Source organism: Salmo trutta, chromosome 7 (assembly GCF_901001165.1).
Source record: "Salmo trutta chromosome 7, fSalTru1.1, whole genome shotgun sequence".
In the NCBI taxonomy this organism is placed as follows: Eukaryota; Metazoa; Chordata; class Actinopteri; order Salmoniformes; family Salmonidae; genus Salmo; species Salmo trutta.
In genome coordinates this window covers 43,963,053-44,107,231 of record NC_042963.1, presented here as the reverse complement: position 1 = coordinate 44,107,231, position 144,179 = coordinate 43,963,053, and the positions used below count along the sequence as shown (strand labels likewise).

Below are 144,179 nucleotides of genomic sequence, written 5' to 3'. Positions count from 1 at the left end.
ACCCCCAGTCTGTCTGTCACCAGAGCCTCAGCCCTGTAACAACCCCCAGTCTGTCTGTCACCAGAGCCTCAGCCCTGTAACAACCCCCAGTCTGTCTGTCACCACAGCCTCAGCCCTGTAACAACCCCCAGTCTGTCTGTCACCACAGCCTCAGCCCTGTAACAACCCCCAGTCTGTCTGTCACCACAGCCTCAGCCCTGTAACAACTCCCAGTCTGTCTGTCACCACAGCCTCAGCCCTGTAACAACCCCCAGTCTGTCTGTCACCACAGCCTCCACCCTGTAACAACCCCCAGTCTGTCTGTCACCAGAGCCTCAGCCCTGTAACAACCCCCAGTCTGTCTGTCACCACAGCCTCAGCCCTGTAACAACCCCCAGTCGGTCTGTCACCACAGCCTCCGCCCTGTAACAACTCCCAGTCTGTCTGTCACCACAGCCTCAGCCCTGTAACAACCCCCAGTCTGTCTATCACCACAGCCTCAGCCCTGTAACAACCCCCAGTCTGTCTGTCACCACAGCCTCCACCCTGTAACAACCCCCAGTCTGTCTGTCACCACAGCCTCCACCCTGTAACAACCCCCAGTCTGTCTGTCACCACAGCCTCCACCCTGTAACAACCCCCAGTCTGTCACCACAGCCTCCACCCTGTAACAACCCCCAAGCTGCCTGTCACCAGAAGATCTGGCCTTGTGTTAAATGAAAAGGAAGATTTAGTGTTGTGGATGTCCGCTGAGGCCCAGGGAACCCAAACCCCCCGGCTGACCCAAAAGGTGATTTAGAGTCTGATAAGCAGGGCTGGAAATTACCAGAGACACAGAATCTTGGCGGGGCCTGAACTAGAGCCGCTGACAGACAGTGGGGCAGATGAGAAATGGCAGCGTGCAGACGTGCAGGCTGTGTTCCAGACATTCTGGTGAGCAATCAACTGCTGAGCGCAAAAATACGCTGGAGACATTTGCACAGCAGATCGGACGTGAGGGGCACATCGATGTGAAATGAAATCGCTATCTGATTCAGAATCTGGCCATAACATGAGCACATTTCTGTAACTGTTGGTAACAGTGACATGATGCAGAATATCAAGTGCATTGACAGAGAGGGAAGCTTGTGGGTTTACCATGTAGTGTACACAGCCTGTCGGGTCATGTGTCTCTGACCTCGTCCCATAAATCCATGATATCCGGGCGGAGCGGGACTCCACGCCGGTTGCGGTGTCATGGTAACCTGAAGCCAGTCTGCATTTGTTTCATCCACAACACTAGGCTAGGCTTCATGCACCATGGGGGAATGGCAGAAATTCACTTGGAACATCCCACAAGGGCAAACACATTCACCCCGGAGACCTCCCCTCGACTACCAAGCTCAGAGCATACAGCTATACATAGAGGGGGATGTGTATCATCAGCTGTACTGTCAGTGTAACGTCAACTGGGACTTTCATATAAAACTTCCTCTGTCCACAAGCCAGGCATTTCTGTCAGCGTATCCAAGATTAGGACATTAAACCACCAACCCACCCCCTCCCTTCTCAGGGAATGGATTGCCCACTTTTTCTACTCTAATGGAAGATTCCAAACCATAAAATCAAAGTTTGTTGCCTTTTAACTTGTTGGTATCAAACATACACTTCAGTTTAATTCTAGTTGGCCAAAATGTTAATAATCTAGTTAGGAATCTACTTGCTGTCCTTAATCTTCGAAGCCTTCCAATTCCTCAGGGAAGTAAAGGTATCTTCTGACCAGCAGCCAGATAAGCCAGTCTTTACATTTGCACTTTGAGACCTTGAAATTTTCCGTATTGACTGACCTTCATGTCTTAAAGTAATGATGGACTATCGTTTCTCTTTGCTTATTTGAGCTATTCTTGCCATAATATGGACTTGGTCTTTTACCAAATAGTGCTATCTTCTGTATACCACGCCTACCTTGTCACAACACAACTGATTGGCTCAAATGCATTAAGAAGGAAAGAAATTCCACAAATGTACTTTTAACAAGGCACACCTGTTAATTGAAATGCATTCCAGGTGACTATCTCATGAAGCTGGTTGAGAGAATGCCAAGAGTGTGCAAAGCTGTCATCAAGGCAAAGGGTGGCTACTTTGAAGAATTTCAAATATAAAATACATTTCATTTGTTTAACACTTTTTTGGTTACTACATGATTCCATATGTGTTATTTCATAGTTTCGATGTCTTCGCTATTATTCTACGATGTAGAAAATAGTAAAAATAAAGAAAAACCCTTGAATGAGTAGGTGTGTCCAAACTTTTGACTGGTACTGTATATACTGTACCTCTTATTTTAATTTAATTGTTTTACGAATATAAAAACTAAATACCCACAGCAGTGCATATCATTTGGAACCTTTTTATTATTATTATTTTTCCTTTTTCTGTTTTGTATTTTCTTCTCCCTCTCTCAGTGTGTGGTAAATCTGATAAGCGAGCTCCAGGAGCAGATGTGTAGGTTTCAGGAAGAGATCCACACCCGCATCATGGAAAAACGGGCCATGGAGGCCCAGGGGGAGAGTGGTGCCCGCGAGGCCCACGACCAGAGCCCTGACGTGGGCTTGGGTGGTTCTGACGTGGAGGAGTTTTGCTGTCGCTGTGGAGGACAGAATGTAGGCAGTACCCATGGACACGCTACCCCCCCCCCTCTCTTAACTACCGTCCTCCCTACCCCTCTAGATTCCTCTACTGGGTCTAGTACTTAACGCTTCTCTTTACAGTGACCGAAGTCTCTACCTCTACTACTACAATGTGTGTGAATCCTGTGGTTTTTAAGTGTACTGTTTTCCTCCATATCCGGGTGTTTTTTTGTTTTTTTGGGGGGTGTAGACCAGCTTTAATATTGCAGATAGATTGTGGCTTCCATCAATGTAATTGTCTGCATCATTTCCAATCCCCCATGTTTTTTTTGTAAATGTATATATAAAATATCCGAGTATCTCAAACTCATTGTAAGTGGTGTGGTGTGTTTGCATGACCGTGGTTCACCTTATTAATGCAATCAAGGTTTACTGGTCACTGTGTCCAAATACTGGGCTTGGTTGATGGCTTATGATCCTACCCTATCTCTAAACATGAGATAAATTCAAATCTATCTACTTTAGTCACTTTTTCAATGTTCAAGTTTTTTATGATTTTATGAAATTGTCCAAGAAACATTATATCCTTGTGCCAGTTTGTTTCAATATTCAGCTTTGACATAATTTTTTTGAAGGGACCTAATGGATGCTGAAACAAACTGGCAACCAGACTGGCTAACTGACTGGTAATGTCCATAAACATTGTTCCTTTTGAGGAGCCTGAGCCATCACTACTGAGTACAGTATAGGGCAGGGGTATTCAACTCTTACCCTACGGAGCCTGCTGGTTTTCTGTTCTATCTAATAACTAATTGCGCCCACCTGGTGTCCCAGGTCTAAATCAGTTCCTGATTAGAGGGGAATCACCCACCTGGTGTCCCAGGTCTAAATCAGTTCCTGATTAGAGGGGAATCACCCACCTGGTGTCCCAGGTCTAAATCAGTTCCTGATTAGAGGGGAATCACCCACCTGGTGTCCCAGGTCTAAATCAGTTTCTGATTAGAGGGGAATCACCCACCTGGTGTCCCAGGTCTAAATCAGTTTCTGATTAGAGGGGAATCACCCACCTGGTGTCCCAGGTCTAAATCAGTTTCTGATTAGAGGGGAATCACCCACCTGGTGTCCCAGGTCTAAATCAGTTTCTGATTAGAGGGGAATCACCCACCTGGTGTCCCAGGTCTAAATCAGTTCCTGATTAGAGGGGAATCACCCACCTGGTATCCCAGGTCTAAATCAGTTCCTGATTAGAGGGGAATCACCCACCTGGTGTCCCAGGTCTAAATCAGTTCCTGATTAGAGGGGAACAATACAAAAAATCAGTGCAACTGGCTTCGAGGTCCAGAGTTGAGTTTGACGGGTTTAGGGGCTGACTGACTGGTCACATGTTAAAAGGGTCACCTGCTGCCTTTCCTGGGATGTGGAGCTTTATATGTATTAACTGCACAGTGTTCTGGCTGGGATCAAATTACATGGGTCAACATTTGAAAACTTCCCTTCTACGTTTTGGTGTAACATGTTCATTTATAAACTAAGAGAACAATGTTTATATCTAACACTGGTTTTTGACTGGATAAGTTGGTGTTTTCATGCAGAAGGCACAGTGAAGAGCATGGTGTTTTTGGTCTGGAGATTTTGCATCAAAGGGACACAGTTATTTTCAATTAAAAATGTTACAACATGTTCTGTGTTATTGACAGGGCTTACTGCAAGAACTCAGGTTCCTCAAGAGTAAAGTGGATGTGCTGGAGGGGGAGAAATCGCAGTATGAGAGAAAACTAAAGGCCACGAAGGTAAAAAAAATTCAAAATATCAGGAAAAAATCTTGTTATAACTTTTGCTTTCTGTCACAGTTTTGCTTTACAGTTCTTTATCTGTCAGTTTAGTTTATTCACATGGCACATTAAGGTGAGACCCACTTTAGTTGGTTTTATAGCAAATTGATATTCCTATTTAATTTGAAAACATAATTGCCTCAATTTTACTTTGTTGCTCTTGGCATCTCCAATTTTGGAGGTAAACTTTGTTCCTATCTTCCAGCTTACTTTCCACCCATTCTGGCTTTCTCTCCCTCTAGCTCTCTATCTTTTACTCTCTCCATGTGTGTTACCAGTCGCTCATGACCAAACTCTCTAGCCTGAAGGTCACTGTAGAGCACACTCAGGTGGAGAAGCAGCACTGGGAGGAGCAATGGCGGACCGCTCAGGTGCCTCTTCCTCCTCACCCTAATCCCTCTTTCATGCTGACTACTCCTTCTCCTTCCTCCTCTGCTCCTGATGTTCTCTGCCTCCACCTCACTCTGCACTTGTCCCTCTTCCTCCTCCTCATCCTCCCCTCCTCTTGTTAACACCATGGTTGTGGAATCTCATTCACCCAATCCCTCACAGGTTCAGGTGGTTCTACTGAGATCCTGTGAGTAGAGTTTACTTGGAGTATTGTCATCTGTATGACTAGACACTGTACGGAATCCATATGAGGAACACTGTCATTCCTCTGACAATGTTCCTCATATGGGTTCCATACCCATTTCTATTTTTAGTTAAATAATGGGTAATTATACTGAACAAAAATATAAACACAACATGCAACAATTGCAACGATTTTATGAGTTACAGTTCATATAAGAAAATCAGTCAATTTAAATAAATTAGGGCCGAATCTATGGATTTCACATGACTGGGCAGGGGCGCAGCCATGGGTGGGCCTGGGAGTGCATAGGCCCACCCACTTGAGAGCCAGGCCCACCCACTGGGGAGGCAGGCCCAGCTAATCAGAATGAGTTTTTCCCCACAAAAGGGCTTTATTACAGACAGAAATACTCCTCAGTTTCATCAACTGTCCGGGTGGCTGGTCTCAGACGATGTGGTGAAGAAGCCGGATGTGGAGATCCTGGGCTGGCGTGTTTACACGTGGTCTGCAGTTGTGAGATCAGTTTGATGTACTGCCAAATTCTGGTGGCCTATGGTAGAGAAATTAACATTCAATTCTCTGGCAACAGCTCTGGTGGATATTCCTGCAGTCAGCATGCCAATTGCACACTCCCTTAAAACTTGAGACATCTGTGGCATTGCCTTTTATTTTCTCCAGCGCAAGGTCCACCTGTGTAAGGATCATGCTGTTTCATCAGGTTCTTGATATGCCACACCTGTCAGGAGAATGGATTATTTTAGCAAAGGAGAAATGCTTACTAAAAGGGATGAAAATTTGAGCACAAAATTTGGGAGAAATAAGTTTTTGTGCAGATGGAACATTTCTGGGATCTTTTATTTTAGCTCATGAAACATGGGACCAATACTTTACATGTTGCGTTTATATTTTTGTTTAAAATATTCCTCCAAAATAAGGATATGTACATTTGTTTTCTATATCTATGGGGAGAATGAGGAAAAAAATATAAAAACAAACAAATAGAGAAAAGGGACGAGCGAGACCAAGCGAACAATGCTTTTGACATTGACTCAAACTGACAGCTCAATCTTACTCCCCCGTCCTCTCCGACCAAGAACTAATAATACAGAACATAGCATGCTCCAATTGCTATCTGTTATTCAATGTACGGGTTCTGCAGAAGTGAGCTGAAGTGGGTTGAGGGGGGCGATACGTACATGTCTCAGGCTGCAGACAGACTGCCATGTTTAGAAGATCTATCTATACTCTGTGCTCATCCAGAGGAGACGGCTCACAAGTGTTTGTTTGTGTGGGCGTGAATGGTAGATGATCGACTCTGAGACTTCCAACCATTGAGTTCACTGACCAAGTGTATGACCCTCTATAGGAGTCTCTGTGGTCATTGACTACCACCCACAGGCTTCAGGCAGTTAAGGCAGAATGGTCCTAGGCAGGCAAGCTCCATGCTTCCCCATATTTTATTATTGGATTAGTGAGGTTCCCTTTTTAATGTGCATGTGGTCTATTGGGTTTGTACCAGGGGTTGGAACCGGTTCAGGGTACAGAACCGAAAAACGGAAAATAACAAACTTTTTTGAGGAACAGAATCAGAACCGAGAACGAAAGTGATCTATACTGTTCCAGAACAGAACTGTTTTAAAAACATGGGAACTGGATAATAACGTTATTTTATGTTCCATGCATTTTCTTCAGTCTCACAAACTCAAGGTGCCTATGCAAAGCACTCACTCTGTCACTCAGAAACTTATTCCAGTGTCTGAAAATCTTTGCCTACACATGCACACACACTGGCAATCTGCCCCTCCTCTTCCGAAGCTTAGGCTACTGTAGCCTACTGACATTAAGCATGATTCAGAAATTAGGGAGAGATTTTTTATTTGAGAAGAATGGATTCCATTTTTCAATGCTAGTTATGGATACTATAGTTATCATATTTCACATTCGATTTATGAACTACAAAAAGGTAAGACGTGTTTTTAATTCTGGTGCCACTCTGCACACACAAGCTTGTTAGCTAGCTCTGGTCCAACTTTAAGCCAGCGCTCGGAAGTTCAAAGACATTCAAAGTTCCTCCATAGAAGCTTCACCTCTGTAGGTATAATTCTGTGGGCCTAATTCAGATCATGTATTTCATAACAATGCCCAGCGCGCCAAGCCCTCTCTCGCTCTCTCCCACCTGTAAAATTTGGCTCCCAGCTTGCAATTAGGAATCGGACCAGAAGCGACCGGAACTGATTGTATTGGCCCGGAATCGGGTGTCGGACTCGGCCCGGAATCAAAATGAATGACTGCCCAGAATCGTCGACCGGGATTTGTCGGCATCTTTCCAGAATCCCGATGCATATTTAAATAAATGTATACAAAATTACCACGATTTAGTCATTTGAAATATGACTATTATACATTTTATACATAGAAATTATACCCATCCACAAAAAAAACATCTTGTGTCAGAGGAAACAGCATACACCACCTAGCCTGCCACAGGAGTCGCTACAGCGCGAAAGGACAAGGACATCCCGGCCGGTCAAACCCTCCTCTAACAACGGTGGGCCAATTGTGCATCGCCTCATGGGTCTCCCGGTCGTGGCCGGCATGAGTCTCGAACCAGCATCTGTAGAAACTCAGTTTGCACTTCGATGCAGTGTCTTAGACCACTGCACCACTTGGGAGGTTCCATCCGCAAAGGTTTTATGCTTATTTATTGCCTTACACAAAGTATCAAAATACTACACAGGACTCTTAAAGAATATAATTTAAATGTTAATTGTATTTTTTGATCACAGAAACAATGAGGAAAATATGGAAAAAATAAATAAATAATGAAATGTTAATTATATAAAGCAGCAGGTGTAATCATCTGCCAGAGAGTAGCCCCAGAGAGTAGATAACTCTCACCGGAATCAGCCCGAGCCCCAAGTGATACATTTGTGCCAGATGACTCACACCGGAATCGGCCCGAGCTTAATCCCCGCATCCTGGCCATAAGTAATACTGCCGAAGGCGGCCCAGACTCGGGCCATATGACGTCGGCCGAGTCTGACTCTCATCCGAGTGCCCCAACTCTCATCCGTAATCGGCCCAGATCCACTGTGCTAGCTGGGCTGCCTATGCTAAAACAACTATAGCATGCCCACTCCATAGCAAGCTGCTCCATCCGCACTAGTTGGTGAAGTAATTTAATGTTGAGCTAATGTAAAAAAATATATATATGTATTTCAGAGGTTTAGAAAGGAACAATATAAATCTGTAGTTTTTGGGTGGTTCGAACAAGTTCAAAACTTTTATTTTGCCGGTCAAAACAGTAAAATGGAACAAAAAATGGTTCTGTTCTGAACGATTGTAAAATAATTTCAGTTTCAATCCCTGATTTGTACTGCAGTGTACTGCTCTCATCCAGCCTCATTCTCCATTTCTGTCTACTACTGCACCTTATTCCAAGCCCCATTGCTCAACCCTAACCCTTTGTGTTACCAGATAAGGATTGCTGCCCTTGTCTATGTGTGGATTGTTACCTTGTGTTTAAAGTTTTTGACTACAATAGATACAGAGCTTTTTATTGACTTCAAACTGAATTGATCAGTATATGTTTGTCCTCCCTATGACACTAAGGACCTAATCAGGAATTATGCACCACACCCCTCTCATGATTTTCCTAATTGAGGAAGACATCATTGCCCTGTCACCTTGGAACTACAGTGGGGTCTAAAATTATTGGCACCCTTGATAAAGATGAGCAATAATGACTGTATAAAATAAATAATTCAAATTCTGAGCTACACTACATGACCAAAAGTATGTGGACACCTGCTTGTCGAACATCTCATTCCAAAATCATGGGCATTAATATAGAGTTGGCCCCCCTTTGCTGCTATAACAGCCTCCACTCTTCTGGGAAGGCTTTCCACTAGATGCTGAAACATTTCTGGGGGGACTTGCTTCCATTCAGCCACAAGAGCATTAGTGAGGTTGGGGACTGATGTTGGGCGATTAGGCCTGGCTCGCAGTCGGCATTCCAATTCATCCCAAAGGTGTTCGATGGGGTTAGGGTCAGGGCTCTGTGCAGGCCAGTCAAGTTCTTCCACACCGATCTCAACAAACCATTTCTGTATGCACCTCGCTTTGTGCACGGGGGCATTGTCATGCTGAAACAGGAAAGGGCCTTCCCCAAACTGTTGCCACAAAGTTGGAAGCACAAACTCGTCTAGAATGTAATTGTATGCTATAGCGCTAAAAACTGGAACTAAGGGGCCTAGCCTAAATGATGAAAACAGCCCCAGACCATTATTCCTCCTCCACCAAACTTTACAGTTGGCACTATGCATTGGGGCAGGTAGCGTTTTCCTGGCATCCGCCAAACCCAGATTCATCCGTCGGGTTGCCAGATGGTGACGCGTGATTCATCACTCCAGAGAAAGCTTTTCCACTGCTCCAGAGTCCAATATCGGCGAGCTTTACACCACTCCAACCGACGCTTGGCTGTGCGCATGGTGATCTTAGGCTTGTGTGCGGCTGCTCGGCCATGGAAACCCTTTTCATGAAGCTCCCGATAAACAGTTCCTGTGCTGACGTTGCTTCAGAGGCAATTTGGAACTCGGTACTGAGTGTTGCAACCAAGGACAGACGATTTTTACATGCTACGCGCTTCAGCACTCAGCAGTCCCATTCTGTGAGCTTGTGTGGCCTACCACTTCGCAGCTGAGCCGTTGATGCTCCTAGACGTTTCCATTTCACAATAACAGCCCTTACAGTTGACCGGGTCAGCTCTAGCAGGGCAGAAATGTGATAAACTGACTTGTTGGAAAGGTGCTATCCTATGACGGTGCCATATTGAAAGTTACTGAGCTCTTTAGTAAGGCCATTCTACTGCCAATGATTGTCTATGGAGATTGCATGGCTGTGTGCTCGATTTTATACACCTGTCAGCAGCGGATGTGGCTGAAATAGCCAAATCCACTCATTTAAAGGGGTGTCCACATACTAATGTATATTTAGTGTATATTGTATGCAAAAAAAAATTGGGAAATTATATTACTGTATACTAATACAATTGCTCAGAGAAAGAGATTTTGTTTAACAGGTAATAAAAAAAATCTCATGAAGTTAGGGGTAAAAATTATTGACACGCCTAAAGATTCATATATATAAAGTTTTCAAAAGATTAGTATTTGGTCTCATATTCCGATCACACAATGACTACTGTACATCAAACTTGTGACTTTACAAACTTGTTGGATGCATTTCAGTTTGTTTTGAGTTTGTTTCAGATGATTCTGTGCCAAATGGAAATTAATGTCTAATTGTGTAACTTTTTTTATTTATTTACCTAGGCAAGTCAGGTAAGAACAAATTCTTATATACAATGGTGGCCTACTACAGCCAAACCCAGGTCAATTGTGTGCTGCCCTATGGGACTCCCAATCACAGCCAGATGTGATACAGCCTGGATTTGAACGAGGGACTGTGGTGATACCTCTTGCATTGAGATGCCATGCCTTAGACCTCTGCGCCACTCAGAAGCCCTTTTATTGTAAATAAGAATATAATATGTTTTTAAACACTTCTACATTAATGTGGATGCTACCATGATTACGGATACTCCTGAATGAATCGTGAATAATGATGAGTGAGAAAGTTACAGTGGGTCAGATATCATACCCACAAAACATGCTAACCTCCCTGTTAACTGTGGCCTTAATTGCCTACCATCTGTAAGCTGTTAGTGTCTTAACGACTGTTCCACAGGTGCATGTTCATTAATTGTTTATGGTTCATTGAACAAGCATGGGAAACAGTGTTTAAACCCTTTACAATGAAGATCTGTGTGAAGTTATTTGGATTTTTACGAATTATCTTTGAAAGACAGGGTCCTGAAAAAAGGCTGTTTCTTTTTTTCCAGAGTTTGTCATGGAACGAGCAGATGTTTGTACATGTTTGTACACTGTAATGTTTGTACACTCAGTGTAATTTTCCCCAAAAAATGTGCCTACAATATAACTCAGTATTTGAATGATTGATTTTATACAGTCATTATTGCTCATCTTTATCAAGGGTGTCAATAATTTCAGACCCCACTGTATATCTGTATGAGACTAAGGGCTCTATTCAATCCGCATCGCGGAAGTTCAGCTTTACAGCTTGATTTAAATTTAAAGGCAATGTTCCCGCTTTAGTGGAGACTTTATTCAGGGTAAACACTGCATATGTCATCTCAATCAGAAGTTACCTTTACATTTCTATCACGTAAACTGTAATGCTTCAGCTTTACTGACTGAATAGAGCCCGTAATGTCATTATCAAATCAAACTTTATTGGTTGCGTACACAGATTTGCAGTTATCGCATGGGCAGCAAAATGCTTATGTTTCTAGCTCCAACAGTGCAGTAATACCTAGCAATAAAAAACAAAACACACGTAATTAAAATAAAATAAAAACAATTCAAGAATATCAGAACGAGCAACATCTATACACATAGTGGTGTGTATAGACAGTATGGACAGTATATGAATAGAAAAGGTGTGTACAGCAATAGTTATGGGATGAGCCATGACTAGAATACAGTATATACATATAAAGCGGGTAAAATAGTATTTAACCTTTTATTAAAGTGACCAGTGTTCTATGACTCTATGTACATAGGGCAGCAGTCTCTAAAGCGTAGGCTAGAGTACCTAGTGGTAGCCGGCTAGTAACACTGACTAAAGTTCAGAGCAGTGTTGACTGTTTAACAGTCTGATGGCCTGGAGATAGAAGCTTTTTATCAGTGTCTCGGTCCCAGATTTGATGCACCTGTCAGTCTCCATCTTCTAGATGGTAGCGTGGTGAATAAAGCCGTGGCTCGGGTGGCTTTGGTTGTAGACATGCAGTATTGACTTGGATCACTCCATTGACCATGACCTCTCTTTACAGGTGGAGATAGCAGACTTACAGCAGATACTGGCTTCCAAAGACTCTGAGATCGAGGGCCTTCAAAGCCAGCTGATCTCCAGAGGCCCAATGACCAATGAGAATCCAGAGAGAGGTAACCTTACCTGTCAAACACACATCATGCATCATCAGTAACAAACACCAGGGGACTGACTACTTGAATGCATAGTGTCATTAATACAGCTGGTCCACCTCAAACTAAATATCATCCACTAATGCTTATTCTACTGTCAGAGCAGGGGGAAACTTTGAACATTGACATTTGATAATACGAACTAATGATACCAATTGAACCCAAATGATGGTTGTTTCGAGATTGAATTTGACATTAAGCTAGTCATCTGCATGTGTGATGTCAGGTATGGTGCCTCATTCAAATAATACGTAACAAATGCCTTCTCTCTGCCCCCTCCACTGTTGTCTCTTTACTTTATGCTGCCCCCTGCTGTAGTGGAGGTCTTTAGGAGACTGCTGACAGACCAATGTAAGGCTCTAGTCTGACTAAGCTTGTGTAATTGTGGCCCTGGTGCAATTCTGCTCCGCCGTCACTGCCTCTCTGTTCTGCTGTCTAATCCATGCTGTCATGCTGTCATGTCTGTCACACCCATTCCATCAGCCCTGGCAGCTACAAAGGAGGAGAAGGGTGAGGAGGGGAGGGAAGCTCTGACACATCCTCCTCATACTCACACTCATGAGAACAGTCACTCCTCTTTCCCATAGGGCTGTTCATTTAGCTCTCGTTTTCTCACCTATGAAGCTAAGGTCACTAGGCCAAACATATGAGCCCTGTTCTATTTCAGAATTTAAAGGTGCAATCTGCAATATTCAGGATAAAGCTGGCCAATTGTCATTTCAGTTAATGACATACCCATTGAAAAATATAACTTATAAATGCCTCATGAGCTCATGATTACAACTTGATTCAGGGGTGGACAGGGACCAGAAATCGGCCCTGGCATTTTCTTCCTTAAAGCCCTTACACCAACTCTTTTTTTATAGATTATTACTCTCATAATTCACAATTTATTTATTTATTTTTTCATTTTTCAGACCAAGAATTCCAAAGGTTGAAAATGGGGATGGAGTCTTTGTTAGCGGCAAATGATGAGAAAGTATGTTTTAAAAACTCTGTTGAATAGTGTGTATATTGTGTTATTTAACTGATAATGCCCAATAAGCCGGTGTTTGGAGGATATGTTCGTTGAGGGTCAGCAAACCGTGCCAATATATCCTCCAAACACCGGTTTTGAGGTCTTTATCACTTTTATACAGGTTACCAACATATTCAAATAATGATTGACATATTTTCATTAAAACAGTTGTTTTGATTAATTTATTCATACTATTTCATCCTTCCAAAAGATATAGTTCCAACACAAATCTAGGGTTGCTACCCAAGCCGGCTGGTCGTTCTTTCTATTGGTTCAGTTGCCAGAGACATGACCCAGTCGTTCAGTCTTTTTATTCTGTATCTATGGACTCGACCCAGTTGTTCGTTCTAAATGTTCCAGTGCCATACTGCCTGGCAACGTTCTTATCCCTTGCTAGCTAGCCAACTACAGCTAACTTACAGTCACGTCAAACATCAAAAAGAATAACAACAGTAGCTGCATTTGTTTAAGCTGTTTTGTAGTGACATTGATTTGGATACATCCATAACAATGAGCTAATGAGGCGCGATTTTATGTGGCATAGAAATGTGCTCTCTCGTCATGTGCTCTCTTCAACAACACAGCTAACAACACAGCTAACACAATCACTGGATTGCGCAGTCAGATGGAACAGAGTAAATAGGCATTTTAACGTCATAGATTTAGCCGGTGGTAACTTGTGGAATAGACACCGGCTGGAATGCGGTTTTAACCAGCATTTAGCATTTAGGATGAGACCCACCGTTGTATTAACATATTGTAATTTGTTGAAGTTGTACAAAGTGAAGGTATGTTATTAAAGTCCTCTCTATGTGTGTCAGGACCGTCACATAGAGGAGCTCACTGTTCTCCTGAGACAGTACAGGAAGATGAAGGAGGTGATGGCCCTCGCACAAGGTAATAAATACACACTTACTGCTTCTACACACTCACTGCTTTTATACTGGGCACACTCACTGCTTTTATACTGGGCACACTCACTGCTTTTATACTGGGCACACTCACTGCTTATACACACGCACTCTCAGAGGTAATAAACATTCAAGTATTTTTCAAACAAGCTTTGTAAATAATTCAAAGAATGTTGAAGTTGGTATGCATTGAATGATAATGCTTAGGGGTCATAGCACTGCATTACCCCTTTGTGTGTGCATGTGCGTGTGTGTGTGTATGTATGTGTGTGTGTGTGTGTGTGTGTGTGTGTGTGTGTGTGTGTGTGTGCGCGTGTGTGTGTGTGTGTGTGTGTGTGTGTGTGTGTGTGTGTGTGTGTGTGTGTGTGTGTGTGTGTGTGTGCGTGCTGCATGTGTTTAGTGTCCAGTGAGAAGCTCATTGTTGGCAGCAGTGAGGAGGAACTGAGCGGGAGTCTGAAGATGAGAGCTCTCACACATAAAGCTCATTCCGACATCATCCGTTCAGAGGTAAGAGACCTCTACGTGCTCCTCCTCTGGGAACCACTAAACACAGTACTACTACAACCTGCATTTCTCAAGTACTCAGTGCTTGTGCCTGCCTACTCTTACATATTTTAATAGAATAGAACTAAAGCACTGAGAAGTACTACACTCCATACCTCTGCGCTCACATACCGTGTTAGTGTATTAGCAGACTGTTCAGTGTGCATACCCAGTACCTCTTGGTCTAAAGTGTGTCCTCTGTGTGATCTCTCCCTATCCAGATGTCTTCCAGGTGCTCCTCTCCTCTGTTAAGGTCGTCCTCGTCCTTCCAGAAAGAGCTGAACTCTAGGTAAACAAACAAACAAAAAACACTGACTCCACACACGGAGGAAGAATTCACCAACAGCTTTGTATTGTTGTTGCTGTTGTTGAAATGACATGTACTTAGGAGAGGGTGACCAAACGTGCATGAAGGGCATATGTAACCCTGGACAACCACACACTTGCAAGCACTTTCTCACACACACACACACATACACACGCACACACACACACACCTTTTGCTCCAGCCGTGCTCCCTCAAGTTTACTGTGTTCTACTGGACCTGTCCCTCTGCCACAGTATCCAGACCTCCCTGGAGACGTCCATGGTGATGGTCTCCCCGAGCGATGCTGGCTGCTTCCACAACGGACAATGGCAAGTAGAACTGAGGCTGCATGGGTGTGACAGCCAGGCTGCTCTTTGTTTTGGTTGTCTTTTAATTAGGGGCCCGCTAAAGTGGCTGTGAGTGACCCTGTCACTGTGATGTCCCCGCCTGGCACAAACAGCCCTCTCAGACCCCTTCTCCTGTAGAGCCCAGTCTGTCACATCACATTACCCGCAATCCCTTCTGGGAGGTAGTGCCACAGACCACAAAGAGCACCAACTAAGAGTTTCCAACTCTTAATTCTACTCTACTGAACCCGTAACTCAAGTTAAAATACTTTACTCTTGTAGTGCAAGTTGGGTTTCAATGTTGTTGTTTTTCTCGATAGGTCCCAACCACAGATGCTTTCAAGCAGCCTGGAGGAGTTACAAAGCGGATCGTTACCAAAGGTTTCATGATTTTGTTGTGTTTTGATTGAACTTTAAGACTGTAATATATCCATGTTAGACATAAAGCATGTGCTTCATTTGTATTTGACCAAACACATTAGAAACATTATGCGTGCTCTAACAGCAATACATAACCCATACGCTTCTGATGACTGTTAACCTAACAAAAAGTGCTAAACACATAGTGCATTCTCACACTCTTGTTGTTTATTTGATACTGTCAATACATCAGTCTACTAACAGTGTGTGTCTTCTCTTCATTACATGCACGGTCCCCCCTCCTGTAGCATGTAGTGGGTCAACCAGTTGATGCGGTTTCAGAGGTATTTTCCACTGAATGATCTCACCAGAGCCGCTAACCCTTAACCCTTAACCTCTCACAAGCTGACTTTATCCTAGCTGACCTGAACAGAGCCAAGGGTTGACCTGAAACTGTCAAATGTAGTAGCGATCATACTCTCGATGCCTCTAAGGCTTATGAAACTAGCCTTTTGTCTGTTGTTTCTTGAACACTAGTGACTCCAATGGCAATCCAATTGAATTTACAGTGATATTGTCATGAAAGGAAAAAATATCAATCTGATTCTAGTGTTCTGTAATGTACAGTAGTCGCAGTTCAACTGAAATCAAATGTCAACAGATGCCATTTAATTGAATTTTGAGTAGACTCGTGACTTGCCTGTAACCATGGTTCCCCCCACTTACAGAATCGGCACATGGAAATGAACAAATATCAGACCCTACCAGGGAAGCTATCTCGACCTGACATGAATGGGGATCAAGAGCAGTATGCCACACCAGTCCAGCTGTCCCCTGACGATAGCGAGGACAGTGAGTTGAACCTAAGTAAGTTACATCTTAAAACACTGCTACTTGTTGTTTTTATCAAACAGCCTACTAGAATGTTTCAAACAACAAATAACAAAATCTTCCTAAATAATTATAAACTGGTTGGTTCAAGCCCTCAATGCTGATTGGCTGACAATAAAAAAAAAAATATTTGAACTGCTTTAGTTACTTTGGTAACCAGTTTATATAGCAATAAGGCACCTCGGGCGTTTGTGATATATGGCCATTATACCACGGCTAAGGGCTGTGTCAGGCACTCCGTGTAGCGTTGTGGCTAAGAAAAGCCCTTAGCCGTAATATATTGGCCATATAGCACACCCCCTCAGGCCTTATTGCTTAAATACACTTCTATGGCTTGTTACAACAATGGCACTGTTTCACTATTCTCTCATACTGTGGTGGATTTGTATTGGGGCAGCTATTCTCTGCATTCTCTCTCACTCTGTACTAATCTTTCACTTGGTTTGCTGCTGTTCTGTTTCTCCTTTTTTTGCTTTGCGTGGCTTTCTGTTTGTGTTATGGCTGAAGACCGCTGCAGGAGTGCCAGCGCTCCAGCTTTAGGTACCGTGCTACTACTCTGGCAGAAGCCCCATGCATGTCAAAGCACCAAGCCCCTGTTTTCACTATGGATTAAAGTTGTGACTAAACTCCAGCCTGTGCTGGAGGGTGTAAGACCCTCAGTGAGTCAGAGAGAGGCGTCTCGGATTATGCCTGACCCTTTTTTTTTCTCACATAAATGAGTGGTGTTGCAGTGCACCCCTCCCAAAGCTGACTACCCTCAAAAGCAGGGCTACTTAGGTGATGTCACATGTGGCGAGGGTTGCTTGCACAGGGATAGACCTTGTCTGAACTGGCATAACCATCCACTGTAAACAACTATAGATGCAACATGATAACCCATTCGCCTCAGGCTGCAATTTAATTTCCCTGTGTGAAATATTTTTATTGAATATGCAAAAGAGGAATTTGTCTTCAAAGATTTTAATTGGCATCCGCTAAGACAGCATTTAAATTGCATTAAGCACTCTGTATAAACACTTTGTGACGTCTGCTGATGTAAAAATGGCTTTATAAATACTGAAAATGTTGGAGCGCACAAACAATGTTAATGCTTTCCTGTTTCACTTCACACTGGACTAACCTTTGGCATGATCTATTTGAAATGTGTGTGTCCTGCATAGACCTTAAATGTAGGCCCTAAAGAATGAAATAAATACAGTGTCCCTTAACCTTTGCATGACTTACTTTCATGAAGAGAACAGTAGGGAAATGATTGAAACAGTTTGAAATAGTAGTACAGTACTTATTTAACATAATCTCCTGCTCTCATAGGAAAGTCAGAGAGACTGGATGAGTCCACGCAGTCGGACCTGTCCCCCCTGTCGTCTGGAGTGGACTCAGGAAAGCAGTCTCCTGTCTCCCCAGAGAACAAGAAGAACCACCTGGGCATCAAGAAACTCTGGGGGAAGTGAGTACCTGTACAGAAGACACAGACACACACACACAGGAAGGGCACACTGCTGAATATCTATTTAGAGATATTAATTGACTAATGGTATAAATGGGAGATATCTGATACAAGTCATCCTGGGTAGAGGAGGTGGCCTTGCAAAGGTACTGTGTAATTCTTAGTGAATGACTAATGATGTATTCTATCTCCTCTACTCTAGGATTCGTAGGACCCAGTCTGGCACCCTGCAGAGAGAGGACCTTGAGCCTGGAGAGTTTAAGAGGGGGGGACTGAGAGCCACCGCCAGCCCTCGTCTGGCCCGGACAGGAGAGACATTGACCTCTGCGTGGTATGGGACAGACAGTATCACAAAATACATGTATACAGTGTATCCTCTTAAACATGCGCATGTGACAGAGAATATACAGAAAAGCCAAAGTATTTACATTTAGTCATTTGGCAGACTCTCTTATCCAGAGTGACTTACAGTTAGTAAAAATATTCCAGTCTTGATGATCCAATTGTCTCTCCTCTCCTGCAGGGATTTGAAGACACCCTTCTCCAAGTGGACTCCAGAGCAGGTCTGTTGCTGGCTAGAGGAGAGTGGGCTGGACCAGTATGTGATTCTGGCCCGACATTGGGCCAACAGTGGGCAGACCCTACTCTCCGCCTCACCACAGGACTTAGAGAAGGTATAGTCAAAAAAATTACCCAGCTTACATATTTTGGTTTACAGAACATTGTTGGAAAGTTATTTGTCAAATAAGCAAAGGAGATCCTTCAGGGAACATCATTGTTTGGACGCAAAGGAGATCCTTCAGGGAACATCGTTGTTTGGAATTAATGGACATCCTTCAAGGAACATCGTTGTTTGGAGGCAAATTAGATCCTTCAGGGAACGTAGTTGTTTGGATATAAAGGAGATCCTCCAGGGAACATCATTGTTTGGACACAAAGGAGATCCTTCAGGGAACGTCGTTGTTTAGATGCATCATTCTCATCACCATCTAGTTCTATCTGTCTAGTTCTCAAGAAGCCATTTCGTTCCTCCTTTCACGCCGTCATGTTGCTGGACTTTTGTCTTTGTTGGTTTTAGCAAGTTTGGAGCTATATTTCACATGTAGCTTCACTCATTGTTTCTATTTTACAGGTTCCCGCACCAAATGTCATACCAATGTACGCAGGACAAACTCTTTTGTTTGGATCGTAATCACAATTGTAAAATAGTGTGCGAAGTGATTCCAAATCTAGTCATTTCCAAAACTGTAATTTCCAGCACTCATCTTGTAGAAAGGGATTGTGTTCATAACCTGGATTAATCTTAATCTTAATCTTGGTATCAGGAAATGGGGATTAAGAATCCACTGCACAGGAAGAAGTTGCAGTTGGCCCTCAAGTCCTTCAGCACCAAAATGACTGAGAAATCCTCTGAACTGGACCACATCTGGGTCACACGTATGTATCAGGACACAGTAGAGGTCATCAACATATTCACTCAACATTCAGCAAACTTGGTGCTGTATTCTGTATAATCAATCCGGCAAAATTGGTTGTCATGTTGTTTATCCTCAAAGGTTGGCTTGATGACATTGGTTTACCTCAATACAAGGGTCAGTTTCACGAGGGAAGAGTGGACGGCAGAATGATTCAGTACTTGACAGTGGTAAGTACATTCATTGGTTTTCATTGTAGGCTTACTAGTTTTTGTCTCACTGTCTCAAGGGACTTCCTTTTTAAATACAGCTTAAATAAATAAATACAAATGAAGAAAACGTGAAAGACTTCTATTTGATGTTTCCCTCAGAATGACCTCTTGTTCCTGAAAGTGACCAGTCAGCTCCATCATCTCAGTGTGAAGTGTGCTATCCACGTCCTCCACGTCAACAAGTTCAACCCCAACTGCCTGAAGAGAAGACCTGGAGATGAGGTGAGACGTGTGTGTGCACGTTTTATAGGAGGTTTTCTGTTTACACAATATATACAGTTGAAGTCGGAAGTTTACATACACCTTAGCCAAATGCATTTAAACTCAGTTTTTCACAATTCCTGACATTTAATCCTAGTTACAATTCCCTGTCTTAGGTCAGTTACCACTTTATTTTAAGAATGTGAAATGTTAGAATAATAGTAGAGAATGATTTATTTCAGCTTTTATTTCTTTCATCACATTCAGAAGATTACATACACTCAATTAGTATTTGGTAGCATTGCCTTTAAATTGTTTAACTTGGGTCAAACGTTTTAGATAGCCTTCCACCAGCTTCCCACAATAAGTTGGGTGAATTTTGGCCCATTCCTCCTGACAGAGCTGGTGTAACTGAGTCAGGTTTGTCAGCCTCCTTGCTCGCACACACTTTTTCAGTTCTGCCCATACATTTTCTATAGGATTGAGGTCAGGTCTTTGTGATGGCCACTCCAATACCTTGACTTTGTTGTCCTTAAGCCATTTTTCCACAACTTTGGAAGTATGCTTGGGGTCATTGTTCATTTGGAAGACCAATTTGCGACCAAGCTTTAACTTCCTGACTGATGTCTTGAGATGTTGCTTCAATATATCCCTATAATTTTCCATTTGTGGAGTTGATGTCATCTATTTTGTGAAGTGCACCAGTCTCTCCTGCAGCAAAGCACCCCCACAACATGATGCTGCCTCCCCCGTGCTTCACGGTTGGGATAGTGTTCTTCAGCTTGCAAGAATTCCCCTTTTTCTTTCAAACATAACGATGGTCATTATTGCCAAACAGTTCTATTTTTGTTTCATCAGACCAGAGGACATTTCTCCAAAAAGTACGATCTTTGTCCCCATGTGCAGTTGCAAAGCGTAGTCTGGCTTTTTTTTATGCCGGTTTTGGAGCAGTGGCTTCTTCCTTGCTGAGTGGCCTTTCAGGTTATGTCGATATAGGACACGTTTTACTGTGGATATAGATAATTTGTACCTGTTTCCTCCAGCATCTTCACAAGGTCCTTTGTTATTGTTCTGGGATTGATTTGCACTTCTCTCACCAATGTACGTTCATCACTAGGAGACAGAACATGTCTCCTTCCTGAGCGGTATGACGGCTGCGTGGTCCCATGGTGTTTATACTTGCGTACTATTGTTTGTACAGATGAACGTGGTACCTTCAGGCGTTTGGAAATTTCTCCCAAGGATGAACCAGACTTGTGGAGGTCTTCAATTTTTTTCTGAGGTCTTGGCTGATTTCTTTTCATTTTCCCATGATGTCAAATCAAAATCAAATGTATTTATATAGCCCTTCGTATATCAGCTGAAATCTCAAAGTGCTGTACAGAAACCCAGCCTAAAACCCCAAACAGCAAGCAATGCATGTGAAAGAAGCACGGTGGCTAGGAAAAACTCCCTAGGAAAAACTCCCTAGAAAGGCCAAAAACCTAGGAAGAAACCTAGAGAGGAACCAGGCTATGAGGGGTGGCCAGTACTCTTCTGGCTGTGCCGGGTGGATATTATAACAGAACATGGTCAAGATGTTAAAATGTTCATAAATGACCAGCATGGTCAAATAATAATAATCATAGTAGTTGTCGAGGGTGCAACAAGCACGTCCGGTGAACAGGTCAGGGTTCCGTAGCCGCAGGCAGAACAGTTGAAACTGGAGCAGCAGCATGGCCAGGTGGACTGGGGACAGCAAGGAGTCATTATGCCAGTGTCGTGACGTTGTATTAGTTAATGTGACGACTGCTGCTCATCGAATGATTAACGGTTTATAATTGCGTGATTAAATGAATTAGGCAATGAATCAAGCAATTATTAACTCATTAACCTGGGGCACCATGGGAACATTGTTTTGATTGAGTTTCTATTTCCCAAATTAACTCAAAGGATATCAGAATATCGATTACAACAGTCGCTAAATTAATCAATTTCCTCTACAGTCTCATAATCTGAACGTCGTACAATCCGGGAATCTGCACGGACCCGGGCTTTACCACTGAATTTACCACACCAATCTTAGTTGATTATTTATTTACTAGCAAGCTAAAATTATGATAAAAATACACATACACAAAACACAGTCTAGCTATTGATTAGGACTTAGTATAACGGGCCAACACACTATGGCGCTTGTTACCCAAAATGGGGATTTTAAAGAGAGAGAAATAAAGGAAGTACACGAGAGAAATATACATTTGGATTCATTTGTCAGCCATGCTTATTTAAAATTAGCCTTGCCCCGAACTGCCGCTCTTATGGGTCAGAATATAATGATGTAATTACGTGTTGGAGGTCTCAGGTGGGAAGCTCCGCGTGGGTCGTTTAGGCTTCTAAATGACGCACTTCTCCGGCGCAACTCTCTGGTTGTCCTCACGATGTCAGTGTCCTTCTTGGCTAAGTGGTCTGATCCTCACCCTTGATCGGAAAGGGGTCTTCTGAGGACAGACAGCTCTGTAGCTCAGAGCTCACAGCTTCGGCTCGAATGGTGTCGATACCACGATTCAATGGAGAGTGGAGGCTGGGTGGTTCGGCTTGAATTCACCCGCTTAGACACAGCTACTCGTCCGTAGCTCGTGTAGAAAAATATTTCTTTGTCTTCAACCTTGTGTTTCGTTTTGGGGTTCGTCGACTTTGTTAGACCTTAGCTGCAGCTTGGGGTCAATAGTCTCCTTTGTTAATTCTTCACTCTCCTGTCTTATACCCTCTGGTCAGAAGTGGGTGTAACCGCCTTTAGGGCAATTCTCTGGGCGGACCAAGTAAAGGGGGCAAGGCTTAGATTTGGCTAAAAATCCGATTTTAGACACTAACTTCACATTTCATCTTTACCAAAACATTCTGTTTGATTTGGATATTTTCCACTCAACGTACAATGTATAAACATCAGGCACATACGGGGAAAACTCTTTAAGGTACAATGTTTTCATAATAACGTCATCTCTTAACCTTTAAAAACAAATACAAAAGTTACATACATTTTAATATTCCACTTTTCGTCATAACCACCATTGTGGCTGACGGAAACCATTGTTCCAAAGTCCCTTTATTGCATGTTTAATGTTCTGAGGCCAGTTCTCCATTGTTAGGACAAAGGAATTTCTCTGTGGCCTAAGTTTTATTATGGGCGTGAGGTGTCATAAAACCCCCACATCTTCAGACCCCTAGATCTCTCCTCCTCTGTCGGGGGTTTGGGAGATAATCTGTAGGGTGGTGGTCTCCTGTACCCTGACCTGATCAGGACAGTCATGACACCAGGTAGTCCCGAGGCATGGTCCTAGGGCTCAGGTCCTCTGAGAGAAAGAAAGAGAGAAAGAGAGAATTAGAGAGAGCATATTTAAATTCACACAGGACACCAGATAAGACAAGAGAATACTCCAGATGTAACAGACTGACCCTAGCCCCCCGACACAAACTACTGCAGCATAAATACTGGAGGCTGAGACAGGAGGGATCAGAAGACACTGTGGCCCCATCCGATGATACCCGCGGACAGGGCCAAACAGGCAGGATATAACCCCACCCACTTTGCCAAAGCACAGCCCCCACACCACTAGAGGGATGTCTACAACCACCAACTTACCGTCCGAAGACAAGGCCGAGTAAAGCCCACAAAAATCTCCGCCATGGCACAACCCAAGGGGGGGGCGCCAACCCAGACAGGAAGACCACGTCAGTGACTCAACCCACTGAAGTGACGCACCACTCCCATGGACGGCATGAAAGAACACCAGTAAGTCAGTGACTCAGCCCCTGTAATAGGGTTAGAGGCAGAGAATCCCAGTGGAAAAAGGGGAACCGGCAAGGCAGAGACAGCAAGGGCGGTTCGTTGCTCCAGCCTTTCCGTTCACCTTCACACTCCTGGGCCAGACTATACTTAATCATAGGACCTACTGAAGAGATAAGTCTTCAGTAAAGACTTAAAGGTTGAGACTGAGTCTGCGTCTCTCACATGGGTAGGCAGACCATTCCATAAAAATGGAGCTCTATAGGAGAAAGCCCTACCTCCAGCCGTTTGCTTAGAAATTCTAGGGACAATTAGGAGGCCTGCGTCTTGTGAACGTAGCGTACATGTAGGTATGTACAGCAGGACCAAATCGGAAAGATAGGTAGGAGCAAGCCCATGTAATGCTTTGTAGGTTAGCAGTAAAACCTTGAAATCAGCCCTTGCCTTAACAGGAAGCCAGTGTAGGGAGGCTAGCACTGGAGTAATATGATCAAATTTTTTGGTTCTAGTCAGGATTCTAGCAGCCGTATTTAGCACTAACTGAAGTTTGTTTAGTGCTTTATCCAGGTAGCCGGAAAGTAGAGCATTGCAGTAGTCCAGCCTAGAAGTAACAAAAGCATGGATTAATTTTTCTGCGTCATTTTTGGACAGAAAGTTTCTGATTTTTGCAATGTTACGTAGATGGAAAAAAGCTGTCCTTGAAACAGTCTTGATATGTTCTTCAAAAGAGAGATCAGGGTCCAGAGTAACGCCGAGGTCCTTCACAGTTTTATTTGAGACGACTGTACAACCATCCAGATTAATTGTCAGATTCAACAGAAGATCTCTTTGTTTCTTGGGACCTAGAACAAGCATCTCTGTTTTGTCCAAGTTTAAAAGTATAACATTTGCAGCCATCCACTTCCTTATGTCTGAAACACAGGCTTCTAGCGAGGGCAATTTTGGGGCTTCACCATGTTTCATTGAAATGTACAGCTGTGTGTCGTCCGCATAGCAGTGAAATTTAACATTATGTTTTCGAATGACATCCACAAGAGGTAAAATATATAGTGAAAACAATAGTGGTCCTAAAACGGAACCTTGAGGAACACCGAAATTTACAATTGATTTGTCAGAGGACAAACCATTCACAGAGACAAACTGATATCTTTCCGACAGATAAGATCTAAACCAGGCCAGAACTTGTCCATGTAGACCAATTTGGGTTTCCAATCTCTCCAAAAGAATGTGGTGATCGATGGTATCAAAAGCGGCACTAAGATCTAGGAGCACGAGGACAGATGCAGAGCCTCGGTCTGACGTCATTAAAAGGTCATTTACCACCTTCACAAGTGCAGTCTCAGTGCTATGATGGGGTCTAAAACCAGACTGAAGCGTTTCATATACATTGTTTGTCTTCAGGAAGGCAGTGAGTTGCTGTGCAACAGCTTTTTCAAAAAATTTTGAGAGGAATGGAAGATTCGATATAGGCCGATAGTTTTTTATAATTTCTGGGTCAAGATTCGGCTTTTTCAAGAGGCTTTATTACTGCCACTTTTAGTGAGCTTGGTACACATCCGGTGGATAGAGAGCCGTTTATTATGTTCAACATAGGAGGGCCAAGCACAGGAAGCAGCTCTTTCAGTAGTTTAGTTGGAATAGGGTCCAGTATGCAGCTTGAGGGTTTGGAGGCCATGATTATTTTCATCATTGTGTCAAGAGATATAGTACTAAAACACTTTAGTATCTCCCTTGATCCTAGGTCCTGGCAGAGTTGTGCAGACTCAGGACAATGAAGCTTTGGAGGAATACCCAGATTTAAAGAGGAGTCCGTAATTTGCTTTCTAATGATCATGATCTTTTCCTCAAAGAAGTTCATAAATGTATTACTGCTGAAGTGAAAGCCATCCTCCATTTGCGAATGCTGCTTTTTAGTTAGCTTTGCGACAGTATCAAAAAGAAATTTCAGATTGTTCTTATTTTCCTCAATTAAGTTGGAAAAATAGGATGATCGAGCAGCAGTGAGGGCTCTTCGATACTGCACGGTACTGTCTTTCCAAGCTAGTCGGAAGACTTACAGTCTGGTGTGGCGCCATTTCCGTTCTCATTTTCTGGAAGCTTGCTTCAGAGCTCGTGTATTTTCTGTATACCAGGGAGCTAGTTTCTTATTGCAGATGTTTTTAATTTTTTAGGGATGCAACTGCATCTAGGGTATTGTGCAAGGTTAAATTGAGTTCCTCGGTTAGGTGGTTAACTGATTTTTGTCCTCTGACGTCCTTGGGTAGGCAGAGGGAGTCTGGAAGGGCATCAAGGAATCTTTGGGTTGTCTGAGAATTTATAGCACGACGTTTAATGCTCCTTGGTTGGGGTCTGAGCAGATTATTTGTTGCAATTGTAAACGCAATAAAATGGTGGTCCGATAATCCAGGATTTTGAGGAAAAACATTAACATCCACAACATTTATTCCATGGGACAAAACTAGGTCCAGAGTATGACTGTGGCAGTGAGTAGGTCCAGAGACATGTTGGACAAAACCCACTGAGTCGATGATGGCTCCGAAAGCCTTTTGGAGTGGGTCTGTGGACTTTTCCATGTAAATGTTAAAGTCACCAAAAATTAGAATATTATCTGCTATGACTACAAGATCCGATAGGAATTCAGGGAACTCAGTGAGGAACACTGCATATGGCCCAGGAGGCCTGTAAACAGTAGCTATAAAAAGTGAGTGAGTAGGCTGCATAGATTTCATGACTAGAAGCGCAAAAGACAAAAACGTCATTGTTTTTTTTTTGTAAATTTAAATTTGCTATCGTAGATGTTAGCAACACCTCCGCCTTTGCCGGATGCACGGGGGGTATGGTCACTAGTGTAACCAGGGGGTGAGGCCTCATTTAACACAGTAAATTCATCAGGCTTAAGCCATGTTTCAGTCAGGCCAATCACATCAAGATTATGATCAGTGATTAGTTCATTGACTATAACTGCCTTGGAAGTGAGGGATCTAACATTAAGTAACCCAATTTTGAGATGTGAAGTATCACAATCTCTTTCAATAATGGCAGGAATGGAGGAGGTCTTTATACTAGTGAGATTACTAAAGCGAACACCGCCATTTTTCATTTTGCCCAACCTAGATCGAGGCACAGACACGGTCTCAATGGGGAAAGCTGAGCGAACTACACTGTCTGTGCTAGTGGCAGACTCCACTAAGCTGGCAGGCTGGCTGGCTAACAGCCTGCTGCCTGGCCTGCACCCTATTTCATTGTGGAGCTAGAGAAGTTAGAGCCCTGTCTATGTTCGTAGATAAGATGAGAGCACCCCTCCAGCTAGGATGGAGTCCGTCACTCCTCAACAGGCCAGGCTTGGTCCTGTTTGTGGGTGAGTCCCAGAAAGAGGGCCAGTTATCTACAAATTCTATCTTTTGGGAGGGGCAGAACACAGTTTTCAACCAGCGATTGAGTTGTGAGACTCTGCTGTAGAGCTCATCACTCCCCCTAACTGGGAGGGGGCCAGAGACAATTAATCGATGCCGACACATCTTTCTAGCTGATTTACACGCTGAAGCTGTTGCGCTTGGTGACCTCTGACTGTTTCATCCTAACATCGTTGGTGCCGACGTGGATAACAATATCTCTATACTCTCTACACTCGCCAGTTTTAGCTTTAGCCAGCACCGTCTTCAGATTAGCCTTAACGTCGGTAGCCCTGCCCCCTGGTAAACAGTGTATGATCGCTGGATGATTCGTTTTAAGTCTAATACTGCGGGTAATGGAGTCGCCAATGACTAGGGTTTTCAATTTGTCAGAGCTAATGGTGGGAGCCGTCGGCATCTCAGACCCCACAGCGGGAGGAGTAGAGACCAGAGAAGTCTCGGCCTCGGACTCCGACTCGCTTAATGGGGAGAACTGGTTGAAAGTTTCTGTCGGCTGAATAAGCGACACCGGTTGAGCATTCCTACAGCGTTTCCCTCCAGAAGCCATGAGAAAGTTGTCCGGCTGCGGGGACCTTGCGAGGGGGTTTATACTAACGTTACTATCTGTACTTGCTGGTGGCACAGACGCTGTTTCATCCTTTCCTACACTGAAATTACCCTTGCCTAACGATTGCGTCTGAAGCTGGGCTTGCAGCACAGCTATCCTTGCCGTAATGCGATCGTTCTCCTGTATATTATAAGTACAACGACTGCAATTAGAAGGCATCATGTTAATGTTACTTAGCTTCGGCTGTTTGAAGTCCTGACGAACCATGTCCAGATAAAACCTCCGGGGTAAGAAAGTTGAATGAAAAAAGTTGAGTGAGGGTAAAAAGTAAAAATAGACGGTAATGAAAAAGTAAAAACCGTCAGGTAGCAAAGTAAGATCGGCAACAAAAACGCACAGCAGCATAAATAAGTCTGCAAGTTGTGACCGGAAACAGGAAACAGCACAGAGGCACTGAGTTTGAAGGTAGGCCTTGAAATACATCCACAGGTGCACCTCCAATTGACTCAAATTATGTCAATTAGCCTATCAGGAGCTTCTAAAGCCATGACATCATTTTCTGGAATTTTGCAAGCTGTTTAAAGGCACAGTCAACTTAGTGTATGTAAACTTCTGACCCACTGGAATTGTGAGTTATAAGTGAAATAATCTGTCTGTAAACAATTGTTGGAAAAATTACTTGTGTCATGCACAAAGTAGATGTCCTAACCGACTTGCCAAAACAGTAGTTTGTTAACAAGAAATTTGTGGAGTGGTTGAAAAACGAGTTTTAATGACTCCAATCTAAGTGTATGTAAACTTCCGACTTCAACTGTAGCTGTGTTTTGCTGTGACAATATAGGTCAAATGAAGATCCTACATTTGTAGTTGTGTTTTCTCATACATGTTTCATATTTCCTGCTAGAACAAGACTTCTCCCTCGGAGGTGGTTCAGTGGTCTAACCACAGGGTGATGGAGTGGCTTCGCTCAGTGGACCTGGCAGAATACGCACCCAACCTGAGGGGCAGTGGGGTGCACGGGGGCCTCATCGTAAGTAACCTGAGGGGCAGTGGGGTGCACGGGGGCCTCATCGTAAGTAACCTGAGGGGCAGTGGGGTGCACCGGGGCCTCATCGTAAGTAACCTGAGGGACAGTGGGGTGCACCGGGCCTCATCGTAAGTAACCTGAGGGGCAGTGGGGTGCACGGGGGCCTCATCGTAAGTAACCTGAGGGGCAGCGGGGTGCACCGGGGGCCTCATCGTAACTAACCTGAGGGGCAGCGGGGTGCACCGGGGCCTCATCGTAAGTAACCTGAGGGACAGTGGGGTGCACGGGGGCCTCATCGTAAGTAACCTGAGGGGCAGTGGGGTGCACCGGGGCCTCATCGTAAGTAACCTGAGGGGCAGTGGGGTGCACCGGGGCCTCATCGTAAGTAACCTGAGGGGCAGCGGGGTGCACGGGGGCCTCATCGTAAGTAACCTGAGGGGCAGCGGGGTGCACCGGGGCCTCATCGTAAATACACACGCCACATGACTGAATCAGCCCCTTCTTATACCTTTCTACTGTATATCAGCTCAGGTACATTTGGATACAGTCAGACATACAGTTCAAGACTCCCTAAAGCCAAGTTTATTTTGAATTAATCTATTTTACCAATTCATTCCATCTCAGTTTTCTGTGTAATTGTCTGTATGTAGCATGTATCTTCCTCTGAATCTTCTCTAATGACCCCTAGATTCTGGAGCCTCGTTTTAACTCGGATACCCTGGCCATGCTGCTGAACATCCCCCCTCAGAAGACCCTGCTGCGACGTCACCTGGCCACCAACTTCAACATGCTGGTGGGCTCCCAGGCTCAGCAGGAGAAGAGGGAGTTCATGGAGTCTTTGGGCTACGCTCCGCTCAGCACCACAGCCAAAGTCAGGGTAAGAGATGACAGTACTGTACTGTAGTAGGCCCAGGGCTGAACCACCACCCTGTTAGGAGCCCTCTTTTTTTCGTTCTCTCCTCTTCACTCTCCTCTTTCTCTCTCCCACTCTCTCTCTCCCCCTCCTCTCTCTCTCTACCCCCCCACTCTCTCTCTCTCCTCTTTCTCTCTCCCACTCTCTCTCCCCCTCCTCCCTCTCTCTGCCCCCCACTCTCTCCTCTCTCTCTCTCTCTCTCTCTCTCTCTCTCTCTCTCTCTCTCTCTCTCTCTCCTCTTTCTCTCTCTCACCTCTTTCTCTCTCTTTCCGCTAACCTCCTCCTCTTCCTCGTCTCTTTAGAGAGACAGACAACACCTTAATCCTCAGTGTGATACCTCAGACCTGGCAAAGCTCTAAGACCACCACCTAGCAGCTTTGCATGCAGCAGGCTTTTGTAGCACCAGCTCATGTCTAAGACTCACTGCTTTGTTAAGGCTAGCAGAAAATGTGCTGAGGAAAATTTTTGCGATAGCATAATGTACTTAGTCAGCACAATTAGGCTTAAAGGAACCTTTTATAGCAACACTGCCTATTTTCTACGGTGTTTAGAAATCTATTCACTGATGTTGGTTAAAGGGCTAGAATAGAAGTGACACACAGCTTTATCTCAGTCTGTTCGTAAACCATGTTCCCTCTGTGCTATCTCCTGTTCAGCCAAAGAAGTTGGGCTTCTCAAACTTCGGCCACCTGAGGAAGAAGAGGTGTGACGAGTCAACAGACTACATTTGCCCCCTGGAGGCGGCCCAGGTCCAGGCGGTGCTGAACGGGGCCCACCGGCCCTACTCCGGCTTCAGGGGCCTCAGCCCCATCCTAGACAGAGACCCAGACAGAGGGGAGCAGGTGGGGCCAAACAGCTGATGATGTCAAACTACTGTACCTACCTACCCATCACTACTCAGCTTGCAGCCAATAACCCCACCTCTTCCTGCCTTGCCTATTCAACCCACCCCAGTACACCCACCTCCACACCCCTCACGTGCCATCATCTAACATTCAACCCCAGCCTCAGGCATGAGCTGCACTCTGGACACTTAAGAGTGGATGGTGAGTGGGATAGCCCACCGCTCCTATGTTCTCGGTGGATTCACAAGCCTAGTGTTCAGCTGTGATCTATCACCTCACCCCTTTAATGCAGTAGGATAATACTACTATTGTAAACAATATTGTGCATCATTTGAATGATCATTTTAACACCTGTATTTGAGATTCACATAATGGTATTCATCCATTGTTTTTAAATATATTCCTAACCAGTAGAAAGTAATGTTGCTGTTTGTCAGACAGTTATGGAATGAACTTGTGCAATATTTGCATATGGAGGAATGCATTTCATATATTTATGTTGGTAAATAAATTGAAAGAAGTGCAATGAGATTTTATAGCTGTGCACATTTTGATGGATTCCAGATTGTGATTACGCACTGTTATTTTCATATATGACTGTTATAATATTTTTATAGTTAAAGATAACGCTTCAATCAAAGAATCCCTCGTTGTCATTAATTGTAAATAGCATTATCCAAATCCATCAATAAAAATCGTAAGTGTTTTATTCTTCCTGATAAATTCTATTCAATCTTTATTCAAAGTATGCTTCTCTCATTAGAGAAGGAGACAGTAGTCTTGTCTCCGTTTTACGATGAAATGATGCTCATTTTAAGTAAACTTGAATCAAAGAGACACTTGTAATGAAATACATTGTGCAGTGCAGAGACATCAGCATGCATCATTAATTAGCCATTATCATTCACTAACTGGCTCATCAATTCTTCTGATCATCATGATTGACCCATTATATGCAAGATGGAGTAGTGCATGTTGGAGCACCTTGGGGGGGGGGGGGGGGGGGGGGGGGGGGGGACTCAACCATCTTCAGGTACATCTTTATCATAAATCCATAATGGCCACGTTCTAGGCTGACTACACTGCAGACACCTGCCAGATCTCACAACACCTGGATATGAATCTAAATTCCATATCAGCTAATCACATCATATAGCAGTCTGATACCCGACTGCACAGTTGATGACATGGCACGTAATCATTGGTTTATGCAATGCAACGACTGCAATGTAGTTGGCATGGAATGTGACCTATGACTTGATCAGTGGTGCTTGCTTAATTAACAGCTAGATCTTTCTACCCTGCCACCCATCATGCATGGGACTAAACAAAGCACTGTGTGTTATGTCATTGATGACCTGGCCTGTCAGTAGTACAAGTAGCTCTAGGACTAGGGGCTCTATTCAATCCATATTGCGGACGTTCAGCGTTACTGCATTCACAAGAAATGCTGCATATGTCAGCTCAATCGGAGATGAACTTCAACGATCCAGTTTGAATGGAGCCCCTGGGTGTTGTGTTTGATGAAAGGCCTGACTTTGCAGATGGTGGTGACAGAGGGGCCCGTGCTGCAGATAGAAGCTCTGTCTGATGGAATCAACCAACTCACGGTAAGTAGCTCCTCGGTCAGTCTCATTCAACAAGCTTTTTATATCTGTTTAATGAAATAACCAGATAACAAAGTATTTCCTTTTAAGCTGTTGTGTTTTACTTTTCTCCTCAATGCTGTGGTACTATGCTGTTATTATATTTGCTGACGGCAGGCGTTGCAACTGAACAAACATTTTGAATTTACTTTGTTGGGACATTAGCCTTAAGCCTTTAACTGACACACATTGCAGCATAACACTCCCTGCTAACCCCAGCCCCTGGCCCTTCTTGCTTTCAGTATTTGCTTAGCCGAGATGAGGTTCTGAAGGAGATGAGACGCCCTCAAACAGCACTAGTCTGAGAGGATGCCACGCTGGCCACACTAACCAACACAGCCAATCAACCAAGGGAAAGCGCGGCCTCATACCAACCCAAACTCAACGTAGGGGGCTTTACCAGCAACCTCAACTGGTCATATCCCTTATCTCATCATAATACAGGACTATAATGAACACTACTTCTGTATTAGTGACAGAAACACAATGAACGCTGAAGCCATTCTGTCTTACGTGTGTCATTGGAGTGTAGCTCTTCCAAACTAAATAGTGAATAGTATGTACTTTTGTCTTTTTGGTGAAAAGTATAGGCCTACCGCAAGCCTCTTAAACATGTATTAAAGTGCTCTTTTCCCTATGTAATCTATTTCCCTGTAATATCGGCCAAACTGTATTATTTTGTACGATATATGTACATATCATATTTTACAACTTGTTTGTTACATATACTGAACAAAAATATAAACACAACATGCAACAATTTCAAAGATTTTACTTCATATAACATCAGCACACGTAACCTGCGGTTGTGAGGTCGGTTGGATGTACTGCCAAATTCTCTAAAACAACACTGGAGGCGGCTTATGGTAGAAAAATTAACATTCAATTCTCTGGCAACAGCTCTGGTGGACATTCCTGCAGGCAGCATGCCAATTACATGCTCCCTCAAAACTTGAGACATCTGGGAAATTGTGTTGTGTGACAAAAGTGGCATATATTGTCCCCAGCACAATAAGCAGTTTATTGTACCTTTATTTAACTAGGCAAGTCAGTTAATAACAAATTCTTATTTTCAATGACAGCCTAGGAACAGTGGGTTAACTGCCTTGTTCAGGGGCAGAACGACAGATTCCACCTTGTCAGCTCAGGGATTCGATCTTGCAACCTTTCGGTTACTAGTCCAACACTCTAACCACTAGGCTACGCTGCCGCCCCACAATCTGTTTAATCCGCTTCTTGATATGTCACACCTGTCAGGTGGATGAATTATCATGGCAAAGGAGAAATGCTCACTAACAGGGATGTAAACAAATTTGTGCACAACATTTGAGAGAAATAAGCTTTTTGAGCATATGGAACATTTCTGGGATCTTTTATTTCAGCTCATGGAACATGGGACCAACACTTTACATGTTGCGTTTCTATTTTTGTTCAGTATATGTTTTCAAGGTTACCTGGACACATCCCTGATTAAAATAAGGCACTAGGTCATACTGGAAACAAACACACCCAACACTTAATACAGCTAATTTGTATTGGAACAATAAGAAACAGGTTTTTCCATGTTTCCACACATAATTGGCATATATTTGTATAGGCAGACGTAGTCTTTGTGGTAAGTCCCTTTAACAAGTCACCAGACCAGAGGATCCCTTCTGTGAGAGTGCAAACACTAAGGGAAGCCTGCTCTCTAAGAGTTCGGTAACCCAGTGTACTGTCCAAAGCCAGGCATAACCTGTATGAGGATCCTTCTGCTGGTTGTTCATCTGCTTCAATCCAGCACATCCTAATATCACTAGGGTTCCAGAGAGGAGAGAGGGGCTGGAGCTGTTCCAAACATCAAAGGCAGACCCATACTGGTGAGTTTTCATTTCATTTAACATTACTTTTTTGCCAATCTGGAGCAAACACAGTACAATCCAAATATGTTTGTAGTTTCTAAGGTTTGGGTTCCATTAGGGTTGGGTACCATCAACACTTATGTACCTTCAACCCCTGTTATTACACAAGTATAATTTTGTAACCTTTATGTAAATGATAATTTCTACAACAATAAACTATACTGTTGTTACCACATGTTCAGGTTATAAGGGAAACCACCCTCTAACCTAGTCCTGTAGACATGGGGAAGATAGAGAGCAAACAAACAGCCCCGGACATTCCCAAGATAATCTCAACCTTGTGGGAGAGGCTACAGAAGAAGCCACCAGCTCCAACCATGACCATTCCAAACATGAACTTTAACTTCCCAACCCTGTGGGGAAGGAGAGAGAGCAAGCTACCAGACCCAGACATACCCAGTATATTCTCCACTCTGTGGAGAACCCCCAACAACGCCAATGATTTTGTCCCTCTATTCAACGACTGTGTGGGGATAGCTGCAGCTAGGACCCAGGAGTACCTCCTGTTCCTGGACCCAGAGGACAAGTTCCAGCCTAGCCCGGCAGCCCTCAATGATATCTTTCTAATGACCTACATCACCCAGAGCAGCCACCTCCACATGACCGACTCCTTCAACTGCACCACCATGACCAAGCAGCAGCGCATCCTCCTGGGTGCTGACTGGGTGTGGGCTGTGCTGGAGAGGCCCACCAAGAACCCCCGCATCCAGATCGCCGTGCAGATCCTGCACCTGCCCGGGAGGGGAGGGCCAGCTGAGGACATCCCCCCGGAGGTGTACACTGAATCCATGCAGATGGCCAAGATGGAGTCTGCTCATAAGAACAAGGCAGAGAGGATGGTGGATTTCTGTGCCTCCATCGGTAATGACTGTTACGCCCTCTTTCTCCTCTTTGGCCGCAAGGGCGACCCGGGCAACATCTACGGGGTGCTGAGCAACAACTTTCACGCTGCTATAGGGAAGACTAAGATCAACCGTGCACTCATTGAGAATTTCTTTAAAGGGTCCAGGTACTTACACACGCCCATTGGAATGCTACAGGCTATTGTCACCAAGAGAGATTCTGACCCTTTAACTTTGCTCATCAAGTTTACCTGACCAGTGTGATCGATGACAGAGCAGCCATATGGGACCTTTCAGATGACTCTGTTTACTGTAGTGTTTCACATGGGAGGATGGACTGTTGTGATTGGTGGGTTTATGCTTGCCTGGGACTTGGGGAACCAGTGTGCTGAAATTGGCCTGTGTCCATGTGTCGTTTGTGGACTACTGACCCATGCCTGCTGACAGCTGCTCACACCCCCGTGGTTAGTATTTCTGTTAGAGCTCTATTCAATCAGATCTGCTTTAGCCGACATCCGCATAGCGGTTGTTTTGGCGTGACGGAGATGAAACTGCGTTAGAGCTGTCAAATCCAAAAGCGGCTCCTGACATTATACCTAAAGCGGACATTGCTATTGGCTGCACAGAGTCACATTAAGAGAAATACTATGCAGCCTTGTTTACAAGTTGGAACACTGGAATGTAAGATGGAATCTACACCTCCATTAAGATGATAGAAACCCTCATTATTTAGTTGAATGATTTTCAGTTTGAGCGTCATTATTTCTATATAGCCTACACTTTCTCCTTCTGAACTTCTAACGAAAGTGGGACGGGTGTGGCTTTGTGACAATGATCAAGAGCAGCTGCTCACCGATTTGACAGCTCCAATGCAGTTACACCTCCGACACAGCCAAAACATCAGCTATGTGGGTGTCGGCTATTGCCAGTTAATGCATGATCTGATTGAATCTAGGCCTTAATGGACTTAACACTTCACTGGCATTGCACTTATGTGGAAATTCACACAAACTACCTATCTGCTATCACTACTCATTGACATTAAAACCTCTGTACAGCTTATGTTGACATGGAAACTGATTTGCCACAAAATATTTTTGTATTTTCTAGGATGGACTTAATGTCTGAACACATTGTGATTGCTTCACCCAAAACCGAATTCTAAGTTCATTTGATTAAGGTGGATTGTTCTCTTAAAGTTGAGTCAAAGTAGGAAATAACAGGATATAACAAGAGTTCAAAAATAAATTAAATTTATATTTCTGGATGTCTTGAGTTATCTTGTTTAGAAGAGGATTATTTATGTTGAGGATTATGCTCAGTGGTAAGTAACATAATGTAAATGAAGGGATTTGTGTTTAAATATGCAGGTTTGCTAAGGCCTCATGTTATATATGCACAGTGTGGTGCCGAGAATAATACTACTCTTTCTCCCCAATACCACAAAGACATCAGATTATGTTTAGAGATGGATTTCATGAGTAATGAGATTCAACAAAACATCCAAATGCTTTAGATACAGTACATAATTAGAACAATTATTACTGAAACAGTTCAAACATACTAAAACCCAACTAACCTTTCACAGTATATCACACAAAAAAAGTTATTTGAATGTTCAACATGCAAATATGACATTTGTTATTCAAAACGCTTGAGAATATCCTGTTGGTCTTCAAATGTAGGCTGTTACATTGTGTTCTACACACAGAATTCAATAGAACATATTGTCTTAAATGTCCTGGTGTGTTTTAATGTATCTATGCCTAGTTGGAGGCCTGGGTGTTATCAGTATGTGAATGTGTTCTCTGTCTTGTAGCCCAGAGTGGAGAGGTTGGGGTGCCATGGATGCTGGGTCATGGGGGGTGGGCCACACATGACAATGAGCACATTGTTGGACGCCAGGGGAAGGTGCTCTTTCATCATATCAGCGTTCACAAACCCTGAGCTGTACTTCCAGTCTGTAATCAGAGGAAAACACGAGCTGAATTTAACCGTTTTTAATCAACAGATAAGGATCAGCCCTGCAGGCCAATTAAATGATCACACCCTGTTAGCGAAGATGTGTTTCATTTATGTGGAACTAATGGATGAGTGCCAGGATAGACAATTAGCCGGAGCCTCATTTGCATACTGTACCATATGAGGAAGCTACAGTATAGCTGACGGGTCACATGGCAAAACAGAATCTAAATAGAACGTTTAGATCATAGCGATGTTGTGACATGATTGGAGGGGGACGGGTTTCCATTCATTCAGTTGACATCAGTAACACACCAATTCAAAAGGGTTGCTGCAGGTGCACCTTTGGGGATTTTTGGGTTATTGTCTAGCAGTCAGTCAGTCAGTCCCTACAAAGGGTGTTATAATATGGTAACACAGCATGGTAAAAAAAAATGTTACAGTCTAACACAAATGATAAAATGGTATTAGCCCATGACAACCCTGTACCTTAATCTTTTTTATCATGGAATACTATGGTCTTACCCTGTGGAGGCTTGTCTAGAGTGAACCACAAATTGAGTTGTTCAGAGTGACTCTTCAGCACCTTCTCTAGTTCCTCCCGCAGTAGAATATCCTTAGTCTGGGGACAAGAGACCATAATTAGAAGAAGGTTTACAATTGCTAGTGCTTCAACTGATATAGTATGTCATTGAGTCTTGTTAAACCATACTAAAGGTAAGACATTGATCTTGGTTGTCTATCATCAGATCGTCAATAAGTAAGCAGGTCTACACCTGTTGTATTCGGCGCATGTGACTAATAAAATTTGATTTGATTTTTGATTTGATGATTGTCATTGAAGTTGTATTCATAACAAGCTCTGTGTCCACTTCATTGATAATCCACTGTGATGGTTTAATACTGTGTGGGATTTGACTCTTCCCTGTATGCCGGTGAGACTGACCTGGTTAGCAAACATGAGGGAGCTCTTGGTGGCATCTGCAGGGTCTGCTGTAATACTGTGAATCAGCTGTAGCATGGAGGTAATCCCCGAAAAGCATTTAAGACTATTTGCAGTTTTTCAACTCAGAGCACATGAATTATGCTAAGAGAAACAGTTACACAAATTGTGTTTTCCTTAGGAGGAAGAAGACATGTCTCGTCCCAAAGAATTTATGCTACCCACGTATTTCTAAATAAATACTTGACACATACAGTTCCTACCTGTTCCACCAGCGATCATTCCCATACAGTATGTTTAATTGAGGACCTTAGCCTCAGACTTCTTATTAGGTTTAATGGCAAATTTGCTTTAAAATTGGGAGAAATTGGTTTCAATAAGGTTTGAGAAAGGGTTGATGCATTGTATTACATTGCCCTCTATTGGTCAAACAATGATAATGCCATGATGAAGCACAGCATGGTACACACCTTTAGTAGAATGACTAGATCACACACACACACACACACACACACACACACACACACACACACACACACACACACACACACACATACACACACACACACACACACACACACACACACACACACACACACACACACTTACCATTTCTTATGTATACAAGCAGGCCAGGTCCTCTGAAGTCTATTTTGTCTCCAATGCTCATGGCGTCCAGGGACTGGGACATCTTACCTCTGTCAGGATAGTTAGAGTGAATGTTTTTGTAGTACACCTGGGAAAACATAGGCACAAGTTATGATAAACTTTCCCCAACTTATAAATAGTCCTACAAGTAATTCAACTGATTGAAATATAATTCCAAACATCCAAATCCATCTTTATGGTGTCAGATCCTTGCTGTTATATTGTAAAAAGTCTGAACAAACTCAAATGATGTGTTTGAGAGGGCTGATGAATAAGAGTACCTTGACCACCAGGTCAACAAAGCCCTGGTCCTCATCCCTGGAGACAGGAGTGCAGGCTCCCATGGACCTTAGCTGATAGGTGCACATGCTGTCCTGGGTGGGCGGAAAGGGGTACATGGGGTGAAAGGGGCAGAAGAGTGATAGTACTATCTTCTCAGGCAGTCATTGTGGTATTTATAAGTCCTTGATATACCCAGATAAGTAGGTCTCTGGTCTGATAGGATACTGGTGCTGTTGCACTGCCTGATGAATGAAATAAGTGTTTAGTGTAGCATCAGTACTTACTGGCAGTCCAAGGATGTGTGTTGAAGAGGGAAGTCCAAAGCGAAACCGCTTTGTATCATGGCTTACATCTTGCGCAGAACAGAGCTGCAAAGTTGGAATACTGTAACTTTAATTTTACCGGCAGACCAACTCAATAGCAGCTTGAAGTTAGAAACCTTAACTATTATTTTAAATCAATCAATGCTTGTTTCAATCTATATCGCTATAGAGTGATTGAAATGTAAAGGCAATGTGCCCTATCCCCAGTAAAGTTGAAAAAGGCCACATCCAAACAGAGAGCCCCTTGGATGAGTGAGGAAACTAATCAAGGAAAGAGAAACTGCAGAAAGGCAGAGCAGAAGTGAAAAAAGCCAAAGTTGCAGGTCTATTATGATATCCTGAGAGAGCAACTTGACATACATAACAAGGCAATTAGAAATGCCAGACAGGCACATTATTCGAACTTGATCACTATTAATCAGAATAATTTGAGTGCTCTTCTCGAACATTGATTGCCTGATAAATCCTTCCCCCGCAAACCGATGTGAACTTTCCTCCACATCGAAATGTGATGAGTTTACGGTGTATTTCAGAGATAAGATAAGGCTGGGTATCAGTCAAACAAGACCTGACGAGAAGTTTGATATGTGTCCTAGCCTACCACGCAAAGGCACTATGGATTTATTTTCCCTGGTTGTCACAGACATGCTGCAAGCTATTGTTAATCACTCCCTGTTCACATGCACTTTCCCCCCTGCTCTAAAAACTACTATGGTGAAACCCCTTCTGAAGAAATGTAATCTAGAATCTTCAGCATTTAGGCATTTTTGTCCAATCTCCAACTTTCCATTCTTGAGCAAAATTCTGGAGAAATTGGTGTTCAAACACCCAAAGGATTTTTTAAATGCCAACTGTATTTTTGTTAAATTACAATTCCAATGATGTCCTTCTGGACAGACTGGAGAGGTGGGTTGCCCTCAGGTCCAGTTCTAAATTGGTTTAGGACCTATTTAACCGGTCAAGAGTTTTTTTCTCACCATTGGTAAACATAACTCAGAGAAAATACATGTCACATGTGGCGTTCCACAAGGTTCGATTTTGGGTCCGGTACTGTTCAGTTTATATACAGGGGTATGATATCAGAAAGCATAACATTGATTTTCATTGCTACACAGATGATACACAACTGTACATTTCTGTATCACCAGAGGATTTTAGCTCCACAGATAAATGATTAGACTGTATTAGTGATTTAAATACTTGGATGGCTCACAACTTCCTCCAGCTAAATCAAGTCAAGACCGAGGTAATTATTGTTGGATTCAAAACACAGAGAGAAAATCTAGCTGTAGATTTTAATTCATGGGCAAGAAAGACAAAATACTAGGTAAAAAACCTACATGTTATTTTAGATTAATTTCGAATCACACGTTAGGAATGTGACCAGCTTTTTACCACCTGAGGAACATTGCCAAGGTGCGGCCGTTTCTCTCTCAGGCTGATAAAGAGAGACTCATCCATGCTTTTATTACAAGCAGGCTAGACTACAGTAATTCTCTCCTGTCTGTTCTACCCAAGAAAGCCATTGGTCAACTGCAAAACATACAGAATGCTGCAGCACAAGTACTGGCCAAGACCAGACAGAGAGCACATTACACTGGTTTTAAGATTTCTGCATTGGCTGCCTGTGAGTTTTAGAATTAATTTTAAGATTCTTCTGTTTTTTTTTATCAATTCATGATTGTGCACCCCAATGCATGTCAGACATGCTTTTAAGTTATGTACTATACACAGTAGGTCCCTCAGGTCCTCTGGCACTGGCCTTTTAACTGTCCAAAAGCTTAGGACCAAGAGATGTGGAGAGGCAGCCTTTAGTTACTATGCCCCCCCTGCCAGAGAACCTGTGGGGGGCCAAAACTGTAGACATATTTAAAAAACATATTTTCAGTTTTCCTTTTCCTTAGGGTGCTCTTTAGATGTTCAGTTTGTGTCATTACTTAATTTTTTTATCTTATGTTTGTTGTGTAGTAAATATTTCAGCTTTTATTTTCATTGTTTTTTATTCGTTTTTTCCTGTAAAGCACATTGTGTTGCATTCCATGTCTGAAATGTGCTGTATAAATAAAGCTTGATTTGATTTGTTTGCGGAGACTGCATTCACGTAAACGCTGCATGTCATTTCAATCGGAAATTACCTTTGAGATTGAAATTTAATCTCGCAATACGTATTGAATCAAGCCCTACATTTGTGACAATTCTATAATTTATGTCAGAAGAATCAGAATGATCAGAATATTTTTTTTGCAGGCCATGAACTCTAAAACAAGTAGAAACACATGGGAAAGAGGGAAGGTAGGATTTTTCTATACTACAATATCATTTTATTTATTTATGTGACTTGCAAACCTGCTGTAAAATGAATGTGTTCTGGCCAGATTACGAGAGGATGTCAAGTCATTGTTATTCTTTGTTTGTCATTATAAATAAGATCCAATGGTGTTTATCGGTGAGAGTGGAAAGGGGCTCTATCCGAGGGATCAAGACGGGATGACTGGGAGGGCATCAGACACTTCCCTGAAGCATGTGTGGGGCTTCCACTCATCTCACTTCGGTCTTTCGGAGAACCAACTCTCCCCAAGTAGAGACCCACTAGCTACTATACTTTAATTAAATTCACAAGGTATTACAAACTGACCACAGTATTTAAAAGGCAGTCTTTCTCCAGTGTATTTATGACATAATCCACAGACTGTTGGTACATTAGGAGAGGAGTTGGAGCGTTAAAGCCCTAAAAAAGGCACAGGGCCTCAAAGTACAATGTAGTACTTTGCTTTATGTTTTTTGTGTGTTCTCTGTTAAATGTTTGCTCAGCCTACATGTTCAAACATTCTATGTATATAATAACTATGTATTCCTACTATGACTCTCCCATATCCATGGGACGTACACCGCCCTATGACAAGTCTGCTAAAATGTTTTGTCTGGTTCTTCAATGATGGACGGAACAGACAAGGCCAACAAAATCCAATTTATTACATGGAATGTACATGGACTCCATAATGGAAAGAAAAAGCATAAGGTTCTTGAACATTTAAAAGAGATTGTCAGCAGATGTGGTTTTCCTGCAAGAGGCACATTTCAAAAAGGAGAAATGTAATAATTTAAAAAGGGAGCTGGGTTGGAGAGGCCTATACTGCCACCTACTGTATTCAATGAGTATTCAACGTATAGATTCAGTATTTAGTCTGATATTCAAATACAACACAATGTACAGTTGACAGTAAACGCAATGAATGTCATTTATGCCCTAAAGAAATAAAAGGAATGTTCAAAGGCCATTATTAGAATACTATCACCATCAGCAGTCTATTTCTTAAAGAGTTCACTTGGTGTAGGCATCCTGACAAACAAGAATACACCTTTTTCCCTTATATCCCAGTACCTTACATGGTGAAAAATACATATTGGTTTAATTGTATATCCCCCAGGGGAAAATCTCGGGGGGTGGGTTTAGCAGGCGACCTAAATCACACATATAGCAAGTTAGACAACAATAAAAAGGATATATTCAAGGAACCTCCAAAGAGGCTGAAAAAAATGTAATCTCTACAAATAATCTAAAGGACATCTGGAGATTACTATTCAACTACAGAAGACTACTCCTTTTTTCTCAAAGTAAGAAAATCTACTCAAGAATTGGCTACATTTACAGTATATTTCCCCAAATTTACTCAATTTATTGGGTAAAGAAATCCATGACATAGTGATATCGGATCATTCTCCTGTATCATGCTTAATTACACTATGGAGAATGAACAGAGCGCATCGTCTAGAACCGAAATGTATTAAATACATAAACAAAAAAAATAAAAACCTTTACCATTACAAATGAGGACAGAGTAAATGTAACGGCTGTCTTAGGAAGAAGTGGACCAAAATGCGGCGGAGTTAGGGTTCGTCATATTTAATTCAACGAACACTATGCAATTCACAAAAACAACAAAACTGACAGCCAACACAGTCCTGTCAGGTGCAACCACAATGACAAGAACAATTACCCACGAAACACAAAGGAAACGTAGGCAACTTATGTGTGACTCCCAATCAACCACAACCCTCTACAGCTGTGCCTGATTGGAAGTCACACGGCCAAAATCAATGAAACAATAAAAAACACACTCCCTTCTGCCACGTCCTGACCCAACTACCCCCTCTACTGGTCAGGACGTGACAGTACCCCCCCCCCCTCAAGGTGCAGACCTAAAATGCACCTAAAAAAAGAAAACACAAGAAAATCCCCAATACCCCAACAAAAAATAACCCCTAAACAATAAGGGAGGGAAGGGAGGGTGGCTGCCGTCACCGACGGCACTGTGCTCCACCCTCCCTCCCCAACCCACCTATCCTGGAGGTGGCTCAGGTGCAGGACGTGGACCTCGCTCCACCTTCGGCGTCGCCCACTTTGTTGGCGCCGATAGCTGCGCCGGGCAGACGGACCACTCTGGCTGGGTCAGAAGACTGGAGGGCCACTCTGGCTGGGTCGGAGGGCCGGAGGGCCACTCGGGCGTGGCCGGAGGGCCGGAGGGCCGGAGGGCCACTCTGGCTGGGTCGGAGGGCCGGAGGGCCACTCGGGCTGGGCCGGAGGGCCGGAGGGCCACTCGGGCTGGGCCGGAGGGCCGGAGGGCCACTCGGGCTGGGCCGGAGGGCAGGAGGGCCACTCGGGCTGGGCCGGAGGGCAGGAGGGCCACTCGGGCTGGGCCGGAGGACCGGAGGGCCACTCGGGCTGGGCCGGAGGGCAGGAGGGCCACTCGGGCTGGGCCGGAGGGCAGGAGGGCCACTCGGGCTGGGCCGGAGGGCAGGAGGGCCACTCGGGCTGGGCCGGAGGGCAGTCTGGCCACTCGGGCTGGGCCGGAAGGCAGTCTGGCCACTCGGGCTGGGCCGGAGGGCAGTCTGGCCACTCTGGCAGAACCGGGCAGTCTGGCCACTCTGGCAGAACCGGGCAGTCTGGCCACTCTGGCAGAACCGGGCAGTCTGGCCACTCTGGCAGAACCGGGCAGTCTGGCCACTCTGGCAGAACCGGGCAGTCTGGCCACTCTGGCAGCTCTGGGCAGTCTGGCAGCTCTGGCAGCTCCGGCTCAGGATTCACCAGGCTGGGGAGACATAACGGAGGCCTGGCTCTGGGCGCAGGCCCTGGACTCACCAGTCTGGGAAGACCCGCTGGAGGCCTGGTTTGAGGAGGTGGCACAGGAGAGACCAGGGTGGAGAGACCCACTGGAGGACTGGTCCGTGGAGGAGGCACGGGCTTGACCAGGATAGGGAGATGTCCTGTCAGCTGCAACCACAATGACAAGAACAATTACCCACGAAACACAAAGGAAACGTAGGCAACTTATGTGTGACTCCCAATCAACCACAACCCTCTACAGCTGTGCCTGATTGGAAGTCACACGGCCAAAATCAATGAAACAATAAAAAACACACACTCCCTGCTGCCACGTCCTGACCCAACTACCCCCTCTACTGGTCAGGACGTGACAGTAAAGCCCTCCCCTGACATAATTTGGGATGTTAAGGCATACATTAGGGGATGATAATCTCATTCTCGGCAAAAGATAAATCTGAGTTCAAGAGGAAAACATTTCTGAACTTAAGCAGGCATATGATATTTTAGATTGAAGAGCGCCAACAACTACAGGTTAAACAAAAATTAAACATACTATTTACTGGCAAATAAATCCAGTAAACACTTTGCATTCCTCACAAATGAATACATGTCAAACCAGTTATAGTTTTAAAAGATAAGGATACAAATGCTTCAATTAGACAACGCTATTAATTTCCATTTTAATTTCATTAATTTCCATGCTCTACCAACTGTGGCTCAGTTCGTAGAGCATGGTGTTTGCAACGCCAGGGTTGTGGGTTCGATTTCGTACGGGGGACCAGTACGGAAAAAATAAAATGTATGAAATGTATGCATTCACTACTGTAAGTCGCTCTGGATAAGAGCGTCTGCTAAATGACTAAAATGTAAAAATGTAAAATCTATATAAATCCGAATTAAACAGTTGAACTGATCTTACAGCCTTAGACTCAAAACAACTGAAGAAACAACCAGGAAAAATAATAATAAAATCCCCCCCCCCCCCCCCCCCCAAATAAATATTAGACAAAACTTTCACGTGAAAAAAAGCATCAGGTATGGACAGCTTTCCCATAGAATTTTACTTAACATTCTGGGACAAAGTAAAGCTCCTAATTAATGAAATGATAAGACAGACAATACTGTGTAAAAGTTTTAGGCAGGTGTGAAAAATACTGTAAAGTAAGAATGCTTTCAAAAATAGACATGTTAATAGTTTTAATTTATCAATTAAAGAAAAGTGAGTGAACAGAAAAAAAATCTACATTAAATCCATATTTGGTGTGACCACCCTTTGCCTTCAAAACAGCATCAAATCTTCTAGGTACACTTGCACACAGTTTGAAGGAACTCAGCAGGTAGGTTGGCCCAAACATCTTGGCGAACTAACCACAGTTCTTCTGTGGATTTATGCAGCCTCAGGTGCTTCTCTCTCTTCATGTAATCCCAAACAGATTCGATGATGTTGAGATCAGGGCTCTGTGGGGGCTATACCATCACTTCCAGGACACCTTATTCTTCTTTATGCTGAATATAGTTCTTAATGACTTTCACTGTATGTTTGGGGTCGTTGTCATGCTGCAGAATAAATGTGGGGCCAATCAGGTGCCTCCCTGATGGTATTGCATGATGGATAAGTATGTGCCTGTACTTCTCAGCATTGAGGAGACCATTAATTCTGACCAAATCCCCAACTCCATTTGCAGAAATGTAGCCCCAAACTTGCCAGACTTGATACATATTAATGAAACAGGGTTTATTAAAACCTGTTGGGGCTAGGGGGCAGTATTTGCACGGCCGGATAAAAAACGTACACGATTTAATCTGGTTACTACTCATGCCCAGAAACGAGAATATGCATATAATTAGTAGATTTGGATAGAAAACACTCTAAAGTTTCTAAAACTGTTTGAATGGTGTCTGTGACTATAACATAACTCATATGGCAGGCCAAAACCTGAGAAGATTCCATACAGGAAGTGCCCTGTCTGACAATTTGCTGTCCTTCTGTTGCATCTCTATCGAAAATACAGCATCTGTGCTGTAACGTGACATTTTCTAAGGCTTCCATTGGCTCTCTAAAGCTGCCAAAAAGTGGAATGGGGTGTCTGCTGTCTCTGGGCAAAGAACAGCAGCAGAGTTTGTGAGTGGTCAGCCTGGGGACAGTGAGACTGAGATGCGCGTTCACGAGACTACTCCATTTTTTTCTTTCAGTCTTTGAATGAATACAACATTGCCCGGTTGGAATATTACCGCTATTTTACGAGGAAAATTGCATAAAAATTGATTTTAAACAGCATTTGACATGCTTCTAAGTACGGTAATGGAATATTTAGAATTTTTTTTGTCAGGAAATGCGCTCGCGCGTCACCCTTCGGATAGTGACCTGAACGCACGAACAAAACGGAACAGCAAAGGTAATCCAATTTTTCTAATAGTAATTCTGAGTTTAGTGAGCCCCAAACTTGGTGGGTGTCAAAATAGCTAGCCGTGATGGCCGAGCTATGTACTCAGAATATTGCAAAATGTGCTTTCGATGAAAAGCTATTTTAAAATCTGACACCGCGATTGCATAAAGGAGTTCTGTATCTATAATTCTTTAAATAATTGTTATGTATTTTGTCAACGTTTATCATGAGTAATTTAGTAAATTCACCGGAAGTTTTCGGTGGGTATGCTAGTTCTGAACATCACATGCTAATGTAAAAAGCTGTTTTTTGATATAAATATGAACTTGATTGAACAAAACATGCATGTATTGTATAACATAATGTCCTAGGAGTGTCATCTGATGAAGCTCATCAAAGGTTAGTGCTGCATTTAGCTGTGGTTTTGGTTTTTGTGACATATATGCTTGCTTTGAAAATGGCTGTGTGATTATTTTTGGCAGGGTACTCTCCTGACATAATGTTTTGCTTTCGCTGTAAAGCCTTTTTAAAATCGGACGATGTGGTTAGATTAACGAGAGTCTTGTCTTTAAAATTGTGTGAAATAGTCATATGTTTGAGAAATTGAAGTTATAGCATTTTTGAGGTATTTGTATTTCGCGCCACGCGATTCCACTGGCTGTTGACTAGGGTGGGAGCACATAGAAGTTAAAAATAGACACTTACAAAAACATACAAGAACATGTTTCAATATGATACAATAAGCTAAAATACAAGATGTAGAATTATCAATATTGGCGTTGGATGCTGAAAAGGCTTTCTACTGTCTTGAATGACCTTTTCTATTAAAAGCTTTGGAAGCCTTCAACTTTCCAGTTGAAATAATACATTTCATAATAATGTTATATAAATATCCTAAAGCAAATATGTACACAAATAATACATTATCTGAATAATTGCTTTAGAAAGGAGCACAAGACAGGGATGCCCTCTGTCCCCCCTCGTGTTTGCACTAGCAATTGAACCAGTTGCCGAATTAGACAGGACCCAAATATAACAGGTATCAGTAAAGGTAAACATGAGTATAAACTAAACTTATTTGGCCGTCAATCTCGTGATGTACTGTACCTGGCAAATATTGAAAACTCAATGCCACCCTTGTTAAAAATATTTTCAGAATACTCTAAAATCTCAGGATATTTTTCCTATTGCCATTATTTTAGTTTTAGTTTTTAGTTTAAGTTTTTTCCACATGTATTTTGCAATTCTTTATTAAGTGGACCACAAAAAAATAAAAAAATAGTTAAGATGCTTAATAAGGTGACAACAAACAAAAAATATATACATTAAAGATAACGTTATCCCATTACTCAACAACATGAAAGCAGATCTAATTAAATGGAAAATCTTCTCATAAATCTTACAGTTAAAGAATAAACCTTTTTAGAATGGCATGGATTATAAAGTTTTTACACTGAAGAAAAATAAAACGCAACATGCAGCAATTTAAAAGATTTTACTGAGTTACAGTTCATATCATGATATCAGTCAATTGAAATAAATTCATTTAGGCCCTAATCTATGGATTTCACATGACTGGGAATACAGATATGCCTCTGATCGTCACATATACCTTAAAAAAAGGTAGGGGCCTGGATCAGAAAATCAGTCAGTATCTGGTGTGACCACCATTTGCTTCATGTAGTGCGACACATCTCCTTCACATAAAGTTGATCAGGCTGTTGATTGTGGCCTGTGGAATGTTGCCCTACTCCTCTTCAATTGCTATACGAAGTTGCTGGATATTGTCGGGAACTGGAACACGCTGTCATACACGTCAATCCAGAGCATCCCAAACATGCTCAATGGGTGACATGGCAGCGGATGAATGGCACATCACTGTCTCTCTGTGCATTCAAATGGCCATCAATACAATGCATTTGTGTTCATTGTCTGTCGCTGATGCCTGCCCATACCATAGCCCCACAGCCACCATGGGGCACTCTGTTCACAACGTTGACATCAGCAAATTGCTCATCCACACACGACGCCATACACGCTGTCTTCCATCTGCCTGGTATAGTTGAAACCAGGATTCATCCGAGAAGAACACACTTCTCCAGCGTGCCAGAGGCCATTGAAGGTGAGCATTTGCCCACTGAAGTCGGTTACAATGCCGAACTACAATCAGGTCAAGACCCTGGTGAGGACGACAAGCATGCAGATGAGCATCCCTGAGACGGTTTCTGACAGATTGTGCAGATATTCTTCAGTTATGCAAACCCACAGTTTCATCAGCTGTCTGGGTGGCTGGTCTCAGACAAACCCGCAGATGAAGAAGACAGATGTGGAAGGGCTGGCGTGGTTACACGTGGTCTGCGGTTGTGTGGCCGGTTGGACGTACTGCCAAATTCTCTAAAACGACATTGAAGGAGGTTTATGGTAGAGAAATTAACATTCAATTCTCTGGCAACAGCTCTGGTAGACATCCCTGCAGTCATCATGCCAATTGCTAGCTCCTTAAAAACTTGAGACATCTGTGGCATTGTGTTGTGTGGCAAAACTGCACATTTTAGAGTGGCCTTTTATTGTCCCCAACACAAGGTGCACCTGTGTAATGATCATGCTGTTTAATCAGCTTCTTGATATGCCACACCTGTCAAGTGGATTAATTGGCAAGGGAGAAATACTCATTAACAGGGATGTAAATACATGTGTGTACAACATTTGAGAGAAATACGCTTTTTGTGCATATGGAAGATTTATGGGATCTTTTATTTCTGCTCATGAAACATGGGACCAACACTTTACATGTTTCATTTATATTTTTGTTCTGCATATTTATGAAAAAATGTAGGTTTTGATTGTTGTTTCATTGTTTAGAAGTTGAAGCATTGGTCAGACAACTGTTCATCTTAAATGATTTTAATGACCAAATGAACACTAGTAAAAGAAAACACGAAAATGACAGCCAAACAGTTCTGTCAGGAATAACAAAATACTAGACAGAAAACATTCACCCACAAACCCCAAAGGAAAAACAGTTTGCCTATGTATGACTCCCAATCAGCAACAACGATCTACACCTGTTCCTGATTGAGAGCCATACACGGCCGAAACAAAGAAAAACACCAACATAGAAAAAGAAACCTAGAACGCTCACCCATGTCACACCCTGGCCAAACCAAAAATAGAGAACAAAAAACCCTCTCTATGGCCAGGGCGTTACATGAACAGGCGCAGGCTCTGAATAGATTTCTTCATCTTTGTTTATAGTTTTAGAAGATTACTTTTGGCCCAATAAAACTATCCCTCTGCGGGTTGATTTCATTGAATCCAACAGACAGTGACCTTGTTCCTACCAGCAGGTGGTACCACATTATCTGGAGAAGACTGAAGTTTTAATTTCCTCCTGAGGACCTGCATACCAGCTGTGTCCAGTCCAGTACGTCCATGTGTTTTTGGTACATTGATAGAGTTTGTGTACTTTCAGCAATCAACACTTCCTGTAACCTTTATTAATATAGTAACAACTAGACATGGTCTCTACATGAACCTGGATGTAAGGTGGAAGCACTTTATGTCTGGGGTGGAGATCAGAAGGGTATACTGCAAGGTAGGATCCATCAGTTAGCCAGCTAATAAGTAACCAGAAATAACTATTGATTTTATGGTTAATAAAAAAAAGTGAAACATTGATATTAAATCAATTCGACCATGCCCATTTCAAGCTTATCTTTATAAAAAATATAAAAGTTATATCAGAATACTTGGGCAAATTAGCTGGCTAACTCCTTGATCCTGCTTTATAGTGTACCCCTCAGGTTTCATCTGTCTGAATGTGTTTGTCCTTTCAGTCAAGTAGATATTGCATCATCTGTCTGTGTGTGAACAACCCTCAAAAGCTGAATTGCATAGAACTGGTCTCATCAGGTAATATTCTCCATGCCATCTTTCCACTTATCTGACTATCCTTTCAGTGTCAGGAAGTTACCAGTATTTCGAATGACAAAGCATACTTCCACTAGACATTTACATAATTTAGCAGAAACACTTATCCTGAGCAACTAGGGTTCAGGGCACATTTTCACCTATTTGTCTCAGGGATTCAAACCAATGACCTTTCAGGTACGGGACCAACGCTCCTAACTGCTAGGCTACCTGCCACCCCTAGGTGACTTTGGAGGTTTTCTTTCAGTCGACTTCAGCATCGTAGCCTTGAAAACAACTCCTGTTGAGCTGTAACCAAGGATAATTTCGTTACAGGGGTGTCAAACATATGGAGCCAGGCCCTGGAGTCAGGCCTTTGCACCAAGGCTACCTAGAGGAAGGGGAGTTAATGGAGGGCTGACGGACCAATAGGAGAGAGGAACTCACTTTGACAGAGCCATGACAAAGCACAGTTGAGTGATCCAGATGAGGAGGTGAATGATCCAAAATCACTTCAGTGTCAGATCACTCAGGGCTTGAGCACCGGTTTAGCACTGGAAAAGGTTTGTGTGCGTGTGTGCATGTGTGCTCCTGCACACTGTCTAATTAATTAAAATATCTCCAGGCATGTTGATGATGCTATAATTTAATATTATCACTCCAGTGTCAGATCACTCAGTGGTTGAACACTGGTTTACAAAGAAAAGGTTTGTGTGTGTACGTGTGTGTGTATGTGTGTGTGTGTGTGTGCGTGCGTGCGTGCGTGTGACAGACAGACAGACAGACAGTATGACGATACAATTGTTCCATAGCCCTTCCCACAAATCCATGGAATTTGTGCTGATTGGATGTTCCCTTTTTCAAATCATGTCTCTGTTAGATCCGCTGTGTCTGCTTCATTTCTGAGCGGTATATGCAAGCAACAAAAAGCAGCTTGACTCCGTTAGAATACCACATGGCCCTCCAGCCTCAAGCTAGGTGGGTCAAGGCTAACAGGATTCTCCAGATGACTCCGCTCCATAGTTATTATCATCATAATCTATGCTGAAGGCCAGCTCCTCCTGCTGCTTCTGGTATGGCAGGGTTTTAGAGGAGTCAGCTGAATCTTCTGTGGACAGAAAGCCGGAGACACAGAGAACCACACTTAAGAAAATACATAATATGTTACTCTTGAGTAAACTGTAGGAATGTGAAAAGAAATGAATGATTCACACAGTACTTGAGATAACCCCACAGATATTGTTGCGTTTTTGAGTGTTTCCCATCTCAGGACAATATAAGGCAGAACAGTTTGAGTGCCATTAGCCAGATGATGTAAAGGCATGAATAATTGCTTTCAAGACAGTAGAGATTGTGAAGTAGCACCACAGATCCACATGACAAAACCTCCCTCACCGTGGAGTTGTTCGTGGATCCAGTCTGTTATCATGGGGACTGAGGTGTAGACTCCTGGCCTCTGAAACTTCCCACAGCCTTCCTTTCGGCTGCTCACTCCCAGGACAAAGTAACCAGAGTTCTCTCTCTGACACACCAGTGCTCCCCCAGAATCACCTGGACCCTGAAGGAAGACCGTTTGATCTTTAACTTAATGTTTCTGTCAAATTAAACTCCTCGCAATGAGATTAGACTTTATCCTCTGCTGTATCATATACAGTTACATGGTTTGGGTGACTGTATTCTATCGTCTTGGACTGGTACTGAGTATTTCAAAGTTGAAGAAAAGGCCCTCATAATGTGCTCTCTGATATGGTTCTAAACCATAGTTCCAAACATTGCCACCAGAGGGGGATGTATGATAACACAATTCCTTTGAGTCCACTGTTGTTATACTGTAATAGCCACCAGCCACCCATCCCGATGTGTTCCAGTGTTTACAGTGGTGCTATGAACCCTGTGTGTTCCTCACCGTGCACGTGTCCAGTCCACGATGCTGTGGCGGCCCAGCACACAGCATCCTAGGGGTCAGTCTACCGGTGTTATAACGCTCACAGTCAGCACGACTCACAAGTGGCACCTCTAGCGGCTCAACAGTGCTGTTCCATGATCCACCTAACAGTCAACATACACCACAGTCTCTGTGTTAGGCTACACTCAGAAAACTACAAACACATACTGTTAACACACATGCTACACCCACCCATACACACACACACAAACACGCACAATCACTGAAAGACTGACACACACACACACAAAAAACACACAATCCCTGAAAGACTGACACACACACACTTTGAATGAGGTAATGTCATGTTTGTACATAGACATAATCCCTGTGCCCACATAAACAAACTTTTTACAATGACACATCGTGCTACAGTGATCTTTTAGCTTTATCATCATTGTGTCTTGTTGTGGGTCAAACATAGTTAGGACTGCAAAATTCAGTTTGCCCTAAACACAGTATGGCATGATACTGTACATACCTGTCTGACTCTCCCACGATGAAAGCATGCAGACCTGGGAGGGTGGGACTTCCGGTCCCGAGCAGGGCAGACAGACGGACATGGCATGCTCAGTGATGAGCAGCGGGGAGTCCAGCTGTAGCAGGGCCACATCATAGTCCTGGGAGGAGGGGTCATACTGAGGGTGCAGCACTAGCCTCCTCACACCACGCCTCTATAGGACCCATATAGACAATAACACAGAGACATAGAGGTGTGTGTGTGAGAGAGAGAGAGAGAGAGAGAGAGAGAGAGAGAGAGAGAGAGAGAGAGAGACAGACAGACAGACAGACAGACAGACAGACAGACAGACAGACAGACAGACAGACAGACAGACAGACAGACAGACAGACAGACAGACAGAGAGAGACACAGACAGACAGACAGACAGACAGACAGACAGACAGACAGACAGACAGACAGACAGACAGACAGACAGACAGACAGACAGACAGACAGACAGACAGACAGACAGACAGACAGACAGAGATAGAGAGAGAGAGAGAGAGAGAGAGGACACAGACAGACAGACAGACAGACAGACAGACAGACAGACAGACAGACAGACAGACAGACAGACAGACAGACAGACAGACAGACAGACAGACAGACAGACAGACAGACAGACAGACAGACAGAGAGAGGACACTGACAGACAGAGTGAGAGATGGGTAGACTGCCTGAGGATGCTTCATCCTACCTGGTTATTCGGGCCTCCCGTCTTCACCAACAGTGGCCTTAATGATTGGTCCTCCCTGTGTTAGTTTGAAAAGAAACAAATAAAAAAATAGAGGCTGGTATTATTATGATCTGTTTTTATGAATAACATCTTCATCTATGGAGAAGTATAGCATAGGTGCTTTCAAATAGTTTTCAGACTGTTCAAATACACCATTTATTTTTCACTAAATGTATATTTATTACTATAGGATATGAGTTACCACTGTTATTATTATATTTGAACTTCTCCATGTAAGATGTAAACCATGCTGTTATTATTATTTTTATAAAAACTTTCATTGATGAAAAAGTATAGGATATGTGTGACACTCACAGGCCTAGAAGGCAGTGTGCAGCAGTGAGGACCCAGGCAGGCTGGATGATGGCCCCATAGCAGATGTTGTTAGTGTCCATGCTGAGCCGAACGTCCCAGGGCCAGGCGTGTCGCGACGCCCCCTCTCCTTCCAGAGACTCACTGGAGGTCGAGGCAGCACGGACATGAGGCATTCCACACGAGTCTGAGAGGTCGAACACGCACACACGCACACAGTTACACTCCACTCTGTTTTTATTTGAACAGTAAAGTTAAAACTTTACTCCAGCATTTTGGATTTGAGGCAACTGTACATAATGTCCCCTTTTATTTGAGGGTATTTTCATACATATCTGTTTTACTGTTTAGAAATAAAGCACTTTATGTACTGTATCTACAGATGTCCCCTCACTTAAAGGTGTCACTTATAGTGTATTAGAAGTCAGAGTAGTCAAGTTTAGTATTTGGTCCCATATCCTAGCACACAATGCCTACATCAAGCCTAGGACTCTACCAAATTGTTGAATGCATTTGCAGTTCGTTTTTGTTGTGTTTCAGATTATGTTGTGTCCAATAGAAATTCATGGTAATAATGTATGAATGAATCATGAATAATCGTGAATAATGATAAGCGACAAAGTTACAGAGGCATAATGATCCTACCCCCAAAACATACTCTCACCATTACCAATAACAGGGGAGGTTAGCCTCTAACTTTCTCACTCATCATTATTCACAGACCATTCATGATTATCTGTAATCATTGTAGCATCCACATTAATGTAGACGTGTTCAGAAAGATATTCTATTCTTATTAACAATAAAAGTTACTCCAAAATGACACAAACAATCTTTAACAAATACATAATTTACCATTCATGCTGGAGTATAGAGTCAAATTAAACGTTTTAGCTTCACTGTATATACAGAGGGGAGTGTAGTTACAGGTACTTTGCAGACCATGCATGAACACCCATTGGTCTATTATCACTGCTGAGTTGAAAAGCAGTAAGTGAACAGAGAAAACACGCTCACAGCCTGGACCAACCAGAAACTGGGAGCTGACCAACCTACAGCCTGGAGCTGGTGTGCATGCATTCCAACAAGGGTTTTACTCCAAATGGACTAATGGGTTTCTTAAAGTCAGTTGAGGCTCATCAGAGGAGGAAGGGGAGGACCATCCTACTCAGTGAATTCCATAAAAAAAAGTGAATCATAAAAAAGTTAGCATTTTTAGATAAGACTAATGAAGGTATACAGTAGCCTCAACACCAGTCTCTGGGGTAGCACCATGGTTTAGCCGGAGGACATCTATTTTCCGTCCTCCTCTGGGTACATTGACTCAATACAAAACCTAGGAGGCTCATGGTCTCACCCCCTTCCATAGACTTACACAGTAATTCTGAAGACTTCCGGAGGACATCCTCCAACCTATCAGAGCTTTTTCTGCATGAACTGACATGTTCTCCACCCAATCAAAGGATTAGAGAATGAATCTAGTACTGAAAAAATAAGCTACAGCTAGCTAGCACTGTGGTGCATAAAATGTGGTGAGTAGTTGACACAAAGAAAGAGAAAGGCAATAGTTGTACAAATTCATTTCTTAAAAAATTAAGGAGAAGCAGCAGAGAGAGCTGGCTATATTTCATTTTCTTCTTTTCACTTTCACTTACTTAGCTAGCTTCTGCAGCTAGCTAATTTATCCCGCTCAAACACTCGGCTTAAACAGAGAGGAATGCTATTTATGTTAGCTAGCTGTCTAAGGCTATCCAACACTGGAACTCTTCCAAGTCAAGGTAATTTATATAATGAATTGCCACCGGTGCCCGTTGGTGTAACTGCTAAACCACTTGCTGTACACTGTAATGCGTGATTGTAGCGGGTTCACTAATGCATTAGTTCCATTAGCTATGTTGACTATGCCGATACCTATGCGGCCTGGTCTCATAGACTTGATGTAACATAGTAAACATAAATCTGGGACACTCAAATTAGCATAATATCTTACTTTTGGTATGGTTACATAAGACAGAGTGTTATATAAGGCAGAAACTAAAGTAGGGTGATTGGTCAGGGTGGATAGGTGGGTGTCTAACGCAAACGTCTAGCAACGCAAAGGTTGCAAGTTTGATTCTCATCATGGACAATTTTAGCTAATTAGAAACTTTTCAACTACAGTACGTACTAATTTTTATCTACTTTGCAGCTACTTAGCATGTTAGCTAACCTTAACCCTTTTAGCTAACCCTTCCCTTAACCCTAATCCTAATCCTAACCTTAACCCTTTAACCTAACTCCTAAACTTAACCCTAACCCTAACTCTTAGCCTAGCTAACGTTAGCCAGCTAGCTAGAATTTATAACATATAATACGTTTCGCAAAATCATATCATCTAGTATGTTTTGCAACTTCGCAACATGTTGTACCTTCCCAATCTTAAACAGCACTGCCCGCCACTGCTTAAAGTTAATAAACAAACGTTTAGTGTTAATTCTACTAAGCTAACATATGGAATTGTTTTAAGATGGTTATACCAAGGATAATTTAGCTATTTGATTTAGAATTTAAGGGCCCCTTTAGGTATGAAAAAAAGGTGCAGAAGGAAAGCCTGGTGTAAGGACAACGCATAACCAACCTGGCAGTGAGTGGCGAAAGTGAACAGTGTCTTCCTCTGACTCCCCGTCCAGCAGGTCTGAGTAAAGAGTCAGATTGTCTGTGATCAGCTAGCATGACAGAACAGCCACATGTATATCAAATATATCTTATCATGCAACAGTTATGAAATGTAAAATATTGTAAATGCATTATCTGTTATGGAAAGTTTCATGATAACCTGATCTGTGGGCTTCTTATGGTGAGTAATATGAATGCGTGGTTTATGTGTGTCGGTGTCACACTCACCGATCTTACTGATGAATGACACGGTGGCGTGGAAGCCTCGGTAGGTGACCGTGCTATCAGAGGTGAACTGGAGGACCATCACGTTGTCATAGCTCAGGACGGGGGGAGGCACATTCCTACCACACAGCACCGCTTACACAAGGACACAAACATTACCCTACTTGAAATGTTTGTGTGTGTGTGCGTGTGCATGTGTGAAAGAGATATCTCTTTCAGCTTGAGTTGAGTTTTGTTCATTTATATTTCAGCATCTATTACAATTATTCATGTGCCATAAAAGTCAAATCCATTTGATAGGTTTGTTGGTCTATTGAGCTTAGGGTCAGATTCTGTACCTATCTCCTCTTTTGTATCCACATCTCCAAGAACAGTCAGCGAATCATACTCGCAGTCATCCGATTGCTCCAGGTCAAAGTCATCAAAGTCAAGCTCCAAGGCAAAAGACAATAAATTAAGTTGTAAAAAATGAAGAAAACAGCATCCTTCACTCCTCTTCATTTCAACAAAAAATGTGGCAAGTGCATTTACAGTGTTGCAGTCTGTTGTTGTTATTGTTTAACCTGTTTGGTATAGGGGGCAGTATTGAGAATTTTGGAAAAAATATGTTCCCATTTTTAACGGCCTCCTTCACCAACTCAGAAGCTAGAATATGCATATTATTGTTCAGGTTTGGATAGAAAACACTCTGAATTTTCTAAAACTGTTTGAATGGTGTCTGTGAGTATAACAGAACTCCTATGGCAGGCAAAAACCTGACAAGGTTTCAAGCAGGAAGTACCCTGTCTGACAAGGAGTCGTGCGTCTTACCTCTTTTTATTGAAAAGTAAGGATCTTAGCTGTAACGTGACAATTCCCAGGGCTCCAATAGGCTCTCAGAGCCCGCGAAATAACTGAAGGTTTACGAGGGAACCTCAGGTTGAAATATATTATCGCCTTTTGTAAGTGGATGCTCGGAGGACCTTTCAATGATGCGCGTGCATGAGTCGCTTCTGAGGAGAAATTTTATTCGGCTGTTTAGGCTCAATGCATACTCCCGGTCGGAATATTAACACTTCTCTATGACATAAATGGCATAAAAATTGGTTTTAAACAGCGGTTGACATGCTTCGAAGTACGGTAATGGAATATTTAGACATTTTTGACACGCCAATGCGCCATGCGCGACACCGCGAAAAAGCATTCTAGAACTCACGAACAAAACGTCGCTGTTGGAACATAACGATGGATTATTTGGGACCAAACCAACATTTGTTATTGAAGTAGAAGTCCTGGCAGTGTATTCTGATGAAGAACAAGCAAGGTAAGAACATCTTTCTTATAGGAAATGTGATTTTGGTGGAGGCTGACCTGGGTGGGTGTCTAAATAGCTAGCCCTGTAATGCCGGGCTATGTACTTAGATTATTGCAAAATGTGCTTCATCCGAAAAGCTATTTTAAAATCGGACATATCGAGTGCATAGAGGGGTAATGTATCTATAATTCTTAAAATAATTGTTATGCTTTTTGTGAACGTTTATCGTGAGTAATTTAGCAAACTGTTAGTAAATTCACCGGAAGTTTGCGGTGGTTATGCTTTTTCTGAACGTCACATGCTAATGTAAAAAGCTGGTTTTTGATATAAATATGAACTTGATTGAACAGACATGCATGTATTGTATAACACAATGTCCTAGGTGTGTCATCTGATGAAGATTATAAAAGGTTAGTGCTGCATTTAGCTGTGGTTTGGGTTTATGTGACATGATATGCTAGCTTGAAAAATGGCTGTGTGATTATTTCTGGCTGGGTACTCTGCTGACATAATCTAATGTTTTGCTTTTGTTGTAAAGCCTTTTTGAAATCGGACAGTGGGGTTAGATTAACGAGATTCTTGTCTTTAAATAGCTGTGAAATAGTCATATGTTTGAGAAATTGAAGTTATAGCATTTCTAACGATTCAAAAATCGCGCCACTGGATTTCAGTGGCTGTTACGTAGGTGGGACGAGTTCGTCCCACATGTACTAGAGAGGTTAATCAAGGTGAGTATCACATTCTTTCCAGTACATGTAAACGGATCCCATCCACACCAGAGACTGAACGAACTATCACTGTGTAGGCAGAGTGCCACCATGAATGTATTCATGACTCCACTGGGAGAGATCAGTCTCTGGGGTATCCCTTTGGTCACAACGGCCTTGCTACATGAGAGGACACAATTATATATATTTGTGTCCTCTCATGTAGCAAGGCCGTTGTGACCAAAGGGATACCCCAGAGACTGATCTCTCCCAGTGGAGTCATGAATACATTCATGGTGGTACTCTGCCTACACACACATATATATATATTCACCTTTATTTAACTAGGCAAGTCAGTAAAGAACAAATTCTTATTTTCAATGATGGCCTAGGAACAGTGGGTTAACTGCCTTATTCAGGGCCAGAATTTTACCTTGTCAGCTCGGGGATTCGATCTTGCAACCTTTCGGTTACTAGTCCAACGCTCTAATCACTAAGCTACCTGCCGCCCCAGGACAGGACAGGACAGTACACAAACTATTACAACCCTTACTGCATAAGAAGTACAGGTCAACATGTGTCACCTTGACAACGTGACCCTTGGGGGCATAGATGACCCAGTGGCAGACAGAGTCGTTGCTGTAGGATTGTGGGTAGTTGAGACTGTGTACGGTCCTGTGATCCTGGACCAGAGCCACGGTGCCACATCCCAACGCTGCACAAACACAAAGGACACATTATCAACCACAAGCCCTGCCCTCTCTGTGGCTCCATAATCACACTGTCGCACACTTAACCCTTGACAATACATGTGCATCAGTGCAACACAAACACTGTCCGCCAGGCATCTTGGCTCCTATCGCTGACCCACGTGGTGGTGTAGTTACAGTGCAGAAGTGTGTGTTTTCATCACAGAACCTCTGCACCTCATTACCAGGTCATGGGACCGCTGTGTGCCTTCCTGGCTGTTATGTAACTATGGGAGAGTTAGCCCCATGAGCATGAATGTGTGTGTGTGTGCTTTTGTGTGCGTTAAAGCGTGTGTGTGTGCATGAGTGTGTGTGGGCGTGCGTGCGTGCGAGCGAGTGAAAGTGCATATGCGTGTGTGTGTCTGACTAGCAGCAGTTGGAGGGTGTGTGGCTCACAGGGTGGAAGGCCCCACTGGGATTGAAAGAGAGAGTAGGGAGCCTATATAATTTGTCAGGAACTCAGAGCAACTAGACACATCCTGTCCGCAGGCAGGGTGATGAAACATCAGAACCAGCACACAGCTCTGCCCTGAAGGCCTCTGCCAAACAACGTATTCTATCATCAAGTCACAAATGCAATACACAGCTATTTGTAGTACAGACAGAGAACATGACAATTATTTAGCAAAAAACAAATGCTATGAGGATCCATCCATTAGTGTCAGACTGTCTTTATAATGGCAATACACACACAGTAATGATGCCATACTACTCCCTAAACTGGTTTAACCTGAGTTCTGAGTTGTTCTATTCCTGAGCTGGGGGGGTAGGCTTGGTGAGCCAAGGAAGCGTGGGTTGACGTAACGGTTACTCACCAGGCACAGAATTTCCCTCGACACCTCGGAATCTAACAACAAATCCCCTTCCTGTTCCACTGACATCAGACACAAATTGGAGAGAAGCACTGTGGGAGTCGATGAGCACTGGGGGCGGGGGGGCGCTGCCACAGAACATCCCTAAGAGACAGCCAATGGGAGATCACAAAGTCAAACCCCCCATCAACTGGTGGGAAGGAGAACACTAGGGAGACATACAGTACCAGTCAAAAGTTTGGACACACCTACTCAATCAAGGGTATTCTTTATTTTTACTATTTTATACATTGTAATATAATAGTGAAGACATCAAAACTATGAAATAACACATATGGAATCATGAAATAACCAAAAAAGTATTAAACAAATCAAAATGTATTTTATATTTGAGATTCTTCAAAGTAGCCACGCTTTGCCTTGATGACAGCTTTGCACACTCTTGGCATTCTCTCAACCAGTTTCATGAGGTAGTAACCTGGAATGAATTTCAACTAACAGGTGTTCCTTGTTAAAAGTTAATTTGTGGAATTTCTTGACTTCATAATGTGTTTGAGCCAATCAGTTGTGTTGTGACAAGGTAGGGATGGTATTCAGAAGATAACCCTATTTGGTAAAAGACCAAGTCCATATTATGGCAAGAACAGCTCAAATAAGCAGAGAAATGACAGTCCATCATTACTTTAAGACATGAAAGTCAGTCAATACGGAACATTTCAAGAACTTTGAAAATTTCGTCAAGTGCAGTTGCAAAAACCATCAAGCGCTATGATGAAACTGGACCGCCACAGGAATGGAAGACCCAGAGTTACCTCTGCTGCAGAGGATAAGTTCATTAGAGTTACCAGCCACAGAAATTGCAGCCCAAATAAATGCTTCACAGAGTTCAAGTAACAGACACATCTCAACATCAACTATTCAGAGGAGACTGCGTGAATCAGGCCTTCATGGTTGAATTGCTGCAAAGAAATCACTACTAAAGGACACCAATAAGAAGAAGAGACTTGCTTGGGCCAAGAAACATAAGCAATGGACATTAGACTAGTGGAAATCTGTCCTTTGGTCTGATGAGTCCAAATGTGATATTTTGGGTTCCAACCGCCGTCTTTGTGAAAAGCAGAGTAGGTGAACGGATGATCTCCTTATATGTGGTTCCCACCGGGAAGCATTGAGGAGGATGTGTGATGGTGTGGGGGTGCTTTGCTGGTGATTTATTTAGAATTCAAGGCACACTTAACAAAGATGGCTACCACAGCATTCTGCAGCAATATGCCATCAACTGGTTTGCGATTAGTGGGACTATCATTTGTTTTTCAATAGGACAATGACCCAACACACCTCCAGGCTGTGTAAGGGCTATTTGACCAATAAGGAGAGTGATGGAGTGCTGCATCAGACAACCTGGTGACCTCCACAATCACTCGACCTCAAACCAATTGAGATCGTTTGGGATAAGTTAGACTGCAGAGTGATGGAAAAGCAGCCAACAAGTGCTCAGAATATATGGGAACTCCTTCAAGATTGTTGGGAAAGTATTCCAGGTGAAGCTGGTTGAGAGAATGCCAAGAGTGTGCAAAGCTGTAATCAAGGCAAAGGGTTGCTACTTTGAAGAATCTAAAATATATTTCGATTTGTTTAACACTTTTTTGGTTACTACATGATTCCATATGTGTTACTATTACTCTACAATGTAGAATATAGTAAAAATAAAGAAAAACCCTTGAATGAGTAGGTGTGTCCAACAGCCTCATCTCTCACCAATAGGCCTCCCAGAGTCTGCACCCACCGATACCGTGAGTTGGTCACTGTGACAGAGGGTGTCATTCTCCATGTCAAATTCCAAGAATTCCAGCAGAATACTCCTCCCTATAGGAACGCTGATGGACCAGGAACATATCCTACGAGAGTGAGAGAAAGAAGTTTACTGTAATGTAATTTAAGCTTTCAACTGATATAAGACACTTGTATGTACATAAATGTGTAAAATCCATAATTTTTCTGATTATTTATTTGAAGTGCGTGCCCTCCAGTTTCACCGGAAGTTGTCCCGCTAACGGGACGCCTAGCCTTAATGGCCTGCATCAAAGGCAGCTGAGGATATATAGTTGAAGTCGTAAGTTTACATACACTTAGATTGTTGTCATTAAAACTCGTTTTTCAACCACTCCACCAATGCCTTGTTAACAAACTATAGTTTTGGCAAGTCGGTTAGGACATCTACTTTGTGCATGACACAATGCATTTTTCCAACAATTATTTACAGACAGATTATTTCACTTATAACTGTATCACAATTCCAGAGGGTCAGAAGTTTACATACACTAAGTTGACTGTGCCTTTAAATAGCTTGGAAAATTCCAGAGAATTATGTAATGGCTTTAGAAGCTTCTGATAGGCTAATTGACATCATTTGAGTCAATTGGAGGTGTACCTGTGGATGTATTTCAAAGCCTACCTTCAAACTCAGTGCCTCTTTGCTTGACATCACGGGAAAATCAAAAGAAATCAGCCAAGACCTCAGAAAAAAAATTGTAGACCTCCACAAATTCTGGTTCATCCTTGGGAGCAATTTCAAAACGCCTGAAGGTATCACATTCATCTGTACAAATAATAGTACGCAAGTATAAACACCATGGGACCACGCAGCCGTCATACCACTCAGGAAAGAGATTACTTTGGTGTGAAAAGTGCAAATCAATCCCAGAACAACAGCAAAGGACCTTGTGAAGATGCTGGAGAAAATGGGTACAAAAGTATCTCTATCCACAGTAAAATAAGTTCTATATCGACATAACCTGAAAGGCCACTCAGCAAGGAAGAAGCCACTACTCCAAAACCACCATAAAAAAGCCAGACTACGGTTTGCAACTGCACATGGAGACAAAGATCGTACTTTTTTGAGAAATATCCTCTGGTCTGATGAAACAAAAATATAACTGTTTGGCCATAATGACCATCATTATGTTTGGAGGAAAAAGGGGGAGGCTTGCAAGCCGAAGAAGACCATCCCAACCGTGATGCACAGGGGTGGCAGTATCATGTTGTGGGGGGGCTTTGCTGCAGGAGGGACTGGTGCACTTCACAAAATAGATGGCATCACGAGGCAAGAAAATGATGTGGATATATTGAAGCAACATCTCAAGACATCAGTCAGGAAGTTAAAGGTTGGTCGCAAATGGGTCTTCCAAATGGACATTAACCCCAAGCATACTTCCAAAGTTGTGGCAAAATGGCTTAAGGACAACAAAGTCAAGGTATTGGAGTGGCCATCACAAAGCCCTGACCTCAATCCTATAGAAAATGTGTAGGCAGAACTGAAAAAATGTGTGCGAGCAAGGAGGCCTACAAACCTGACTCAGTTTCACCAGCTCTGTCAGGAGGAATGGGCCAAGATTCACCCAACTTACTGTGGGAAGCTTGTGGAAGGCTACCCAAAATGTTTGACCCAAGTTAAACAATTTAAAGGCAATGCTACCAAATACTAATTGAGTGTATGTAAACTTCTGACCCACTGAGAATGTGATGAACGAAATCAAATCTGAAAAAAATAATTCTCTCTACTATTATTCTGGCATTTCTCATTCTTAAAATAAAGTGGTGATCCTAACTGACCTAAGACAGGGAATCTTTACTCAAGATTACATTTCAGGAATTGTGAAAAGCTGAGTTTAAATGTATTTGGCTAAGGTGTATGTAAACTTCCGAATTCAACTGTAAGCCAAGGACTAGACAAAGTGTATTTTTACTACTACTATTTGCTACTACTTTCACCACTTTTAGTCTTGAAAGCTTTGGATGTTTACTACACTGTGGATCTTTAAAGATCTGGGAGGGGCTAAGGCTTTAGAGGGTGTGAACGATGCTGAATGGGTGTACCAAATATTCACGGGCCATTTTCTTAAAAGTGGGGTTATAAGTTTATCAACTTTCAAAGCAGAATTACTTCCCCATTGTTCCTCAACTGCAGTGTAAGATATAACATGGTATAGCTCTGAGTCAATTCTTTAATCTAATGTAAAAAACGGCATTTCGAAAATTGGTCTACTCACAAAATTGTCTGTGGCGTCCGAACGGTTTGGCCTACAAACTATTTTTAGCCCCCTATGGAAGGATGAGACTCTCATGAACACAATGGTTTTGTTCGTTTTTCTCTACGACCCCCTGAAGTTTGTTTATCCAATCTGTCAACTTCTGTCTGTAGCATCAGAACAGTTTGGGATACACACTAATGTGACCCCTCTGATGTAAAGGAGACTCTCTACAACACGCACATGTCAGTTATTTTGCTAAGATACCCCCAGGCCTCAGAAGACTCGTCTGAAGGTCCCACGGTACCAATCCCAAAAATTAATGGAAGTATATATGTAGATTGTTTAGTTCCAAAAATAAGGGGTTAAATACATGTAAAAAACAAAAACAATAAATGTTTCCTGATCTTTCTTATATCTCTCAGATATAGGGTAGACACTTCGTAAAAAAATTCCTTTAGATTTATTTTTGGGGACTACCTATTGTTCCATGTAGTGAATCTGTTATTCAATGCGTTTGTATGGGCTAATAGCAGTAACATGCTGACCACACCGCTCACGTCATGTGAGTGAGAGTTGCAAAATAAATGTACATTTACATGTGATATAGAAATTATATAAGTTAAGGGCTAAAAGTTAAAACAACCACTCAATGTATTGTGACAACTGTGAAGCTGATAACAGGAAGGAGGTCTCCCAACCCAGGGAGGGGAGAAACCGTTAGACTTGCAATGATCATTTGGAGAAGACTTGCACATAGTATTCATTTATTGAGTTAATGCCAAATAATAGAAGGAGACATTTAACATGTGTGTGTGTGTGTTTCAAAATAGGTTAGAGAAATATTGACAATTCTAGGATGGAACATGTCTGTGAGGATTTGCAGGAAACAATTTGGTCTATTACTCTGACCTTATAGACTAGACTGTGTTCTGAGAAGTAAGTCAGGCACTGGGAAACCACAGAGGCTTCCTGTTTTGAGCTCGACATGTCAGTTACAGACATGTAGATAGAGGAACTCGGTTAGACCGAAGTTAGATGAGAGGAGGGGCGAGTTAGATGAGAGGAGGGGCATTTATAAAGTGTATGTCATAACCAAACGTGTGAGGTATAAAAGGCTACGTGCATTGTGTGATATTTAGAGCCCTCGTGAATAAACATTTTGACTATTGTAAGCTGGGACTCTGTCTGTTTCATTCAACCAGAATCTTACAAACTCTAGGTTGCAGACTGAGTAGTTTAATTGAAGTTCAGTTTAAGAACATTGAGAACAAAATTCTCATATCAAAATGTTATTCAATCATTGCACCCACACTGCTCGCACGCACCAACGAGCGTCTGCATTGCCAAGCGCTAAAATAGAAGTCAGTTCTATTTGTGATTCTGAACACCGTGCAAGTTCTGACTCTCCCATTTCCTCATTGGTTTATAGAAGCATATACCCACTAGTCATCTCCTCATTGGTTATACCCACGTGGGTGATTGAAAGATGAACAGAGGTCAGTCGGTCCGTTATGGTAATACACCTTATTATGAAAGTTAGATGCCAATTGCCATATAAAGTCCAAAGAAGAAAAAGCCTGGAAGGAGGAGAGATGACTAGAAACGATTCAGTTGACTGCTTTATGTGTGGATTAATTGTTGGAGTAGAGGACCTTGTGCATTTCAGGTAAAATAACAACTCAACATTTATATCCCAGGACAAATTAGCTAGCAACAGCAAGCTAGCTAAATAGGACAAATAAGCTAGCAACTGCAAGCTAGCTAGCAACTGCAAGCTAGCTAGCAACTGCAAGCTAGCTAGCAACTGCAAGCTAGCTAGCTAAATTGCCATAAATGTTTAAGGCTTTTCGACCGGTCTACAAATTAATATAATTGGTACAGAGTTTGTTTTGATATTTCAACATGTGTATCGTGACCGTGTTTGGTGTGGGGGGACAAAATCAATTTGCGCACGATGGCGCACGCGGATGAGGGCGCGCCTCCGTTTTGGGAATGGTGTAAGGCCAAATACCTTTTCATCAAATAATTTTGTATTAAATGTGTTGATACTTCAAAGGAATGCCTTGGTTTAGACAGGGCTTAGACTCTTATGGGTTAAAATTCTCTGAACAATTGGAGAACATGACTTTAAATAGAACCATGAAGAAACCTCCAGAAAAAGTTTTGTTGGAGTACTGAAATTCCCACAGAAGAACGTTGTTTCTTAAAGTTCTCAGAACTATTTGAGAACATTCCCAATGTCAAACCATTCTGAGAACTTTCCTAGAACATTACAAAAAAAGTACATTAAATGTAACCATGTTTTAACTTTTAGGAAGCATTCTGTTAAGGTAATTAAAGGGATACTTCGGGATTTTGGCAATGATGCCCTTTATCTACTTCCCCAAAGTCAGATGAATTTTAAGTCTCTGTGTCCAGTATGAAGAAAGTTAGAGGTAGATTTGCGAGCCAATGCTAACTAGCGTTGCTAGCAGATAACCATACACTTCCAGTCATTGCGCTAACACTAGTTAGCAATTGTATTGCACTAGTGCTAGTTAGCAACTTCCTTCAATCAGCACGCAGAGACATAAAAATGGTATCCATAAGTTCCTGACTCTAGGGAATTAGATCAAGGGCCTTGTTGCCAAAATCCTGAGTATCCCTTTAAATAGCAGGAAAATAATGTTTTTTGTCAAGTTCCTAAAAATGTGCTGAGAATGTTCCAAAGCCAAGAAAGTATCCTTCACCATTTCCAGAAAGTTGTGGGAAGGTTGTCTGCAAAATAACCATAGGACAACCCCCTCCCACCAAGCTCTAAGAAACATATGGTTGTTAGAACGTTCTGTGCCAGCCGGGGAGTGGTGAGGGCAAATTGGTCTGAAAATAAATAGTCCTAAAAGCATACTTAATTCAAGGGCATTCAATGAGTGCATTCAGTTCAGCACAGCTCTCCCTCACTCCCCGTCTGCAACGGGCCTGTGCACTGTCACTGGATTACACCCACTCATTGTTGTTGTAGAGATGGCCTGAGAGGCTTGGGTTTCTGATGAGACCCTCACTACCGTTCACAAGCCCATCCCTCACACTGCACAGTCCTGCAGCACAGTACAAACACACACACATACACACACACACACACACACACACACACACACACACACACACACACACACACACACACACACACACACACACACACACACACACACACACACACACAGAGCATCAAATACACTGTCCAAAGAGTACGATTACATCATACCGTAAAGGTTAACTGTACAAATTGCATAAATGAGCTATTGTGTAAAAAGTTAAGTAGCTATTTAGATGACAAAGAGGACATGGTCGCAGTTTCAAAACATGCAAGTAAATGCATTGTGGAATTGACATACAAGAAGAAGAAATACAACTTACTTGACTTGGACTTTTGGTTTGGGTTAGCATCTGCTGTTGAACAAAACACAACAACAAAATCATTTGTTAGACCATCTGCTATACAATCTGTTATACATATCCAAACCTGATTAAAAAGTGTTAGATAACCTTCTCTGAGTTTCATCTTGATCCAGGGCAGGAGCATCTTGACGTCAGTGAATACCCCCGGGGATCCTCTCTTGGCCGACGACTTGGCCTTGTTGTTGATCCAGCTACGGCCACAACCTTTCCCCCAGGAGGTGACCCCCACCACAACCCAGTGGCCGTCCTCCCTGGGGCAGATCAGAGGACCCCCAGAGTCCCCCTGGAGATGGGAGAACACAACATTATCTGATAAGGGACCTGTCAAAGGAATGATGAGAAGTCTATGGACAGATATAACCCCATTTAACCCCATTTGTCCAGAGAACCTCCACCAGAAACTGGACAGAGATCACTGAATCATAATAACACTGTGTTATAGATTTTAACATGCAGAGTCAGACAGCACTGTGTTGTAGTCTATCTACTGTACCTGGCAGGCGTCCTTTCCTCCTCTCTCTGGTCCAGCACACAGCACAGTGAGGGCCTGCTGTGTGGGTCTCAGGGTCTGGAGAACATACTTGCACTTAGCTGGCTCCACCAACTCCAGCTGCACCTCTCTTAGAATTGCAGGTAGAAGACCGCCTGAATGTGAATACAGTTCCATTAGCCTGATCCCAGATCTGTTTGTGCTGTCTTGCCAATTCCTTATGGTCAAACCATGGTCATAAGACAGCACAAACAGATATGGGATCAGGCTAGGACTCCATCATCAAAACATTCAAAAAATACAAGTGAAGAGTAAAGTGAAGAGTAAAGTGTCCATGTTGATGTGCTAGTTTGAAATTAATGTCAAACTGAAGGTAAAGTTAATCTGGGCCTTACGTTCTTTGGTCCGTCCCCATCCACTCACAAGGCAGCTGGTTCTGGGTGGGAATTTCTCACTGGGCAGAGGCAGGCATATGGGCTGAACACCGGGACCTGCAGAGGATGTAAGCACAGATACTTTAGAAAATATTTCCTACAGTGACAAGAATAATGTCTGGCCAAACTCAGTCAATGACGTAGACATCATAATGTCCATATAGGGTGGGTTATATCTACATTACAGAACATTACGGCCGTAAAAAAAACTCAACCGCCCGTCACTATAACGGAGAGGAAACCTGCCCAATCGGATATGTCCATCGATTTCCAGCAGAGCTATGTCATAGCTCATAGGAGAGGCGTGCTGGTACTTCTCGTGAATTTTGATGGTGTTCACAGTGAAGGTCTGCTCTTCTTCATCAGGAACCCTTTGGTCGTACTCCCCAATCACAACACTAACGTTCCTCAGAAAGTTTCTATGGAAGAAAAAAGGAGGAGACATTAGGGGCTTGTCGTTATGCACCAAATGGAAGAAGTCGGACTGAAACTGGGAGGAACTACCTGGACTTGAGATGGGATGGAACTTACGTAGAGACGATGGAGAAGCAGTGGGCAGCAGTCAGGATCCAGCGCTCAGTCAGGATAGCCCCTCCACAGAAATGAGAACCCCTGGACCTCAGTGAAACCTTCAAATCATCCCAAATTCCATGTCATTGTGATGTCTTTAAGCCTGTATTTGTGTGGCCTGTGTGGTCCAGCGGTTACAGCCGCTGGACCAGAGTCGGCATGGGTTCGAATCTGTCCCTCTGACTCATCCTCCCCCATCTTTTATTTTGTGATAACTCTTCAATAAAGCTAGAAAAAAAGCCTGTCTTTGTGTTATCCTCATTGCCATATTTCTCAAAAGGGGGTGTCACATGCACAGTAAAAGGAAGTCACTTGCCAACCAGGGGTGGGATCCATATCTTGCCTCCAATCCTCCAACGATTCTCAAAGAGCGGTCAAGAAGGTTCCTGATCTGTGGAAGACCGCACTTTGGACCTGTAGGTGAAAAAAAGCTAGGACTTGTTCAACAAAATACACTACATGACCAAAAGTATGTGAAAACCTGCTCGTCGAACATCTCATTCCAAAATCATGGGCATTAATATAGAGCTAGTCCACCCTTTGCTGCTATAAAAGCCTCCACACTTCTGGGAATGCTTTCCACTAGATGTTGGAACACCGCTGCGGGACTTGCTTCCATTCAGCCACAAGACCATTAGTGAAGTTAGGCACTGATGTTGGGTGATTAGGCCTGGCTCGCAGTCGGCATTTCAATTAATCCCAAAGGTGTTCGATGGGGTTGAGGTCAGGGCTCTGTGCAGGCCAGTCAAGTTCTTCTACACCAATCTCGACAAAGCATTTCTGTATGGACCTTGCTTTGTGCTCGGGGGGCATTGGCATGCTGAAACAGAAAAGGGCCTTCCCGAAAACATTTGCCACACAGTTGGAAGCACAGAATCCTCTAGAATGTCATTGTATGCTGTAGGGTTAAGATTTCCATTCACTGGAACTAAGGGGCCTAGCCCGATCCATGAAAAACATCCCCAGACCATTATTCCTTCTCCACCAAACTTTACAGTTGGCACTACGCATTGGGGCAGGTAGCGTTCTCCTGGCATCCGCCAAACCCAGATCTGCCAGATGGTGAAGACTGCCAGATGGTGAAGCGTGATTCATCACTCCAGAGAACACGTTTCCACTGCTCCAGAGTCCAATGGCGGTGAACTTTCCACCACTCCAGTTGACGCCTGGCATTGCAAATGGTGATCTTAGGCTTCTGTGTGGCTGATCAGCCATGGAAACCCATTTCATGAAGCTCCCGACGAACAGTTATTGTGCTGACGTTGCTTCCAGAGACAGTTTGGAACTCGGTAGTAAGTGTTGCAACCGAGGACAGACGATTTTTACGTGCTACGTGCTTCAGCACTCGCCGGTCCCGTTCTGTGAGCTTGTGTGGCCTACCACTTCACGGCTGAGCCGTTGTTGCTCCTAGACGTTTCCACTTCACAATAACAGCACTTACAGTTGACCGGGTCAACTCTAGCAGGGCAGAAATGTGTTGGTATCCTATGACGGTGCCACGTTAATGGTCACTGAGCTCTTCATTAAGGCCATTCTACTGCCAATGTTTGTCTATGGAGATTGAATGGCTGTGTGCTCGATTTTATACACCTGTCAGCAATGGGTGTGTCTGAAATAGCCGAATCCACTAATTTGAAGGGGTCTCCACATACGTTTGTATATATAGTGTACAATTGGTCATTCAAATGAACACAATTCAATCAATGTATCTTTCACTCTGTGCACCCTGCTAACGTATTACTGGTATACATTTGATAACTTACCAGAGAGATCATCTGAAATTCCAGTGTTGATACAGTAACACAGACAGAGTAGAACCCCAGTGGTCTTCACCCGTGAACCTCCCATTCTGACTCCTGACTGGGGTCTTGCTGGCTAAGACAAGTGGGTTTATATGGTGGGGGGGTTAACTATGTGGGTAGGGTTACTTGTTAACCAGACTGCAGCCGTCTGTAAAGAACAGAGCTCGGCTAGAGTCATAGTGAGGAAGACAGAAGAGTAACACGTTAGACTCGCATACTGCCTCAGACAACAGTGCTCAGGGTGACTCCCCCTCAGAACTTGACAACAACTATCTCTGGTGAACCGTCATTTGTGGTGAGAGACCAACACAGCCAGACATTTTTTTTTTTACAACGGAGCAAGCATTGAAACTGATCCATGGTATTGTAATCTGATAGTTTCCAACTATTCTGTCAGTGTCTTAAACCTAGGGCAGGATCACTATAATATAGCCAGTGGCACCACGCTGTCTGTGACAAAACAACCCCATAAAATCAACCAAAGAAGAGGGCCAAGACATCCATAAACCACCCTGGACAATGCGGAGAATCCTCAGAGATCCAAACTGTTAAAGGAACCGCAGACATGAGAGGAGTGGCTTAAGGAATAGACAGAAAGAGAACAACGTAAATATATCTCAAAAATGAATTCAAAGATATTAAATCATTTGATTACTGTTACGGTGCTGTTTGGGTTGTTAATCAGATTTGTCCCACCATTCTTGATTTCTTGTCCTTTTTCTTTTTTTCCTTACATTTCAATTGTTTGACATTTAACTGCATTGTTAGGAGCTAGTAACATAAGCATTTCGCTGCACCCGCTATAACACCTGCCAAACTGTGTACGTGACCAAATTTGATTTGATTTAAAGGCTGATTTTCATCTTATCAATCAATGGGCCATGGAAACAGTTAGAGGAACAGGGCCACATTCAGTAGGCAGACTTTATCGAACATTGCAGACAGAAATGTAACGAATAGAGCTGACAATATTTTATTCTACATGTCAGAGAGGCATGTTGTTCTACATAACATATTTCTATCTGTACGTTGTACAATGTCGTGCCTTGCTGAATGCGCTCCAGGCTAGTTTACTGCTGCCTGGGCATTCAGCTGACGTACTGTGTGCGGTACAGGGAAGCTGGGCTATCGACAAAGACATCTTCTCATGACGATCAACTTGACCTTTAAAGCTGAGTTTATGAGACATGGCACAGGAAATGGGAACAATTCATTTGACTTCTTGAACTCTTCTGTCTTTTTGGATGAATGCTAAATTAATCTTCTATGATGCTGAGGGGATAGCGAGGTCTTATGGTGGATCTTATGAATCATGTGAATCTAGAAGCTCTTAAGTTTTCTCAATGCCCTTTCAGCCACAACATTTCAAGCATACCAAAACTAAGAACACATGGGACTTGCTTGGCCGGCAGGGAACTGGTACAGTTGAGGAAACATGGCATCAAAACAATACATTTCAAATCAGCATGATTTTCTGTTGAAAACATGTACCTTTTACACACATCAAGACTGACACATTATTCCACAAACAGAGTTAAATCTGATGTGATGTAAATGGGGGTTTACTTACCAGGAGCATTGGAGTAGTCTGGTTGATAGTCAGGACACAAGTGAACATTAGCGACAACAACATCAGTCAGCTGTTGACTGTCATAGGACAAGCAACCTTTGGGAATGTGACAGAATGTCCTGTCCTTTATACAGACGATATTCATACAAACCTGATTTGAACAGCACAAGTGTATCTGCTCTGAACTAATATTGTAACATACTGTAGGCTACCCCTAGAAAGCACAGCAGGAAAATCTATGCTGAAAGTGTGTGTGTGTGTGTGTGTGAGAGTGTGTGTGTGAGAGTGTTTCAGCATAGATTTCCGAAACATTTCCATGTTGTTCATTCTAGGAAACATGCAGGAGTAGCCTACAGTATGTTACAATACTAGTTCAAAGCAGATGCAAATGATGAGGGCATCCCACTGTGCCCGAGTCTGACTCCCACTGGTTCTGACTCCCACTGGTTCTGACTCCCACTGGATCTGACTCCTACTGGTTCTGACTCCCACTGGATCTGACTCCCACTGGGCAGACTCAGTAGTGGCTCAGCCCTCAGCACAGAGAACGGTTGCCAGGCTGCAGCTGCCAGCTGTTCCAGCACAGGATTTCCCATCTACCTGATATGCATATGGATTCAGATAAATAAATGAATAACATGGATTTATTAAAGTCATTACACTTCTTATCTCAAAATTGTCACAAATCTCACAATTGACTTGATGGAAACTAGCCTGACAGTTGACTTGATGGCAACTAGCCTGGTGTTTCTCATTAAAGAGTGCGTGTGGCAGAAGATTGCTGAGAAGTTCTACAACAAAATCAGTCTGGTAAGGTGAAAGTGTATATTTTGGGGCGATTTCAACAAGGACATTTTCAGACTTTGCATCCTGTGTAAGTGTGCTCCACATATGAAGAAACACAGCCATATGCAATGTTCACACATTGTTAAGCCCTTTAGTGACATATTACAAGTTGCTATGCAGGAAATGGCATAAATAGGCAGGAAATAAGCTCTGCATTACCTGTAGCCCCCTTAACCACAGCTCACTAGCTAACTGACTGGACGTCGCTCCCAACACTGTAAGTACAGTATACTTTCTGATATTTATTTTGTAAATGATTTGTTTCTAGTCATCCTTCTGGGCATGGGAGTACTACTCTGTACTTTTTCAAATGAGTGAATTTGTGTTGCTGGAACATAGGCCTACAGTACAAATAAATATATGGACTGAGGTTTCACATATTTAGTTTATATTGATTTCTGTATTAAAAAAAAGAAGACCATAATGATGGTTCTCCCCTTAATTTAGGTGTCAGGTTATTCAACACTTATAAAGTGTGTTTTATTGTCTATTTTGATTTAATTTCTCTGATTGCAGGATGTGAAACATGGCCGTAACAAAAGCAGGAAGTGTGTTCATGGCTTTTCTCTTCTCTGTGGGAGGTATGATAAATAATAGCACTACATTTCTCCTTTTTATCAGTATCGTTGTGTGACCTACAGACAAATATCATAAAACAATCAGAATAAGATGCTTCTAAATGTTCTTCTAGTGTGCCCAGTGTCACTTACGTTGTCCTTCACTCTTCTCTGAGTAATGTTTATCTGTTGTTTCCAACCACACGCATCACAGAAAATGTAGTGTCGACATCACACTGGAAGAATTAGGATGTTGTTGTGCTTATAGTATGTGCGTAGGAGTACTGTATACTACAAAGCAGGTTCAATGAGCAAGGCAGCTAACTTTGATAAACAACCAGAAATAACGATGGATTTTCTGGTTCATTAAGAAAGCTAAACTTAGATTTTGTGTTTTTGGTTGAGTCAATTAGACCATGCCTATTTCAAGCTTATCTTAAAAAATGAAGAAAATAGGCCTTATGATGTGTGATTGTGTTGCAGTGAAACTGGCCCACAATGGATGGAGTGTGTCTTACACTCGGAAGCAAATCTGTATCTTGAAAGGTTCATCGGTGGACCTAACCTGCTTTTACACATATCCCAGTGGTTATTTAGTCATATCAACATTCTGGTTTAGTGCCAAACAAAGTGATAAGTGGAGAGATAATTCGATCCCAGAGGACCTAACAGAAGACCCAGGGTATTCAGGTCGTGTGAAGTACCCTGGAACAGAAAGTGGTCACTCCACCCTGAGAATCACAGACCTGAGAGAGGAAGACTCAGCTGAGTATCGCTTCTCGTTTCATAAACAGACTTCAGGGTTGGGATATAGCTTACCGGGAACAGCTCTTTCCATCACAGGCCTGCAGGTGAAGGTGACAGGAAGTCAGAAACTGACACTGACCTGTAGCACCACCTGCCCTCTGAGTGACAACCCCACCTATATGTGGTACATGAACGGACAATATTTACAAGAAGACATCTTTCCCTGGTACCGATACTTAGTCAGCAGTAATTATGCAGGCAGCTACTCCTGTGCTGTAAAAGGCCATGAGAATCTCCACTCTCCTGCAGTGTGTGTTCACGGTCACAACTGTCAGAGTATCACTACTGTCAATAGAAATATGTGTGCCTTAAAGGGGACATCAGTGGACATTTCCTGCACTTACACATATCCCAACGACCCCCAGATCAGTAAAGCATTCTGGTCTAATAAATGGGGGCCTAGAGGGGAGCCTGAAGATCTGAGCCAGGACCCAAAGTATGTGGGTCGTGTGGAGTACCGTATTCCTGGAAATAAGGAGAATGACTGTACCCTGAGATTCACAGGTCTGAGAATGAGTGACTCAGCTGAGTACAGGTTCAGGCTCAGAACCATTTTAGGAGGGAAGTTTGCTGGAACTCCTGAATTGCTGACTGTCACAGATGTCCTATTGGAGTTGGGTCCCACATCTGTGTCAGAGGGGGAGAGTGCCATACTGAGATGTAGAACCAAATGTACACTGGGGCCAAACACAGCCTTTATTTGGTATAAGAATGGACAGCCTATACCAAACAACTATCCCTACTCCAACAGCCTGTACCTAAACCCAGTCAGCAATGACGATGCAGGCGGCTACTCCTGTGCTGTAGATGGCCATGATGATCTCCACTCTCCGGAAGTGACTCTCACAGTCAGATACAAACCAAAGAGCACTTCAGTGTCAGCCAGTCCCTCTGGTAAGATAGTGGGGGGCAGTTCAGTGACTCTAACATGCAACAGTGATGCCAACCCACCAGTGCAGAATTACACCTGGTTAAAGAAAAGCATAACTTCACCAATAGCTTCAGGGCAGAGTTATACTATCAATAAAATCAGCTCTGAAGACAGTGGAGAATACTACTGTGAGGCACAGAACATTTTAGGGGGAGAGAATTCCAGTCTCATTCCTATTTATAGTCCTGTTGCTTTTATTTGGGCTCCTGTAGTGGGGGTAGGGGTGGGAGCTGTTTTGGCTGCTGGAGCGCTTGTCTTCACCTACTGCATGCTGAAGAGAAGATTCAGAGGAAGTGATCATCCCATAATGGACACACACAGTGTCCATGTCCATCCTGACCCTAACAGTGACACGTACACAGCTCTGATCAACATCAAGTCCCCTGAAAATGACAAACAGGAAGGAGTAACACACACAGACCTTCAGAGAGAGGATCAAATCCCAGTATATGAAAACATCCCATTGTATGAGACCATCCTGAGAGTAGAACCACCACAGAGCCTGGACTGAAGGCATTTGGCAGAGACCCATGGTACCAAAGCAAACCTAGACCTCACATACGCTCTTGCTATTACTGTACATTATATTGATTTCTTTGGGATGAGGTTATTGAGCTTTAATTTATTATTCATTATTCAAATTATTAAAAGCTGCAAGTGAAATTATGTATTAATAATGGACAACTGTCCCAAGATTATGCTTCTGTACTTTCCCTAAAGGATTTGCTTTTATCGTGTTAGGAGAAGTTACTTATTTTGCTGCTATCAGAGATAAATGTACCTTACTTTATATTTTCCATATTTGTTCAGTATCATACTATTTATACTTATTTTATTCTCAAATGATGTGTGATAACTGTAGTTTAGTGTAAGTTACATAATCTTGTAAATAAGCCCACGTTTTTAAATGCAATTCATTTTTTTTAAACGAATAGAGTGAGTGAGTGTCTGCGTGCGTGCATTCTGCTTGCTTGCATCAAAGTATGAAAGCATCCCACTGTGCAACTGTCTTAAGTCCCTGAGCCTGTGGATCCTGTTTACCCTGCCGAGGGGTCTTACTCCCACTGGATCTGACTCCTACTGGTTCTGACTCCCACTGGTTCTGACTCCCACTGGATCTGACTCCTACTGGTTCTGACTCCCACTGGATCTGACTCCCACTGGTTCGGACTCCCACTGGTTCTGACTCCCACTGGTTCTGACTCCCACTGGATCTGACTCCTACTGGTTCTGACTCCCACTGGTTCTGACTCCCACTGGATCTGACTCCTACTGGTTCTGACTCCCACTGGTTCTGACTCCCACTGGTTCTGACTCCCACTGGGCAGACTCAGTAGTGACTCAGCCCTCAGCACGGACCACGGTTCCCAGGCTGCAGCTGCCAGCTGTTCCAGCACAGGGTTTCCCATCTACCTGATATACATCTTGATTCATAGAAATAAAATAATATGTATTCATGCAAAACGGTCATTACATTGTTAGGGACTCAAACTCACAATTGTCACAAATCTCCCATCTGACTTGGTGGCAACGAGCCTGGTGTTTCTCATTAAAGAGTTGAAAGGAGCATTCTGGAGCATTTTGACCATCATGGGTTTTGAGAATGGGTGGCCAGTGATTAACTGAAATCATTTTACAGTAGGGATCCATTCATTATTCATTATTTAATAAATTCATTATTACATTTTTTGTCTAGAAGTCAACACCACTACATTCATGTCAGCATTTTCTTGGTTAAACCAAGAGAGTAAGAGCATATTGGCATTTATTGGGATGACTCATGTACGAGGTCACAGCCACAAAGTCATACAATCTGATTTTAAACTTAACCTTAACAACACTGCTAACCTTATGCATAAACCTAACATTAAATTAAGACACATTTTTGTTTTCATGAATTCATGCAATATATAGGCAATTTTTTCTTTGCAGCAGGCGCATCTACTGGGAATCGCTCAGCTCTGCCTCCGGGACAACATTCCTCCCAATAAACATCAACCTGCAGGGTATTATGACTCATTAATTATTTAGGAGAGGTTGACATTATTTTCTTACTTTATTACATACAGTTCATTGTTAAGGCCAAATGCAGTTCAAAACAGTAGGGGTCTTCTCCACAAAAAGACAAGTTTAGTTGAAGCTGACTACGTTAGGAAAGGCTAAATGGTCAATCATACAACACTACTTTTTCTGATGCCATGATCACACTGAAAAATAGGCAATTTGCCTCAAGAAATAGAATTGAAGTTCAAACACAATATTGCTTTTAAACATATCCCCTGGTATCAAATTCTATGAACACATAAGACATTGGAAGCCTTATTGTTCTAGGGCAAGTATTTAGTTCAGTCAGCTACTGTAGCTATCAAAGAACAGTACATTCGTGACTCATCTCTAGTCCTGTACAGTATCAACGCCTGTGCAGGTAAACAAAACCTCCCTTGTGCAATGATATCCTAGCGGAATCTTTAGGGTCAAATTTCTTGGCAACAACGGTAAACCAAGGAATTGACACAGCCAGGTGATGGGGGATCTCTAGTGACAAGGCCTGATGAAGCTGAAACATGGTCCATTCAATATTGGGCCACATCCTGGCTGGCAGTATTAAAACGTAATCGAGCATCTGAACAGAATCAGAGAAACACTTGACACAATCGCTGGTATGCTAAATGATGAGGGCGATCTGTTAGACATTAGAAGAGGCTGGTCAGATGTCTATATAAAGCTGCACCAAAAGGAATCACATAGAATAGAGAACCATTTGTACACACTAGCTGCTTTTTCATCAGCCCCAAACAAAACAAAAAGATGTCATTATAAATGTACAGTACTAGTCAAAAGTTTTAGAACACCAACTAATTCAAGGGTTTTTCTTTATTTTTACTATTTTCTACATTGTAGACATCAAAACTATGAAATAACACATATGGAACCGTGTAGTAACCAAAAAATGTGTTAAACAAATAGCCACCCTTTAGCTTGATGACAGCTTTGCACACTCTTGGAATTCTCTCAACCAGCTTCATGAGGTAGTCACCTGGAATGCATTTCAATGAACAGGTGTGCCTTGTTAATTTGTGGAAGTTCTTTCCTTCGTACTGCGTTTGAGCCAATCAGTTGTGTTGTGACAAGGTAGCGGTGGTATACAGAGCAAGTCTATATTATGGCAAGAACAGCTCAAATAAGCAAAGAGAAACGACAGACCATGAATGTCAGTCAATACGGAAGACATGAAGGTCAGTCAATACGGAAAATTTCAAGAACTTTGAAAGTTTCTTCAAGCGCGGTCGCAAAAACCCTCAAGCGCTATGATGAAACTGGCTCTCATCAGGTCCGCCACAGGAAAGGAAGACCCAGAGTTCATTAGAGTTACCATCCTCAGAAATTGCAGCCCAAATATTTTATTTATTTATTTATTTCACCTTTATTTAACCAGGTAGGCAAGTTGAGAACAAGTTCTCATTTACAATTGCGACCTGGCCAAGATAAAGCAAAGCAGTTCGACAACATACAACAACACAGAGTTACACATGGAGTAAAACAACATACAATCAATGATGCAGTAGAAAAAAATAAGACTATATACAATGTGAGCAAATGATGTGAGATAAGGGAGGTAAAGGCAAAAAAATGCCATGGTGGCAAAGTAAATAAAGTATAGCAAGAAAGACACTGGAATGGTAGATTTGTAGTTTGAAGAAAGTTCAAAGTTAAAATATAAATAATATGGTGCAAAGGAGCAAAATAAATAAAATAAATAAATACAGTAGGGGAAGAGGTAGTAGTTTGGGCTAAATTATAGATGGGCTATGTACAGGTGCAGTGATCTGTGAGCTGCTCTGACAGCTGGTGCTTAAAGCTAGTGAGGGAGATAAGTGTTTCCAGTTTCAGAGATTTTTGTAGTTCGTTCCAGTCATTGGCAGCAGAGAACTGGAAGGAGAGACGACCAAAGGAGGAGTTGGCTTTAGGGGTGACCAGAGAGATATACCTGCTGGAGCGCGTGCTACAGGTGGGTGCTGCTATGGTGACCAGTGAGCGGAGATAAGGGGGGACTTTACCTAGCAGGGTCTTGTAGATGACCTGGAGCCAATGTGTTTGGCGACGATTATGAAGCGAAGGCCAGCCAACGAGAGCGTACAGGTCGCAGTGGTGGGTAGTATATGGGGCTTTGGTGACAAAACGAATGGCACTGTGATAGACTGCATCCAGCTTGTTGAGTAGGGTATTGGAGGCTATTTTGTAAATGACATCGCCGAAGTCGAGGATTGGTAGGATGGTCAGTTTTACGAGGGTATGTTTGGCAGCATGAGTGAAGGATGCTTTGTTGCGAAATAGGAAGCCAATTCTAGATTTCACTTTGGATTGGAGATGATTGATGTGAGTCTGGAAGGAGAGTTTACAGTCTAACCAGACACCTAGGTATTTGTAGTTGTCGACAAATTCTAAGTTTGAACCGTCCAGAGAAGTTATGCTAGACGGGCGGGCAGGTGCAGGCAGCGATCGGTTGAAGAGCATGCATTTAGTTTTACTTGTGTTTAGGAGCAGTTGGAGACCACGGAAGGAGAGTTGAATGGCATTGAAGCTCGTCTGGAGGGTTGTTAACACAGTGTCCAAAGAAGGGCCAGAAGTATACAGAATGGTGTCGTCTGCGTAGAGGTGGATCAGAGATTCATAAAGTAAGACACATCTTAACATCAACTTTTCAGAAGAGACTGCATGAATCAGGCCTTCATGGTCGAACTGCTGCAAAGAAACCACTACTAAAGGGCACCAATAAGAAGAACAGACTTGAATGGTCCAAGAAACACGAGCAATGGACATTAGACCGGTGGAAATCTGTCCTTTTTTCAAATTTCAGATTTTTGGTTCCAAAAATGAACGGATGATCTCCGCATGTGTGGTTCCCACTGTGAAACACAGAGGTGGGATGGTGCTTTGCTGGTGACAATGTTGGTGATTTATTTAGAATTCAAGGCACACTTAACCAACATTGCTAACACAACATTCCGCAGCGATACGCCATCCCATCTGATTTGCTTAGGCTGTGTAAGGGCTATTTGACCAAGAAGGAGAATGATGGAGTGCTGCATCAGATGACCTGGCCTCCACAATCACCTGACCTCAACCTAATTGAGATGGTTTGGGATGAGTTGGACCGCAGAGTGAAGGAAAAGCAGCCAACAAGTGCTCAGCATATGTGGGAACTGGTTGTGAGAAAGCCACGTGTGCAAAGCTGTCATCAAGGCAAAGGGTAGCTACTTTGAAGAATTTGTTTAACACTTTTTTGGTTACATCAAAACTATGTTATTTCATCGTTTTGATGTCTTCACTATTACTCTACAATGTAGAAAAAGGTAAAAAAATAAAGTAAAACCCTTGAATGAGTAGGTGTGTCAAAACTTTTGACTGGTACTGTATAAGACACTCAAAATTACCATATTGGGTAAAGGAGAAGATCAAGAAGGAAGAATCACTTTCCTTAAATGTATCCATAATGGAAAGAAATTGGCCTTTAATGTTTACGCTCCAAATTTATATCAACCTATGTTTTTGATTCTCTGAACAGCATACTGTTAGAATTTACTGAATTCCATCTGGTTATTGGGACAGACATGAATGCCATTTTGGACATGCGGGACAAATCTAATAAGACCAACTACAATCCACATGCAACCAAGGCTCTCCAGAATATACTCAGATTACAACCTCAGTGCCTGGTGAGCACATAATCCTGAAGCAAAAGAGTACGCTCAAACATGCATAAATCATTCTCACAAATCGATTTCATACTATTACCAACACCTCTATTTAGTTTAATCAAGAAAATCGAAATTTGACATACACTACACGACCACAAGTATGTGGTCACCCCTTCAAATTAGTTGATTCAGCTATTTCAGCCACACCCGTTGCTGACAGGTGTATAAAATTAAGCACACAGCCATGCAATCTCCATAGACAAAAATTGGCAGTCGAATGGCACGTACTGAAGAGCTCAGTGAATTTCAACGTGGCACCGTCATAGAATGCCACCATTCCAACAAGTCAGTCGTCAAATTTCTGCCCTGCTAGAGCTGCCCCGGTCAACTGTAAGTGCTGTTATTGTGAAGTGGAAACATCTAGGAGCAACAACGGCTCAGCCGCTAAGAGCAAGGCCACACAAGCTCACAGAATGGGAGTCCTCGGTTGCAACACTCACTACAGAGTCCCAAACTGCCTCTGGAAGCAACGTCAGCACAATAACTGTTCGTCGGGAGCTTCATGAAATGGGTTTCCATGGCCGAGCAGCCGCACACAAGCCTAAGATCACCATGCGCAATGCCAAGCGTCGGCTGGAGTGGTGTAAAGCTCGCCGCCATTGGAGCAGTAGAAACATGTTCTCTGGAGTCAATCACCATCTGGCAGTCCGACGGACGAATCTGGGTTTGGCTTATGCCAGGTAAAACGCTACCTGCCCCAATGCATAGTGCCAACTGTAAAGTTTGGTGGAGGAGGAATCATGTTCTGGGGCTGTTTTTCATGGTTTGGGCTAGGCCCCTTAGTTCCAGTGAAGGGAAATCTTAACGCTACAGCATGCAATGACATTCTAGATCCCTCAAACTCAACTCTGGACCTTGAAGGTGAACAATGTGTTGCTCCAGGGTTTAATGAATTGCTCCAGGGTTGCCGTTGATAATGGCTGACCCTGGCATTGACCCCAGTCTCCGAGGGCATCTCAGGGGGAGTTGGGATATGCAAAAAACACATTTCCAATTCATACACATATAAATACACACTTGTGAAATGGGACAAATAAATACCCACCAAATTAGAAGTAGCAGTAGTAGTAGTATTACTGGAATGATCAAGCAGTATTACCAGCTCCTCTCTACCAATGGGGTGACCACTGGAGTAAGGAAAAGCTTATAAGACCAAAGCTATGGCGAGTTATTTTTCAACCAGCACATAAAATACTGAGTTTCAAGAAGAAAACTTCCAGCAAACAGGATTTAACAGAGTTTATTCCTTCTTTTTGGTTTACAAACAAAAAGGCACCCATTGATTGTTTTAAACATTTACCTTGACTGTGGAAAGAGCTTTTAAACTGTCAATGAAATATGCAGAGCGCATACTCGGGAACATTAACAGAGGGTCATGGTAAAGACAACAAATTGGTTATAGGGTACAGTTCTTTCTAGGGGACTACATTCTACAATTATAAGAGGAAACAGGACAACAACAAAACATTTGCAAGCAGACAAAAGGCAAGAGGAATATATTACATTAAATCTCATTTCTGTCCAGACAGGTATTGGAATATGATGCTGTAAATCCAGAAAGAATGTAAAAGTTAGATGTGCAATGCCCTTCGAATAGACGAGCATTAGAATGATCCAGTAATATGAATCCCTAGCAACACAAAAGGAAGAAGTAGAAAGGGTCTGCTCCACTCCCTTACTTCGACATCACTGGCAAGACAAGTTCCTAAGAAACTCTGAATTGGCAGTTCCATTGCAAGACAAGTTTAACAATACTACATACAGTGAGGGGAAAAAGTATTTGATCCCCTGCTGATTTTGTACGTTTGCCCAGTGATAAAGAAATGATCAGTCTATAATTTTAATGGTAGGTTTATTTGAACAGTGAGAGACAGAATAACAACAAAAATATTGAGAAAAACGCATGTCAAAAAATTTATAAATTGATTTGCATTTTAATGAGGGAAATAAGTATGTGCTCCTAATCTCAATCAGAAAGATTTCTGGCTCCCAGGTGTCTTTTATACAGGTAACGAGCTGAGATTAGGAGCACACTCTTAAAGGGAGTGCTCCTAACCGCAGCTTGTTACCTGTAAAAAAGACACCTGTCCACAGAAGCAATCAATCAATCAATCAATCAAATCAGATTCCAAACTCTCCACCATGGCCAAGATCAAAGAGCTCTCCAAGGATGTCAGGGACAAGATTGTAGACCTACACAAGGCTGGAATGGGCTACAAGACCATCGCCAAGCAGCTTGGTGAGAAGGTGACAACATTTGGTGCGATTATTCGCAAATGGAAGAAACACAAAAGAACTGTCAATATCCCTCGGCCTGGGGCTCCATGCAAGATCTCACCTCGTGGGGTTGCAATGATCATGAGAATGGTGAGGAATCAGCCCAGAACTACATGGGAGGATCTTGTCAATGATCTCAAGGCAGCTGGGACCATAGTCACCAAGAAAACAATTGGTAACACACTACGCCGTGAAGGACTGAAATCCTGCAGCGCCCGCAAGGTCCCCCTGCTCAAGAATACATATACATGCCCGTCTGAAGTTTGCCAATGAACATCTGAATGACTCAGAGGACAACTGGTGAAAGTGTTGTGGTCAGATGAGACCAAAATGGAGCTCTTTGACATCAACTCAACTCGCCGTGTTTGGAGGAGGAGGAATGATGCCTATGACCCCACGAACACCATCCCCACCGTCAAACATGGAGGTGGAAACATTATGCTTTGGGGGTGTTTTTCTGCTAAGGGGACATGACAACTTCACCGCATCATTTGACGGGGCCATGTATTGTCAAATCTTGGGTGAGAACCTCCTTCCCTCAGCCAGGGCATTGAAAATGGGTCGTGGATGGGTATTCCAGCATGACAATGACCCAAAACACACGGCCAAGGCAACAAAGGAGTGGCTCAAGAAGAAGCACATTAAGGTCCTGGAGTGGCCTAGCCAGTCTCCAGACCTTAATCCCATAGAAAATCTGTGGAGGGAGCTGAAGGTTCAAGTTGCCAAACGTCAGCCTCGAAACCTTAATGACTTGGAGAAGATCTGCAAAGAGGAGTGGGACAAAATCCCTCCAGAGATGTGTGCAAACCTGGTGGCCAACTACAAGAAACGTCTGACCTCTGTGATTGCCAACAAGGGTTTTGCCACCAAGTACTAAGTCATGTTTTGCAGAGGGGTCAAATATTTATTTCCCTCATTAAAATGCAAATCATTTTATAACATTTTTGACATGCGTTTTTCTGGATTTATTTGTTGTTATTCTGTCTCTCACTGTTCAAATAAACCTACCATTAAAATGATAGACTGATCATTTCTTTGTAAGTGGACAAACATACAAAATCAGCAGGGGATCAAATACTTTTTCCCCCCACTGTAGCAAGCCACATACCAGAAAAAAACCACTATTACACACTAAAATCTTCAAATCCAATACAGAAAATGGATTAAAAAAAGCAAAAGTGAAAGCAAGGATCCCTTTCAAAATGTGGTGCGTAACAGTTATTACAACAGACATGTCAAGTTGTTAATTCATATTAAAATAGAAGCAACAACAGTATTCCCTTAACTTTCAGGAATCTAGGTCGTTTTTTTAGTAAGCTGTGCAAAAAGTCAAGCTGTGTTAACGATTTCATTTTGTGAAAAATGGTACACTTAAAAGAACTGACAATAGAATTGATAAAACAGTTTAAACACGATGCAGTAAATCCCACATGTAAAGTAAAATAGTAACCATCAGCTGAAGTTGTATCAGGTGAATTTGTTTCCTCAAGCTTTTCACTTTAGTAAATAAATAGCCATGTAATATTAATTGTTTTGTTGAATAGCATAACAATACTTTTGAAGTCAGATCTTGAAGTCTACCTAGAGTTGTACACAAACTGATCAGAACACTTAGATCGGAGTGCTTATTTTAAGTTCCAACTAGATAGTATAGCCACAAAGTCAAAATGGGCAATATCGTAAAAGTTTATCAAAATAAAAATGTGCTTTTTGGTCTTCATTTAAGGTTAGGCATAAGGTTGGCAGTGTGTTCAAGGTTAGGTTTAAAATCCTACTTTAAGAGGCAAAATTGTAGAAATAGACTGGGTTTATGACTTTGTGGCTGTGGTAACTAATTACGAACATCTAATATTTTGTCATAGACAAGTTCAGGCACAATTCACACAAACCTCCCAGAAAGTGGATCACTTATTAATCTTATTCCCAACGGATCATGTGAGCACAGATCAAAGGACAATTTTTTAATCTGGCCAAACATCCATGGTACAGTTGAAGTCGGAAGTTTACATACACTTAGGTTGGAGTCGTTTTTCAACCACTCCACACATTTCTTGTTAACAAACTATAGTTTTGGCAAGTCGGTTAGGACATCTACTTGTGTATGACACAATTAATTTTTCCAACAATTGTTTACAGACAGATTATTTCACTTATAATTCACTGTATCACAATTCTAGTGGGTCAGAAGTTTACATACACTAAGTTGACTGTGCCTTTAAACAGCTTGGAAAATTCCAGAAAATTATGTCATGGCTTTAGAAGCTTCTGATAGGCTAATTGACATCATTTGAATCAATTGGAGGTGTACCTGTGGATGTATTTCAAGGCCTACCTTCAAACTCAGTGCCTCTTTGCTTGACATCATTGGAAAAACAAAAGAAATCAGCCAAGACCTCAAAAAAAAATCGTAGACCTCCACAAGTCTGGTTCATCCTTGGGAGCAATTTCCAAACGCCTGAAGGTACCACGTTCATCTGTACAAACAATAGTACGCAAGTATAAACACCACGGGACCACGCAGCCGTCATATCGCTCAGGAAGGAGATGCGTTCTGTCTCCTAGAGATGAATGTACTTCGGTGCGAAAAGTGCAAATCAATCCCAGAACAACAGCAAAGGACCCTGTGAAGATGCTGGAGGAAACAGGTACAAAAGTATCTATAGCCACAGTAAAACGAGTCCTATATTGATATAACCGGAATGGCCGTTCAGCAAGGAAGAACCCACTGCTCCAAAACCGCCATAAAAAACCCAGACTACGGTTTGCAACTGCACATGGGGACAAAGATCGTACTTTTTGGAGAAATATCCTCTGGTCTGATGAAACAAATAATGACCATCATTATGTTTGGAGGAAAAAGGGGGCGGCTTGCAAGCCGAAGAACACCATCCCAACCGTGAAGCACGGGGGTGGCAGCATCATGTTGTGGGGGTGCTTTGCTGCAGGAGGGACTGGTGCACTTCTCAAAATAGATGGCATCACGAGGCAGGAAAATTATGTGGATATATTGAAGCAACATCTCAAGACATCAGTCAGGAAGTTAAAGCTTGGTCGCAAATGGACAATGGACAAGCATACTTCCAAAGTTGTGGCAAAATGGCTTAAGGACAACAAAGTCAAGGTATTGGAGTGGCCATCACAAAGCCCTGACCTCAATCCTATAGAAAATGTGCAGGCAGAACTGAAAAAGCGTGTGCGAGCAAGAAGGCCTACAAACCTGACTCAGTTACACCAGCTCTGTCCAGAGGAATGGGCCAAAATTCACCCAACTTACTGTGGGAAGCTTGTGGAAGGCTACCCAAAATGGTTGACCCAAGTTAAACAATTTAAAGGCAATGCTACCAAATACTAATTGAGTGTATGTAAACTTCTGACCCACTGGGAATGTGATGAAAGAAATAAAAGCTGAAATAAATCATTCTCTCTACTATTATTCTGACATTTCACATTCTTAAAACAAAGGTGTGATCCTAACTGACCTAAGACAGGGAATTTGTACTAGGATTAAATGTCAGGAATTGTGAACAACTGAGTTTAAATGTTTTGGTTAAGGTGTATGTAAACTTCCGACTTCAACTGTAAGTATAAGTGACTATATGACAATTGGACATTCCGAATGAAAGTCATTCAGCGTACAACCACAGGAAAGTGCACAGTAAGTCCAACATCTTACACAATATGTACAAGACAACATGGAAAAGGAACAAGTACAAAAAGTTAAAAATGTCACAAGTGCCCAACAACCCAGGCAAACATGGGATAAAGACCACCTTTGAAAGTTATAGCATGAGACAAAGATAAAGGTGTTTGGAAGAGAAGAGGCCTCTCCCATGCATGGAATATCCCAAACTCGACAACAGGCAAAACATGTGAGATGCATAACACAACGCTCCCATTCCAGACAGTTAAATAAATGACCAACATGAGGAAAGACAGTTACTCATTATTTTAAAATGGACATAGATGTGAATTTCTGAAAGCTGTCCTCAGTGAAAGCAGTGTAAAGAACCCTTAGACTACCTGCCCAAACTCTCCAAAACCAAGTCCTCTGAGCAGTTGCCTGATCTGAGCTACATGAGCTATGAGGTATTTGGGCCAGAATCATAAGCGGACAGTCCAGTCAGAAATGATTTGAAAATTGTTTAAAAAAATACATAGCTCTGCAAGGTCAGCTGAAGCAGAATAATCATACCTTTTAGGCACTGTAAAAAGCCAATCTATTACCATCTACCTTGTGCTTGATCATGTCATTGGGTAATAGTCATTGCCACCATCAAGCATACAGTATATGGGTGCTTTCACCCCTATTCAAGCAGGAAAATGTAAACTGTTAATCAAAGCCACCGCCTGACCACCCTGGGGGCTGTCAGCAAAGCAATGCTCCATCTCCATGACAACCAAACTATGCATCAATAACTCTGTTTGGCTGACTATCAATGTGCAAGGTGAGCATCATAGGACCTGGGGTCTGATTAGATTCATGCTTATTCAAATACAGTTCTACCCCCCACATCAGGGATCATACTGCAAAGAGAAGGGGACATTTCACATACGGTAGATTAATGCTATGTCAGACACTTAAGTAACTCAAAATATTCTAGGATTTGCAGAGCCTTGTCGGATACATAGCTATCTGAAGGGGGGCTGGGCAGGAGGGAGAGAAGGCGGACTGGACTGGGGCTGCTGGGTTGAGAAGGGTGGATGGGGTCAAGGTGGGTACACCACGTGGACTCAGTATTTCATGGTGCTGGATGCTCGGAAATAGGACAGGAACTTAAAGCAGAGGCTGACCACAAAGTACCAGATGTTCCTGGCCATCTGGGACCGCGCGATGAACACTCGCCAGATGAACACGACCAGGACCGTGTTGAACGTGTAGCGGATGTTCCTCAACCTGAAACATACAAGAGGATGACAAACTTTTTTTATGACCAGAGCCTAGTTGCCATGGAGATCAGTTTGAGGTAAATGAAGAAATACATAGAATTGTTTTTGGTAGCTTGCATGTAGATGTATTCACCTGCATTCTCAGGAGATTAGTAAATACATCAACTAGCTAGGGAAATGTATCTGCTGCAATACAATTTAGCAGGAATAGGACATTTAAATTGATACTTTGGGATTTTGGCAATGAAGCCCTTTATCTACTTCCCCAGAGAGATGAACTCGTGGATAACAAAATCACAAAGTATCCCTTTAAATATAACTTTTCCTGATGTCACATGTAATAGAGATTTAGCCTTTGAATTTTGTGAGCAAAGATGAATCTTAAAGCAGAGGATACCAGGGAAACATTGGGATTTGCTGGTGATCCCAAAAAAACTGAAAGAAATGTGTGCATCATAGAACAAAAAAAATACAATTTCAAAGCCATGACAATTAATTATTCAAGATCAATTGGGCATTTTTAATAAGAGGATAGTTTTTATTGTAGCCAGTGGCACCAAGTGGCTGGTATGAGGTGAGTAATGTCAAATACCTAAGAGGAACCTTCCTCAAGGCAGCTTTGGTTCTTCCCCGGAGCACAGGGAACGGTGCACATCCCTGTTCACCCAGTTGGCTGTGTTTGTCAAATTTTGGGGTAAGCTAACTTCTTTCTTTCTCTCGGAATACCATGTAAGATAATGATTTCGTCCCTACGTCGGAGGTAATCTGATAGAAAATATCCACAGGGAAGTGCTATCAACTCGACCTTCAGTAAGCAGGTCTGTATATCGGTTTATATTTCCGTTTTTTATTTTCAATATGATAAACACTTGCACAATATGGCCGAGCATAACCGAACCACAGACAGAACGGCAAACACTTTCAGCTGATTGCAAGTAAACTTGCTTCGGTCGACTAAATTTGGTTACATTTGGCTATTGTTTACATATTGTGCATCATGTGCAATGAGCCAAGAGATTGAAAATACAAGCAGCAGAACCTACCGGAGCCGCAAAAAGTTGGGTAAACGACACTTTCCTGTGGATACCCCATCTCACCTCTTTCTGCCAAAAGGACTCACAGCATGTACAACCAGTAAAATAAGTGTAAATATTGTACTCAACATTCTGACTTGTAGAGAGACTATTGAGTCTTTTTTAGGGCGACTTCAGTCAGACTGAAAATCTGATGTTTAGGCAAAGTAGGTAGAATGTTTTTTTTTTTTGGTCTAGTATGCCCTTAGCGAATGAGCTGGTATTCAGGCAAGAGATTCAGGGTTGTCTTGGCAGGCGAACAAAGTCTTTGTATATTTGTCTTATTTTGGCACCACTTCCCCAATTCCTCCAGGGCTGGCTGTCTTTTGGAGGGGCTATTTTGATTAGAGAACAGCGGCAAGTATTATGAATTCACGTGTACTTTTGCATGCTAATTATCACAAATGTGTTACCATCTTTCAAAGCGTGTTTCATCTTGAGTGAGCCATCTTACAAAGCATGTTCAACCATGAGTGTACCATCTTACAACGTGTGTGAATATACACTAGTTGCCAATTTATTAGGTACACCCATCTAGTACCGGGTTGGACCCCCCCTTTGCCTCCAGAACAGCCTGAATTCTTTGGGGAGTGAAAACGTTGCTCAATTGGGTTGCAGGCCAAACATGTTATTTTTACCCTCCTCAGCCCTCGCGCTAGCCACTTTCTCTGAGAAATCCCAGTTGAAACCGGATGCAGTTTGATTGCCATCTTAAGTGGACGTCCAATTCACTAACGTTGCCCCCTTGGCCCTCGATTTTGGCACGAGGGAGCAAGTGAAGAACTTTTATCACTTGTGGGGTTAATATGACCCACAATTCAATGCAAACTGTAGTCACGTGTCATACTCCAGTGGATGCGAGTGTCAAATTGAATCAACATGGCTGCATTTTTTGGCATGTCAGACAAAACTATGACACTATAGATTACATTGATTTTAGCATTGGCAAATTGGCTTAGTCTCATAGTGAGGAGTTTATAAAAACGTAGCATCATAAAACATATTTTTGGGAATAAATAATCAAACTATAAAACTAGCTATGGGTAACTGTAGCTAGCTAGCTACCTGCCAGGAGTGCTATTTTTTATTTGTCGCACCATTCTCAATAAACACTGTCGTTCGTGAAAAGCCCAGGAGGCTGGTAGTTTGAGATACCGGAACCGGCGCACCTGGCACAGATTATCATACCACGCTCAAAGTTGCTTAGGTCACTAGTTTTGCCCATCCTAACATTCAATCAAACAGTAACGGAATGGCTCGAGGCCTGCTTTATATAGCAAGCAATGGCCACGTGACTCATGTCTGTAAGAGCGAAAAGAAATTGTGAATGGGGTGGTGTACCTAATGATCTGGCCTCAGTGTACATGATCTAAAGTTTGCATGAGATTCTCCTAGAGGTGTTTTACATGCAAGGCTTGAGTCTTGGATACTTAGTATTATTTATTGCCCTGCTACTAATTCATTGTGCGTGTCCTCTAAGCCCTAGTCCTAGCCAGGGTGTGTATCTGGGGTTATAATTTGTATGTATTGTTGGTTGTGTTAATAAACATTGGCACTGTTTAATTCTGTTGTACATCGTTCATTTGAAAGGACCTGTGTTTAGTTTAGTTCCGACGAACTCCCCTTGCGTATAAAAAAGGTGGCATAGTCTAGTTAACACGCGCAAATAGAGACATTTCTCTTACTTGTTGAGGTGTTTGCGTGCAGCTGGCAGGCCGGACTCAGCCTCATTCAGGACATACTTCTTAGTCCCCATGCAGTAGTTCTCCATGTACTCTGCCCAGTTCAGCTGTCGCACGTCAAAGTTGAATGTCTGGACCAAAAAAAACATCAAGAGTATTTCATATTGACAGGATAGGCATTGAGCAACTATGTAGTAGAGGAAAAATGTCTACAAAAGTACAATATGAAACATTATCACTAGGTTTCTGGACCAATGTATATTCACTGTGCATTTCAGCCAGGCCCCGACTATCCAACACAATTACGCCATTCAAAACCAAGCTGAATCATTCAATTGTGCTTCGGCTACAATCTCAAACAAACATACTCCATTTGTCTGTCTGCCACTCTACCAGCGTGTGTGTCCTACACAAGTATGTGTCTGTGTCCTACAAGTGTGTGTGTGTGTCCTAGAAGTGTGTGTATCTGTGGGTCCTACAAGTGTGTTAATGTGTGTGACTGGTGGTTGGGCATAAAGCATACCCTCTTGTCATCAGCACCCATCTGGTTCATGAGCATGGTGACGTTGTCAGTTTTCCACACCCACGAGTGGCTCGTGAAGTACTCCAGCACCATCATGGCCCTGTGCAGCCTCGTAATGGTCTTCATCATCCTGCCGTGGTGTGGTGGTCGCCGTGGTAACAGGGAAGAGGCAGGTATTAGGTAGGTATAGCTGGCACTGAGCCGTCTTTTCAAGAGTGGTTTTCATTTGCTTTATACAGTGAGGGAAAAAAGTATTTGATCCCCTGCTGATTTTGTACGTTTGCCCACTGATAAAAGAAATGATCAGTCTATAATTTTAATGGTAGGTTTATTTGAACAGTGAGAGACAGAATAACAACAAAAAAATCCAGAAAAATGCATGTCAAAAATGTTATAAAATGATTTGCATGTTAATGAGGGAAATAAGTATTTGACCCCTCTGCAAAACATGACTTAGTACTTGGTGGCAAAACCCTTGTTGGCAATCAGAGGTCAGACGTTTCTTGGCCACCAGGTTTGCACACATCTCAGGAGGGATTTTGTCCCACTCCTCTTTGCAAATCTTCTCCAAGTCATTAAGGTTTCAAGGCTGACGTTTGGCAACTCGAACCTTCAGCTCCCTCCACAGATTTTCTATGGGATTAAGGTCTGGAGACTGGCTAGGCCACTCCAGGACCTTAATGTGCTTCTTCTTGAGCCACTCCTTCGTTGCCTTGGCCGTGTGTTTTCGGTCATTGTCATGCTGGAATACCCATCCACGACCCATTTTCAATGCCCTGGCCGAGGGAAGGAGGTTCTCACCCAAGATTTGACGGTACATGGCCCCGTCCATCGTCCCTTTGATGCGGTGAAGTTGTCCTGTCCCCTTAGCAGAAAAACACCCCCAAAGCATAATGTTTCCACCTCCATGTTTGATGGTGGGGATGGTGTTCTTGGGGTCATAGGCAGCATTCTTCCTCCTCCAAACACTGCGAGTTGAGTTGATGCCAAAGAGCTCCAATTTGGTCTCATCTGACCACAACACTTTCACCCAGTTGTCCTCTGAATCATCCAGATGTTAATTGGAAAACTCCAGACAGGCATGTATATGTGCTTTCTTGAGCAGGGGGACCTTGCGGGCGCTGCAGGATTTCAGTCCTTCACGGCGTAGTGTGTTACCAATTGTTTCCTTGGTGACTATGGTCCCAGCTGCCTTGAGATCATTGACAAGATCCTCCTGTGTAGTTCTGTGCTAATTCCTCACCGTTCTCATGATCATTGCAACTCCACGAGGTGAGATCTTGCATGGAGTCCCAGGCCGAGGGAGATTGACAGTTCTTTTATGTCTCTTCCATTTGCGAATAATCGCACCAACTGTTGTCACCTTCTCACCAAACTGCTTGGCGATGGTCTTGTAGCCCATTCCAGCCTTGTGTAGGTCTACAATCTTGTCCCTGACATCCTTGGAGAGCTCTTTGGTCTTGGCCATGGTGGAGAGTTTGGAATCTGATTGGTTGATTGCTTCTGTGGACAGGTGTCTTTTATACAGATAACAAACTGAGATTATGCGCACTCCCTTTAAGAGTGTGCTCCTAATCTCAGGTCGTTACCTGTATAAAAGACACCTGGGAGCCAGAAATCTTTCTGATTGAGAGGGAGTCAAATACTTATTTCCCTCATTAAAATGCAAATCAATTGATAACATTTTTCACATGCGTTTTTCTGGATTGTTTTGTTATTCTGTCTCTCAATGTTCAAATAAACCTACTATTAAAATTATAGACTGATCATTTCTTTGTCAGTGGGAAAACGTACAAAATCAACAGGGGATCAAATACTTTTCCCCCTCATTGTATATACACACAGTACCAGTTAAAAGTTTGGACACACCTACAAATTCAGGAGGTTTTCTTTATTTTTACTATTTTATACATTGTAGAATAGTGAAGACATCTAAACTATGAAATAACACAAATAGAATCATGTAGTAACCAAAAAAAGTGTTCAACAAATCCAAATCTATTTTAGATTTGAGATTCTTCAAAGTGGCCACCCTTTGCCTTGATGACAGGTTTGCACATCTTGGCATTCTCTCAACCAGCTTCATGAGATAGTCACTTGGAATGCATTTAAATTAACAGGTGTGCCTTGTTGAAAGTTAATTTGTGGAATTTCTTTCCTTCTTAATGCGTTTGAGCCAATCAGTTGTGTTGTGACAAGGTGCGGGGGTATACAGAAGATAGCGCTATTTGGTAAAATACCAAGTCCATTTTATGGCAAGAACAGCTCAAATAAGCAAAGAGAAATGACAGTCCGTCATTACTTTAAGACATGGTCAGTCAATCCAGAAAATTTCAATAACTTTGAAAGTTTCTTCAAGTTCAGTCACAAAAGCCATCAAGAGCTATGATGAAACTGGCTCATGAGGACCGCCACAGGAAAGGAAGACCCAGAGTTACCTCTGCTGCAGAGGATAAGTTCATTAGAGTTACCAGCCTTAGAAATTGCAGCTCAAATAAATGTTTCACAGATTTCAAGTAACAGACACATCACAACATCAACTGTTCATGGTCAGATTGATTCAAAGAAACCACTACTAAAGGACACCAATAAGAAGAAGAGCCTTGCTTGGGCCAAGAAACACGAGCAATGGACATTAGACTGGTGGAAATCTGTCCTTTCGTCTGATGAGTCCAAATTTGAAAATTTTAGTTCCAACCACTGTGCCTTTGTGAGACGCTGAGTAGGTGAATAGATGATCTCCGCATGTGTGGTTCCCACCGTGAAGCATGGAGGAGGTGGTGTGATGGTGTGGGGGTGCTTTGCTGGTTATACTGTCAGTGACTTATTTAGAATTCAAGGCACATTTAAACAGCTTGGCCACCACAGCATTCTGCAGCAATACGCCATCCCATCTGGTTTGCGCTTAGTGGGACTATCATTTGTTTTTCAACAGGACAATGATCCAACACACACCTCCAGGCTATGTATGGGCTATTTCACCAAGGAGAGTGATGGAGTGCTGCATCAGATGACCTGGCCTCCACAATCACCCAACCTCAACCCAATTGAGATGGTTTGGGATGAGTTGGTTCGCAGAGTAAAGGAAAAGCAGCCAACAAGTGCTCAGCATATGTGGGAACTCCTTCAAAACGGTTGGTTACGACATGATTCCATATGTGTTATTTCATAGTTTAGATGTCTTCTATTATTCTACAATGTAGAAAATTGTAAATATAAAGAAAAAGCCTTGAATGAGTAGGTGTCTCCAACATTTTGACTGGTACTGGACACAAAGTACCCCTTGACTTTTCCCACATTTTGTTGTGTTACAAATTGGGATTTAAATGGTATTTTGCTAGACAGCCATTTTCAGGTCTTGCCCTAGATCTTTAAGCCGATTTAAGTCAAAACTGTAACTAGGACACTCAGGAACATTCAATGTTGTCTTAGTAAGCAACTCCATTGTATATTTGGCCTTGTGTTTTACGTTATTGTCCCGCTGAAAGGAGAATGTGTCTCCCAGTGTCTGTTGGAAAGCAGACAAGCAGGTTTTTCTCTAGGATTTTGCCTGTGCTTAGCACTATTCAGTTTATTTTTATCCCCCAAAAAATCTCCCTAGTCCTCGCCGATGACGAGCATATCCATAACATGATGCAGTCACCACCATGCCAGAAAATAGGAAGAGTGGCACTCAGTGATGTGTTGTGTTTGCCCCAAACATAATTCAGGACAAAAAGTGAATTTCTTTGCCATATGTTTTCATCATTACTTTAGTGTCTTATTGTAAACAGCATGCATGTTTTGGATTATTCTATACAGACTTCCTTCTTTTCACTCTGTCAATTAGGTAATTATTGTGGAGTAACTAAAATGTTGTTGATCCATCCTCAGTTCTCCTATCACAGCCATTAAACTCAAACTGTTTTTAAAGTCGCCATGGGCCTCATGGTAAAATCCGTGTGCAGTTTCCTTTCTCTCCGGCAACTGAGTTAAGGATGCCTGTATCTTTGTAGTGACTGGGTGTGTTGATACACCAAAAGCACAATTAATAACTTCACCCTGCTCAAGGGGGTATTCAGTGTCTGCTTTTATTTTATTTCTTTTATTTTTTACCCATCTACCAATAGGTGCCCTTCTTATCAAGGCATTGGAAAACCTCCCTGGCCTTTGTGGTTGAATCTGTGTTTCAAACGCACTACTCGACTGAGGGATCTTACAGATAATTGTGTGTGTAGGGTACAGAGATGAGGTAATCATAAAAACTGTAATGTTAACCACTATTATTGCACTATTATTGAGTCCATGCAACTTAAGCAAATAATTACTCCGGAGTGTATTTAGGCTTGCCATTAAGGGGTTGAATACTTATTGACTCAAGACATTTCAGTTATTTGTAAAAGATTAAATGTAATACATTTAAAATTTAGGCTGTACCAACAAAATGTGGAAAAAGTAAAGGATGTGAATACTTTCTGAAGGCATTGTATGAGATTGGAATAATACTGTGAAATGTAAAAAATTATGATAATGGCCATTTTGTGTAGGAGCAGTTTTGAAAAGACCGCCTGAAATGTCTGCCCGTTCTAGTGGGATGGAGTTTTGGCCTGCCTGGTGACACGTAAATTAGTTAATAGACCAATAAGAAAGAGTTCCAAACCTCTCTGCAATAACAGCTAGTTTTCTCCTCCCCACTCTGACCACCCCCAAGCAGTTCTAGCTAAATTCTTGCTTGAGAAATTGCTCTTTGCTAAGGGACTAAACGTTATTTATAACTATTTATAAAATCGAACCCCTCAAATGAAAATGGATGGCCCTCCCTTCAGTAAAATATATTTGACCGAGAGTAGGGGTGGAAATATCTCCTTTATAGTAAAAGCATTGCATGAATCTATCATCATACTTATATTTTATAAACATTTCATGCAGTTATAAATAATTCTACATATCAGAATATTTTTTAATAGCACACAAATTACTGTACATGCTAAGAATGGACAGAAAGAGGCCTGTGTGTTCACCTTATCATATTTATACAATTCCAAATCAGTGTGTCTTGTTTGCAAAGAAACTGTCCCTGTTTGCAAATAATAAAATGTGAGATGTCATTAGGAATCTGAGCGTGGTACTTTCAAAAGTTAGGCCTACCTTGCCACCCCAGACAGGGTATGTCTACCGACGCAGAAAAATGTAAGCTTTAACTGCTGGCGACTCTTCTTCCATGGCTTAACCCAACGAGAGGTCACAAGTGTTTCCCTAAAAGCTGTCTGGTTTTAAACATCTATGGTATAGAAAGTGAATAGCTTAATCAACTGATAGTGACAGAATTAGACTACTTCCCAAGCAAAGTAAGCCTCTGAATGTCAAAGGAAACAATGATATCCCTGTATGCAGAGGGTCACATCTTTCCCAGGTATTTTAAAGCTTGTTTATAGCATAAAACATTGACCAAAGCGATATTATAGATCACTTTAAATAATTTGGTCGGTTTCATTTTCTTCAAAATCTTAAGCGTCAAGGGTGTGTGCTTTTTGCCATTTTCTTTAATAAAAGATAGGCCTATGGCATACTCTCAAACCACCTCAATTCGAGTTAAAGCCTTGGTTTTTACCTTAACCGCCCTTCACTGACACTGAGGTAGGCTATTTAAAGAGTGCATGGTGGGTGGAGGAACTCACCGACAAATCTATGGATATAGCAGCCTATAGCCTAATTTCGTCTGTCAAACAGGTAGACCTACACCTTATTTCTTAAATAGGAAGAAATAGGCTCTAACACAATGCCCTCGTTAGTAAAGTCTAACTAAAAGGAGACTGTTTAAATGAATTATGCCTACTCGAATTTGACTACTTTCAGCACCATGAGCTGTCCATTTCAGATCGACTGTGCCGTCCGTGGCTGCTGCTTCAATTTTCAGCACCAAAATGTAAGTTACCTGAATCTGTCTTATTATGAGTTCAGTAACTCTTTATAAATACATAAATGGGCAATAAACACAGTTTTACATCAAATCAATTATAGTAGTAGCAAGCTATCAAATTTGACCTCCGGTCCCCCTTCTCACCTTCGCACTCTCCTTCACAAACTGAGTAGTTTGACTAGGCTAGGCCTAATCAAAAATGATTTTCGGAAGTAACTTTTGACTCTCCTGAACTGCCACCGTAGCCCTACACAGCACAGCCATTGGTTAAGCAGCACACAAAAAGGTTTTTGATCATTAAGAGCAGAGCAGACTGGGGCTCAGGGTTGGAATATCCATTGCAGTGTGTAATGCAGCCTAGTTTGATTTACACCTTCCCAGCAGCTATCTTAGAAATATAACTTTGCTCTGTGCTTCTCCGAGCATGCATTTCGTAACCTATAGATCAGTTGATTGAGGCAACACTAAATAGCCTATAGGTGCAAATGATATGCGCACCCAGTGGAGAATCAGAGATAAGGGGTGGCATCAGGCACACATCGATATAGTCTCAAACTACCAATTCTAAAACACTGAGAAATATTGAAATTTCATAATTTACATGACCCTCCCCTGGACGAGATTATTATTAAAAAAAATACAAAATCCTCCCCTTGACTGAAATTGAAACTAACTCCAGCTAACTGTTAAGCAGACAATGGCCGAAATGGAACAAGGGATGCAAATTACTTATTGATCTTTTTGTACAAGGAAAAGGTGACCTTGAGCCAATTTGTACAAATCGATAACAGAATAAAACTGAAGGGTATGTCAATGATTCAGATTTTCAAACATCTGACCCCTGAACACTTTCACAGCTTTAAAGCTGCAATGTGTATCTTTTTTGGCAATCTGACCAAATTCACATTGAAATTTGGGTTATAGATCCGTCATTTTCATTGAAAGCAAGTCTAAGAAGCTTTAGTTCTGTTCTATGTGCACTATTTCTATGCTTAAGTTTAATTTTTGCACCTTACTTCCGGTTTTGTACACCAGCTTCAAACAGCTGAAAATACAATATTTTGGTTATGGAAAATATATTTCAGTGGTACAATGATTCTCTACACTATACTTGCTTGTTTTGTCACAAACTGAAATTAGGCAAACTATTGTTAGCAACCAGGTAATGGCGGAGCGATTTCTGCATAGTGCATCTTTAAATAAAGAACGGCATGAATCCAGCACAACCTATAATATATTACTGATAAGAGTCTAAGCATACTAGTATTATAGGGACATTTCTAATGCCTACCAGTCTCAATTGGGATGAGTATTATTGACTTGACACATGTTAAACACAGAACAGTAAGAATGGAGGGCTTGTCCAATCCTGGAAGGTATCTGAGCATGTCTGACTGACAGAAGCTTAACTTGATTGCACTAATTACATTGTCGTCATTAATAAAACATCTACTAATCGAAGTTTAAAGTTCCATGAACAAACTTGCTTCAGAGGATTAATGGCCATGCCAAATTGCATCAAAAGCCAACATGCTTGTAGTCAGAGCTCAGTCCCTCCATGATACATTGTGAACAAAGAGGAAGGTGACAACATACATGGTGAACCGTTTCAAAAGTAAAACATTGACGTATTACCTTTCCAGTAAGGTAACATCACCCTTAGAATGTGTTGTATACTAAACCAAATGAATTTCAGACAGACAAATTGTGAAATGATTTTCTAATTGAGAAGTGTTACCAAATGTTTATCATTGCTGAAATGTTTCTGGTTTACGATGAACTTGTGGGGATCAATACTGTAAGCGTCAGGTACCAAACACTTGGTTAGACTGAACCATGGCCTTGGTGCTAAATGAAACAATAGGTGGGGATTGTGAGTAAGTCTATCCAATGACTCACTGATAAATTGACAGTGTTTCCATTGGCTTGTGAGATCGTAAATTACTGCCAGCGCATTACATTTGTCCCACAATGTGCTTCATTAAGCCCAGGAATAGGGCTACCAAGAATAGAAGTGTTGATGGGCCAATGAATAAAGGACAGGTGTTTGGTACCTGGTATTAATCAAAACTAGTTCCATGGTGCCTCTCAATTTTAAAGATAAGCTTGAAGAGTGGAGGAGGACGAGGATGAGCAGATCACTCCCAGGTTACTTCAGAAGACTTAATGGCACGGCTCAGGAAAACAAAAAGATCACAACAAAAGAAGGGGGGGGGGGTAATTCCACAAAGCAAAAGCGACTGGATAAATTCCACATCTGAGCAGAGCCATTAAAAAATGACAAATGCAGTACCAGGCAAAAAGGGTCAAACAAAAACTGTGACAAAAATAAATTACAAAAATAAAACGTTCCTGATGCATGCTTAAGACAGGAACCCATGCTTGTCATGATGACACGGTAGCCTGTCAGCAGCCAGCCGAGTCCGATGACAAAGTTGAGCAAACGTTCGGGCGTTGCTTCCGCCCCACCAACCATGCCACACAACCAGCACCCAGTGGTGGAGGGGAGAGGGGGTTGAGAGGGCACTGTAGTAGACCTTACCGGGGATTCTGACCCATGGCCCTGAGATACCCGTCATACAGCAGGGCGGGAAGAGTGTGACTCACTGTGGTCCAGTACTGATTGGTAAAGAGGTTGGACCGCAGGTTAACATTTGGGCGCCTGAAAGCCTGCTCTAAGGGGTTGGTCTTGAAGGTTATGTTTATACAGTACTCTGCAGAGAGAATACGACATCACAGGAGGAAGGCAATTCAATGCCAGGACACGTTGAGGTAACACAGAGGACTAAGAGTGCAGAACCCAGCTCTAAAAAGGTATATGGGTGGCTTATGCACCCTTACCCCCCCAAGACATTGGACAGAAGCATGACATCGCTGGAACAGGTTCAGTACATTGGGCTACATTGAGCGAGAATGCGGAGGGAGATGGAGTGTGACCGAGCGGGGTGTCATTTACCTGGGCTCTCTTCCCGTCATCCTGAGGCAGAGATCATAAAGGAAGGCTGGTGCCTTGTGGCTTACAGCGATCCAGTACTGATTGATAAGGTGATTGGTTGTGAGATTTACATTGGGCCGTCTGAAGGCCTGCTCGAGGGGGTTCCTCTTGAAAGTGGATATAACATGGTACTCTAAGAGACAAAAGGTAGGGGGTTCAACAGGGGTAATGTTGGCACAACCACTAATTTCTCCAAAGTGGAAAGAAAGAGTTAAGCAGCAAGCATACGACAAGCGGCAACAGATGTTTGGTTTAGACAAAATACCTTTGAAGTGCTTTTAACAATTATTATTTTTAACCGTACAAGTTATTGAAGGAGACTAGGGGTATTACAAAACAACGGCGCAAATATAGACTTCAAAGTAAGCCTAATGAATGCAGAAATGCAATGTTAACAACAAAGTGATTTCACCTGAAATATTTTAAAAGCAAAAAATCTATGGTAAATGAGTAACAAATATATTGACATTTACTACAACAAACCCAACAGGTTAACAGCTTAAATGGAACTATACAACTGCCACTATGAAAATGTCATCCATCTTTAATGCACTAAACAAATATTGTACTAAGACTGGAACAGTTTTCCATTTTTATTCAAGAATACCAGTCATGTTATATAGTTTACCTATTGCCTTTAAGCCTGCTGTTGATCTTTCTCAGATGGCTAGCATTCAGAGACTATGTACACAGGATCCCATGTGGCTCAGGTGGTAGAACATGGCGCTTGAAACGCCAGGGTTGTGGGTTTGATTACTATGCGGGACCAGTACAAGAAAGTATGAAAATGTACGCACTCACTACTGTAAGTCGCTCTGGATAAGAGCGTGTGCTAAATGACTAAACTGTACACTGGACACAAATCCAGGAGAGGTCATTTACAGGGAGGTGACTAACACTCCAATGAGGGTGTGAGTAAACCAAAACCTTCTCACATTCACTACAGTGATAAGAGTGGGTCCTCAAGAGTATGACTGATAATCATTATTTATCATTCTGCTTTGTTGGAGCATCCAAGAACAAATGCAGTCAGAGTGTATTTGGATAAGATATGAGGAGCGTTTCATACCAACTTCACCCCAGTGGAACGGGTTGATGCTGCCTGTCGTGCAATTGTACACCAATATGCTCTTAGGCCTGCGGGGATAAAGGGGAACAAAATAGAATGCCTGCCATAGAAACCTGAAATAATATTTGCATTTCACAATCACATTATTCATCCAGCTCTACAGATGACAGCTGCAGTGTGTGTGAGACTGACCTGGTGTGTCTCTGGGAGCCTGAGTACCAGGCAGCAGCCAGCGTGGTATTGATGACCACGTCCACAGGTACCAGGTCAGCCACCGCGTTGTTGGACGCTCTCATGGTGCGCAGGATCCCCTTTCCTGCCTATACAGGGCAGAGAAGTGCTAGGTTCATTACCAGGTGATGGGAATGTGGTTTCTCAGGTTATAAATCAGCAGCCTTTGAAATGGTCATGATCGCATTATTGCGATCTGAGCATTTTACATATTGCACTCCAGTATCTCTACTTGCACATTCATCTTCTGCACATCTACCATTTCAGTGTTTAATTGCTATTTTTTAATTACTTCGCCACCATGGCCTATTTACTGCCTTACTTCCCTTATCCTACCTCATTTGCACACACTGTATATAGACTTTTTCTACTGTATTATTGACTATGTGTGTTTATTCCATGTGTAACTGCGTTGTTGTATGTGTCGAACTGCTTTGCTTAATTTTGGCCAGGTCGCAGTTGTAAATGAGAACTTGTTCTCAACTAGCCTACTCGGTTAAATACAGGTGAAATAAAAAAAATATTAAAATACTGAGAACATATTTTTTAAGGTACTTACTGCAATGAATATTCCACTAGGTCCATTGAAATTATCAATCCAGCCCTAAGAGTGAAAAAACATGTTATGAACAGTATACAGAATTGACCACGGTCAGCTACAGTATAGCTACCGCTTAGAAGACAGCCGGCTCAGTATATAGGAAGACTCACTGGGAACGGCTCTTTCCAACTGGCCCCAACTATAGAAGGCCTGATTATTGCCACGTTGAGGTTTCCACACTCCTGCTGGACCAGGTACTCAGCCATGGCCTTGGTGTAGGTGTACGTGTTGGGCCTTTTTCCAATCAGCCCTGGGGTCATCGCTGAGACCAGCTTCTCATCCATCCATCTAACCAACATGAAAACACATTGAAGACAGAGCCACAATAAAAAGGTCCATTATCTGCCATATTGCTCAAATACAAAATATATATTCCCAAGACCACAAACCAAATAAGTCTCTGAAATTCCCTTTCCCCACACACATACTTGTATGTCTCTGAAGAAATTAGCAAATGCCTACTGTAGTACTTAGGGATGGAAAAATTCCTACATAAACAGAACACTGACTTTCACACAACTGGTAACCATGCACCACCTGCAAGAGCAGTCAGAGGCCCCACCTAACATTTAGAGGAAAGCAAATGTCCTTTTAACAGTTCCAATTGCCCTAACACAAATGAGTGAGTGCCACTCAATCAGTAACCAAACTCCATGAAGTTTAAATCAGAGACCGTCCCTGTTTTGGCACAGTTTCAGTCCATGCAGTGAGATATTGAGAGACCCTCAAGGGACAGCTACCAAGCTTATGCATTAGCCACTACAAACTAATCCACAGGATGAAAATAATCTACTTATCTATGATTTCCATTTCATCTCAGTCAAACATGCCAAGCTGTAAATTACTATAATCTCTTGGCTTCCGTTTCTAACAATCGGCAAAGAACTTTACTCACTCTAGGCTGTCGATGAGCTTCTTGTAGTCAACAGGAGGTGGGTAAACCACTTCCTCAATGAGTGTCCGGTCACAGTTGGCGTAGGCTGTTGACACATGGAGGAAAACCTCCAAGTGCTTCATTTTGTGGGCAAGAGCCACCATCTTCTGGGTGGCTAGAACATTCAGCAGCATAGCATCTCTGAAAGAAGGAGAAGAAAGAAAATGTCACAAAACATCATTACAGAAATGTACTCAGTACTTTGTTGAAGCACCTTTGGCAGCGATTACAGCCTTGAGTCTTCTTGGGTATGATGCTACAAGCTTGGCACACCTGTATTTGGGGAGTTTCTCCCATTCTTCTCTGTAGATCCTCTCAAGCTCTGTCAGGTTGGATGGGGAGTGTTGCTGCACAGCTTTTTTCAGGTCTCTCCAGAGATGTTAGATTGGGTTCAAGTCCCCGCACACTGACTCTGTACCGGTGCCCCCTGTATATAGCCTCGTTATTCTTATTGTGTTGTTATTATTAGTTTTTATTTTAGTCTACTTGGTAAATATATTCTTAACTCTTCTTGAACTGCACTGTTGGTTAAGGGCTTGTAAGTAAGCATTTCACGGTAAAGTCTACACTTCCTGTATTCGGTGCATGTGACAAATAAAGTTTGATTTGAAGACCGGGCTCTGGCTGGGCCACTCAAGGACATTCAGAGACTTGTCCCGAAGCCATTGCTGTGTTGTCTTGGCTGTGTGCTTAGTGTCGTTGTCCTGTTGGAAGGTAAACCTTCACCCCAGTCTGAGGTCCTGAGTGCTCCGGAGCAGGTTTTCATCAAGGATCTCTGTACTTTGCTCCGTTCATCTGTCCCTTGATCTTGACAAGTCTCCCAGTCCCTGTCGCTGAAAAATATCCCCACAGCATGATGCTGCCACCACCATGCTGCACCGTAGGGATGGTGCCAGGTTTCCTCCAGATGTGACACTTGGGATTCAGGCCAAAGAGTTCAATGTTCGTTTCATCAGACCAGAGAGTCTTGTTTTCCCTGGTCTGAGAGTCTTTTGGTGCCTTTTGGCAAACTCCAAACGGGCTGTCATGTGCCTTTTACTGAGGAGTGGCTTCCGTCTGGCCACTCTACCATAAAGGCCTGATTGGTGGAGTGCTGCAGAGATGGTTGTCCTTCTAAAAGCTTTTCCCATCTCCACAGAGGAACTCTGGAGCTCTGTCAGAGTGACCATCGGGGTCTTGGTCACCTCCCTGACCAATGCCCTTCTCCCACAGTTGCTCAGTTTGGCCAGGCGGCCAGCTCTAGGAAGAGTTTTGGTGGTTCCAAACTTCTTCCATTTAAGAATGATGGAGGCCACTGTGTTCTTGGGGACCTTCAATGCTGCAGAAATGTTTTGGTACCCTTCCCCAGATCTGTGCCTCGAGACAATCCTGTCTCGGAGCTCTGCGGACAATTCCTTTGACCTTATGGCTTGGTTGTTGCACTGACATGCACTGTCAACTGTGGGAGCTTATATAGACAGGTGTGTGCCTTTCCAAATCATGCCCAATCAATTGAATTTACCACAGGTGGACTCCAATCAAGTTATAGAAACATCTCAAGGATGATCAATGGAAACAGGATGCACCTGAGCTCAACTTCCAGTCTCATAGCAAAAGGACTGAATACTTATGTAAATAAAGTATTTTTTTTATAAATTTGCAATTATGTGGTATTGTGTGTAGATTGATGAATACAATGAACTTAATCAACTTTAGTTAATCAAGTCTAAAGTAACAAAATGTGGAAAAAGTAAAGGGGTAAATACTTTCTGAATGCACTGTGTGTGTGTGTGTGTATGTGTGTATACAGTAGAAGTCAGAAGTTTACATACACCTTAGCCAAATACATTTAAACTCAGTTTTTCACAATTCCTGACTTTTAATCCTAGTAAAAATGTCCCTGTCTTAGGTCAGTTAGCATCACCATTTTATATTAAGAATGTGAAAAATCTGAATAATAGTATAGAGAATGATTTATTTCAGCTTTTATTTCTTTCATCACATTCCCAGTGGGTCAGAAGTTTACATACACTCAATTAGTAGTTGGTAGCATTGCCTTTAAATTGTTTAACATGGGTCAAACGTTTCGGGTAGCCTTCCACAAGCGTCCCACAATAAGTTGGGTGAATTTTGGCCCATTCCTCCTGACAGAGCTGGTGTAACTGAGTCAGGTTTGTAGGCTTCCTTGCTCGCACACGCTTTTTCAGTTCTGCCCACAAATTTTCTATAGGATTGAGGTCAGGGCTTTGTGATGACCACTCCAATACCTTGACTTTGTTGTCCTTAAGCCATTTTGCCACAACTTTAGAAGTATGCTTGGTGTCATTGACCATTTGGAAGACCGATTTGCAACCAAGCTTTAACTTCCTGATTGATGTCTTGAGATGTTGCTTCAAAAAATCCACATAATTTTCCTACCTCATGATGCCATCTATTTTGTGAAGTGCACCAGTCCCTCCTGCAGCAAAGCACCCCCACAACATGATGCTGCCACCCCCGTGCTTCACGGTTGAGATGGTGTTCTTCGGCTTGCACGTCTCCCCCTTTTTCCTCCAAACATGACGATGGTCATTAGGGCCAAACAGTTCTATTTTTGTTTCATCAGACCATAGGACATTTCTCCAAAAAGTACGATCTTTGTCCCCATGTGCAGTTGCAAACTGTAGTTTGGCTTTTTTATGGTGGCTTTGGAGCAGTGGCTTCTTCCTTGCTGAGTGGCCTTTCAGGTTATGTCGATATAGGACTCGTTTTACCGTGGATATAGATACTTTTGTACCTGTTTCCTCCAGCATCTTCACAAGGTCCTTTGCTGTTGTTCTGGGATTGATTTGCAATTTTAACACCAATGTACGTTCATCTCTAGGAGACAGAATGCGTATCCTTCCTGAGCAGTATGACAGCTGCGTGGTCCCATGGTGTTTATACTTGCGTACTATTGTTTGTACAGATGAACATGGTACCTTCAGGCGTTTGGAAATTGCTCCCAAGGATGAATCAGACTTGTGGAGGTTTACAATTTTTGGCAGATTTTTTTTGGGCTGATTTCTTTTGATTTTCCCATGATGTCAAGCAAAGAGGCACTGAGTTTGAAGGTAGGCTTTGACATACATCCACAGGTAAACCTCTAATTGACTGAAATGATGTCAATTAGCCTATCAGAAGCTTCTGAAGCCATGACATAATTTTCTGGAATTTTCCAAGCTGTTTAAAGGCACAGTCAACTTAGTGAACTTCTGACCCACTGGAATTGTGATACAGTTACTTATAAGTGAAATAATCTGTCTGTAAACAATTGTTGGAAAAATGAATTGTGTCATGCACAAAGTAGATCCTAACCGACTTGCCAAAACTATAGTTTGTTAAAACCTGTTGGGGCTAGGGGGCAGTATTGAGAATTTTGAAAAAAATATGTGCCCATTTTTAACTGCCTCCTACACCAACTCAGAAGCTAGAATATGCATATTATTGTTCAGGTTTGGATAGAAAACACTCAGAATTTTCTAAAACTGTTTGAATGGTGTCTGTAAGTATAACAGAACTCATATGGCAGTCAAAACCCTGAGACAAATTCTGACAGGAAGTGGATACCTGATGTGTTGAATTACCTTTAAGCCTATACCATTGAAACACACAGGGGCTTATTAATCGTTGAGCACTTCCTATGGCTTCCACTAGATGTCACCAGTCTTTACAAAGTGGTTTGAGTCTTATACTGTGAGATCTGACCGAACAAGAGCCTTGGAACGGTGGTGGCCGATAAGACTGGCGCGCGAGTTCATGTTGGGTACTCTCGTTTTAAAAGAGAATGCAATCGTCCGCCTTGAATATTATTCATGTTCTGGTTGAAAAAGGCACTAATGATTTATGCTATACAACGTTTGACATGTTTGAACGAACATAAATATTTTTTTCCCCCTCTTTCATGAAGACAAGTCCGGCGGGCGTAGATCATGTGCTAACAACACAGAGCTTTTTGGACATAAATTATGAGCTTTTTCGAACAAAACTACATTTGTTATGGACCTGGGATTCCTGGAAGTGACATCTGATGAAGAGAATCAAAGGTAATGGATTATTTACATAGTATTTTCGATTTTAGATCTCTCCAACATGGCGGTTAGTCTGTATCGCAAAGCGTATTTTTCTGGGCGCAGTGCTCAGATTATTGCAAAGTGTGATTTCCCAGTAAGGTTATTTTTAAATCTGGCAATCCGGTTGCGTTCAAGAGATGTAAATCTATAATTCTTTGAAGGACAATATAATATTTTACCAATGTTTTTGAATAGTAATTATTTAATTTGTTGTGCTGATTTGACTGGCGGTATTGGAGGGAAAAGATTTCCTCAACATCAACGCCATAGTAAAACGCTGTTTTTGGATATAAATATGAACTTGATAGAACAAAAAATGCATGTATTGTCTAACATAATGTCCTAGGAGTGTCATCTGATGGAGATTGTCAAAGGTTAGTGCATAATTTTAGCTGGTTTTCTGCTTTTGGTGACGCGTCTTTGCATTGACAAAACATTACACACAGCTATTTTCAATGTACTGTCCTAACATAATCTAACTTTATGCTTTCGCCGTAAAGCCTTTTTGAAATCGGACAACGTGGTTAGATTAAGGAGATGTTTATCTTTCAAAGGGTGTAAGATAGTTGTATGTTTGAGAAATTTGAATTATGACATTTAATTGTTTTCAAATTTGGCGCTCTTGATATTTCACCTGTTGTTGATAGGGTGTACCAGGGGTGGGACGCTTGCGTCCCACATAGCCCATAGAGGTTAACAAGAAATTTGTGGAGTGGTTGAAAAACAAGTTTTAATGACTCCAACCTAAGTGTATGTAAACTTCTGACTTCAACTGTGTATATATATATATATATATATATATATATATATATATATATATATATATATATATATATATATATATATATATATATATTTATTTATTAAAGCCTAAGCAATAGGTAGGTACGTCCGGAGGGTTAGTAAAAATGTGAGAGTAATTTCCCTGCAGGAAAAGCAAGTGTGAGAGAAGAACCAAGATCACTGTAGATAAATCTGAAATTGCAGCACTGTCCAGCAAGGTTCTGGGAGCAGAAGTGAAACAACGTTCTGTGGAGCAGTATCAGTATCAGGAGAGAAACAATGGCTCACTTTAGAGGCTCATTGAATCGGATGGTTGCAGCACAGTGGAAGACTATGTTGATGCAGTCAGCAAGCATTTCCTGGTCCACTTTGCTCAGGTCCAGTTCTGGCAGGGTGAGGTCACTGTTCACAGCCACTATCTTCTTAGCAAAGTCTGGCTGCTCATCTCGTAACCTGTCAAAAAGCTGAAAAACAAATACAGTTGTACTAGAGTTGTAATACTCCTTCATGCCACTTTCACAGCCAATAAGCTAAAATGAGCCTTCTCAAGGTTTTTTTTAATGAAATCAATGTGTAGGTGGAGGGATGCGTTTTGGTTCGAAAGCACTCCAAGAAAGCAATTCCATTAGTAAGACTTAGGCTTGCCTACATTGTGGTCTTCCATGGCCCAATTGTAAAGACCGTATGGAGTGTGGGCTGTGGAACTACGAAGTTTCCGTAACAAGCAGTCAAGAACTTATGACGCATCACCCCACACAGCCTACAGAGTTTTGGCTACCCCCCTAGAACATTCCTCTTTGGCTACCCCATTAGACCTTTCCCCTTCTCCAGCTCTTCTCACCTTGCAGTTGATCATGTCTGCGATGCGGGCCAGGGGACCGTGGCCCGCTTTGTGCCGGACAAGGACGTACACAGCCTTGACTCCAGGGCAGGACCGCATCAGCTTCTCCAGTAGGACTTTTCCCATAAAGCCTGTGGCCCCTGTGATCAGCACATTCTTCCCCTCATAGTACTCAGGAATGGTCACCATTTTGTCTGTGTGCTCCAACCTTCCTAAACGATGCCACCTGTGGAAGGATTACATCATCGTTAGCCTAGTCACTGAAGATCCTTACTAGCGTGATTGAATTTCAGAAATTACTAGGGCTGTGACCATATCAGTAATTCAATATTTTTCCATGGCAAAAATGAAAACACGACGCAGACCTAACTCTTCAGTCCTTTAAAAACCTGTTGTAAGTAAGATAGTAGTCTATAGCTTGGAAAATAAATTATGTGACTCTGGATGACAACATAATGATGTTCGTTTCCTAAAGAAGTTATTAAATCCGCTTTGTTTCCTTGCCACGATACTAACGAGTATCGCAATACTCGTATTGTCACTAGCAGTTACACGGTCAAATCCACCCCAGTTTGTAGAGGCAAAAACTCCCCTTACCATCTTAACAGTTCACTTTCTAAGCCTATAGCTATCACTTACAGAAGCCAACACATCTTAGGAATTCAGCCACTCCAATGTTGTAAGCAACTTTTATCCTGTCTAATCCACACACTGCCATTAAGATGGCTGCCGAGCTCAAAAGCTTTACTTAAACCTTGCTGAGACGGGTTTCTCATAGGCACAATCTACTACAAGAGGTCTAGAGAGCAGAGTTGAGCACTCTGCAAAGATCCAGTAAAGACAATTGAAACAGCCTAGAGTAGTAGAAAGAAGACTGCTCTACACAACATCACATTTAAATCACTAATACCCAGTTTACCTTGTTACAACACAATAATTTAAACAAGCCTGTGATATATATTTTTTTTAACAACTCTAGTCTTTTCTCTAGTCGTCGGGTGGATGATACGCTGCTGTTGATACAGAACACTACTCAGACAGATAGTGCCTTCAGAAAGTAATCCCACCCCTTGACTTTTTCCGCATTTTGTTGTTACAGCCTACACACAATACCCCCTAATGTCAAAGTAGAATTATGTTTTAAGAAATATTTACAAATAAATGTAAAATTAAAAGCTGAAATTTCTGTAATAATTAATAAAAATTTGCTAAAGTTGTCATGACTGTCCTGTGAGGATCCAAATAGGTCAGATCAGCTTTGCAATAAATAACTTCAACCAGACCCCCCCTCACCCACAGAAGGGGGTAAGGAACTGGTGCGGGTTAACACCTCACACCCTGTTGTAAATCAAGAACAGAACAATCAGACATCCCTCTCCAAATTCACACAAGGAATGTGCTTTGTTTTAAAAATACTTTTCCTGACGTGGGGAATGGTCAGAGGCGACCTAAAATAACACAAATGCCGTTTTGGTTGTTATTTTGAAATGTCATTAAAAAATGTTAAAGGAAATACTGTAACTTGACAAGTATACGTACATGTACGAAGTTTCCATCCTCTGCGATGTGCATGCTATATGAAAAATTATGAAAGTGTTTTTGTTAAGAGAGGGATGTGATTTTAGAAACTGTAAGAGGAAATTGTTTCTATAACTGTGCACAGTAAGTAGTCACCGCCCCCCTTGAGTGAGGTCAGAGAGCGTGTCAACCTGACAGAACCGCCCCTTTTGAACGAACTGTATAAAATGGGTTAATAATTAACATATCAGACCAGAGAGACGTAGAGCTGCAGCTTACGTTTAAAGTGGTTTGAACTCAATCTCAACATGAGGTAGAGACGATAAAGTTACCTCCCGGACAATCACTGGTACGGCTGATTAGCTGTCTTAAGTAAAGTATCTAGAAAAGCGAATTTAAGTGGGACCATTCTACTACTCTTTTCAAACCATTGTATTCCGCTACTCTCATCACCCCACTGGGAACCATCGACAGGGCTGGCCTATCTTCACAGAAGCATCTTCCAGAGCGAATGGAAGTTGAATAAACTATAACTACACGACAAGTCACCGGATATCGGAAGACTGCAGAGGAGAACAACAGAGGAACCAGGGACAATCAGAGCCTTACAAGCGTGCCGCGAAAACGGCAATTCCAAGGAGGACCCGCTCAGAGAGATACAAAGCGAACCAAGGCATTTTCACGTAAATGCATTCATGATTTCTGACTCCAAGTGGACGGCGGTTCGTGTGGAAAGTATAAGTGAGTAGTTTCTAAATGTACCAACGTTAAGTGTCTCTGTCCCTCTCTCTCTCGCTCTCTCACTATGTCTTTCGTAACAAGCAGCCATATTGTTGTCAGTCCGCTAGGGACCTGATTCTTATGTATTAAGTGTGTATGTTTATCCTGTGTAACCATTTAGTTAGCAAGTAAATAAATTAAACCAATTTGTGTAGTACTGAATGACAAGTGAGGCTCAGGTTTTTGCAGATGCAAGGAGGTTTACAACTGTTCAGAATGATGACATGATACGAGGTTATGATTCATAAGTTGACTGTTTATGGATGTAATAGGTAGACCTTTAGAGTTTAATTTGGGAGATGGTAACTCTTTAAAGAACCGCTCTCGTGGTGCCCCAGATCCTAATGAGTTAATTGTTACATGATGAATTTAAAATCGGTAACAATTAAACATATATAGACTGTTTAGATACATAAATCTTCAGATTAATGAAAGTAAAGTCACGACAACGTTGTCATCTATGTTATGGCGATTATTTTAACTGGCTAGCCAGCTAAGTTAACATTAGGTAGCTAGCTAACAAGCTAGAAATGAACCAAAACATTGTTTAGAAAGTAGCTTTTAGATGCTAGATTGAAATAAATATACAAAATTCATTTTTAACGGATGGATTTATTGGAGGCTGCTGATGTCACGCAGCCTGTCGTTTTACTCACAGTTTAGTAAATGGCCTCACATGTGAATCCTTAAAGAAAAAGGTGGGGCTGAGGCTTAACAGGGTGTGAACAATGCCAAATGGGCCAAATGAGCTCTCCAGTATGTGTACCAAAACATTCAAGTGCCATTTTCTCAAAAGTGAGGTTACAAGTTAATCAATTTTCAAAGCAGAATTACTTTCCCATTTTTCTTCAACTGTAGTGTATAATATACAATTGTCTAGCTCCAAGTCTAGTTTTATCCAATGTAAAAAAACACCCTTTTGTTACATAAGATCGAATCGAGCAGGTCGGTCACATTTCGGATTGACTTAACACACGACCACTAATGAGCTGTGGAGCTTCTCAAAGTAATGTTTTCTTCACCTCAAACTGCAAGCAAACAAATTCTGTTTTTACATAAATTGAGAATGGTAATAACTCAATATATTTGAAAAATCTTTCCAGCTCTCTCCTTTTCGATAACCGCTTAGCTTGAAAGGGAACATTTTCATAAAATAGGCCTACAGTGGTTCCTCCTTTAAAAGTTGCGAGCTTACACCGTGGGACTTAGAGATACCCAGCGGCACGGCTTCGTTCCTCCAGACCACCACAAGGGGGAGTTAGAGCACTCATTATGCATTTGGGTCCCAAGGTTTTTATATGACCAATCATATCGAGTGGTTCCAATGATGAATTTGACGCGAGCCACCTGTCCCTGGTGACATTCTTCAGCAAAGGTGGCTGACAAAACATGACGGTGGAAGCAAATGTAAGTAGTTATAACATCATAACAAGTCAAGCAAAAAATGTACAATTGAGAGGAATGTTAATGAATGTAGAGACAAATGTTTGTGCATATTTTGTCATGAAGTTAATTAACAAAAATCACTATTTAGCAAGTCAGCTGAATGTCTAACATTAGCCAGCTAGCTAGTGTTTTGACATGAGAATGAATATATAATTTGTGTTGTTTAATGTTTTAGGGACTCTGGAGAAAACCAGGCTGTTGTCTTGTGAAACAGTGGATGTAAAGTATCTAGCTAGCTAAAGCATTTACTGCAAATTGAATGTACAATTGTGTTAGCTTGCCTTGCTTATATTTGTCCTGCAATACAGCTGAAGTAACATAGCTAGCTAACTATTTATTTGCTTATTGTGTAGTGGAGGATAAAAATAACTATATGCCTATGGATGTGTAGCTAGCTACAGTATGTAGCCAATCTGTGTATGGACCCTAAAACTTTTGGTATGAAAATTAGTTCAGAACCTATGAAACTCAGCTATCATAGTTGTTGTTTTTTATATTATTTATTTTACCATTATTTACCAGGTAGGCCAGTTGAGAACAAGTTCGCATTTACAACTGAGACCTGGCCAAGATAAAGCAAAGCAGTGCGACAAAAACAACAACACAGAGTTACACATAAACAAGCGTACAGTCAATAACACAATATAAAAAAGTACATGTACAGTGTGTGCAAATGCAGTAAGATTAGGGAGGTAAGGCAATAAATAGGCCATAGAGGAGAAATAATTAACATTTTTCATTTAACACTGGAGTGATAGATGTGCAGATGATGATGTGCAAGAAGAGATACTGGGGTGAAAAAGAGCAAAAACTAATAATAATATGGGGATGAGGTAGTTGGGTGTGCTATTTACAGATGGGCTGTATACAGGTGCAGTGATTGGTAAGCTGCTCTGACAGCTGATGCTTAAAGTTAGAGAGGGAGATATACGTCTCCAGCTTCAGAGATTTTTGCAATTTGTTCCAGTCATTGGCAGCAGAGAACTGGAAGGAAAGGCAGCCAAAGGAGGTGTTGGCTGTGGGGATCACCAGTGAAATATACCTGCTGGAGCGTGTTGGTGGGTGTTGCTATGGTGAACAGTAAGCATAGATAAGGTAGGGCTTTACCTAGCAAAGACTTATAGATGACCTGGAGCCAGTGGGTTTGGCGACGAATATGTAGCGAGGGCCAGCCAACGAGAGCATACAGGTCACAGTGGTGGATAGTATATGGGGCTTTGGTGACAAAACGGATGGCACTGTCATAGACTGCATCCAATTTGTTGAGTAGAGTGTTGGAGGCTATTTTGTAAATGACATCACCGAAGTCAAGGATCGATAGGATAGTCAGTTTTATGAGGGTATGTTTGGCAGCATGAGTGAAGAGGAAGCCGATTCTAGATTTAATTTTGGATTGGAGATGCTTAATGTGAGTCTGGAAGGAGAGTTTACAGTCTAACCAGACACCTAGGTATTTGTAGTTGTCCACATATTCTAAGTCAGAACCATCCAGAGTAGTGATGCTAGTCGGGTGGGCAGGTGCGGGCGGCAATCGGTTGAAGAGCATGCATTTAGTTTTACTAGCATTTAAAAGCAGTTTGAGGCCTCGGAAGGAGTGTTGTATGGCATTGAAGCTCTTTTGGAAGTTTGTTAACACAGTGTCCAAAGAAGGGCCAGATGTATACAGAATGGTGTCGTCTGCGTGGAGGTGGATCAGAGAAACACCAGCAGCAAGAGCAACATCATTGATATATACAGAGAAAAGAGTCGGCTCGAGAATTGAACCCTGTGGCATCCCCATATAGATTGCCAGAGGTCCACACAACAGGCCCTCAGATTTGACACACTGAACTCTGTCTGAGAAGTAGTTGGTGAACCAGGCAAGGCAGTCATTTGAGAAACCAAGGCTATTGAGTCTGCCGATAAGAACGCAGTGATTGACAGAGTCGAAAGCCTTGGCCAGGTCGATGAAGACGGCTGCACAGTACTGTCTTTTATCAATGGCAATTATCATATCGTTTAGGACCTTGAGCGTGGCTAAGCTGCAAACATGACCAGCTCGGAAACCAGATTGCATAGTGGAGAAGGTACAGTGGGATTCGAAATGATTAGTGATCTGTTTGTTAACTTGGCTTTTGAAGACTTTAGAAAGGCAGGGCAGGATGGATATACAGTTGAAGTCGGAAGTTTACATACACCTCAGCCAAATACATTTAAACTCAGTTTTTCACAATTCCTGAAAAATCCTCGTAAAAATTCCCTGTCTTAGGTCAGTTAGGATCACACCTTTATTTTATGAATGTGAAATGTCAGCGTAATAGTAGATAAATCATTCCATTTCAGCTTTTATTTCTTTCATCACATTCCCAGTGGGTCAGAAGTTTACATGCACTCAATTAGTAGTTGGTAGCATTGCCTTTAAATTGTTTAACTTGGGTCAAATGTTTCGGGTAGCCGTCCACAAGCGTCCCACAATAAGTTGGGTGAATTTTGGCCCATTCCTCCTGACAGAACTGGTGTAATGGAGTCAGGTGTGTAGGCCTCCTTGCTTGCTCGCACACACTTTTTCAGTTCTGCCTACACATTTTCTATAGGATTGAGGGCAGGGCTTTGTGATGGCCACTCCAATACCTTGACTTTGTTGTCCTTAAGCCATTTTGCCACAACTTTGGAAGTATGCTTGAGGTCATTGTCTATTTGGAAGACCCATTTGCGACCAAGCTTTAACTTCCTGACTGATGTCTTGAGATGTTGCTTCAATATCTCCACATAATTTTCCTCCCTCATGATGCCATCTATTTTGTGAAGTGCACCACAACATGATGCTGCCACCCCCGTGCTTCACGGTTGGGATGGTGTTCTTCGGCTTGCAAGCCTCCCCCTTTTTCCTCCAAACATAATGATGGTCATTATGGCCAAACAGTTCTATTTTTGTTTCATCAGACCAGAGGACATTTCTCCAAAAAGTACGATCTTTGTCCCCATGTGCAGTTGCAAACCGTAGTCTGGCTTTTTTTATGGCGGCTTTGGAGCAGTGGCTTCTTCCTTGCTGAGCTGCCTTTCAGGTTATGACGATATAGGACTCGTTTTACTGTGGATATAGATACTTTTGTACCTGTTTCCTCCAGCATCTTCACAAGGTCCTTTGCTGTTGTTCTGGGATTGATTTGAACTTTTCGCACCAAAGTACGTTCATCTCTAGGAGACAGAATGCGTCTCCTTCCTGAGCGGTATGACAGCTGCGTGGTCCCATGGTGTTTATACTTGCATACTATTGTTTGTACAGATGAACGTGGTATTCAGGCATTTGGAAATTGCTCCCAAGGATGACCCAGACTTGTGGAGGTCTACAATTTTTTTCTGAGGTCTTGGCTGATTTCTTTTGATTTTCCTATGATGTCAAGTGAAGAGGCACTGCGTTTGAAGGTAGGCCTCTAAATACATCCACAGGTACACCTCTAATTGACTCAAATTATGTCAATTAGCCTATCAGAAGCTTCTAAAGCCATGACAATTTTCTGGAATTTTCCAAGCTGTTTAAAAGGCACAGTCAACTTAATGTATGTAAACTTCTGACCCACTGGAATTGTGATACAGTGAATTATAAGTGAAATAATCTGTCTGTAAACAATTGTTGGAAAAATTACTTGTGTCATGCACAAAGTAGATGTCCTAACCAACTAACAAACTACAGTTTGTTAAGAAATTTGTGGAGTGGTTGAAAACAAGTTTTAATGACTCCAACCTAAGTGTATGTAAACTTCCGACTTCAACTGTAGGTCTATAACAGTTTAGGTCTAGAGTGCCTCCCCCTTTGAAGAGGGGGATGACCGCGGCAGCTTTCCAATCTTTGGGGATCTCAGACAATACGAAAGAGAGGTTGAACAGGCTAGTAATAGGGGTTGCAACAATTTTGGCGGATAATTTTAGAAAGAGTGGGTCCAGACTGTCTAGTCCAGATGATTTGTAGGGATCCAGATTTTGCAGCTCTTTCAGAACATCAGCTGTCTGGATTTGGGTGAAGGAGAAGCCGGGGGGGGGGGGGCTTGGGCAAGTTGCTGCAGGGGGTGCATAGCTGTTGGCCGGGGTAGGGGTAGCCAGGTGGAAAGCATGGCCAGCAGTAGAAAAATGCTTATTGAAATAATCAATTATCGTAGATTTATCGGTGGTGACAGTGTTTCCTAGCCTTAGTGCAGTGGGCAGCTGGGAGGAGGTGCTCTTATTCTCCATAGACTTTAGAGTGTCCCAAAACTTTTTGGAGTTAGTGTTACAGGATGCAAATTTCTGTTTGAAAAAGCGGGCCAGGTTGATTAGAAAGGCCTTCTCGCTGAAGTGTTTTAGGGAGCGTTTGACAGTGATGAGGCGTGGTCGTTTGACCGCGGACCCATTACGGAGGCAAGTAATGAGGCAGCGATCGCTGAGATCCTGGTTGAAGACAGCAGTGGTGTATTTAGAGGACAAGTTGGTCAGGATATCTATGAGGGTGCCCATGGTTATGGATTTAGGGTTGTACCTGGTAGGTTCCTTGATCATTTGTGTGAGATTGAGGGCATCTGGCTTAGATTGTAGGACGGCCGGGGTGTTAAACATATCCCAGTTTAGGTCACCTAACAGTACGAACTCTGTAGATGGGGGGGCAATCAATTCACATATGGTGTCCAGGTCACAGCTGGGGGCTGAGGGGGTCTATAACAAGCGGCAACGATGAGACTTTTTTCTGGAAAGGAGGATTTTTAAAAGTAGAAGCTCAAATTGTTTGGGCACAGACCTGAACAGTATGACAGAATTCGACTTCAAGTCAGTATGGCATTAATGAAGCCTATGGATTGAGTAGAATATAATAACTTTATTGTGCCAAGGATGCAAGTCCTATATACAGGTACTGTAGTTATTACCACGCATGAGATCCCCACATTGTAGCCTGTACATTGAATATATTCACTGATCATGTACTCTTCCTTGGTAAATAAAGGTGTGGTTCAGGTATGAATCTGAGACATTCTTTTTCAGTCACGTCCAATACTAGATGTATCAAACTATTCTTTGAATGATGCTGAATGTATTACAATTATACACTTGAACAGTGTTTACCACTCCTGCTCCTGGACATCAATGATTACACATTGTAACTATGCAATAGACTAGAAACATGTAAAGGCTGATTTGTAATTCATATATACACCTATGCATATCCAACTCCCTTCATCTGCATTAATCTGAGGACACAGGATAGGTGTATTATTCCAATGAGAACATTTCAACCAGTGGAGAATGTGAAACGCTTTATTGAAAGTTCACTATCCAGGTGTTATAAATACATGCATTATAAATAGTATAATTGTAATATTATAAATACAAGTTCAATCTGTACTTCAATGCACATATGGTGTGCATTATAAAAAAAGAGGAAGAAAGAGGTGGGGAGAGATGCGTAGAAGACAGAAAAGGAAAGAGGTAAAACAGAGGAGCAGGGAAGACAGCATATGATTATTGAATTACAGTGCTACCCTAATATTCTCCTAGTTCATCACAATTATATAGTGTCTCTTGCGGTGTCTCCTAACCAGCCTTGGGCTCCCAGTCGGCCCGAAGAGAATCTTAAAAGCGGGTGAGGTAGCGATGACAGGAGTGCTTCCTCTCTCACATCAAAACATACCTGCAGATGAGACAGACAGAGAGAGAATAAAAAAAACAGCTTAATCATGCTAACACGGTCAGTCATCATAATCATCAGGAGGTGAAATGCAAAACTGACCTTGGATCATTAACTCTGTGACTACTAGATCTCTATCTGAATTTCAATGTCAAGAATTGCTTTAATAATACTTCCTGTATAATATCCCTTATAACAAATCATGATAGCATTGGATAGATACATGTGTAGCATGTGACAATAGCAGGATGACATAAAAGATAGCGTCACAAATGAATACCACTTGAAGCTTGGTGATGACTTGATCATTTGAATCAACTGTGTAGTGCTAAGGCAAAAACCTGCTCTAGCCAGAATAGCCTACTCTCTCACTTCTGACAGCTGGGCTTGCTATCCTTTCACCCTCCTCCAAAAATACAAATGTTTGCCATTATCAAGAGTGGCACTAGGGCTAAAACAATATCCTACATAGTGTGGGAGGACTGCACCTAAAAAGGCTGGAGACTAACTATAACTAATCGAAGAGCATGCATATGTGCTGACCAAAAGATGAGGAGTCAGTGGTGGAGTTCACTTGATGTTGCAGCACAGCAAGATTCTCAGTAGGCAGTGGGATGTCAGGAACAATGACCCCATTGTCAGTGTTTCCAGATTATCCCCCTGATAAAGCAGGTCCCCCACCTGCTGAATCTGGAATGCACAAAATAACCAATCTGTGTTTATGTTTATGTGTAAATCTTAAAATTAGCAGCTGACATCTTAAGGGTTTTTTAATTAATGCAAGTGAGACAGGTTCCATGTACAACAAGACAGGCAGAGAGGAAGAGAGAGAAAAAAACAGAACAGTTAAATTACCTCTGCTTATGGACACTTTTGCCAGCAATAAAGCTTCCACGGCCTGTTCCTCGGACAGTGAACATACAGTCGTGGCCAAAAGTTGAGAATGACACAAATATTAATTTTCAGTCTGCTGCTTCAGTGTCTTTAGATATTTTTGTCAGATGTTACTATGGAATACTGAAGTATAATTACAAGCATTTCATACGTGTTAAAGGCTTTAATTGACAATTACATGAAGTTGATGCAAAGAGTACAATATTTGCAGGGTTGACCCTTCTTTTTCAAGACCTCTGCCATCCGCCCTGGCATGCTGTCAATTAACTTCTGGGCCACATCCTGACTGATGGCAGCCCATTCTTGCATAATCAATGCTTGGAGTTTGTCAGAATTTGTGGGGTTTTGTTTGTCCACCCACCTCTTCAGAATTGACCACAAGTTCTCAAATGGGATTAAGGTCAGGGGAGTTTCCTGGCCATAGACCCAAAATATTGATGTTTTGTTCCCTAAGCCACTTAGATATCACTTTTGCTCCATAATGCTGGAAAAGGCATTGTTCGTCACCAAACTGTTCCTGGATGGTTGGGAGAAGTTGCTCTCGGAGGATGTGTTGGTACCATTCTTTATTCATGGCTGTGTTCTTAGGAAAAATTGTGAGTGAGCCCACTCCCTTGGCTGAGAAGCAATCCCACACATGAATGGTCTCAGGATGCTTTACTGTTGGCATGACACAGGACTGATGGTAGCGCTCACCTTGTCTTCTCCGGACAAGCTTTTTTCCGGATGCCCCAAACAATCGGAAAGGGGATTCGTCAGAGAAAATGACTTTATCCCAGTCCTCAGCAGTCCAATCCCTGTACCTTTTGCAGAATATCAGTCTGTCCCTGATGTTTTTCCTGGAGAGAAGTGGCTTCTTTGCTGCCCTTCTTGACATCAGGCCATCCTCCAAAAGTCTTCGCCTCACTGTGCGTGCAGATGCACTCACACCTGCCTGCTGCCATTCCTGAGCAAGCTCTGTACTGGTGGGTGCCCGATCCCGCAGCTGAATTAACTTTAGGAGACAGTCCTGGCGCTTGCTGGACTTCCTTGGGCACCCTTCTTCACAACAATTTAACCGCTCTCCTTGAAGTTCTTGATGATCCGATAAATGGTTGATTTAGGTGCAATCTAACTGGCAGCAATATCCTTGCCTGTGAAGCCCTTTTTGTGCAAAGCAATGATGATGGCACGTTTCCTTGCAGGTAACCATGGTTGACAGAGGAAGAACAATGATTCCAAGCACCACCCTCCTTTTGAAGCTTCCAGTCTGTTATTCAAACTCAATCAGCATGACAGAGTGATCTCCAGCCTTGTCCTCGTCAACACTCACACCTGTGTTAACGAGAGAGTCACTGACATGTCAGCTGGTTCTTTTGTGGCAGGGCTGAAATGCAGTAGAAATGTTTTTGGGGGATTCAGGTCATTTGCATGGCAAAGAGGGACTTTGCAATTAATTGCAATTCATCTGATCACTCTTCATAACATTCTGAAGTATATGCAAATTGCAATCATACAAACTGAGGCAGCAGACTTTGTGAAAAATAATATTCGTGTCATTCTCAAAACTTTTGGCCACGACTGTACATCTGGCAATATCTACATTTTAGACACATTGATCAGCTCACACTCTGAAAGTAAATAATAGTTTATTTTTTGTAAATATGAAAATAACAGATATGACCGTTCAATCTAAAGCAACAGATGTCATTTTCAGGATACGTCAATACAGCACAGAAAACACCAGACTGGTATTGTGGTTGTTCATTAGGTGATGGGAAATATGCAATATGCATACAAAATAATATACTTACCTTCCTTGAAAATCCATCTATACCGCCAAAGATGACAATGTATCTTGAAAAAAAAGCATTAGAATTAAAAGTGAAATGTTTAACCTATTAACCTGCTTCACTATTTATGTATTACCAGTTGATGAAGAACTCCAATTTCATACATCATTGAAAATGTGTCTACGAATAAGTAAGAACAAAAAAGTTAAAATAACTTATTAGATTTGATGGAGACATTATACACCTTAGTACCTTATCAATTTATAATTTGTATCAATGTGGACGAGAGACAGGGGAGCAGGAACAGAGTATTTTTGCCGAGCAACGCAACGAAGCTGGATCATTCTGGCAATGATACCTGCACCGTCTACACGCTGCAAAGACTCCCTAACTCTTCACCATTGTACGATGGCCCATTGGTCAAATGAAGTATCAGAGAATTCTAAAGCCCACATGGGGCATCCTTGCCTTTAATGGCCCTGACTTTCTGGTCTAACTCTTCATCTAACATATCCGAATAGCATTCCCTGACAGCTTTTTTACAGAAGGATGAAACACTAACCGTAAGCTAACCGTTACAGTCATGAAATATGATTATATATATATATATCGACTATGAAACAAATAGGACATGGCCTGCTTATGCCATGAAAGAAAGTTAGATGAATTCAACTGAAAATAGCAAAAACAGGCGTTCGTAGCTAAATGTTTTTGGTTAGCTTGAGAATAATAATTGCATGATTTATCATTCTACGGTATGCATGTAATATAGTAGAATGTTATGAACCGACACTGAATCGTAGGAGCTAACTGCTAGCTATGTAACGTTAGAAGTTGGACGGAAGAACGCCCAGTGCTGCTTACCTGAGATGCCATCGTCACACAGTCCTTCGTAGGTGTCCACTATGACTTCCTTCGTGTCGGAAAGAAAGGCTCAGCAGTATTGGTTGTAGCCAAGCTGATACTCAAAACATGGACAAAATGGAGGGTGGTTGACAGCTAAATAAAACTGGAGTTGTGTTTTCAAATACATTTTTTGTTCTCAAAATATTTTTGGGGAACAAAATGCAGTTTTGCGCTCTATTACAAAATATTTCATTGCACTTTTCTTTTTTTTTTTTTACTTTGAAGCCTCGTTTTTGCTTTCAGAACAATTCTTTTTGATTGAAAAAAAAAAATAGAATTTAGCTCTCGACAAAAAGACATCTATTTGTTGCAAGTTGAAGAGGGGGCTAATAGCTGAACAAGACTATTCTTCAGTAAAGATTGAATAGTTTAACAGCCGAGCTAGGTGTGAAACCCCCCCCCCCCCCCGTCCTATCACAGACTAGATTTGCCCTAATGAGCAAGGGGTTAGGAGTTAGAGCACTGATTATGATTTTGGGTCCCAATGGACTACTATGTCTCTAACTGACAATGAATGGGCAATATAAACTGATAATTGTGCACGACTTCAAATGAAACAAGCAGGGAGCAGGTTTCGAACCCTCAACCTTCTTGCCCGAAGTCCAGCACGCTATCGACTGTGCACCAAAAGCATGCTCAAGCCGCAGTCGATAGAGCGCGTCCTCTTGTTGGCTTGCTACTCAATGTAATAAAAGTAATGACTTTTCAAGTTATCTACTCTGATTTCAGAGCACTCTCGTCTGAGTGTACCAGAGCGCAGAATAATGAATTTACAAGCGCTCAACACCCGTTGAATATGGTCTGTGTCAGTAAACATTGGCAAAAATGCGTAATTAAATTGTTCGCAGCAGCACAGTTAGAGTCACCAATAAAATGCTCTGGTTAACACGAAAACTGCCTAACCAGCTCTGCTAGGGCGAGTAAAATGGTCAGAGTGGTCTCATTTGTCTCTAGAAGTAGCTAGCAAGCTAGCCAACGTTAGAATGGCAGTTAAGCACCCAAGCTAAGGCCAGAACGCTCAAATCAACCCTACTCCTCAGCACCAACGTCCAGTGTGTGCTCCGAGAGCGAACCGGTCTGAATTTACCCAGAGGGTTTTTCATTTTTTACGGAATAGAAACACCATAATATTAATCAAATGAATTAAGAAAGTACCAGTCAAAAGTTTGGACACACCTACTCATTCCAGGCCTTTTCTTTATATATTTTTTAAAAACTATTTTCTACATTGTAGAATAATAGTGATGACATCACAACTATGAAATCAGTTAAGAACAAATTCTTATTTACAAAGACAGCCTATTCCTTCCTCACCGTCAGGGAACATCTTGTCCACGTTCCCGACTGGCCACCCCTTATATAGTTTGGTTCCTCTCTAGGTTTCTTCCTAGGTTTTGGCCTTTCTAGGGAGTTTTTCCTAGCCACCGTGCTTCTACATCGGGGGGCTAGGGTCAGTCTGTCACATCTGGAGTATTTCTCATGTCTTATCCGGTGTCCTGTGTGAATTTAAATATGCTCTCTCTAATTCTCTCTTTCTCTCTCTCTCTCAGAGTACCTGAGCCCTAGGACCATGCCTCAGGGCTACCTGGCATGATGACTCCTTGCTGTCCCCAAACCACCTGGCCTCCACCCAGCACAGCCAGAAGAGGACTGGCCACCCCTCATAGCCTGGTTCCTCTCTAGGTTTCTTCCTAGGTTTTGGCCTTTCTAGGGAGTTTTTCCTAGCCACCGTGCTTCTACACCTGCATTGCTTGCTGTTTGGGGTTTTAGGCTGGGTTTCTGTACAGCACTTTGAGATATCAGCTGATGTAAGAAGGGCTATATAAATACATTTGAACCCCGGTCTCCCATCCGGTCCGCACAACACAGGGATTCCTTAGCTAAATAGCCCAGTACTGTACTGCCGACCGTCACGTTGTACAGTGCCATATTTTCCGTTCCATCATTGTTTTTCATGGAATAGAAACACCATAATATTAATCAAGCAAGTACCAGTCCAAAGTTTGGACACCAACTCATTCCAAGCCTTTTCTATATTTTTACTATTTTCTACATTGTAGAATAATAGTGAAGACATCACAACTATGAAATAACACATATGGAATCAGTTAAGAACAAATTCTTATTTACAAGGACAGCCTCCTCCTTCCTCACGGTCGGGGAATTGAATCCCGGTCTCCCGCGTGCCTGCAATATGGAAGACGATTGAATGCTTCTCAAAGATGCCCTCTGGTGGTCAAACTAGCATTAACTTGCATTAACAGAAAAAATAGCTGACAATTAAATGAATTGCCACATTTTGCCGCAGTATGACGTAACTTTTAATTGTGGAACCACTGTACCTGATTCGGGAAACTGATGGCCCATAATATTTTATACAATGTTACAAGTTTGCTAATGCTAGCATCAGCCAGACCCAAGTTAATAGGTTTCAAGTTTGTTGCAGACAGGCCATGTGTAGCCATGGTAGTTTCTTCCTGCAAGCGCAATGTTTTTATGTAAGCTATTTTTACATAGTTGACAAATGGCAATAGAAGTTACTGTTTAGGTTTGTATCATTTAGGTTAATTTTGATTAACCACATGACAATGATTGAGACACGAAGACATTATTATAAATGAAATGAAAGTGTGCATATGAAAACCATAACTGGCACGCAGACCGGTAGAAATGGTAAGATAAATTGGCATTCCACATGAGAAAGGTTGCCGACTCCTCGTGTAGCCTATTACTGGCAACTTCAGGAGAGTAATGGCAGAAAGCCAGTAGGAGGATAGGTCGGGTAAGGTTACGTTTTTTCCCCTTCTGGTTAGCTTGTTCACTGGCTCCCTCGAGTCATGTGTCTTACCTTATTTCATTAAAACAGTGCGCTTCAAGCTCAATGCATAGATTTTATTAAAACATATCTCTATATGGAAAAATACACCTTTAAAAATTTAAACCAATCAATTGGTCGAAAGAACAGACGACTTTCGGTCAACCAAGATGCATGGAATGCTTTACTATAAAGGTACATTTTTAATGGTGAAAATTTGCTCCCCACACTACACTCATGCGCCACCTATGCATAAGCTAGTGATTTTGCTGTTCATTATTAATCTTGTTGACTGAGGAAAATGTAAATGTGGACAGTTATTCTAACATGTTCAAAGTGCACAGTAAGGACACACGTCATTGCATCCTCAATTTGCATGTTCAGTTGAGATTCATTACCATAACCTAAATGTAATTTTTGTCATTCTGAGCACCATAGGTGCTCTAATCAACCCTAATCAAGTTACCCAATGCATGTGGGTCCAGTAATTTTCTCAAATGTCTGGTAAATTAAAATGCTACTGGTCAAATGTCCAGCACCTCATTTTCAGAACTGAAACCCTGCCTGGCCTATAGTGCCGTTTAGCTCAGGTATGGAACAATGGGAAGTTGGGAACCCAGAAACATACACTGTTACTGCATAGTGCCAGATGCAGCCCTTGAGCTCATCTGCACACTGTTAAACCAGTTTTGCATATACTGTAGGTCTACTGTAACTGTACAGCACTGATCAGATGTGCCATGACATGTTTAATGTGCAGGACTGGTTCCCTCTGGACAAAGCAACAGACAGTCTATTATTTACTCTATCAAACCAGTGACAAGTCTGACAGCTGCAAGCTTGTCAAACAGAAGCATTGTCTCCAGCCAAGCTGCAAGGCAGTTGTGGTAAGCAGTGGCATCTTGTCCTCACATTATATATAGGCCTACTGTATGTGTGTGCTTATTATAAACCAAATAAACCATTTGATAAACAAGTGTCACAAGGAGAAACTTCAACTGTAGAGTAAGGACATAAAAAGCCATCAAGAAATCCCTGGTAACTGGTGAGCAACATGTGTAGGCTATTCACTAAAGCACTACGGTGAAAAAACGGATACCCATTCATGGAGGAAGGAATGAACGAAAGCTGGCTCGTCAGGTGGGTATGAGAGAACAGTGTCTAGAACTCCCCAAAAACACTCCCCAAAAGACATGGAGACAGGCTGCTGCGGCTCCATTTACAATGACTGCCGTAATAGTTGTGTGAAATGACAACAAACCTCAAAAGCAATGCGTTACTGTAAGTAAGACCACCTTTGTTGTTTAGAGAAATCTGATGACAAGTCCACCTCAGCAGCTGTGAGTAATTTTGGCTTACTCACAGCAATTACATACAAATGTCAAATGGAAAGGGCTTGCCGTGAGTCATAGGACCAGGCTGGATATCTTGTGACCCTGATTTAAAAGTCAGACAATTTGCCAGTTACAGAACACAAGCTTTAAAATGGCTTACCTCAAATAAGTGTGTCATTCCAGATGAACTTAGATAAAGCAATCTATGAATGTTGTACAGAATTATAACGGGTTTTAATATTGAACAGCGACTTAGGGCTGTGCCACATACAAGAGCCGAAGCTAGATAGCTAGTCAGCCACTAGCTAGCCTTCCAACTTCTCTGGTGTTGTGAGAAATTCCCACTAATTCATAGCTGGCAGCAAAACCAGCACCACTAAAGTAAGAAGAATGTTCAAACTTTCTGAAAAGTATAGACATGAGTGTTAACAAAGCTACAATACTTTCTGGAAATAATTTTGCTAGCTAACGTTACCCCCCTCCCTCCTGCGCATCTTTTCCGTGGCATGCTGTCTGTCGCACGTACTATAGTTAGCAAAAGCTAGCCATTTGCAGTGATCTTTGAACATTTTAAAATGTTACATTTAGCTAATGTAGCGGATTCTAGTGCACAACAAAACCAAATCAGAGAACATAGCATGTGAAATACAGATATACCTGAAATTTCGACGAAGCTGAGTTTTCCTGCGTTAAATCAGAACAGAAGTATCTGCCGGTTGTAAGTGCCGCAACAGCTCAATTTTTGCGGGCTGGGAGAACGGGCGTATTCATTAGGGAAACGGTTTATGATTTAAGAAGAAAGAGCAAAACGAGAGTTTCTATTGGAGAAATTCAGGTAAATCCCTCCCCGTTTGTTCCATTAGCTTCCGTTTAAGAAACGTTTTGTAACAGAATTGCCGTAATGAATAGACCCCAGGAAATATGACGGGTTGCTGGTTGCCAGAGATGTGACGTCAGCATCCACCAAAAGAGTCCACACTGTTGTATTTCACTGTTAGCAACTGCTTTATGGAAATTCATTTTCTTTGACATAAAAAAGAATAATATAAAGTATAGTTTAATTCTAATGATAATTTTTTTTTTTTTAAATCATAGGCCTATCATGATCAAAAATACGTCTGAGGTTTCATTCCATATCAGTCAATTCAATCAAACATATTTTACTTGATACCAACAGAGAAAGCATTTACATTGCAGCGCAAAATTAGAGCATAAGCCTGTAATAGAATGGACGTCACAGTAATAACTGTTGCAATTAACTGAGCACTTAGCCTATGTCTACACAGGCAGCCCAATTCTGGGGTGCGTTCAGTTTGATTGAACGTTTGCTACTTTGCGTAACGGTTAGTACTGAACGACACGTTTCCCAAAAACGTTACTGAACAGACTGAGTGAGGTATGTCTACTCCGTTTGGTGGGTGTGGCGGTGTGTGGCTTGAAGCAATGAGTGATCCATTTGAAAGGGCAGCAGTGCATTTAACTGGTTGTTCAGAAGAGCACCGTTGTTTTTGGTTGTTAAGTCAGTTAGAACATGCCCATTTCAAGCTTATCCTTCTAAAAAATAAGAAGTTATTTCAGGAAATATTAAGGCAAGTTAGCTGGCTAACTCAAAGTTCCTGTTCTGTAGTAAACCCATTAGAATTGAGCTGCCTGTGTAAACACAGCCTTTGAAAATCCAGGTCGAGAGCCACGCAGAATGGGCTTGGATTTTACCTCTAATCCCATCTGGGAGTGTTCCATTTGCATTAGGTTTTAGGTCCACATGCAGTTTGTCCTGATGTGGTAAAAGGTTGATTTTTCCTGATGTCCCACAGCTGTGTGTAATCTGTCTATAATCTGTTATGCAGTGAAAAAGCCAAGTTTTGCCATGACTTCACCCACCCCAGGTTTTAGGTTTACTAACCCACTGGAGTACTGACATATCCAGCCTCAATTGCAGGCTGCTGCACACTAGAACATTACAAGGCAAAGTCTTATTTCACAATGATGGCCTACCAGGGAACAGTCGGTTAACTGCCTTGTTCAGAACAACAGATTTTTACCTTCTCAGCATGGGGTTTCAATCCAGCAACCTTTCAATAACTAGCCCAACACTAACCACTTGGCTACCTGCAAAGACTGTAGCAGAGCATTTTTGGGATGATTTTTAAATACTTAGTCAATACTTACATTGGTAAACAGGATCTGTTACTCATTTTAGGTTTGTACAAATAGGAAGGCCTGTTTTTATTTTATTTTTAATTACACTGAACAGGAGCAATTAGGGTTTTTCAATTAGTCAGCTCAAGGATTCAAACCAGCAAACTTGCGGTTCCTTGCCCAACACGCTAAACCACTAAGCTACCTGAGTTGCAGTTCATATAAAGAAATCAGTCAATTGAAATACATTTATTAGGCCCTAATCTATGGATTTCACGATTGGGCATACAGATATGCATCTGTTAGTCACAGATACCTTAAAAAAAAAGTAGGGGCGTGGATCAGAAAACCAGTCAGTATCTGGTGTGACCCCCATTTGCCTCATGCAGTGCGACATCTCCTTTGCATATAGTTGATCAGGCTGTCGATTGTGGCCTTTGGAATGTTGTCACTCTTCAAATTGCTGTGCGAAGTTGCTGGATAGTGGTGGGAACTGGAGCACGCTGTTATGCACGTCAATCCAGAGCATCCCAAACCTGTTCAATGGGTGACATGTCTGGTGAGTGTGCAGGCCATAGAACTACACAATTCCAGGAATTCTGTACAGATCCTTGCGACATGGGGCCGTGCATTATCATGCTGAAACATGAGATGATGGCAGTGGGTGAATGGCACGACAATGGGCCTCAGGATCTCGTCACGGTATCTCTGTGCATTCACGATGCCCACAAGACGCCATCCACGCTGTCTGCCACCTGCCCGGTACAATTAAAACCGGGATTTATCCGTGAAGAGCACAATTCTTCAGCATGCCAGTGGCAATCAAAGGTGAGCATTTGGCCACTGTAGTCGGTTACGATGCCTTACTGCAGTCAGGTCAAGACCCTGGTGAGGACGATGATGGTTTCTGACAGTTTGTGCAGACATTCTTTGGTTGTTTCATCAGCAGCACAGTTTCATCAGCAGTCCGGGTGGCTGGTCTCAGACGATCCCTCAGGTGAATAAGCTGGATGAGGTTGTCCTGGGCTGGCGTGGTTACACATGGTCTACGGTTGGGATACAGGTTGGACGTACTGCTAAATTGTCTAAAACGACATTGGAGGCTGCTTATGGTAGAGAAATTAGCATCCAATTATCTGGCAACAGCTCTGGTGGACATTCCTGCAGTCAGCATGCCAATTGCACACTCCCTTAAAACTTGAGGCATTGCAAAGGAGAAATGCTCCCTAACAGGGATGTAAAAAAAACGTAACTGTCCTTCCTGTGTTATAGTAATGATTTCGCTTTGCTTATTTGAGCTGTTCTTGCCATAATATGGACTTGGTCTTTTACCAAATAGGGTTCTCTTCTGTACACCACCCCAACCTTGTCACAACACCATTGTCTCAAACGCATTAAGGAAAGAAATTCCACAAATGAACTTAACAAGGCACACCTGTTAATTGAAATGCATTCCAGGTGACTATATCATGAAGCTGGTTAAGAGAATGCCTAAAGGGTACAAAGCTGTCATCAAGGCAAAGGGTGCCTACTTTGAAAAATCTCATATTTTGTATAACACTTTTGGTTGCTACATGAGTGCATGTGTTATGTCATAGTTTATGTATTCACTCTTATTCTACAACGTAGAAAATAGTAAGAAGAAAGGAAAACCCTTGACTGAGTAGGTGTCCTAACTTTTGACTGGTACTGTATATTCCAGCCCTGATCATACTGAAATTGGGTAGAAGTTTCAATTAGCACCAGAATGTGACCATTCCCAATTGCAATGTGTCCTATGACGTGCACGCATGTGTGCAATGCAACTGTTAAACCAGGTTAACCTACATACAGAGTCAACAGAATGTTGCCTTTCTACCTCAAGCATCACTGTCTGAGTCACAACTAAAGAACAGAGAGGATTCAACATCAAACAGCACATCAGATGCATGTATAATGCTGCCATCTAGTGTGAGATATATATATATATATATATATATAGCACTGGCCTGTAATATCAGTAGTTATAGATAGTAAGTAAATACAAGAAAACATTTTATTTATTCCAATTACATCATGAGTGCTTTCCTTAGTTGATGTGGTTGAGAACACATCTGTCGGCCCCATTTTCATCTGGTTATGCCATTGTCTGTCTAACACAATGCCCGACCGATACTAGAGCCCAGTCAAAAGTTTTCAGAAAACACACAACCATGTCTCATCTTAAGGCATTAGTCCCTCTTCACTGTATCTGGTGGTCACCTAGTTCACACACACAGGGATCCGCGTCTGAAACAAAGTGTTTTTTAAAGTTAGTAAAACCCATATACATCTTTTTTTATACATTTCAATATGGCTCCTGAGTGGCACAGCGGTCTAAGGCACTGCATCTCAGTGCAAGAGGCATCACTACAGTTCCTGGTTCCATTCTAGGCTGTATCACATCCAGGCGTGATTGGGAGTCCCATAGGGCGGCGCACAATTGGCCCAGTGTAGACTTGCCTAGTTTGATATAACACGTCACGTAAATACGTTTGCTGAAATTCATGTAATGCCTTACAATATTAAATTGTAAAATGGATGGATATGACAGTCAAAGTTGTTCCTAATTTGGCTTCTGAAATTACTCTTTACATATTGATCAATGGAGAAATGTTTTTGGGCCACCAAGCCAAAACTTTGGCAGTGATAATTTCATCAGTCATAGTGAATAAAACACACACACACATTTTTTTGACATTGTCAAAAACAGCACATGTTCAACTTCATACAACATTTTTTCCTCCACATCTCAAATTGTAAAACAAAAACTATATTACAGTGAGAGAAAAAAGTATTTGATCCCCTGCTGATTTTGTACGTTTGCCCACTGACAAAGAAATGATCAGTCTATAATTTTAATGGTAGGTTTATTTGAACAGTGAGACAGAATAACAAAAAAATCCAGAAAAACACATGTCAAAAATGTTAAATTGATTTGCATTTTAATGAGGGAAATAAGTATTTGACCCCTCTGCAAAACATGACTTAGTACCTGGTGGCAAAACCCTTGTTGGCAATCAGAGGTCAGACGTTTCTTGTAGTTGGCCACCAGGTTTGCACACATCTCAGGAGGGATTTTGTCCCACTCCTCTTTGCAGATCTTCTCCAAGTCATTAAGGTTTCGAGGCTGACGTTTGGCAACTCGAACCTTCAGCTCCCTCCACAGATTTTCTATGGGATTAAGGTCTGGAGACTGGCTAGGCCACTCCAGGACCTTAATGTGCTTCTTCTTGAGCCACTCCTTTGTTGCCTTGGCCGTCTGTTTTGGGTCATTGTCATGCTGGAATACCCATCCACGACCCATTTTCAATGCCCTGGCTGAGGGAAGGAGGTTCTCACCCAAGATTTGACGGTACATGGCCCCGTCCATCGTCCCTTTGATGCGGTGAAGTTGTCCTGTCCCCTTAACAGAAAAACACCCCCAAAGCATAATGTTTCCACCTCCATGTTTGACGGTGGGGATGGTGTTCTTGGGGTCATAGGCAGCATTCCTCCTCCTCCAAACACAGCGAGTTGATGCCAAAGAGCGCCATTTGGGTCTCATCTGACCACAACACTTCCACCCAGTTGTCCTCTGAATCATTCAGATGTCCATTGGCAAACTTCAGACGGACATGTATATGTGCTTTCTTGAGCAGGGGGACCTTGCGGGCGCTGCAGGATTTCAGTCCTTCACGGCGTAGTGTGTTACCAATTGTTTTCTTGGTGACTATAGTAGAGGTCGACCGATTATGATTTTTTTCAATGCCGATACCAATAATTGGAGGACCCAAAAAAGCCGATACCGATTAATCGGCCGATTTTTTCTTTATAATAACAATTACAACAATACTGAATGAACACTTATTTTAACTTAATATAATACATCAATAAAATCAATTTAGCCTCAAATAAATAATGAAACGTGTTCCATTTGGTTTAAATAATGCAAAAACAAAGTGTAATATGTGCCATGTAAGAAAGCTAACGTTTAAGTTCCTTGCTCAGAACATGAGAACATATGAAAGCTGGTGGTTCCTTTTAACATGAGTCTTCAATATTCCCAGGTAAGAAGTTTTAGGTTGTAGTTATAGGAATTATAGGACTATTTCTCTCTATACAATTTGTATTTCATATACCTTTGACTATTGGATGTTCTTATAGGCACTTTAGTATTGCCAGTGTAACAGTAGCGCTTCCATCCCTCTCCTCGCTCCTACCTGGGCTCGAACCAGGAACACATCGTCAACAGCCACCCTCGAAGCAGCGTTATCCATACAGAGCAAGTGACGTTTGAAACGCTATTAGCGCGCACCCCACTAACTAGCTAGCCATTTCACATGGGTTACACAAGCCTAATCTCGGAAGTTGATAGGCTTGAAGTCATAAACAGCGCAATGCTTGAAGCATTGCGAAGAGCTGCTGGCAAAACACACGAAAGTGATGTTTGAATGAATGCTTACGAGCCTGCTGGTGCCTACCATCGCTCAGTCAGACTGCTCTATCAAATCATAGACTTAATTATAACACAGAGAAATACGAGGCTTAGGTCATTAATATGGTCGAATCCAGAAACTATCATGTTTATTCTTTCAGTGAAATACGGAACCGTTCCGTATTTTATCTAACGGGTGGCATCCATAAGTCTAAATATTCCTGTTACATTGCACAACCTTCAATGTTATGTCATAATTACGTAAAATACTGGCAAATTAGTTCGCAACTAGCCAGGCGGCCCAAACTGTTGCATATACCCTGACTCTGCGTGCAATGAACGCAAGATAAGTGACAATTTCACCTGGTTAATATTGCCTGCTAACTTGCTATGCAGGTTTAAAAATATATACTTCTGTGTATTGATTTTAAGAAAGGCATTGATGTTTATGGTTAGGTACATTCGTGCAACAATTGTGCTTTTTTCGCAAATGCGCTTTTGTGAAATCATCCCCCGTTTGGCGAAGTCGGCTGTCTTTGTTTGGAAGAAATAGTCTTCACAGTTCGCAACGAGCCAGGCGGGCCAAACTGCTGCATATACCCTGACTCTGTTGCAAGAGAAGTGACACATTTTCCCTAGTTAAAAGAAATTCATGTTAGCAGGCAATATTAACTAAATATGCAGGTTTAAAAATATATACTTGTGTATTGATTTTAAGAAAGGCATTGATGTTTATGGTTAGGTACACGTTGGAGGAACGTGTACCTAAGCAATTATATGCAACGCAGGACAGGCTAGATAAACTAGTAACATCAACCATGTGTTGTTAACTAGTGATTATGATTGATTGTTTTTTCTAAGATAAGTTTAAAATGGTAGCTAGCAACTTACCTTGGCTTCTTACTGCATTCGCGTAACAGGCAGGCTCCTCGTGGAGTGCAATGTAAAGCAGGTAGTTAGAACGTTGGACTAGTTAACCGTAAGGTTGCAAGATTGAATCCCCAACAAGGTAAAAATCTGTCGTTCTGCCCCTGAACAAGGCAGTTAACCCACTGTTCCTAGGCCGTCATTGAAAATAAGAATTTGTTCTTAACTGACTTGCCTAGTTAAATAAAGGTCTAAAAAAAAAAAAAAAAAAACAAGTCGGCATCCAAAAATACCGATTTCCGATTGTTATGAAAACTTGAAATCGGCCCTAATTAAAATCGGCCATTCCGATTAATCGGTCGACCTCTAGACTATGGTCCCAGCTGCCTTGAGATCATTGACAAGATCCTCCCGTGTAGTTCTGGGCTGATTCCTCACCGTTCATGATCATTGCAACTCCACGAGGTGAGATCTTGCATGGAGCCCCAGACCGAGGGAGATTGACAGTTATTTTGTGTTTCTTCCATTTGCGAATAATCGCACCAAATGTTGTCACCTTCTCACCAAGCTGCTTGGCGATGGTCTTGTAGCCCATTCCAGCCTTGTGTAGGTCTACAATCTTGTCCCTAACATCCTTGGAGAGCTCTTTGTTCTTGGCCATGGTGGAGAGTTTGGAATCTGATTGATTGCTTCTGTGGACAGGTGTCTTTTATACAGATAACAAGCTGAGATTAGGAGCACTCCCTTTAAGAGTGTGCTCCTAATCTCAGCTCGTTACCTGTATAAAAGACACCTGGGAGCCAGAAATCTTTCTGATTGAGAGGGGGTCAAATACTTATTTCCCTCATTTAAATGCAAGTCATTTTAACATGTGTTTTTCTGGATTTTTGTGTTTTTATTCTGTCTCTCACTGTTCAAATAAACCTAACATTAAAATTATAGACTGATCATTTCTTTGTCAGTGGGCAAACGTACAAAATCAGCAGGGGATCAAATACTTTTTTCCCCTCACTGTAAGTGCTTCCAGCTTAATTAAATAATGAAAAAAATTGCCTGAGCTCAGGCACTAGGCTGTTTTTATTATTATTTTATTTTTTACTTTTTGTATTTTATCCCGCTTTTGCGATCGTCTCATCACTGCAAATCCCTAAAGGGCTCGGGAGAGGCGAAAGTGGAGTCATGCGTCCTCCTAAACATGAGCCACCTAACCGCGCTCCTAAACAAAATAGCCAGCCGCACCAATGTGTTGGAGAAAACACTGTTCAACTGGCTACTGAGGTCAGCCTGCAGGCACCCGGCCTGCCACAAGGAGTTGCTAGGGCGCGATGAGCAAAGTAAAGCTCCCCGGCCAAACTCTCCCCTAACCCGGACGACGCTGGGCCAATTGTGTGGCACAGACCGGGAATGAACCCGGGTCTGTAGTAACACCTCTAGCACTGCCTTAGTGGCCTCCCGAGTGGTGCAGCGGTCTATTTAAAACAACTATACAATACCAGTCAAAAGTTTGGACACACCTACTCATTCAAGGGTTCTTTATTTATACTATTTTCTTCATTGTAGAATAATAGTGAAGATATCAAAACCATTAAAATAACAGATATGGAATCATGTAGTAACAAGAAGAAAAAAAAAGTGTTAAAACAAATTGATACGTTTTATATTTGAGATTCTTCAAAGCAGCCACCCTTTGCCTTGACAGCTTTGCAAACTTGTGGATTGTGGAGGCCAGGTCATCTGATGCAACACTCCATCCTTCTTGGTCAAATAGCCCTGACACAGCCTGGAGGTGTGTGTTGGATCATTGTCCGGTTGTAAAACAAATGATAGTGGGACTAAGCACAAACCAGATGGGATGGCGTGTCGCTGCAGAATGCTGGGGTAGCCATGCTGGTTAAGTCTGTCTTGAGTTCTAAATAAATCACTGACAGTGTCACCAGCAAAGCACCCCCACACCTTCATGCTTCACAGTGGGAACCACACATGCGGAAATCATGCTTTCACCTAATCAGTGTCTCGCAAAGACACAGCGGTTGGAACCAAAAATGTCAAATTTGGACTCAGACGATTTCCACCGGTTTAATGTCCATTGCTTGTGTTTCTTGGCCCAAGCAAGACGCTTCTTTTTGGTCCTTTAGTAGTGGTTTCTTTTCAGCAATTTGACCATGGAAGGCCTGATTTACGCAGTCTCCTCTGAACAGTTGATGTTGAGATGTGTCTGTTACTTGAACTCTGTGAAGCATTTATTTGGGCTGCAATCTGAGGTGCAGTTAACTGTAATGAACTTATCCTCTGCAGCAGAGGTAACTCTGGGTCTTACTTTCCTGTGGCGGTCCTCATAAGTCAGTTTCTTCATACTGCTTTCAAAAGTCTTTGAAATTTTCCACATTGACTGACCTTCATGTCTTAAAGTACAAGGTACACCTGTTAATTGAAATGCATTCCAGGTGACTACCTCATGAAGCTGGTTGAGAGAATGCCTAGAGTGTGCAAAGCTGTCAAAGCAAAGGGTGGCTACTTGAAGAATCTCAAATATATTTTGATTTGTTTAACACTTTTTGGGTTACTACATGATTCCATGTGTGTTATTTCATAGTTTTGATGTCTTCATTATTATTCTACAATGTAGAAAATAGTAAAAATAAGAGAAAACCCCTGGAATAAGTAGGTGTCCAAACTTTTGACTGGTACTGTATATCGATAACATGTGACAATTCTTTAATGCATTTCTGAAAGTATTTTAAAATGCATTAAAATACATTTAACATATTTTGTGATGTTTTACATAATATGTTGGAATGTATTTCAAATGTTTTAAATATATATAACATGTATCCTAAATAGTGTAGCGGTAAAAATATATTGCAATAGTTTCTTTTTTTGTATGGGAAACATCTGACAGACCCATATGCAACAGTCACAGCTGTTTTATGAGGATTAGAGATGCTCTCACCCATGGGGCTGGCAGTGGAGACCGCCAGCACAGAGGCAGTATTCCCTCGGACCCTCCACGTCCCAGGACAACATGTCCATCAGCAAGTTAGGGTGGCTGTTGCACGCTTCACCCTTATCCGGCCTGGGCTGGCACACTGGGAAGAGCAGCTCTGCAACCAAGCAGAGGAGATGAGGATCGTAAGAGGGGGACAAGGGGTGAAGAAAGCATATTAGACAGGGAAGGGGAATGCATGAACCTATAGGAAAGAATGAAGTGGGTACAGGCTGGGCTCTAATTTGCAACAGTATTGGTAACATATGCTCCTAAATATTTAGCTATGCCGTGCAGTGCACCTGGAATGCGGATTTGGTAGCCTAGAAAAATATTCATCCAGATAATATACTAAATGACAAAATTATGTGTTGTTGGGAGCAAGCAAAGTTGTTACATCTGTGTTTCATGTCTGTCTGATACAAATAAGCGACATAAGAGGCCACTAGGGGACCCACCACCCCCCCAAAAAACGAATATATATATATATATATATTTATTTTTCAAAATATGGTAGTGCATCAGCAGTTTTACTTGTGTTATGTCAGTCACTCAATTAGCCCATGTCAGCTAACATTTTTAGATTGCTAGCTGGCTAGACCAATCTAAAAATGTTAGCCGACATGGGCTAATTAATGACCAGGCACCCAGGGCACTTGAGTAGGTGCTCTGACCTGCAGGGGGCCCCCCATTGAGTTTGTTAGTCACCCAGATATATGAACATGGCATTAAGTCATGGCAAAAGGTGTGGAACTGCAGGAAAATGTATTTTCTCCACCGCCAGGACAACTCATCGCAAGAAAAGAAAAAAAAAATTGTCACACAATTGCTAAGGGGGAGACGAGGGTGTCTGATCATGTGTTTAAGCAGACACTACATTTTTTCTTTTCATCATGAATTCGCGGTACACATTTGATAATTTAAATCAACCATATTGCAGGCCGTTTAAATGACTATTGGCTGCTAGCCATTTGTTTGATAAAAAAATAATTAAAAAAAACCTTGTCCAGGCTAACAACCTGGTAACGTCACCAGTATGGTTTAAAATGGCACTGGAACAAATGGGACTGGATAGCTACCTCAGGATTACCTCTGATGGTACATCCATTTTGGGCCTTTTAAATTAACGATATATAACCGTTAAAGAATATAACTTAGAAATGCCTCATGAATATAGTTAAACGCCCAGTGCAGTCAGAATTCAGTTTTTCCTGATAGTTGCTGGTTTAAAATAAAATCTAGACAAGACCTTGTAATCAAGCAGGTTTTCATGGGCAGGAGTTGACTTGATTGGTGATATCACCAGGCAGTAAATTGGATAATACACCAATAACAAGACTTCCAAACCTCTGCCAATAACAGCTAGTTTTCCCCTTCAGACCACGTCGACAGTCCTAACAAAATTCTTGCTTGAGAAATAGTTATCTAAAAAGCTATTTTTGGCCATTGTAATGGAAAAATATTACAGTAAGGTAGTTAACGGTTACCCATAAATTATTTGATTAAAAAAACAGCTGCATTGGGCCTTTAAACTTTCTTACCCCATCAAAGCCCAAATACAAGCTTCTTTTACTCCACTGTTTGTAAACAATGTCATTGTAAACAACACTGTATAGCCTCAAAGCATGGACAAAACTATAATTTATCTCATGGATGGTCAGTCCTTGCATCCATAGCTCTGTCTATACATTTGAGTGGTTACTTTTCCCCAGCCCCATCCGTCAGCTTTGTACCAAAACAAGGGCGAGGTGGCCAGTTTTTTATCGTTTGAACTGCAGATTGCCCCTTTAAAAAGGCCAAGTGTAGTCAAAAACATGATTTACTACATTATATATAAATAACACGCAAAAGTTTGGACACCTACTCATTCCAGGGTTTTTCCCTTTATTTTTACAATTTTCTACATTGTAGAATAATAGTGAAGACATAAAAACGATGAAATAACAAATATGGAATCATGCAGTAACCAAAAACAGGTTCATTGGACTTTTTTTTTTTTTAAAGGTAGAATTAATATACTGTGGCCTTTTTTTCCTGGTAGTTCTATAGAGTTTGGACTACTAACTTTAAAGATGGGCGCACCAGTGATACCAATGAAAAGGTTCATTTAGAATCATGGGTACAGGAGAGAAAAAAAAGAGAAAGAGGACCAGTAAGTAACAAAATACTTTAACACAAACCAAACAATACCTTGAACAGTTAATTCAATCGATAGGTTTTTTGGGCACTGAATGTGCATTTGACCATATACCTTTGAGAACGGCACAGCAGTGTTTTGGCTTACAGTCACTCTGGTACTGACAGATGCTGCCTGCATTGCCCTTGGTGGCATTCTTAGTGCACTGTCCCCACACACATGTCTGGTCTGAACAACACTCTTCATCCTTTGTGCAGGTCTAAAAAAAAACATTAGTAATAGTCATTGTTTGTGATTGGAACAAGCTGGGAATCAGAGACATAATCTAAACCAGCGACGGCCCGCAGACCAATTGGAGTGTATTGATGTGGGTATGCAGACCCACAAGCCACTGCAGACCCTCATGAGTAGTTCAGATTTTTTGTGGCCCCCACCCCCATTAAAGATGCCCATCCCTGATCTAGAACTTCACAAGATCTGGAGTATCATCATAAGTACACAACTTGGGTACATGGCATTTGTTTACATCCCTTTCGTTTCCATTTCTCAACTCAATGTAAGGCTGAATTTTGACTCAGGATTGGGATGAAAATAAGATGTTTATCCCAAAAAAAAGACTCACCATATCAACATCTTTGCAGGGGAGGCACTTGGAGCTTACTAGCTCATATAGGCAGTAACTGTTCTTATCACAATCTTCATCAAGCATACATTCCTGGTAAGAGAAAACACATTCAGACAGGACCAACCAGCATCCACACAACACACCATCCAACCCCCCTCCCACAGAGGTACACCCATATTCCCTGTTTTATTAGCCTGTCCAATTTCTGCAATGTTTGTTTTCACACAAATGGTTTGCTCATAAGGGATGTGCATAGACCTTTACATTGAGTACAGATTGATTGATGGCTAAAAATCTGGAAATTCCAGTTAAATGGTGTTCTTGTTAGACTGAACAACTGACCTGAACACTGGCCCTCCATCAGCCTGAGGAAACAGCTTCTGCCAAAATCCGTCATCTAAACCTCGTGATTAACTTTATCTCTTCATGCTATGTGGAGTCGGGGAAACTCAGCCAGCTTACAAAAACAACATACTTTGTCAGAGAGCTCCCAAAGTCTGTCAGCCTTGAGCACTTGGCTACTGAGAATGGAGACCTGACGGGTCTGTGGATATGCCTAACACGGTCTTCTCCCACACCTAGCAACATGAGAATACAGCATTTCACTACACAAACAGTACCCGATTCACTTGCCATGAATAAACCTGAACCATTTATTATTTCATAACATTGGCTGTGTGTGGTGTTAATCATTACCTAATTACTTCCATTGTGGGAAGTCAAGATGTGAGCATACACAGTGTATTATGATGCGTTTTTGTTTCAATCTCTTTTACACTCCATTGAACCACAAAGACATGTACTGTATCAAATAACAGGCAGGATCAAACACACATCCCCTTCCATCTCCATGGCAGCCTGGACTAGTCTAGACAGATGAGGGTTGTGTCACTAACAGCAGTCTGGAAACCATCAACAGTAAGAATTTCCTCCACTGCGTACCACTCAAATCCATCTCAGCCAACCCCTTAGCTCACATGAAGTAACAATGCATATCTAGGATAAAGCTTCTTGCTTTATTATGTTCTTATTTCTTGTGTGTTTTTGTTCTACCTTCTGTAATTTTTTTGTGATGGATTACTGCATTGTTGAGTTTGGAGTTTGCAATGAAGGCATTTCACTGTACTTGTGCTCGTGACATTAAAACATAAGAATATCTCTGCAAAAGCTTCAGTACAAAAAAGGCTTTCCAGTTGGCCAGACGGGATAACTCAGTGTTGGGGGACTGGAGGAGACATGCTGCTCACCAACCTTAATACCCTGTAATTCTGTTGATAAATCACAGCTGTTGAGGCATCATACTGTGCATAGGGCTGCGCTTCATTTTTCCCAAAGCAGAACATTTTCCCCCCCACTAAATATTTAACCAAACTTATCTCTGTGGAGCAGCCCACACAGCAGCAAAATTAAGTAGACACATGTTTCTAAAACGTAAAATGACTCAAGTGCAAGTCATTTGAGGTTTCCAGCAGGCTGTTTCCATGCATTTTTCTTCATGTCTATTAATTCAACCACATTCTGTAATGATGCCAGGAAAGGAAAAAGATCAAAACACTGCCATAAAATCTCCAATGGTGCAACAGCCTGTGGAATAATGGCTTAATATTGGTGTTCTCATGTTTTTAAAAAGTGTAAAGTATATGGCCACCTCTTTAAAATACACTATGATCTCATTCATTATAAAAGACAGACAATCTATTCACAACGTTGTAAAGTGTTCTGTCTTTTTAGTTTTCCTGCAGTAGCTCAGAAATGACTTGGAAAAGAACACTGGTTTGAAACTGGGGCAACAGGATACATTGTTTCAGTCTCAAAACAAAATGGCTGTACCCAGTTCCCTCCTTCCTTGCATAATCAGCTGTTAGATGAGGAAAAGGTTAATAAAAGAGCAGAGGAAAAAACTAGGCAATGGTAGAAGAGCTTAAGTTATTCAACAGGCTTTTCCATTTGTTTTAGAGGAATAGCAATTGACTTAATTATTGTCTTGATGCTCCACCTCAATAAACTTACTTAGCTATATCACATAGTATCCAAACAATACATATCATCAGGTTTGGGATCAATTGCACTTCAATTCCAGCATATTCAGGAGATAACTTTGACCTAAAAATTCCCAGAGAAAATATTGAAACAACTAAGGTTTTAATTACCATACACTTCCTCTAGCGTGGGGACGAGGTTATGGAGTGTTAGACAGAGAGATCAAATCTGTGTAGTCATCATGTGACTGATTCGGTTTCTTCAACTGTCCTACCCTGCTATGGTCTCACCTCATTCCATCTGGCTATTATTCAACATATACAAACATCCTTGTCTGAATACAATAACGGTCATGGGATTGTTCTGATGATCAGTACCCAGCTGTTTGCAGACTTGGAAGCTGAAACACCTCTTACCTCAAACTGGTTTGCATTAAACTCCCTGCGATCCTTTTTTCAGCACCTAACAAATCAAAAATATATATCTAATACAAACTCACATGATCAACTTCGTTCCATTGGCCATTGATCTCGATATGGGTCTGGAAGTGAGTCCCCCCTGTTCTGTTGTCCATTTCCTAGAAGAGAAACCGGATACTTTCCTTGTCAGAAAACCTAAACATTTAATGCCAAAAGGACCAACCATTGTTGTCTGATCTCCCTCGAGAATATAAATCATCCAGATAAAATGTACATGTTGATGACTTGTGACATGCATCCACACATGATCTTGCATCATTACCTCCTCACCCTGTTTGTAGTGCACCTACCTTGTCAATCCTCTCCGCTATGTAAACAGTGTGGTTCCTGTTGTCCCTATATGTACTGGTATCATTGTGGTAGTTCGGAAGCAAATCCAGTATATTAAGCAATGATTTGGCACTCTCATTGACCATCTATGAGAAAAAGTGATAAACATTACAATTGTGAGCACATCTTGTTTGTTCCACAGTTCATATCTCTGGTTCTATGATAGACCATGCATATGCAACATACAATTTAAATCCTTTCATTTATTAAATAGCACTTAAAGTACAATACAGACATACAGAACATTAATATTTACCAACAACTGATGTGTGTGTGTGTGTGTGTGTGTGTGTGTGTGTGTGTGTGTGGGGGGGGGGGGGGGGGGGGGGGGGGGGGGCGTAGACTACAAGGAAAGCAGGCTACAGGCTATTAATCAGGTATAATAAAAACACACAGCCTGGCTCTACCCATGGCCACAACGTCAAAAGTTTTCCTGTAATTAAAAACGTATTGTAAATAGTCTGCTATTAAAAATAATTAAAGGATAGTTGTAAATAGTCTATTGAATTATAGTGTATTATTACATATAGCAGAATGGAACATTTACCTGATCCACAGCCTCCTCCAGTACGTGCTGCGTGTCCTCCATCAACATCTCCACCTCTCGGAACATTTCGTTTAGAGTCGCATGACCTCCATTCAAATGGTCCTCGAAACTAACACCAGTTATCGAGGTGTCCGGGATGGTCTTCGGGCTCGAGATTCCATTCACTAAACACAAACAAAAAGTAAGCGCTGCAACCTGCATCATCCTCGTGGTAGGACCAGACATACTTGTACCAACAGCATGCAAGGAGGACGCTGACGCATACAAAGCACAGCTGTTTTATTTGGAAACTCAGAAGGGAAAAAAGAAACCGGAAAAAGAATCATGGTATTTTTAACGGGATCTATGGTAAGTATAAAGCCGAAGTATTGGGATCCAGAATGTATTGTATTATCTAAATGATTATTGGAAAATGAGGATTCTGATTCTATTGTTGCTGCTGCTTCCATTGATGGTGATGATAATAAAAAATGTCCCTTAATCAGCACATGTTCTTACCTTAAGTATATTGTCTTTGGATGTTACATTTTTAACACTAGAATTGACCTATTATTTTGTTCACACTATCACCATACATTCATTATAGGCCCTAGGACTACTATTATGGATTTATATGGTTAAAACGCAATAGCATATCACTGGCTAAGTAAATATACATTTTGGAAGCAGCACATTTCTCATATTTTTTTACAACTTTCTTTATTTAGCATGAAATGCAGAGAGCGTAAAGTTGACAGAGTTGCCTATGCTGTGCCGGAAGCGTGACCATATATAGACCGTATATATGGTGGATTTGCAATAGCACTGTTTGTCCTGTAGATGGGGATGTAGGTCTAATCTTTTTTTCAGACGCATGTAGTCAAGGAACAAACGATCAGTCTATGATTCCGTGGGAAAATTCAACGAAAACAACACTTTTTTACACAATCAAATGTTCTTTGATAGTTATTTGATGATTTATTTTTACAATATGTTTCCATATTTCAAATGTATGGGATCCATAACTCACTTGTAGGTACTCACAGAGGCCCCTAGGGTCAAACAGAAGCTTTAATATGTTACTCCTCGAACACACTGACAGTGTCATTGCATTTTGGTACACCAGAAGTACATTCGTTTCCAATGGAACGCTGCATTTACCTTGCACCATTGCGTTACAGAGGCAGTTGCAGTGAGTTCTATGTGGTGCATGTGAACGTATGCATCAAACTGTATGCCTAGACTGCTTGACAGAAATGGTAGCAGAAGGTGAATGTTAAACCTTTGTTGCACACATATCCAGATGGTGCTAAGTACCA

At 42.1% G+C, this 144,179-nt stretch overlaps 5 protein-coding genes across 15 annotated transcripts in view; 2 read left to right on the top strand and 3 right to left on the bottom strand.

Annotated features, from left to right (window-relative positions):
• Window positions 1–34,149, top strand: part of ppfibp2b (PPFIA binding protein 2b) — a 96,926-nt gene extending 62,777 nt beyond the window's left edge. For 4 of the 9 annotated variants that reach the window (XM_029759044.1, XM_029759045.1, XM_029759052.1 and 1 more), the window contains 24 exons: window positions 2,424–2,621; window positions 4,286–4,378; window positions 11,905–12,016; window positions 12,374–12,406; window positions 12,973–13,034; window positions 13,895–13,970; window positions 14,385–14,491; window positions 14,749–14,816; window positions 15,089–15,163; window positions 15,502–15,562; window positions 15,850–15,885; window positions 16,270–16,408; window positions 17,744–17,879; window positions 18,082–18,210; window positions 18,403–18,553; window positions 19,205–19,316; window positions 19,436–19,524; window positions 19,666–19,788; window positions 28,398–28,523; window positions 29,209–29,397; window positions 30,090–30,275; window positions 31,823–31,888; window positions 33,724–33,783; window positions 34,008–34,149. In XM_029759044.1, the coding sequence (XP_029614904.1) occupies window positions 2,424–2,621; window positions 4,286–4,378; window positions 11,905–12,016; window positions 12,374–12,406; window positions 12,973–13,034; window positions 13,895–13,970; window positions 14,385–14,491; window positions 14,749–14,816; window positions 15,089–15,163; window positions 15,502–15,562; window positions 15,850–15,885; window positions 16,270–16,408; window positions 17,744–17,879; window positions 18,082–18,210; window positions 18,403–18,553; window positions 19,205–19,316; window positions 19,436–19,524; window positions 19,666–19,788; window positions 28,398–28,523; window positions 29,209–29,397; window positions 30,090–30,275; window positions 31,823–31,888; window positions 33,724–33,783; window positions 34,008–34,031 (2,451 nt within the window). In that variant the 3' untranslated portion in view covers window positions 34,032–34,149. Of the gene's footprint in view, window positions 1–2,423; window positions 2,622–4,285; window positions 4,379–11,904; window positions 12,017–12,373; window positions 12,407–12,972; window positions 13,035–13,894; window positions 13,971–14,384; window positions 14,492–14,748; window positions 14,817–15,088; window positions 15,164–15,501; window positions 15,563–15,849; window positions 15,886–16,269; window positions 16,409–17,743; window positions 17,880–18,081; window positions 18,211–18,402; window positions 18,554–19,204; window positions 19,317–19,435; window positions 19,525–19,665; window positions 19,789–28,397; window positions 28,524–29,208; window positions 29,398–30,089; window positions 30,276–31,822; window positions 31,889–32,166; window positions 32,685–33,723; window positions 33,784–34,007 lie in introns of those variants that run through there. The other 5 variants (XM_029759048.1, XM_029759049.1, XM_029759047.1 and 2 more) reach the window with 5 other exon arrangements.
• On the top strand, window positions 34,022–37,453 carry rep15 (RAB15 effector protein). The gene has a single exon (XM_029759053.1). The coding sequence runs from the start codon at window positions 34,047–34,049 to the stop codon at window positions 34,920–34,922; it is 876 nt and encodes a 291-aa protein (XP_029614913.1). The 5' UTR covers window positions 34,022–34,046; the 3' UTR covers window positions 34,923–37,453.
• Window positions 37,454–50,855: 13,402 nt separating this feature from the next.
• On the bottom strand, window positions 50,856–72,605 carry LOC115197477 (ovochymase-2). 2 transcript variants are annotated; one of them, XM_029759042.1, is made up of 22 exons: window positions 72,498–72,605; window positions 70,889–71,000; window positions 69,442–69,539; window positions 69,087–69,184; window positions 68,802–68,974; window positions 68,517–68,612; window positions 68,125–68,276; window positions 67,719–67,914; window positions 67,590–67,622; window positions 67,180–67,270; window positions 61,921–62,060; window positions 60,166–60,306; window positions 59,186–59,316; window positions 56,939–57,032; window positions 56,604–56,735; window positions 56,338–56,394; window positions 53,724–53,907; window positions 53,370–53,424; window positions 52,652–52,844; window positions 52,132–52,274; window positions 51,621–51,783; window positions 50,856–51,333 (listed from the first exon to the last, which is right to left on the bottom strand). In XM_029759042.1, the coding sequence occupies exons 1-22, from the start codon at window positions 72,558–72,560 to the stop codon at window positions 51,215–51,217; spliced, it is 2,664 nt and encodes an 887-aa protein (XP_029614902.1). In that variant the 5' UTR covers window positions 72,561–72,605; the 3' UTR covers window positions 50,856–51,214. The 2 variants fall into 2 exon arrangements, with proteins under 2 accessions (XP_029614902.1, XP_029614903.1); XM_029759043.1 differs by having other exon boundaries at window positions 67,590–67,619.
• Window positions 72,606–87,215: 14,610 nt separating this feature from the next.
• Window positions 87,216–127,207, bottom strand: LOC115197475 (fatty acyl-CoA reductase 1-like). 2 transcript variants are annotated; one of them, XM_029759040.1, is made up of 12 exons: window positions 127,017–127,207; window positions 109,263–109,488; window positions 108,710–108,885; window positions 103,530–103,709; window positions 102,745–102,922; window positions 102,593–102,637; window positions 101,995–102,122; window positions 101,803–101,870; window positions 100,695–100,866; window positions 91,840–91,969; window positions 91,320–91,447; window positions 88,406–88,568 (listed from the first exon to the last, which is right to left on the bottom strand). In XM_029759040.1, exons 2-12 carry the CDS (start codon window positions 109,449–109,451, stop codon window positions 88,406–88,408), a joined length of 1,557 nt encoding a protein of 518 aa, XP_029614900.1. In that variant the 5' UTR covers window positions 109,452–109,488; window positions 127,017–127,207. The 2 variants fall into 2 exon arrangements, with proteins under 2 accessions (XP_029614901.1, XP_029614900.1); XM_029759041.1 differs by lacking the exon at window positions 127,017–127,207 and having other exon boundaries at window positions 87,216–88,568; window positions 109,263–109,451.
• A 3,308-nt stretch (window positions 127,208–130,515) lies between these two features.
• Window positions 130,516–143,150, bottom strand: dkk3b (dickkopf WNT signaling pathway inhibitor 3b). Its single transcript, XM_029759039.1, has 7 exons — window positions 142,882–143,150; window positions 142,295–142,420; window positions 142,025–142,102; window positions 139,543–139,635; window positions 139,035–139,179; window positions 136,751–136,901; window positions 130,516–130,766 (listed from the first exon to the last, which is right to left on the bottom strand). The coding sequence occupies exons 1-7, from the start codon at window positions 143,104–143,106 to the stop codon at window positions 130,745–130,747; spliced, it is 840 nt and encodes a 279-aa protein (XP_029614899.1). The 5' UTR covers window positions 143,107–143,150; the 3' UTR covers window positions 130,516–130,744.
• Window positions 143,151–144,179: the final 1,029 nt, after the last annotated feature.

Bases quoted from the DNA above. Each gene is read 5' to 3' on its own strand.
- rep15 (XM_029759053.1), top strand. From the start codon at position 34,047: ATGGGGAAGATAGAGAGCAAACAAACAGCCCCGGACATTCCCAAGATA.
- LOC115197475 (XM_029759040.1), bottom strand. From the start codon at position 109,451: ATGGTGACCATTCCTGAGTACTATGAGGGGAAGAATGTGCTGATCACA. The intron at 102,923-103,529 runs GTGAGTAAAGTT...CATGTTGGTTAG, and splicing joins AAGCTCATCGACAGCCTAGA to ATGGATGGATGAGAAGCTGG. The intron at 100,867-101,802 runs GTATGAAACGCT...TTTGTCTCTTAG, and splicing joins GTTCCACTGGGGTGAAGTTG to AGTACCATGTTATATCCACT.
- dkk3b (XM_029759039.1), bottom strand. From the start codon at position 143,106: ATGTCTGGTCCTACCACGAGGATGATGCAGGTTGCAGCGCTTACTTTT. The intron at 139,180-139,542 runs GTGAGTCTTTTT...GTTTTTTTTTAG, and splicing joins CCTGCAAAGATGTTGATATG to ACCTGCACAAAGGATGAAGA. The intron at 130,767-136,750 runs GTGAGAGCATCT...ACTTTGTTTCAG, and splicing joins CTCCACTGCCAGCCCCATGG to ACGCGGATCCCTGTGTGTGT.
- LOC115197477 (XM_029759042.1), bottom strand. From the start codon at position 72,560: ATGTTGTTGTCGCTAATGTTCACTTGTGTCCTGACTATCAACCAGACT. The intron at 71,001-72,497 runs GTAAGTAAACCC...CACTTGTCTTAG, and splicing joins AGACTACTCCAATGCTCCTG to CCAGCAAGACCCCAGTCAGG. The intron at 53,908-56,337 runs GTTGGTTATGCG...TCGACCTCTCAG, and splicing joins CTTTCGCCACTCACTGCCAG to ACTCGTGTGGAATGCCTCAT.